General features: G+C 55.7%; 1 protein-coding gene across 1 annotated transcript; it reads right to left on the bottom strand.

The window, feature by feature from the left end:
- Window positions 1-37,515: 37,515 nt before the first annotated feature.
- LOC121274456 (leucine-rich repeat-containing protein 71-like) lies at window positions 37,516-129,134 on the bottom strand. Its single transcript, XM_041181798.1, has 11 exons — window positions 129,038-129,134; window positions 123,747-123,866; window positions 122,378-122,518; window positions 116,667-116,742; window positions 114,043-114,117; window positions 110,048-110,116; window positions 105,403-105,562; window positions 101,566-101,649; window positions 100,785-100,868; window positions 38,033-38,143; window positions 37,516-37,632 (listed from the first exon to the last, which is right to left on the bottom strand). Exons 1-11 carry the CDS (start codon window positions 129,132-129,134, stop codon window positions 37,516-37,518), a joined length of 1,134 nt encoding a protein of 377 aa, XP_041037732.1.
- Window positions 129,135-133,327: the final 4,193 nt, after the last annotated feature.

Raw genomic sequence — 133,327 nt, 5'->3', positions numbered from 1 at the left:
GGGGGGGTACAAGTGCAGGATCGCGGGGGTTTACAGTGCAGGAGTCAGGGGGGGGGGTTACCAGTGCAGGAATCGCGGGGGGGGTACAGTGCCAGGATCGCGGGGGGTTACAGTGCAGGATCGCGGGGGGGGTACAGTGCAGGATCCCGGGGGGGGGGGGTACAGTGCAGGGTCGCGGGGGGGCTACAGTGCAGGATCGCGGGGGCGGGGGGTACAGTGCAGGATCGCGGGGGGGGTACAGTGCCGGATCGCAGGGAGGTAATGTGCAGGATTGCGGGGGGGTTAAGTGCAGGATCGCGGGGGGTGTACAGTGCAGGATCACGGGGGGCGGGGTACAGTGCAGGATCGCGGGGGGGGTACAGTGCAGGATCGCTGCGGGGGGGTACAGTGCAGGATCGCGGGGGGGTACAGTGCAGGATCGCGGGGGGGTACAGTGCAGGATCGCGGGGGGGATACAGTGCGGGATCGTGGGGGGATACAGTGCAGGATCGTGGGGGGGTACAGTGCAGGATCGCTGGGGGGTACAGTGCAGGATCGGGGGGGGGTACAGTGCAGGATCGCGGGGGGGGTACAGTGCAGGATCGCGGGGGGGGTACAGTGCAGGATCGCGGGGGGGGTTACAGTGCAGGATCGTGGGGGCGTTACAGTGCAGGATCGGGGGGGGTTACAGTGCAGGATCGCGGGGGGGGTTACAGTGCAGGATCGCGGGGGGGTACAGTGCAGGATCGCGGGGGGGTACAGTGCAGGATCGCGGGGGGGGTACAGTGCAGGATCGCGGAGGGGTTACAGTGCAGGATCGCGGGGGGGTTACAGTGCAGGATCGCGGGGGGGTACAGTGCAGGATCGCGGGGGGGTGTACAGTGCAGGATCGCGGGGGGGTACAGTGCAGGATTGCGGGGGGGGTACAGTGCAGGATCACGGGAGGGTTACAGTGCAGGATCGAGGGGGGGTACAGTGCAGGATCGCGGGGGGGGTACAGTGCAGGATCGCGGGGGGGTACAGTGCAGGATCGCGGGGGGTTACAGTGCAGGATCGCGGGGGGGTACAGTGCAGGATCGCGGGGGGGTACAGTGCAGGATCGCGGGGGGGTACAGTGCAGGATCGCGGGGGGGTACAGTGCAGGATCGCGGTGGGGTACAGTGCAGGATCGCGGGGGGGTACAGTGCAGGATCGCGGGGGGGTACAGTGCAGGATCGCGGGGGGGTACAGTGCAGGATCGCGGGGGGGGTTACAGTGCAGGATCGCGGGGGGGTACAGTGCAGGATCGCGGGGGGGGGTACAGTGCAGGATCGCGGGGGGGTACAGTGCAGGATCGCGGGGGGGGGTACAGTGCAGGATCGTGGGGGGGTTACAGTGCAGGATCGCGGGGGGGTTACAGTGCAGGATCGCGGGGGGGGTACAGTGCAGGATCGTGGGGGGGGTACAGTGCAGGATCGAGGGGGGTGCAGGATCGTGGGGGGGGTACAGAGCAGGATGGGACGTGCAGGATCGAGGGGTACAGTGCAGGAATCGCGGGGGGAACAGTGCAGGATGCGGGGGGGGGGTACAGTGCAGGATCGCGGGGGGGGTACAGTGCAGGATCGTGGGGGGGGGTACAGTACAGGATCGCGGAGGGAGTCAGTGCAGGATCGCGGGCGGGGATACAGTGCAGGATCGCGGTGGGGTACAGTGCAGGATCGCAGGGGGGTACAGTGCAGGATTGCGCGGGGGGAACCGTGCAGGATCGCGGGGGTGGTACAGTGCAGGATCGCGGGGGTGGTACAGTGCAGGATCGCGGGGGCGGATACAGTGCAGGATCACGGGGGGGTACAGTGCAGGATCGCGGGGGGGTACAGTGCAGGATCGCGGGGGGGTACAGTGCAGGATCGCGGGGGGGGGTTACAGTGCAGGATCGGGGGGGGGGATACAGTGCAGGATCGTGGTGGGGTACAGTGCAGGATCGTGGGGGGGTACAGTGCAGGATCGCGGGGGGGTACAGTGCAGGATCGTGGGGGGGTACAGTGCAGGATCGCGGGGGGTACAGTGCAGGATCGCGGGGGGGTACAGTGCAGGATCGTGGGGGGGTTACAGTGCAGGATCACGGAGGGGTTACAGTGCAGGATTGCGGGGGGGTACAGTGCAGGATCGCGGGGGGGTACAGTGCAGGATCGCGGGGAGGGGTACAGTGCAGGATCGCGGGGGGGTTGCAGTGCAGGATCGCGGGGGGGGTTGCAGTGCAGGATCGCGGGAGGGTACAGTGCAGGATCGCTGGGGGGGTACAGTGCAGGATCGTGGGGGGGTTACAGTGCAGGATAGCGGGGGGGTACAGGATCGTGGGGGGGGGTACAGTGCAGGATCGTGGGGGGGTACAGGATCGTGGGTGGGGGGGTACAGTGCAGGATCGTGGGGGGGTACAGGATCGTGGGGGGGTACAGTGCAGGATCGTGGGAGGGTACAGTACAGGATCGTGGGGGGGTACAGTGCAGGATCGCAGGAGGAGTCAGTGCAGGATCGCGGGGGGGGGTACAGTGCAGGATCGCGGGGGGGGTACAGTACAGGATCGTGGGGGGGGTTACAGTACAGGATCGCAGGAGGAGTCAGTGCAGGATCGCGGGGGGGGTACAGTGCAGGATCGCGGGGGGGTACAGTGCAGGATCGCAGGAGGGGTCAGTGCAGGATCGCGGGGGAGGTACAGTGCAGGATCGTGGGGGGGTACAGTGCAGGATCGCGGGGGGGGGTACAGTGCAGGATCGCGGGGGGGGATACAGTGCAGGATCGTGGGGGGGTACAGTGCAGGATCGCGGGGGGGTACAGTGCAGGATTGCGGGGGGGTACAGTGCAGGATCGCGGGGGGGGGGGTTACAGTGCAGGATCGGGGGGGGGCGGATACAGTACAGGATCGTGGGGGGGTACAGTGCAGGATCGCAGGAGGAGTCAGTGCAGGATCGCGGGGGGGGTACAGTGCAGGATCGCGGGGGGGGTACAGTACAGGATCGTGGGGGGGGTTACAGTACAGGATCGCAGGAGGAGTCAGTGCAGGATCGCGGGGGGGGTACAGTGCAGGATCGCGGGGGGGTACAGTGCAGGATCGCAGGAGGGGTCAGTGCAGGATCGCGGGGGAGGTACAGTGCAGGATCGCGGGGGGGTACAGTGCAGGATCGCGGGGGGGGTACAGTGCAGGATCGCGGGGGGGGATACAGTGCAGGATCGTGGGGGGGTACAGTGCAGGATCGCGGGGGGGGTACAGTGCAGGATTGCGGGGGGGGTACAGTGCAGGATCGCGGGGGGGGGTTACAGTGCAGGATCGGGGTGGGGGATACAGTGCAGGATCGTGGGGGGGTACAGTGCAGGATCGTGGGGGGGTACAGTGCAGGATCGCGGGGGGGTACAGTGCAGGATCGTGGGGGGGTACAGTGCAGGATCGCGGGGGGGGTACAGTGCAGGATTGCGCGGGGGGAACAGTGCAGGATCGCGGGGGGGGGTACAGTGCAGGATCGCGGGGGGGGTTACAGTGCAGGATCGCGGGGGGGTTACAGTGCAGGATCACGGGGGGGTTATAGTGCAGGATCGCGGGGGGGGGGTACAGTGCAGGATTGCAGGGGGGGTACAGAGCAGGATTGCGGGGGGGGTACAGTGCAGGATCGCGGGGGGGTACAGTGCAGGATCGCGGGGGGGTACAGTGCAGGATCGCGGGGGGGGTACAGTGCAGGATCGCGGGGGGGCGTAAAGTGCAGGATCGCGGTGGGGGGTACAGTGCAGGATCGCGGGCGGGGTACAGTGCAGGATCGCGGGGGGGGTACAGTGCAGGATCGCGGGGGGGTTGCAGTGCAGGATCGCGGGGGGGGTTGCAGTGCAGGATCGCGGGGGGGTACAGTGCAGGATCGCTGGGGGGTACAGTGCAGGATCGTGGGGGGGTTACAGTGCAGGATAGCGGGGGGGTACAGGATCGTGGGGGGGGGTACAGTGCAGGATCGTGGGGGGGTACAGGATCGTGGGGGGGGGGGTACAGTGCAGGATCGTGGGGGGGTACAGGATCGTGGGGGGGTACAGTGCAGGATCGTGGGGGGGTACAGTACAGGATCGTGGGGGGGTACAGTGCAGGATCGCAGGAGGAGTCAGTGCAGGATCGCGGGGGGGGGATACAGTGCAGGATCGCGGGGGGGGTACAGTACAGGATCGTGGGGGGGTTACAGTACAGGATCGCAGGAGGAGTCAGTGCAGGATCGCGGGGGGGGTACAGTGCAGGATTGCGGGGGGGTACAGTGCAGGATCGCAGGAGGGGTCAGTGCAGGATCGCGGGGGAGGTACAGTGCAGGATCGTGGGGGGGTACAGTGCAGGATCGCGGGGGGGGGTACAGTGCAGGATCGCGGGGGGGATACAGTGCAGGATCGTGGGGGGGTACAGTGCAGGATCGCGGGGGGGTACAGTGCAGGATTGCGGGGGGGTACAGTGCAGGATCGCGGGGGGGGGTTACAGTGCAGGATCGGGGGGGGGGGGATACAGTGCAGGATCGTGGTGGGGTACAGTGCAGGATCGTGGGGGGGTACAGTGCAGGATCGCGGGGGGCTACAGTGCAGGATCGCGGGCGGGGTACAGTGCAGGATCGCGGGGGGGTACAGTGCAGGATCGCGGGGGGGTACAGTGCAGGATCGTGGGGGGGTTACAGTGCAGGATCGCGGGGGGGTTACAGTGCAGGATCGCGGGGGGGGTTACAGTGCAGGATCACGGGGGGGGTTATAGTGCAGGATCGCGGGGGGGGGTACAGTGCAGGATCGCGGGGGGGTACAGTGCAGGATCGCGGGGGGGGTACAGTGCAGGATCGCGGGGGGGTACAGTGCAGGATCGCGGGGGGGGTACAGTGCAGGATCGCGGGGGGGGGTACAGTGCAGGATCGCGGGGGGGGGTACAGTGCAGGATCGCGGGGGGGGTACAGTGCAGGATCGTGGGGGGGTACAGTGCAGGATCGCGGGGGGGTACAGTGCAGGATCGCGGGGGGGGTACAGTGCAGGATCGCGGGGGGGTACAGTGCAGGATCGGGGGGGGGGTACAGTGCAGGATCGCGGTGGGCGTAGGGTGCACGATCGCAGGGGGGGTACAGTGCAGGATCGCGGGGGTGTACAGTGCAGGATCGCGGGGGGGTACAGTGCAGGATCGCGGGGGGGGTTACAGTGCAGGATCGCGGGGGGGGTACAGTGCAGGATCGCGGGGGGGGTACAGTGCAGGATCGCGGGGGGGTACAGTGCAGGATCGCGGGGGGGTACAGTGCAGGATCGCGGGGGGGTTGCAGTGCAGGATCGCGGGGGGGGTTGCAGTGCAGGATCGCGGGAGGGTACAGTGCAGGATCGCTGGGGGGGTACAGTGCAGGATCGTGGGGGGGTTACAGTGCAGGATAGCGGGGGGGGTACAGGATCGTGGGGGGGGGGGTACAGTGCAGGATCGTGGGGGGGTACAGGATCGTGGGGGGGGGTACAGTGCAGGATCGGGGGGGGGGTACAGGATCGTGGGGGGGGTACAGTGCAGGATCGTGGGGGGGGTACAGTACAGGATCGTGGGGGGGTACAGTCCAGGATCGTGGGGGGGTACAGTGCAGGATCGCAGGAGGAGTCAGTGCAGGATCGCGGGGGGGGTACAGTGCAGGATCGCGGGGGGGGTACAGTACAGGATCGTGGGGGGGGTTACAGTACAGGATCGCAGGAGGAGTCAGTGCACGATCGCGGGGGGGGTACAGTGCAGGATCGCGGGGGGGGGTAGAGTGCAGAATCACGGGGCGGGATACAGTGCAGGATCGTGGGGGTTGTACAGTGCAGGATCGCAGGGGGGGGTACAGTGCAGGATCGCGGGCGGGTACAGTGCAGGATCGCAGGCGGGTACAGTGCAGGATCGCCGGGGGGGTACAGTGCAGGGATCGCGGGGGGGTACAGTGCAGGATCGGCGGGGGGGTACAGTGCAGGATCGCTGGGGGGGTACAGTGCAGGATCGCGGGGGGGTACAGTGCAGGATCGCGGGGGGGGGGTTACAGTGCAGGATCGCTGGGGGGGGTACAGTGCAGGATCGGGGGGGGTTACAGTGCAGGATCGCGGGGGGGGTACAGTGCAGGATCGTGGGGTTACAGTGCAGGATCGCGGGGGGGGGTTACAGTGCAGGATCGCGGGGGGGGGTACAGTGCAGGATCGCGGGGGGGTTACAGTGCAGGATCGCGGGGGGGGTACAGTGCAGGATCGGGGGGGGGGTTCAGTGCAGGATCGCGGGGGGGCTACAGTGCAGGATCGCGGGGGGGGGTACAGTGCAGGATCGCGGGGGGGGTACTGTACAGGATCGTGGGGGGGGTTACAGTGCAGGATCGCGGGGGGGTACAGTGCAGGATCGCGGGGGGGTACAGTGCAGGATCGCGGGGGGGGTTACAGTGCACGATCGCGGGGGGGTACAGTGCAGGATCGCGGGGGGGTACAGTGCAGGATCGCGGGGGGGGGTACTGTGCAGGATCGCGGGGGGGTACAGTGCAGGATCGCGGGGGGGGGTACAGTGCAGGATCGAGGGGGGGTTACAGTGCAGGATGCGGGGGGGTACAGTGCAGTCGTGGGGGGGGGGGGTACAGTGCAGGATCGTGGGGGGGTACAGTGCAGGTCGGGGGGGGGGTACAGTGCAGGATCGCTGGGGGGGTACAGTGCGGATCGAGGGGGGGTACAGTGCAGGATCGCGGGGGGGTACAGTGCAGGATCGCGGGGGGTACAGTGCAGGATCGCAGGGAGGGGTCAGTGCAGGATCGCGGGGGGGGGTACAGTGCAGGATCGCGGGGGGGGTACAGTACAGGATCGTGGGGGGGGTTACAGTACAGGATCGCAGGAGGAGTCAGTGCAGGATCGCGGGGGGGGTACAGTGCAGGATTGCGGGGGGGTACAGTGCAGGATCGCAGGAGGGGTCAGTGCAGGATCGCGGGGGAGGTACAGTGCAGGATCGTGGGGGGGTACAGTGCAGGATCGCGGGGGGGGTACAGTGCAGGATCGCGGGGGGGGATACAGTGCAGGATCGTGGGGGGGGTACAGTGCAGGATCGCGGGGGGGTACAGTGCAGGATTGCGGGGGGGTACAGTGCAGGATCGCGGGGGGGTTACAGTGCAGGATCGTGGGGGGGGATACAGTGCAGGATCGTGGGGGGGTACAGTGCAGGATCGTGGGGGGGTACAGTGCAGGATCGCGGGGGGGTACAGTGCAGGATCGCGGGGGGGTACAGTGCAGGATCGCGGGGGGGTACAGTGCAGGATCGCGGGGGGGTACAGTGCAGGATCGTGGGGGGGTTACAGTGCAGGATCGCGGGGGGGTTACAGTGCAGGATCGCGGGGGGGTTACAGTGCAGGATCACGGGGGGGTTATAGTGCAGGATCGCGGGGGGGGGGTACAGTGCAGGATCGCGGGGGGGGTACAGAGCAGGATTGCTGGGGGGGGTACAGTGCAGGATCGCGGGGGGGTACAGTGCAGGATCGCGGGGGGGTACAGTGCAGGATCGCGGGGGGGGGTAAAGTGCAGGATCGCGGGGGGGCGTAAAGTGCAGGATCGCGGGGGGGGGTAAAGTGCAGGATCGCGGGGGGGTAATGCGCAGGATTGCGGGGGGGGTTAAGTGCAGGATCGCGGGCGGGGTACAGTGCAGGATCGCGGGGGGGGGCTACAGTGCAGGATCGTGGGGGGGGTACAGTGCAGGATCGCGGGGGGTACAGTGCAGGATCGTGGGGGGGTACAGTGCAGGATCGCGGGGGGGGTACAGTGCAGGATCGCGGGGGGGGTACAGTGCAGGATCGCGGGGGGTGTTACAGTGCAGGATCACGGGGGGGGTTACAGTGCAGGATTGCGGGGGGGGTACAGTGCAGGATCGCGGGGGGGTACAGTGCAGGATCGCGGGGAGGGGTACAGTGCAGGATCGCGGGGGGGTTGCAGTGCAGGATCGCGGGGGGGGGTTGCAGTGCAGGATCGCGGGAGGGTACAGTGCAGGATCGCTGGGGGGGTACAGTGCAGGATCGTGGGGGGGTTACAGTGCAGGATAGCGGGGGGGTACAGGATCGTGGGGGGGGGGTACAGTGCTGGATCGTGGAGGGCTACAGGATCGTGGGGGGGGGTACAGTGCAGGATCGAGGGGGCTGCAGGATCGTGGGGGGGGTACAGAGCAGGAACGTGGGGGGGTACGGTGTAGGATCGGGGGGGGGTACGGTGCAGGATCGTGGGGGGGTACAGTGCAGGATCGCAGGAGGAGTCAGTGCAGGATCGCGGGGGGGGTACAGTGCAGGATCGCGGGGGGGGTACAGTACAGGATCGTGGGGGGGGTTACAGTACAGGATCGCGGAGGGGTCAGTGCAGGATCGCGGGAGGGGTACAGTGCAGGATCGCGGGGGGGGGTACAGTGCAGGATCCGGGGGGGATACAGTGCAGGATCGTGGGGGTTGTACAGTGCAGGATCGCAGGGGGGGGTACAGTGCAGGATCGCGGGGGGGTACAGTGCAGGATCGCGGGGGGTACAGTGCAGGATCGCGGGGGGGTACAGTGCAGGATCGCGGGGGGGTACAGTGCAGGATCGCGGGGGGGTACAGTGCAGGATCGCTGGGGGGGTTACAGTGCAGGATCGCGGGGGGGGGTACAGTGCAGGATCGCGGGGGGGGTACAGTGCAGGATCGCGGGGGGGTGGTACAGTACAGGATCGGGGGGGGGTTACAGTACAGGATCGCGGGGGGGGGGGTACAGTGCAGGATCGCGGGGGGTTACAGTGCAGGATCGGGGGGGGGTTACAGTACAGGATCGCGGGGGGGGGGTACAGTGCAGGATCGCGGGGGGTTACAGTGCAGGATCGCGGGGGGGGTACAGTGCAGGATCCCGGGGGGGGGGGTACAGTGCAGGGTCGCGGGGGGGCTACAGTGCAGGATCGCGGGGGCGGGGGGTACAGTGCAGGATCCCGGGTGGGGGGTACAGTACAGGATCGTGGTGGGGGGGTTACAGTACACGATCGCAGGAGGGGTCAGTGCAGGATCGCGGGGGGGTACAGTGCAGGATCGCGGGGGTGTACAGTGCACGATCGCGGGGGGGTACAGTGCAGGATCGCGGGGGGGTTACAGTGCAGGATTGCGGGGGGGGTACAGTGCAGGATCGCGGGGGGGTACAGTGCAGGATCGCGGGGAGGGGTACAGTGCAGGATCGCGGGGGGGGTTGCAGTGCAGGATCGCGGGGGGGGTTGCAGTGCAGGATCGCGGGGGGGTACAGTGCAGGATCGCTGGGGGGGTACAGTGCAGGATCGTGGGGGGGTTACAGTGCAGGATAGCGGGGGGGTACAGGATCGTGGGGGGGGGGGTACAGTGCAGGATCGTGGGGGGGTACAGGATCGTGGGGGGGAGGGTACAGTGCAGGATCGTGGGGGGGGTACAGGATCGTGGGGGGGTACAGTGCAGGATCGTGGGGGGGTACAGTACAGGATCGTGGGGGGGTACAGTGCAGGATCGCAGGAGGAGTCAGTGCAGGATTGCGGGGGGGGGTACAGTGCAGGATCGCGGGGGGGGTACAGTACAGGATCGTGGGGGGGGTTTACAGTACAGGATCGCAGGAGGAGTCAGTGCAGGATCGCGGGGGGGGTACAGTGCAGGATCGCGGGGGGGTACAGTGCAGGATCGCAGGAGGGGTCAGTGCAGGATCGCGGGGGGAGGTACAGTGCAGGATCGCGGGGGGGTACAGTGCAGGATCACGGGGGGGGGTACAGTGCAGGATCGCGGGGGGGATACAGTGCAGGATCGTGGGGGGGTACAGTGCAGGATCGCGGGGGGGTACAGTGCAGGATTGCGGGGGGGTACAGTGCAGGATCGCGGGGGGGGTTACAGTGCAGGATCGGGGGGGCGGATACAGTGCAGGATCGTGGTGGGGTACAGTGCAGGATCGTGGGGGGGGTACAGTGCAGGATCGCGGGGGGGTACAGTGCAGGATCGTGGGGGGGTACAGTGCAGGATCGCGGGGGGGTACAGTGCAGGATCGCGGGGGGGTACAGTGCAGGATCGTGGGGGGGTTACAGTGCAGGATCGCGGGGGGGTTACAGTGCAGGATTGCGGGGGGGGTTACAGTGCAGGATCGCGGGGGGGTACAGTGCAGGATCGCGGGGAGGGGTACAGTGCAGGATCGCGGGGGGGTTGCAGTGCAGGATCGCGGGGGGGGTTGCAGTGCAGGATCGCGGGAGGGTACAGTGCAGGATCGCTGGGGGGGTACAGTGCAGGATCGTGGGGGGGTTACAGTGCAGGATAGCGGGGGGGTACAGGATCGTGGGGGGGGGGTACAGTGCAGGATCGTGGGGGGGTACAGGATCGTGGGTGGGGGGGTACAGTGCAGGATCGTGGGGGGGTACAGGATCGTGGGGGGGTACAGTGCAGGATCGTGGGAGGGTACAGTACAGGATCGTGGGGGGGTACAGTGCAGGATCGCAGGAGGAGTCAGTGCAGGATCGCGGGGGGGGTACAGTGCAGGATCGCGGGGGGGGTACAGTACAGGATCGTGGGGGGGGTTACAGTACAGGATCGCAGGAGGAGTCAGTGCAGGATCGCGGGGGGGGGTACAGTGCAGGATCGCGGGGGGGTACAGTGCAGGATCGCAGGAGGGGTCAGTGCAGGATCGCGGGGGAGGTACAGTGCAGGATCGTGGGGGGGTACAGTGCAGGATCGGGGGGGGGTACAGTGCAGGATCGCGGGGGGGTACAGTGCAGGATCGCGGGGGGGTACAGTGCAGGATCGCGGGGGGGGTACAGTGCAGGATCGCGGGGGGGGGTACAGTGCAGGATCGTGGGGGGGTACAGTGCAGGATCGCGGGGGGGTACAGTGCAGGATCGTGGGGGGGTACAGTGCAGGATCGCGGGGGGGGTACAGTGCAGGATCGTGGGGGGGTACAGTGCAGGATCGCGGGAGGGGTCAGTGCAGGATCGCGGGGGGGGTACAGTGCAGGATCGCGGGGGGGGTACAGTGCAGGATCGCGGGGGGGGTTACAGTGCAGGATCGCGGTTTGGGGTACAGTGCAGGATCGCGGGGGGGGTACAGTGCAGGATCGCGGGGGGGTACAGTGCAGGATCGCAGGAGGGGGTACAGTGCAGGATCGCGGGGGGGTACAGTGCAGGATCGCGGGGGGGTACAGTGCAGGATCGCGGGGGGGGTACAGTGCAGGATCGCGGGGGGGGTACAGTGCAGGATCGCGGGGGGGGTACAGTGCAGGATCGCGGGGGGGTACAGTGCAGGATCGCGGGGGGGTACAGTGCAGGATCGCGGGGGGGGGTTACAGTGCAGGATCGGGGGGGGGGGATACAGTGCAGGATTGTGGGGGGGTACAGTGCAGGATCGTGGGAGGGGTTAGTGCAGGATCGCGGCGGGGGTACAGTGCAGGATCGTGGGGGGGTACAGTGCAGGATCGCGGGGGGGTACAGTACAGGATCGCGGGGGGGTACAGTGCAGGATCGCGGGGGGGTTACAGTGCAGGATCGCGGGGGGGTTACAGTGCAGGATCGCGGGGGGGTTACAGTGCAGGATCACGGGGGGGTTATAGTGCAGGATCGCGGGGGGGGGGGACAGTGCAGGATCGCGGGGGGGTACAGAGCAGGATTGCGGGGGGGGGGTACAGTGCAGGATCGCGGGGGGGTACAGTGCAGGATCGCGGGGGGGTACAGTGCAGGATCGCGGGGGGGGTAAAGTGCAGGATCGCGGGGGGGCGTACAGTGCAGGATCGCGGGGGGGGTAAAGTGCAGGATCGCGGGCGGGGTACAGTGCAGGATCGCGGGGGGGGGTACAGTGCAGGATCGCGGGGGGGTTGCAGTGCAGGATCGCGGGGGGGGTTGCAGTGCAGGATCGCGGGGGGGTACAGTGCAGGATCGGTGGGGGGTACAGTGCAGGATCGGGGGGGGGTTACAGTGCAGGATAGCGGGGGGGTACAGGATCGTGGGGGGGGGTACAGTGCAGGATCGTGGGGGGGTACAGGATCGTGGGGGGGGGGGTACAGTGCAGGATCGTGGGGGGGTACAGGATCGTGGGGGGGTACAGTGCAGGATCGTGGGGGGGTACAGTACAGGATCGTGGGGGGAGTACAGGTGGACAGTGCAGGATCACGCGAGGAGTCAGTGCAGGATCGCGGGGGGGGGGTACAGTGCAGGATCGCGGGGGGGGGTACAGTACAGGATCGTGGGGGGGGTTACAGTACAGGATCGCAGGAGGAGTCAGTGCAGGATCGCGGGGGGGGTACAGTGCAGGATTGCGGGGGGGTACAGTGCAGGATCGCAGGAGGGGTCAGTGCAGGATCGCGGGGGAGGTACAGTGCAGGATCGTGGGGGGGTACAGTGCAGGATCGCGGGGGGGGGTACAGTGCAGGATCGCGGGGGGGGATACAGTGCAGGATCGTGGGGGGGTACAGTGCAGGATCGCGGGGGGGTACAGTGCAGGATTGCGGGGGGGTACAGTGCAGGATCGCGGGGGGGGGTTACAGTGCAGGATCGGGGGGGGGGGATACAGTGCAGGATCGTGGGGGGGTACAGTGCAGGATCGCGGGGGGGTACAGTGCAGGATCGCGGGGGGGCTACAGTGCAGGATCGTGGGGGGGTACAGTGCAGGATCGCGGGGGGGTACAGTGCAGGATCGCGGGGGGTACAGTGCAGGATCGTGGGGGGGTTACAGTGCAGGATCGCGGGGGGGTTACAGTGCAGGATCGCGGGGGGGTTACAGTGCAGGATCACGGGGGGGTTATAGTGCAGGATCGCGGGGGGGGGTACAGTGCAGGATCGCGGGGGGGGTACAGAGCAGGATTGCTGGGGGGGGGTACAGTGCAGGATCGCGGGGGGGTACAGTGCAGGATCGCGGGGGGGTACAGTGCAGGATCGCGGGGGGGGTAAAGTGCAGGATCGCGGGGGGGCGTAAAGTGCAGGATCGCGGGGGGGGTAAAGTGCAGGATCGCGGGGGGGTAATGTGCAGGATTGCGGGGGGGGTTAAGTGCAGGATCGCGGGCGGGGTACAGTGCAGGATCGCGGGGGGGGGGGTACAGTGCAGGATCGTGGGGGGGTACAGTGCAGGATCGCGGGGGGGTACAGTGCAGGATCATGGGGGGGTACAGTGCAGGATCGCGGGGGGGTACAGTGCAGGATCGCGGGGGGGTACAGTGCAGGATCGTGGGGGGGTTACAGTGCAGGATCGCGGGGGGGTTACAGTGCAGGATTGCGGGGGGGGGTACAGTGCAGGATCGCGGGGGGGTACAGTGCAGGATCGCGGGGAGGGGTACAGTGCAGGATCGCGGGGGGGTTGCAGTGCAGGATCGCGGGGGGGGTTGCAGTGCAGGATCGCGGGAGGGTACAGTGCAGGATCGCTGGGGGGGTACAGTGCAGGATCGTGGGGGGGTTACAGTGCAGGATAGCGGGGGGGTACAGGATCGTGGGGGGGGGGTACAGTGCAGGATCGTGGGGGGGTACAGGATCGTGGGGGGGGGTACAGTGCAGGATCGTGGGGGGGTACAGGATCGTGGGGGGGGGTACAGTACAGGATCGTGGGGGGGTACAGTACAGGATCGTGGGGGGGTACAGTGCAGGATCGCAGGAGGAGTCAGTGCAGGATCGCGGGGAGGATACAGTGCAGGATCGCGGGGGGGTACAGTACAGGATCGTGGGGGGGGTTACAGTACAGGATCGCAGGAGGGGTCAGTGCAGGATCGCGGGGGGGGTTACAGTGCAGGATCGCGGGGGGGTTACAGTGCAGGATCGCAGAGGGGTCAGTGCAGGATCGCGGGGGGGTACAGTGCAGGATAGAGGGGGGTGTACAGTGCAGGATCGCGGGGGGGTTACAGTGCAGGATCGCGGGGGGGGATACAGTGCAGGATCGTGGGGGGGTACGTGCAGGATCGCGGGGAGGGTACAGTGCAGGATCGCGGGGGGGGTACAGTGCAGGATCGCAGGGGGGGGTTGCAGTGCAGGATCGGGGGGGGGGGTTGCAGTGCAGGATCGAGGGGGGGTACAGTGCAGGATCGCTGGGGGGTACAGTGCAGGATCGCGGGGGGGTACAGTGCAGGATCGTGGGGGGGTACAGTGCATGATCGCGGGGGGGGTACAGTGCAGGATCGTGGGGGGGTACAGTTGCAGGATCGCGGGGGGGTACAGTGCAGGATCGGGGGGGGTACAGTGCAGATTCGTGGGGGGGTTACAGTGCAGGATCGCGGGAGGGGTACAGTGCAGGATCGCGGGGGGGATACAGTGCAGGATCCGGGGGGGGTATCAGTGCAGGATCGCAGGGGGGGGGTACAGTGCAGGATCGCGGGGGGGGTACAGAGCAGGATCGCTGGGGGGGTACAGTGCAGGATCGCGGGGGGGTACAGTGCAGGATCGCTGGGGGGGTACAGTGCAGGATCGCGGGGGGGGTAAAGTGCAGGATCGCGGGGGGGGTACAGTGCAGGATCGCGGGGGGGGTACAGTGCAGGATCGCGGGGGGGTTACAGTGCAGGATCGCGGGGGGGTTACAGTGCAGGATCGCGGGGGGGTTACAGTGCAGGATCGCGGGGGGGGTTGCAGTGCAGGATCGCGGTGGGGGGTACAGTGCAGGATCGCGGGCGGGGTACAGTGCAGGATCGCGGGGGGGTTACAGTGCAGGATCGCGGGGGGGTACAGGATCGTGGGGGGGGGGGTACAGTGCAGGATCGTGGGGGGGTACAGGATCGTGGGGGGTACAGTGCAGGATCGTGGGGGGGTACAGTACAGGATCGTGGGGGGGTACAGTGCAGGATCGCAGGAGGAGTCAGTGCAGGATCGCGGGGGGGGTACAGTGCAGGATCGCGGGGGGAGTACAGTACAGGATCGCGGGGGGGGTTACAGTACAGGATCGCAGGAGGGGTCAGTGCAGGATCGCGGGGGGGTTACAGTGCAGGATTGCGGGGGGGTACAGTGCAGGATCGCAGGAGGGGTCAGTGCAGGATCGCGGGGGAGGTACAGTGCAGGATCGTGGGGGGGTACAGTGCAGGATCGCGGGGGGGGTACAGTGCAGGATCGCGGGGGGGGATACAGTGCAGGATCGTGGGGGGGTACAGTGCAGGATCGCGGGGGGTACAGTGCAGGATCGCGGGGGGTACAGTGCAGGATCGCGGGGGGGGGTTACAGTGCAGGATCGGGGGGGGGGATACAGTGCAGGATCGTGGGGGGGTACAGTGCAGGATCGTGGGGGGGTACAGTGCAGGATCGCGGGGGGGTACAGTGCAGGATCGTGGTGGGGGTACAGTGCAGGATCGCGGGGGGGTACAGTGCAGGATCGCGGGGGGGTACAGTGCAGGATCGTGGGGGGGTTACAGTGCAGGATCGCGGGGGGGTTACAGTGCAGGATCGCGGGGGGGTTACAGTGCAGGATCACGGGGGGGTACAGTGCAGGATCACGGGAGGAGTCAGTGCAGGATCACGGGGTGGTACAGTGCAGGATCGCGGGGGTGTACAGTGCAGGATCGCGGTGGGGTACAGTGCAGGATCGCGGGGGGGTACAGTGCAGGATCGCGGGGGGGGTACAGTGCAGGATCGCGGGGGGGTTAAAGTGCAGGATCGCGGGGGGGGTAATGTGCAGGATTGCGGGGGGGGTTAAGTGCAGGATCGCGGGCGGGGTACAGTGCAGGATCGCGGGGGGGGGTACAGTGCAGGATTGTGGGGGGGGTACAGTGCAGGATTGTGGGGGGTACAGTGCAGGATCGCGGGGGGGGGGGGTACAGTGACAGGATCGCTGGAGGCGGTCAGTGCCGGATCGCGCGGGGGCGGTACAGTGCAGGATCGCAGGGGGGATACAGTGCAGGATCGCTGGCGGGGTACAGTGCAGGATCGCGGGGGGTACAGTGCAGGATCGTCGGGGGGGTACAGTGCAGGATCGCGGGGGGGGGGGTACAGTGCAGGATCGCCGGGGGGGGATACAGTGCAGGATCGTGGGGGGGTACAGGCAGGATCGCGGGGGGGTACAGTGCAGGATCGTGGGGGGGTAACAGTGCAGGATCGCGGGGAGGTACAGTGCAGGATCGCGAGGGGGGTTACAGTGCAGGATCGGGTGGGGTACAGTGCAGGATCGCAGGGGGGGTACAGTGCAGGATCGCGAGGGGGGATACAGTGCAGCGATCGGGGGGGTACAGTGCAGGATCGTGGGGGGTACAGTGCAGGATCGCGGGGGGTACAGTGCAGGATCACGGGGGGGGTACAGTGCAGGATCACGGGGGGGTACAGTGCAGGATCGCGGGGGGGTACAGTGCAGGATCGGGGGGGGGTACAGTGCAGGATCGCGGGGGGGGTACAGTGCAGGATCGCGGGGGGGGTACAGTGCAGGATCGTGGGGGGGTACAGTGCAGGATCGCGGGGGGGGTTACAGTGCAGGGATCGCGGGGGGGGTACAGTGCAGGATCGCGGGGGGGGTTACAGTGCAGGTCGCGGGGGGGTACAGTGCAGGATCGCGGGGGGGGTACAGTGCAGGATCGCGGGGGGGGATACAGTGCAGGATCGTGGGGGGGTACAGTGCAGGATCGCGGCGGGGGTACAGTGCAGGATTGCGGGCGGGGTACAGTGCAGGATCGCGGGGGGGTACAGTGCAGGATGGCGGGGGGGGTACAGTGCAGGATCGGGGGGGGGTACAGTGCAGGATCGCGTGGAGGTACAGTGCAGGATCGCGGGGGGTACAGTGCAGGATCGCGGGGGTTACAGTGCAGGATTGCGCGGGGGGAACCGTGCAGGATCGCGGGGGGGTACAGTGCAGGATCGCGGGGGGGGTTACAGTGCAGGATCGTGGGGGCGTTACAGTGCAGGATCGCGGAGGGGTTACAGTGCAGGATCGCGTGGGGGGGTTACAGTGCAGGATCGCGGGGGGGTACAGTGACCGGGGGGTACAGTGCAGGATCGCGGGGGGGTACAGTGCAGTATCACGGGTGGGGTACAGTGCAGGATCGTGGTATGGTTACAGTGCAGGATTGCAGGGGGGGTACAGTGCAGGATTGCGCGGGGGGAACAGTGCAGGATCGCGGGGGGAGGTACAGTGCAGGATCGCGGAGGGGTACAGTGCAGGATCGCGGGGGGGGTACAGTGCAGGATCGCGGGGGGGTACAGTGCAGGATCGCGGGGGGGTACAGTGCAGGATCGCGGGGGGGTACAGTGCAGGATCGCGGGGGGGTACAGTGCAGGATCGCGGGGGGGTACAGTGCAGGATCGCGGGGGGGGTACAGTGCAGGATCGCGGGGGGGGGTACAGAGCAGGATTGCTGGGGGGGGGACAGTGCAGGATCGCGGGGGGGTACAGTGCAGGATCGCGGGGGGGGTACAGTGCAGGATCGCGGGGGGGGTAAAGTGCAGGATCGCGGGGGGGCGTAAAGTGCAGGATCGCGGGGGGGTAATGTGCAGGATTGCGGGGGGGGTTAAGTGCAGGATCGCGGGCGGGGTACAGTGCAGGATCGCGGGGGGGGGGTACAGTGCAGGATTGTGGGGGGGGTACAGTGCAGGATTGTGGGGGGGTTACAGTGCAGGATCGCGGGGGGGGGGTACAGTGCAGGATCGCGGGGGGGGGTACAGTGCAGGATCGCGGGGGGGGGGTACAGTGCAGGATCGCGGGGGGGTTGCAGTGCAGGATCGCTGGGGGGGTTGCAGTGCAGGAACGACGGGGGGGTACAGTGCAGGATCGTGGGGGGTTACAGGATCGTGGGGGGGGGTACAGTGCAGGATCGTGGGGGGGTACAGGATCGTGGGGGGGTACAGTGCAGGATCGTGGGGGGGTACAGTACAGGATCGTAGGGTGGTACAGTACAGGATCGTAGGGTGGGGTTACAGTACAGGATCGCAGGAGGGGTCAGTGCAGGATCGCGGGGGAGGTACAGTGCAGGATCGCGGGGGGCTACAGTGCAGGATCGTGGGGAAGGTACAGTGCAGGATAGCGGGGGGGTTACAGTGCTTGATCGCGGGTGGTACAGTACAGGATCGTGGGGGGGGGTACAGTGCAGGATCGCGGGGGGGTACAGTGCTTGATCGCGGGTGGTACAGTGCAGGATCGCAGCGGGGGTTACGGTGCAGGATCACGGGGGGGTTACAGTGCAGGATCACGGGGGGGGTACAGTGCAGGATCGCGGGGGGGGGTACAGTGCAGGATCGCGGGGGAGGTACAGTACAGGATCGTGGGGGGGGTTACAGTACAGGATCGCGGGGGGGTACAGTGCAGGATCGCGGGGGGCGTACAGTGCAGGATCGCGGGGGGGGTTACAGTGCAGGGATCGCGGGGGGGGGGTACAGTGCAGGGTCGCGGGGGGGGTACAGTGCAGGGTCACGGGGGGGTACAGTGCAGGATCGCGGGGGGGGTACAGTGCAGGATCGCGGGGGGGGATACAGTGCAGGATCGTGGGGGGGTTACAGTGCAGGATCGCGGCGGGGGTACAGTGCAGGATCGCGGGCGGGTACAGTGCAGGATCGCGGGGGTGGTACAGTGCAGGATCGGCGGGGGGGTACAGTGCAGGATCGGGGGGGGGTACAGTGCAGGATCGCGGGGGGGGTACAGTGCAGGATCGCGGGGGGGTACAGTGCAGGATCGCGGGGGGGTACAGTGCAGGATCAAGGGGGGGGCACAGTGCAGGATCGCGGGGGGGGTACAGTGCAGGATCGCGGGGGGGTACAGTGCAGGATCGTGGGGGGGTACAGTGCAGGATCGCGGGGGGGTTACAGTGCAGGATTGCGGGGGGGGGTACAGGGCAGGATCGCGGGGGGGTACAGTGCAGGATCGCGGGGAGGGGTACAGTGCAGGATCGCGGGGGGGTTGCAGTGCAGGATCGCGGGGGGGGTTGCAGTGCAGGATCGCGGGAGGGTACAGTGCAGGATCGCTGGGGGGGTACAGTGCAGGATCGTGGGGGGGTTACAGTGCAGGATAGCGGGGGGGTACAGGATCGTGGGGGGGGGGTACAGTGCAGGATCGTGGGGGGGTACAGGATCGTGGGGGGTGGGTTACAGTGCAGGATCGTGGGGGGGTACAGGATCGTGGGGGGGTACAGTGCAGGATCGTGGGGGGGTACAGTACAGGATCGTGGGGGGGTACAGTACAGGATCGTGGGGGGGTACAGTGCAGGATCGCAGGAGGAGTCAGTGCAGGATCGCGGGGGGGGTACAGTGCAGGATCGCGGGGGGGGTACAGTACAGGATCGTGGGGGGGGTTACAGTACAGGATCGCAGGAGGAGTCAGTGCAGGATCGCGGGGGGGGTACAGTGCAGGATCGCGGGGGGGTACAGTGCAGGATCGCAGGAGGGGTCAGTGCAGGATCGCGGGGGAGGTACAGTGCAGGATTGTGGGGGGGTACAGTGCAGGATCGCGGGGGGGGTACAGTGCAGGATCGCGGGGGGGGATACAGTGCAGGATCGTGGGGGGGTACAGTGCAGGATCGCGGGGGGGGTACAGTACAGGATCGTGGGGGGGTACAGTACAGGATCGCGGGGGGGTACAGTGCAGGATCGCTGGGGGGGGGTACAGTGCAGGATCGCGGGGGGGTTGCAGTGCAGGATCGCTGGGGGGGTTGCAGTGCAGGAACGACGGGGGGGTACAGTGCAGGATCGTGGGGGGTTACAGGATCGTGGGGGGGGTACAGTGCAGGATCGTGGGGGGTTACAGCATCGTGGGGGGGTACAGTGCGGGATCGTGGGTGGGTACAGTACAGGATCGCGGGGGGGTACAGTGCAGGATCGCGGGGGGGGTACAGTGCAGGATCGCGGGGGGGTACAGTGCAGGATCGCGGGGGGGGTACAGTGCAGGATCGCGGGGGGGTACAGTGCAGGATCGCGGGGGGGTTACAGTGCAGGATCGCGGGGGGGTACAGTGCAGGATCGCGGGGGGGTACAGTGCAGGATCGCGGGGGGGGTACAGTGCAGGATCGCGGGGGGGTACAGTGCAGGATCGCGGGGGGGTACAGTGCAGGATCGCGGGGGGGTACAGTGCAGGATCGCGGGGGGGGTACAGTGCAGGATCGCTGGGGGGGTACAGTGCAGGATCGCGGGGGGGGGTACAGTGCAGGATTGCGGGGGGGGTACAGTGCAGGATCGCGGGGGGGGTACAGTGCAGGATCGCGGGGGGGTACAGTGCAGATTCGCGGGGGGTGTACAGTGCAGGATCGCGGGAGGGGGTACAGTGCAGGATCGCGGGGGGGTACAGTGCAGGATCGCGGGGGGGGGTACAGTGCAGGATCGCGGGGGGCGTACAGTGCAGGATCGCGGGGAGCGTACAGTGCAGGATCGCGGGGGGGGGATACAGTGCAGGATCGTGGGGGGGGATACAGTGCAGGATCGCGGGGGGGTACAGTGCAGGATCGCCGGGGGGTACAGTGCAGGATCGCGGGGGGGTACAGTGCAGGATGGCGGGGGGGTACAGTACAGGATCGGGGGGGGGTTACAGTGCAGGATCGCGGGGGGGGTACAGTGCAGGATCGCGGGGGGGTACAGTGCAGGATCGCGGGGGGGTACAGTGCAGGATCGCGGGGGGGTACAGTGCAGGATCGCGGGGGGGTACAGTGCAGGATCGCGGGGGGAGTACAGTGCAGGATCGAGGGGGGGGTTACAGTGCAGGATCGCGGGGGGGTTACAGTGCAGGATGCGGGGGGGGGTACAGTGCAGGATCGCGGGGGGGTACAGTGCAGGATCGCGGGGGGGGTACAGTGCAGGATCGCGGGGGGGTTGCAGTGCAGGATCGCGGGGGGGGGTTGCAGTGCAGGATCGCGGGAGGGTACAGTGCAGGATCGCTGGGGGGGTACAGTGCAGGATCGTGGGGGGGTTACAGTGCAGGATAGCGGGGGGGTACAGGATCGTGGGGGGGGGTACAGTGCAGGATCGTGGGGGGGTACAGGATCGTGGGGGGTGGGTACAGTGCAGGATCGTGGGGGGGTACAGGATCGTGGGGGGGTACAGTGCAGGATCGTGGGGGGGTACAGTACAGGATCGTGGGGGGGTACAGTACAGGATCGTGGGGGGGTACAGTGCAGGATCGCAGGAGGAGTCAGTGCAGGATCGCGGGGGGGGGTACAGTGCAGGATCGCGGGGGGGGTACAGTACAGGATCGTGGGGGGGGTTACAGTACAGGATCGCAGGAGGAGTCAGTGCAGGATCGCGGGGGGGGTACAGTGCAGGATCGCGGGGGGGTACAGTGCAGGATCGCAGGAGGGGTCAGTGCAGGATCGCGGGGGAGGTACAGTGCAGGATCGTGGGGGGGTACAGTGCAGGATCGCGGGGGGGGTACAGTGCAGGATCGCGGGGGGGGGTACAGTGCAGGATCGCGGTGGGGGTACAGTGCAGGATCGCGGTGGGGGAACAGTGCAGGATTGCGGGGGGGTACAGTGCAGGATCGCAGGGGGGGGTTACAGTGCAGGATCGGGGGGGGGGGGATACAGTGCAGGATCGTGGGGGGGTACAGTGCAGGATCGTGGGGGGGTACAGTGCAGGATCGCGGGGGGGTACAGTGCAGGATCGTGGGGGGGTACAGTGCAGGATCGCGGGGGGGTACAGTGCAGGATCGCGGGGGGGTACAGTGCAGATCGTGGGGGGGTTACAGTGCAGGATCGCGGGGGGGTTACAGTGCAGGATCGCGGGGGGGTTACAGTGCAGGATCACGGGGGGGTTATAGTGCAGGATCGCGGGGGGGGGGTACAGTGCAGGATCGCGGGGGGGGTACAGAGCAGGATTGCTGGGGGGGGGTACAGTGCAGGATCGCGGGGGGGTACAGTGCAGGATCGCGGGGGGGTACAGTGCAGGATCGCGGGGGGGGTAAAGTGCAGGATCGCGGGGGGGCGTAAAGTGCAGGATCGCGGGGGGGGGAAGTGCAGGATCGCGGGCGGGGTACAGTGCAGGATCGCGGGGGGGGGGTACAGTGCAGGATCGCGGGGGGGTTGCAGTGCAGGATCGCGGGGGGGGTTGCAGTGCAGGATCGCGGGGGGGTACAGTGCAGGATCGCTGGGGGGGTACAGTGCAGGATCGTGGGGGGGTTACAGTGCAGGATAGCGGGGGGGTACAGGATCGTGGGGGGGGGGGTACAGTGCAGGATCGTGGGGGGGTACAGGATCGTGGGGGGGGGGTACAGTGCAGGATCGTGGGGGGGTACAGGATCGTGGGGGGTACAGTGCAGGATCGTGGGGGGGTACAGTACAGGATCGTGGGGGGGGTACAGTGCAGGATCGCAGGAGGAGTCAGTGCAGGATCGCGGGGGGGGGTACAGTGCAGGATCGCGGGGGGGGTACAGTACAGGATCGTGGGGAGGGTTACAGTACAGGATCGCAGGAGGAGTCAGTGCAGGATCGCGGGGGGGTTACAGTGCAGGATTACGGGGGGGGTACAGTGCAGGATCGCTGGAGGGGTCAGTGCAGGATCGCGGGGGAGGTACAGTGCAGGATCGTGGGGGGGTACAGTGCAGGATCGCGGGGGGGGTACAGTGCAGGATCGCGGGGGGGGATACAGTGCAGGATCGTGGGGGGGTACAGTGCAGGATCGCGGGGGGGTACAGTGCAGGATTGCGGGGGGGTACAGTGCAGGATCGCGGGGGGGGTTACAGTGCAGGATCGGGGGGGGGGATACAGTGCAGGATCGTGGGGGGGGTACAGTGCAGGATCGTGGGGGGGTACAGTGCAGGATCGCGGGGGGGTACAGTGCAGGATCGTGGTGGGGTTACAGTGCAGGATCGTGGGGGGGTACAGTGCAGGATCGCGGGGGGGTACAGTGCAGGATCGTGGGGGGGATACAGTGCAGGATCGCGGGGGGGTTACAGTGCAGGATCGCGGGGGGGTTACAGTGCAGGATCACGGGGGGGTTATAGTGCAGGATCGCGGGGGGGGGTACAGTGCAGGATCGCGGGGGGGGTACAGAGCAGGATTGCTTGGGGGTGTACAGTGCAGGATCGCGGGGGGGTACAGTGCAGGATCGCGGGGGGGTACAGTGCAGGATCGCGGGGGGGGTAAAGTGCAGGATCGCGGGGGGGGCGTAAAGTGCAGGATCGCGGGGGGGTAATGTGCAGGATTGCGGGGGGGTTAAGTGCAGGATCGCGGGCGGGGTACAGTGCAGGATCGCGGGGTGGGGTACAGTGCAGGATTGTGGGGGGGGTACAGTGCAGGATTGGGGGGGGTTACAGTGCAGGATCGCGGGGGGGGGGGTACAGTGCAGGATCGCGGGGGGGGGTACAGTGCAGGATCGCTGGGGGGGGGTACAGTGCAGGATCGCGGGGGGGGTTGCAGTGCAGGATCGCTGGGGGGGTTGCAGTGCAGGATCGCGGGGGGGTACAGTGCAGGAACGCCGGGGGGGTACAGTGCAGGATCGTGGGGGGTTACAGGATCGTGGGGGGGGGGTACAGTGCAGGATCGTGGGGGGGTACAGGATCGTGGGGGGGTACAGTGCAGGATCGTGGGGGGGTACAGTACAGGATCGTAGGGTGGGGTTACAGTACAGGATCGCAGGAGGGGTCAGTGCAGGATCGCGGGGGAGGTACAGTGCAGGATCGCGGGGGGCTACAGTGCAGGATCGTGGGGAAGGTACAGTGCAGGATAGCGGGGGGGTTACAGTGCTTGATCGCGGGTGGTACAGTACAGGATCGTGGGGGGGGTACAGTGCAGGATCGCGGGGGGGTACAGTGCTTGATCGCGGGTGGTACAGTGCAGGATCGCAGCGGGGGTTACGGTGCAGGATCACGGGGGGGTTACAGTGCAGGATCACGGGGGGGTACAGTGCAGGATCGCGGGGGGGGGTACAGTGCAGGATCGCGGGGGGGGGGTACAGTACAGGATCGTGGGGGGGGTTACAGTACAGGATCGCTGGGGGGGTACCGTGCAGGATCGTGGGGGGGGTTACAGTGCAGGATCGCGGGGGGGGTTACAGTGCAGGGTCGCGGGGGGGGGGTACAGTGCAGGGTCGCGGGGGGGGTTAAGTGCAGGGTCACGGGGGGGTACAGTGCAGGATCGCGGGGGGGGGTACAGTGCAGGATCGCGGGGGGGGGATACAGTGCAGGATCGTGGGGGGGGTACAATGCAGGATCGCGGCGGGGGTACAGTGCAGGATTGCGGGCGGGTACAGTGCAGGATCGCGGGGGGGTACAGTGCAGGATGGCGGGGGGGTACAGTACAGGATCGGGGGGGGGTTACAGTACAGGATCGCGGGGGGGGTACAGTGCAGGATCGCGGGGGGTTACAGTGCAGGATCGGGGGGGGTTACAGTACAGGATCGCACGGGGGGGTACAGTGCAGGATCGCGGGGGGGTTACAGTGCAGGATCGCGGGGGGGGTACAGTGCAGGATCCGGGGGGGGGCGGTACAGTGCAGGGTCGCGGGGGGGCTACAGTGCAGGATCGCGGGGCGGGGGGTACAGTGCAGGATCCCGGGGGGGGGGTACAGTGCAGGGATCGCGGGGGGGGGGTACAGTGCAGGATCCGGGGGGGGCGGTACAGTGCAGGATCGCGGGGGGGGCTACAGTGCAGGATCGCGGGGCGGGGGTACAGTGCAGGATCCGGGGGGGGGTACAGTGCAGGATCGCGGGGGGGCTACAGTGCAGGATCGTGGTGGGGGGTTACAGTGCAGGATCGCGGGGGTGTACAGTGCAGGATCGCGGTGGGGTACAGTGCAGGATTGCGGGGGTGGTACAGTGCAGGATCGCGGGGGGGTACAGTGCAGGATCGCGGGGGGGTTACAGTGCAGGATCGCGGGGGGGTACAGTGCAGGATCGCGGGGGGGTACAGTGCAGGATCGCGGGGGGGGTACAGTGCAGGATCGCGGGGGGGTACAGTGCAGGATCGCGGGGGGGTACAGTGCAGGATCGCGGGGGGGTACAGTGCAGGATCGCGGGGGGGTTACAGTGCAGGATCGCGGGGGGGGTTACAGTGCAGGATCGCGGGGGGGGTACAGTGCAGGATCGCGGGGGGGGTACAGTGCAGGATCGCGGGGGGGGTACAGTGCAGGATCGCGGGGGGGGTACAGTGCAGGATCGCGGGGGGGTACAGTGCAGGATCGCGGGGGGGTACAGTGCAGGATCGCTGGGGGGGGTACAGTGCAGGATCGCGGGGGGGGTACAGTGCAGGATCGCGGGGGGGGTACAGTGCAGGATCGCGGGGGGGGTACAGTGCAGGATCGCGGGGGGGTACAGTGCAGGATCGCGGGGGGGGTACAGTGCAGGATCGTGGGGGGGTACAGGATCGTGGGGGGGGGTACAGTGCAGGATCGTGGGGGGTTACAGCATCGTGGGGGGGTACAGTGCAGGATCGTGGGGGGTTACAGTACAGGATCGTAGGGTGGTACAGTACAGGATCGTAGGGTGGGGTTACAGTACAGGATCGCAGGAGGGGTCAGTGCAGGATCGCGGGGGAGGTACAGTGCAGGATCGCGGGGGGCTGCAGTGCAGGATCGTGGGGAAGGTACAGTGCAGGATAGCGGGGGGGTTACAGTGCTTGATCGCGGGTGGTACAGTACAGGATCGTGGGGGGGGGTACAGTGCAGGATCGCGGGGGGGGTACAGTGCTTGATCGCGGGTGGTACAGTGCAGGATCGCAGCGGGGGTTACGGTGCAGGATCACGGGGGGGTTACAGTGCAGGATCACGGGGGGGGTACAGTGCAGGATCGCGGGGGGGGGGTACAGTGCAGGATCGCGGGGGGGGGTACAGTACAGGATCGTGGGGGGGGTTACAGTACAGGATCGCGGGGGGGGGTACCGTGCAGGATCGCGGGGGCGTTACAGTGCAGGATCGCGAGGGGGGGTTACAGTGCAGGGTCGCGGGGGGGGGGTACAGTGCAGGGTCGCGGGGGGGGGTACAGTGCAGGGTCACGGGGGGGTACAGTGCAGGATCGCGGGGGGGGGTACAGTGCAGGATCGCGGGGGGGGATACAGTGCAGGATCGTGGGGGGGGTACAATGCAGGATGGCGGGGGGGTACAGTGCAGGATTGCGGGCGGGTACAGTGCAGGATCGCGGGGGGGTACAGTGCAGGATGGCGGGGGGGTACAGTACAGGATCGGGGGGGGGTTACAGTACAGGATCGCGGGGGGGGGGTACAGTGCAGGATCGCGGGGTGTTACAGTGCAGGATCGGGGGGGGTTACAGTACAGGATCGCGGGGGGGGGTACAGTGCAGGATCGCGGGGGGTTACAGTGCAGGATCGCGGGGGGGGTACAGTGCAGGATCCCGGGGGGGGGCGGTACAGTGCAGGGTCGCGGGGGGGCTACAGTGCAGGATCGTGGGGGCGAGGGGTACAGTGCAGGATCCCGGGGGGGGGGGGTACAGTGCAGGGTCGCGGGGGGGGGTACAGTGCAGGATCCCGGGGGGGGCAGTACAGTGCAGGGTCGCGGGGGGGCTACAGTGCAGGATCGCGGGGGCGGGGGGTACAGTGCAGGATCCCGGGGGGGGGGTACAGTGCAGGGTCGCGGGGGGGCTACAGTACAGGATCGTGGTGGGGGGGTTACAGTGCAGGATAGCGGGGGTGTACAGTGCAGGATCGCGGGGGGGTTACAGTGCAGGATTGCGGGGGGTGGTACAGTGCAGGATCGCGGGGGGGGTACAGTGCAGGATCGCGGGGGAGTTACAGTGCAGGATTGCGGTGGGGGTACAGTGCAGGATCGCGGGGGGGGTACAGTGCAGGATCGCGGGGAGGGGTACAGTGCAGGATCGCGGGGGGGTTGCAGTGCAGGATCGCGGGGGGGGTACAGTGCAGGATCGGCGGGGGGGGGGATACAGTGCAGGATCGCGGGGGGGGTTGCAGTGCAGGATCGCGGGGGGGTACAGTGCAGGATCGCCGGGGGGGTACAGTGCAGGATCGTGGGGGGATACAGGATCGTGGGGGGGGGGGGTACAGTGCAGGATCGTGGGGGGGTACAGGATCGTGGGGGGGTACAGTGCAGGATCGTGGGGGTGTACAGTACAGGATCGTGGGGGGGGTTACCGTACAGGATCGCAGGAGGGGTCAGTGCAGGATCGGGGGGGGGGGGATACAGTGCAGGATCGCGGGGGGGGGTACAGAGCAGGATCGCGGGGGGGTACAGTGCTTGATCGCGGTTGGGTACAGTGCAGGATCGCGGGGGGGTTACAGTGCAGGATCACGGGGGGGTTACAGTGCAGGATCGCGGGGGGCTACAGTGCAGGATCGTGGGGAAGGTACAGTGCAGGATAGCGGGGGGGGTTACAGTGCTTGATCGCGGGTGGTACAGTACAGGATCGTGGGGGGGGTACAGTGCAGAATCGCGGGGGGGTACAGTGCTTGATCGCGGGTGGTACAGTGCAGGATCGCAGCGGGGGTTACGGTGCAGGATCACGGGGGGGTTACAGTGCAGGATCACGGGGGGGGTACAGTGCAGGATCGCGGGGGGGGGTACAGTGCAGGATCGCGGGGGGGGGTACAGTACAGGATCGTGGGGGGGGTTACAGTACAGGATCGCGGGGGGGGGTACCGTGCAGGATCGCGGGGGCGTTACAGTGCAGGATCGCGGGGGGGGGGTTACAGTGCAGGGTCGCGGGGGGGGGGGTACAGTGCAGGGTCGCGGGGGGGGGTACAGTGCAGGGTCACGGGGGGGTACAGTGCAGGATCGCGGGGGGGGGTACAGTGCAGGATCGCGGGGGGGGGATACAGTGCAGGATCGTGGGGGGGGTACAATGCAGGATCGCGGCGGGGATACAGTGCAGGATTGCGGGCGGGTACAGTGCAGGATCGCGGGGGGGTACAGTGCAGGATGGCGGGGGGGTACAGTACAGGATCGGGGGGGGGGTTACAGTACAGGATCGCGGGGGGGGGTACAGTGCAGGATCGCGGGGGGTTACAGTGCAGGATCGGGGGGGGTTACAGTACAGGATCGCGGGGGGGGGGTACAGTGCAGGATCGCGGGGGGTTACAGTGCAGGATCGCGGGGGGGGTACAGTGCAGGATCCCGGGGGGGGGGGGTACAGTGCAGGGTCGCGGGGGGGCTACAGTGCAGGATCGCGGGGGCGGGGGGTACAGTGCAGGATCCCGGGGGGGTGGGGTACAGTGCAGGGTCGCGGGGGGGGGGTACAGTGCAGGATCCCGGGGGGGGGCGGTACAGTGCAGGGTCGCGGGGGGGCTACAGTGCAGGATCGCGGGGGCGGGGGGTACAGTGCAGGATCCCGGGGGGGGGTACAGTGCAGGGTCGCGGGGGGGCTACAGTACAGGATCGTGGTGGGGGGGTTACAGTGCAGGATAGCGGGGGTGTACAGTGCAGGATCGCGGGGGGGTTACAGTGCAGGATTGCGGGGGTGGTACAGTGCAGGATCGCGGGGGGGTACAGTGCAGGATCGCGGGGGAGTTACAGTGCAGGATTGCGGTGGGGGTACAGTGCAGGATCGCGGGGGGGTACAGTGCAGGATCGCGGGGAGGGGTACAGTGCAGGATCGCGGGGGGGTTGCAGTGCAGGATCGCGGGGGGGGTACAGTGCAGGATCGGCGGGGGGGGGGATACAGTGCAGGATCGCGGGGGGGGTTGCAGTGCAGGATCGCGGGGGGGGTTGCAGTGCAGGATCGCCGGGGGGGGTACAGTGCAGGATCGTGGGGGGATACAGGATCGTGGGGGGGGGGGTACAGTGCAGGATCGTGGGGGGGTACAGGATCGTGGGGGGGTACAGTGCAGGATCGTGGGGGGGTACAGTACAGGATCGCGGAGGGGGAACAGCGCAGGATTGCAGGAGGGGTCAGTGCAGGATCGGGGGGGGGGTACAGTGCAGGATCGCGGGGGGGTACAGTGCAGGATCGCGGGGGGGTACAGTGCTTGATCGCGGTGGGGTACAGTGCAGGATCGCGGGGGGGTTACAGTGCAGGATCACGGGGGGTTACAGTGCAGGATCGCGGGGGGGGGTACAGTGCAGGATCGCGGGGGGGTACAGTGCAGGATCGCGGGGGAGGTACAGTGCAGGATCGAGGGGGGGGGATACAGTGCAGGATCGCGGGGGGGTACAGTGCAGGATCGCGGGGGGGGTACAGTGCTTGATCGCGGGGGGGGTTACAGTGCAGGATCGCGGGGGGGGTACAGTGCAGGATCGCGGGGATTTACAGTGCAGGATCACGGGGGGGTTACAGTGCAGGATCGCGGGGGGGGGTACAGTGCAGGATCGCCGGGGGGGGGGTACAGTGCAGGATCGCGGGGGGGTTACAGTGCAGGATTGTGGGGGGGGGTACAGTGCAGGATCGCGGGGGGGTACAGTGCAGGATCGCGGGGGGGGTACAGTGCAGGATCGCGGGGGGGGGTAATGTGCAGGATCGCGGGAGGGGGTAATGTGCAGGATTGCGGGAGGGGGTACAGTGAAGGATCGCGGGGGGGGGGGTAAAGTGCAGGATCGCGGGGGGGTAATGTGCAGGATTGCGGGGGGGGTTAAGTGCAGGATCGCTGGGGGGGGTACAGTGCAGGATCGTGGGGGGGGTACAGTGAAGGATCGCGGGGGGGCTACAGTGAAGGATCGCGGGGGGGGGTAAAGTGCAGGATCGCGGGGGGGTAATGTGCAGGATAGCGGGGGGATTAAGTGTAGGATCGCGGGCGGGGTACAGTGCAGGATCGCGGGGGGGTACAGTGCAGGTTCGCGGGGGGGGGTACAGTGCAGGATCGCGGGGGGGGTACAGTGCCGGATCGCAGGGGGGTAATGTGCAGGATTGCGGGGGGGTTAAGCGCAGGATCGCGGGGGGGGTACAGTGCAGGATCACGGGGGGCGGGGTACAGTGCAGGATCGCGGGGGGGGTTAAGTGCAGGATCGTGGGGGTGTAATGTGCACGATTGCGGGAGGGGTACAGTGCAGGATCGCGGGGGGGGGTAGAGTGCAGAATCGCGGGGCGGGATACAGTGCAGGATCGTGGGGGTTGTACAGTGCAGGATCGCAGGGGGGGGTACAGTGCAGGATCGCGGGGGGTGTACAGTACAGGATCGCGGGGGGGGGGGTACAGTACAGGATTGCGGGGGGGGTACAGTACAGGATTGCGGGGGGGGGTACAGTACAGGATTGCGGGGGAGGTACAGTGGAGGATCGCAGGGGGGAACAGTGCATGATCGCGGGGGGGGGTACAGTGCAGGATCGCGGGGGGACCACAGTACAGGATCGCTGTGGGGGGGTTCAGGATCGAGGGGAGGGTACAGGATCGCAGGGGGGGTACAGGATCACAAGGGCAGTACAGGATTGCAGGGGGGGTACAGGATCACAAGGGGGGTACAGAATCGCGGGGGGGGATACAGAATCGCAGGGGGGTGTACAGGATCGCGGGGGCGGTGTACAGGATCGCGGGGGGGGTGTACAGGATCGCGGGGGGGGTGTACAGGATCGCGGGGGGGGTTGTACAGGATCACAGGGCGGTACAGCATCGTGGGGGGGATACAGAATCGCGGGCGGGATACAGAATCGCGGGGTGGTATACAGGATCGCGGGGGGGGTGTACAGGATCGCTGGGGGGGCTACAGGATTGCCGGGGGGAGGGTTGGGGGGGTTGGGGGTACAGGATCGCCGGGGGGAGGGTTGGGGGGGTTGGGGGTACAGGATCGCCGGGGGGAGAGTTGGGGGGGGTTGGGGGTACAGGATCGCCGAGGGGAGGGTTGGGGGTACAGGATCGCCGGGGGGGAGGGTTGGGGGGGTTTGGGGGTACAGGATCGCCGGGGGTAGGGTTGGGGGTACAGGATCGCAGGCGGGGTACAGGAAAGCAGAAGACTTATTTCTCTTTTCACTTGCCCTCCAAACTTGCCATCTTCAGCCTTGTTGTCACTTCTGTTCTCAAACTGGCATCTGTCATTTCCTCTTTTTCTCTGCTTCTTCTCACTCTCTATCACTGGTCAGCTGGGTAATCCTGACCCTGGTCTCCCTGCCTTTCACCCTTGACTGTACCTGAACTATCTTCTCCTCAGAGCCAGCTCTGCTTGACAGTTCCTTGACAGTTTGCTTGCCAATTTTTGACTCTAATCAACGTGGAACAAACGCATCCTGATCCCATCTCCGATGAAGCATTTTACACCAGACTGCACTGGTCACTTTCCATAGCTAGTCTAAACTTTACTTATATATATCATTCCCCAGAGACACATCCCTCAGTGTGCACGTGATGCGCAAAATCAGAAACTGTCTCGCCAAAGAGGCTGAATGGCTTGTCTGCAGAAAGAGCAGTCACTTCCAGGCTGTGTGTCGTAGCAAGGAGCCTGTCCACAATAAGCAAGAAGAGCGGCTTTTAGACTGTGGCAAGGTCCACAGAAAGAGAAAGGATCAGTGATATTGAGATGCCTCTCCTTGGGGAGATGCAGGGACAAAGGGGAAGCTGCTGGAGGGCTGATAGCCTCGTAGGGGGAACTAAGACAGGCTTTAAGTTAGACGCAGAGCAGTTTGGGGTCTTTCCGATGCTGAGAAAAGTTCCCTTCAGCCTTCCTGCGAAAAAGCTACATGGGCCAGCAGGTATCGAACTCAAGGGCGTGGGGCCACTGAGTACAAGCCTTCAACACACAGAAAGAGAGAGAAGAATCACTGAAACCTGGTATGCGATCCCGAGCCGGAGCTGTTCACTCTGAAACGGGAAACCCTGTACCGACTCACATCCGATCTGCCAAGTAGGGGAACCGGGAAGCCAACAAGGCCAGCGCAAAAACTCCGGAGCCGCATTTCCACAGGGGCTCACGGGACTAGTGGCCGGTGGGGGGGGACTGAAGACAAGCGCGCTGCATCGCTCTACATCCTGAGGCAAAGCCAGGCGCGTCAGTTTGCGCCCGGGAGAGAGGTTCCTTGTTCGCCCTTGCCAAAGATAAAGGAGGAGGAGGCGCGCTCTACGGGCAGGGTTTTCCCCCTTCACCGGGCGGGAGTGGCCATGAAACTGACTGCCGCCCGCGATCGGGCCCCGGTTTCACGCTGGCTGGCTGGGTGAGGGGCGGGGGGTGGGGGGGGTGGGGGAGGGAGGTGGGGAGGGAAAGCGTGGAAATTTGCTCCTGCGGGTGCAGTGGAAGGTCCCTGAGGCTTGGAGCTGCCTCGAGGGTGTTGAAGACTTTTTAAAAATCAGAAATAAAACAAATTTTTTTAAGCCATGTTAAAAAACGTGTCCCCGCTCACGTGGCTCTGTCACAGGAGCGGGGGACACGTTATTAGCGAAATGTTAAAACGTTTGATTTAAATTCTCAATCGCTGCAGAACACCTCATCCCGCCCGTGGACGAGGTTTCCTAAAGAGTATCCAAAGGCCGCTTGGCCTTTGCGCCTGCCCTGTCAGCGGTGAAAGATTCCATGCAGTGGTAATGTTAATGGCCTCAATAGGCCTGTTAATTGTCGGCGGGTGCGCTGCCCACTCCCCTCGCCTGCCCGCCGGCTGAAATATGGCGGGCGGGACGCGATGGTGTTGGGACGCTCGCCTGATGTCATCGCCCATCGCTTCACCCTCGCGTGGGTGGGGGCATGGGGCGCGCGCCCGCCCCAACCCGCTCAGGGGCAAATTTCTGCCCCATTGTTGAAGCAAGGGGGTTATGTCACCCCTGACCCGGAGCGACACGCTGGTGCCCGGGGTTGGTGCCGGTGCCAAAACCCAGCGGATCGATCGCAATCGGGGTAGATCTTACAGAGCCGAACAACGCAGCCGGACTTGAAGTTCATCCTCTGCCGTCTGCGGACGAGAGCTTTGCAAAATTAGGAAAGAGTTCAATCTTCACAAAGGTCGATGCAGCTGGTCATCAGTAACAACCCCTCGACAAAGAGTCTAAGTTGCTGATGACCCTAACTGCACTGACGGGAGGCTTTGTTTCAACTGGTTACCCTTCAGCATCAGGTGAGCACCAGAAACCTCCCAGAGGAACAACGTCAACGATCCTGGAAGGTCTGGATGGAGTTGCGTGTCACACGGATGATGTCCTGATCCTTGGATCCACTCAGACAGAACGTGACACTGGAGGGCGAGCTGTGCTACAATGGAATCGGTGCTTAGACTCAGCAGCAAATGTAAATTCTCACAGCCGGCTGTCAAGGTCCTTGGGCACGTTGAGTTGGTCCACAGAAGGCAAGGGAAATCAAGGAATTTCCAGCTCTCCGGAATTTGATTGGACTCCAGAGATTCATGGATACGGTAAACCAAGTGGGAAAGTTCCTGCCCGGCCTAGCTGTCGTTAGTGAGCCGCTACGTCAGCCATTACATGGTGCTGGGAGGAAGCAGATCAGAGAGCTTTTGAGAAAACCAAACCGATGCTGACATCACCTGCTGATATTTTGGCTCACTATGGCCCTGGAATACCCATTGTCATGGCTGGCAGATACACCTTCTACAGAATTGGGAGCTCCAGGTACAGGCGGGCAGAGTGTGCAGACCAGTTTACTACACATCCATGCACAGACAGGGGCTGAACAGAGATATTCTGTGACAGAGAAACTTTAGCTGCTACATGGGCTTATGAAAAGTTTGTATCTATGTCCGTGGTCTCTACTTCAAGATAGAGAGCAGTTGCAAACCCTTAGTGACACTCCTAAATTCTAAGGAGTTAGCAAAAATGCCTCCACGAGTACAACAATTCAGACTGAGGATGATGAGGTTTGATGCGAAGACAGGGTACGCTCTGGGAAACTCCAGACTACAGCTGGTGCTTTGTCTTGTATCCTCGTGGCAAGACTGGAACAAGGTGACACAGCCCTGGTTGAAGGGGTAGAAACCTTTGCATTGACAACAACCACATCTTTACCAGCAACTCAGCGACCGAATGAAATCAAAGATGCCCAGAAATCTGATGATGAACGTACTCAGGTCAGAGAGTACTGTGCCAAATGATGGCCAGCAAACATGCCGTACAATCCCATTCTCAGACAGCATGATGAACAGAGAGGTACCTCATTTATGACAAGGGATTGGTCATTGCAAGAGTTCTGAGACTCGATTTACTGCAATGCTTGCACCAAGGATCTTCGGGCATGACAAAATGTTGAGCCAGAGCAAGGTATTCCGTTTGGTGGCCAGGTCTCTCAAAATTGTTGGAAGAGATGATATCAACCTGTATTCCTTGTGCTATTCACTGTCGGGTGACGAGAACTGTTGATGTTACGCTCAATACATCCAATCCTGGCAGAGGTACAGCATTCCCAGCAAACTCATCCAATCCGAGGAGAGTTATGATACTCTTGCCCAATGCATCCAGTCGTGGTGGAGATGCAGAATTCCTAGCCAACTCATCCAATCCTAGGGAAATTATGATAGTCTTATCCAACTCATCCACTCCAAGGGAATGTACAGCTGTCCTAACATATGAACAAGGAGCAGGAGTAGGCCGCTCGGCCTCTCGAGCCTGCTCTGCCATTCAATAAGATCATGGCTGGTCTGACTGTAACTTCAACTCCACATTCCTGCCCACCCCTGATAACCTTTCACCCCCTGGCTTATCAAGAATCTATCTCGCTCTCCTTAAGAATATTCAAAGACTCTGCTTCCACCACCTCTTGAGGAGGAAGACAGTTCCAAAGATTCTCAACCCTCAGAAAAAAAATGTCTCCTCATCTCTGGTATAAATGAGCGACTCTTTATTTTTAAACAGTGACCTCCTGGTTCTAGACCTTGATTCTAAAGGTAGACGCAGTGGTCCATTAGCTGAGTTGGAGCTACTATAAAGCCAAAGAACTGAATGGCTGAAATATGAAGAAGAGTAAGAGTAAGGTTAGATGTTTTTTTCCTTGTGGGTTGAGGACAATGAAGGTGAGAACCTATGGGTGAGTATGCTTTGGAAGCGAAACTCAAAGCTACCTAATAAGTTCTTGGGCTAACATTCCCCCCCCACCCCCCTTCCCCGCCGTGTTCATCTCCCCCACAATGTCCTTGATCCAGTTCCCTTTCCCAGCCATTTCCTAGTTCAGACTGGTGTCAGAGGGAAGCTAGCTTTAGTGAGGATATGGTACTGAGTAATTCACAGAGCAAAAGGCAGAGCGAGTGGGTGAAGATGTACTTCCAGTGGAGACAGAGGAAAAGCTTGCCCATATGAGAAGAAGGGTTTTTGAGAAACGTAAGTCCTACGTGTAGAAAGAGGGAGAGGCCTGTAGATGGTCAGTAACTGAGAACTGCAGTCCTGGAGTTTCACAACTCTTAACTTGTTTCTATTTGCGGATATCTTAGGAATGGGAGGAGGCTATTCAGCCCCTCCAACCAGTTTCGCCATTTAATCAGAACATGGAGTTAAGATACTGATCAGCCATCTACATGCCTTGGTTCCATAACCCTTAGGGTTAAGGTAGAAGCATTTAGAGCCTGCTTGGTTGCCAGGGAATAAAGGAGCCCCAGAGCCTAGCGCAGAATCTCAGGACCCTGTGTCTCTCTGCATCTCTCTACCAGTGTCTCTCTCTCTCTCTCTCTCTCTCTCACTGACATCTTTGTTTCTCTTTGTCTCCTTTTTCCATCAGACTTTCCTTCGCTTTGCTCATTCCCAAGTTGCACTTCACTTCCTGCCGCTCTTGCCGTCAGTGCCTTATACAAAGGGAAAAAATGGGTGGGGGGTGGTGGGGGTGAAGAGAAGGCTGTGAGCAAGAAAGAGGGAACAGGACTGAGGGAATTTGGCGATTGGCAGATCTTTCACTGCACGCAGTTTCCACAATGATCTACAGGACTTCACTGGACAAACTGTCCCTGATGATTTACTGGGAGTCTCACACTGGACAAATTGTGCCAGTCCCTTTACCAGAGGACTGGAAAAGACTGAGCATGGAGCCTGCAAGAAACTTTCTTCTGCAAGTCAGAAGGTGGTAGGTTTGAGTCCCACTCCAGAGACATGCGCCCATAATCTAGGCCGATACTGCCAGTGCTGACACTGAGGGAGTGCTGCACTGTCGGAGGTGTCCAATCTCAGATCATGTGTTAAACCTGCTGTAGGGTGTCCGTTACAGCGTGGTAGGTCTGAAAGGTGCCTTTGTGGTCTAAAGCAGGTTAACTGTAAGTCTTTATTAACTACTGGAACTGTGTATAAACATAAATCAAGGGTCCAAGCAAGGAGCTGTCTCCATGCTTGCTGGGACACACAGCTTTGTCCAAAACTCAACTTGACCCCTAAGTGTGGATCATGTGCTCACTGTGTGGGCAGTACTGTACACAGTCCCACATTAACCATATATCTGCCAAACCCTTATACTACAAAACCAAGGACCTATCTGGCCTCTCAGGTAGATATTAAGGATCCTTATGCCATAGTTCGAAGGGAACAAGGAAGATCCGTCCATTGTTTGCCCCCTAAAACGAACATAGAGTAACATAGACTTTACAGCCTTCCGGACTGAATATTGAATTCAACAACTTTAGGTCGTGAGCTCCCTCTCCCATCCCCATCCCCTTTCTGCTTCCCCCTTCCTTTTTTTTCCAATAAATTATAAAGATTTTCCTTTTCCCACCTATTTCCATTATATAAAAAAAACCCCCACTAGAGCTATACCTTGAGCGCCCTACCATCCATTCTTAATTAGCACATTCGTTTAGATAATATCACCAACTTTAACTTTAACACCTATGTGTTCTATTGTACTATTGTCGTTGACATCTTTTGATGATCTGCTTCTATCACTGCTTGTTTGTCCCTACAACCACAACCGCCCCCCCACCTCTCTCTCTCTCTATCTCTCCGCCCCCCACACACACACCTTAAACCAGCTTATATTTCAACTCTTTCTTGGACTCGAACTCAAGTTCTGTCGAAGGGTCATGAGGACTCGAAACGTCAACTCTTTTCTTCTCCGCCGATGCTGCCAGACCTGCTGAGTTTTTCCAGGTAATTCTGTTTTTGTTATAGATTATCATAGAGTCATCGAGATTACAGCATGGAAAGATGCCCTTCAGCCCATTGTGTCTGTGCTGGTCATCGAGCCTCTATCTACTCTAATCCCATTTTCCAGCACTTGGCCTGTTGGCCTGCAGTCCTGTGTGCTATGGTGTTTCCATTGCTCATTTAAATACTTCTTAAATATCGTGAGGGTTCCCACCTCTACCACCCTTTCAGACAGAGAGTTCCAGATACCGCCTCAACTCTCTGGGTGAACAAATCTTTCCTCAAATCCTCTCTAAACCTCCGGCCCCTTACCTTAAATCTATGCCCCCTGGTTACTGACCCCTCCACTAAGGGGAAGAGTTTCTTCCTCTCTACTCCCCATATAATTTGTACACCTCTATCGGGTCTCCCCTCAGCCTTCTCTGCTCTAAGGAAAACAACCCAAGCCTATCCAGTCTCTCTTCATAGCTGAAACGCTCCAGCCCAGGCAACATCCTGGTGAGTCTCCTCTGCACCCTCTCCAGTGCAATCACATCCTTCCTATAGTGTGGCGACCAGAACTGCGCACAGTACTCCAGCTGTGGCCTAACTAGCGTTTTATACAGCTCCAACATAACCTCCCTGCTCTTGTATTCAATGCCTTGGCTAATGAAGGCAAGTATGCCATATGCCTTCCTAACCACCTTATCTGCCTGCCCTGCTGCCTTCAGGGATCTATGGACACGCACACCAAGGTCCCTCTGATCCTCTGTACTTCCTAGGGTCCCACCGTTCATCGTGTATGGCTGTGCCTCGATGGCCCTCCCAAAATGCATCGCCTCACGTTAAATTCCACTTGCCGCTGCTCTGCCCATCTGACCGCAACCTCGTCGTTTGTCACACGGCCGTGCCTGGGATCACACTGTGCGCCAATGGGGATGTCGGAGTTGCGAAATGAAAACACCGGCAGCGTTTCAAAGGTCTTTCTGCGGCTGCGAGGTGCTCTGGGACATTCTGAGGGAAGGAGAGGTATTATAGGAAAGCAGGGCCCTTGGATCGGGCTGGGTAATCAGAGCTGATCAAACAGTTCAGCACATGAGGCTGTAAGGGAGGAAGCGAAACGTTGAGATTGGCTTTATTTGGTAACAGGTAGGTAATACTGAAGACAAGGATATGATAAGACCTCACTTCTTTAGGCCTGGAACCCGACAGTGCAAAGGTGCAGGAGAATCATAAATGGATGGAAGGAATTACCAGAGATAGACACAACTGTGAAGGAACTACAGTATGGCTTTGAGGGAGGCGCTCCAAACCCCAGACCTTAACGCTGAACACTTCATTGGGAGCACTGCCGGCTGCACTGAGAGGTAGGAAACTGTTCAACCTGCTACGGGCTGTTTAGCCTTTCCCTTACCCTTTTCTTGGAGGTAGTCCGGCCAGTTTTCGACTTCTCAATGTTGGTGACACTGCCCATCTGGCTGGTGCTGCGATCACTCTTAGAGTCAGGGCGCCGGGCTGAGGGAGGCTGCGGTGGGGGTAAGAACAGCGACACATAACTTACACATAATGCACACGGAGGCCCTGTCCCATAAAACACACACAGGGGTCCCTGTCCGATAACACACACAGGGTTCCCTGTCCGAAGATACACACAGGGGTCCCTGTCCTATAACACACACAAGGGTCCCTGTCCTATAACACACACAGGGGTCGCTGTCCTATAACACACACAGGGGTCCCTGTCCTATAACACACAAAGGGGTCCCTGTCCTATAACACACACAGGGGTCCCTGTCCTATAACACACACAGGGGTCCCTGTCCGAAAATACACACAGGGGTCCCTGTCCGAAAATACACACAGGGGACCCTGTCCTATGACACACACAGGGGTTCCTGTCCTATGACACACACAGGGGTCCCTGTCCTATGACACACATAGGGGTCCCTGTCCGAAAATACACACAGGGGTCTCTGTCCTATAACACACACAGGGGTTCCTGTCCTATAAGACAAACACAGGGGTTCCTCTCCTATAATACACAGAGGGGTCCCTGTCCTATAACACACACAGGGGTTCCTGTCCTATAACACACACAGTGGTTACTGTCCTATAACACACACAGGGGTTCCTGTCCTATGACACACACCGGGGTTCCTCTCCTATGACACACATAGGGATTCCTGTCCAATGACACACACAGGGATTCCTGTCCAATGACACACACAGGGATTCCTGTCCTATGACACACACAGGGATTCCTGTCCAATGACACACACAGGGGTTCCTGTCCTATGACACACACAGGGGTTCCTGTCCTAAAATACACACAGGGATTCCTGTCCTATAATACACACAGGTGTTCCTGTCCAATAAGACAAACACAGGGGTCCCTGTCCTATAATACGCAAAGGGGTTCCTGTCTTGTAACACACACAGGGATTCCTGTCCTGTAACACACACAGGGGTTCCTGTCCTGCAACACACACAGGGGTTCCTGTCCTATAACACACACAGGGAAACCTGTCCTATAACACACACAGGGATTCCTGTCCTGCAACACACACAGGGGTTCCTGCCCTGCAACACACACATGGGTTCCTGTCCTGCAACACACACAGGGATTCCTGTCCTATAACACACACAGGGATTCCTGTCCTATAACACACACAGGGATTCCTGTCCTATAACACAGACAGGGATTCCTGTCCTATAACACACACAGGGATTCCTGTCCTATAACACACACAGGAGTTCCTGTCCTATAACACACACAGGGGTTCCTGTCCTGCAACACACACAGGAGTTCCTGTCCTATAATACACACAGGGGTTCCTGTGCTATAACACACACAGGGGTTCCTGTCCTGTAACACACACAGGGGTTCCTGTCCTGCAACACACACAGGGGTTCCTGTCCTGCAACACACACAGGTGTTCCTGTCCTGCAACACACACAGGGGTTCCTGTCCTGCAACACACACAGGGGTTCCTGCCCTGCAACACACACATGGGTTCCTGTCCTGCAACACACACAGGGATTCCTGTCCTATAACACACACAGGGATTCCTGTCCTATAACACAGACAGGGATTCCTGTCCTATAACACACACAGGGATTCCTGTCCTATAACACACACAGGAGTTCCTGTCCTATAACACACACAGGGGTTCCTGTCCTGCAACACACACAGGAGTTCCTGTCCTATAATACACACAGGGGTTCCTGTGCTATAACACACACAGGGGTTCCTGTCCTGCAACACACACAGGGGTTCCTGTCCTGCAACACACACAGGGGTTCCTGTCCTGCAACACACACAGGGGTTCCTGTCCTGCAACACACAAAGGGGTTCATGTCCTGCAACACACACAGGGGTCCCTGTCCTATAACACACACAGGGGACCATGTCCTATAACAAACACAGGGGTCCCTGTCCTATAACACACACAGGGGACCCTGTCCTATAACACACACAGGGGTCCGTGTCCTATAACACACACAGGGGTCCCTGTCCTATAACACACACAGGGGTCCCTGTCCGAAAATACACAAAGGGGTCCCTGTCCGAAAATACACACAGGGTACCCTGTCCTTTGACACACACAGGGGTCCCTGTCCTATGACACACACAGGGGTCCCTGGCCTATGACACACACAGGGGTTCCTGTCCTATAACACACACAGGGGATCCTGTCCTATAAGACAAACACAGGGGTTCCTGTCCTATAATACACACAGGGGTCCCTGTCCTATAACACACACAGGGGTTCCTGTCCTATAACACACACAGTGGTTACTGTCCTATAAAACACACAGGGGTTCCTGTCCTATAACACACACAGGGATTCCTGTCCTATAACACACACAGGGATTCCTGTCCTATAAAACACACAGGAGTTCCTGTCCTATAACACACACAGGGGTTCCTGTCCTGCAACACACACAGGGGTTCCTGTCCTGCAACACACACAGGGGTTCCTGTCCTGTAACACACACAGGAGTCCCTGTCTTATAACACACACAGGGGTTACTGTCCTGCAACACACACTGGGATTCCAGTCCTGTAACACACACAGGGGTTCCTGTCCTGCAACACACACAGGGGTTCCTGTCCTATAACACGCACAGGGATTCCTGTCCTCTAACACACACGGATTCCTGTCTTGTAACACACACAGGGGTTCCTGTCCTGCAACACACACAGGGGTTCCTGTCCTGCAACACACACAGAGGTTCCAGTCCTATAATACACACAGGGGTCCCTATTCTATAACACACACAGGGGTCCTCTCCTATAATACACACAGGGGTTCCTGTCCTATGACACACACAGGGGTTCCAGTCCTATAACACACACAGGGGTTCCTGTCGTATAACACACACAGGGGTTCCTGTCCTATAATACACACAGGGATCCCTATTCTATAACACACACAGGGGTTCCTGTCCTATAACACGCACAGGGGTTCCTGTCCTATAACACACACAGGGGTTCCTGTCCTATAACACACACAGGGGTCCTTGTCCTATAACACACACAGGGGTCCCTGTCCTATAACACACACAGGGTTCCCTGTCCTATAACACACACAGGGGTCCCTGTCCTATAACACACACAGGGGTCCCTGTCCTATAACACACACAGGGGTCCCTGTCCTATAACACACACAGGGGTCCCTGTCCTATAACACACACAGGGGTCCCTCTCCGAAAATACACACAGGGGTCCCTGTCCGAAAATACACACAGGGAACCCTGTCCTGTGACACACACAGGGGTCCCTCTCCAATGACACACACAGGGGTCCCTCTCCTATGACACACACAGGGGTTCCTGTCCTATAATACACACAGGGGTCCCTGTCCTATAACACACACAGGGGTTCCTGTCCTATAACACACACAGTGGTTACTGTCCTATAAGACACACAGGGGTTCCTGTCCTATGACACACTCAGGGGTTCCTGTCCTATGACATACACAGGGTTTCCTGTCCTATGACACACACAGGGATTCCTGTCCTATGACACACACAGGGGGTCCTGTCCTATAATACACACAGGGGTTCCTGTCCTATAACACACACAGGGGTTCCTGTCCTATAACACACACAGGGGTTCCTGTCCTGCAACACACACAGGGGTTCCTGTCCTGCAACACACATAGGGGTTCCTGTCCTGCAACACACACAGGGGTCCCTGTCCTATAACACACACAGGGGACCATGTCCTATAACAAACACAGGGGTCCCTGTCCTATAACACACACAGGGGACCCTGTCCTATAACACACACAGGGGTCCCTGTCCTATAACACACACAGGGGTCCCTGTCCTATAACACACACAGGGGTCCCTGTCCGAAAATACACAAAGGGGTCCCTGTCCGAAATTACACACAGGGTACCCTGTCCTATGACACACACAGGGGTCCCTGTCCTATGACACACACAGGGGTCCCTGCCCTATGACACACACAGGGGTCCCTGTCCTATGACACACACAGGGGTTCCTGTCCTATAACACACACAGGGGTTCCTGTCCTATAAGACAAACACAGGGGTTCCTGTCCTATAATACACACAGGGATCCCTGTCCTATAACACACACAGGGGTTCCTGTCCTATAACACACACAGTGGTTACTGTCCTATAACACACACAGGGGTTCCTGTCCTATGACACACACAGGGGTTACTGTCCTATGACACACACAGGGGTTACTGTCCTATGACATACACAGGGTTTCCTGTCATATGACACACACAGGGATTCCTGTCCTATGACACACACTGGGATTCCTGTCCTATGACACACAAAGGGATTCCTGTCCTATGACACACACAGGGGTTCCTGTCCTATGACACACACAGGGGTTCCTGTCCTATAATACACAAAAGGGATTCCTGTCCTATAATACACATAGCTGTTCCTGTCCAATAAGACAAACACAGGGGTTCCTGTCCTATAATACGCAAAGGGGTTCCTGTCTTGTAACACACACAGGGATTCCTGTCCTGTAACACACACAGGGGTTCCTGTCCTGCAACACACACAGGGGTTCCTGTCCTGCAACACACACAGGGATTCCTGTCCTATAACACACACAGGGATTCCTGTCCTATAACAAACACAGGAGTTCCTGTCCTGCAACACACACAGGGGTTCCTGTCCTGCAACACACACAGGGGTTCCTGTCCTGCAACACACACAGGGGTTCCTGTCCTGCAACACACACAGGGGTTCCTGTCCTGCAACACACACAGGGGTTCCTGGCCTGCAACACACACAGGGATTCCTGTCCTGCAACACACACAGGGATTCCTGTCTTGTAACACACACAGGGGTTCCTATTCTATAACACACACAGGGGTTCCTGTCCTATAATACACACAGGGGTTCCTGTCCTATGACACACACAGGGGTTCCTGTCCAATAACACACACAGGGGTTCCTGTCCTATAACACACACAGGGGTTCCTGTCCTATAACACACATAGGGTTTGCTGTCCTATAATACACACAGGGGTCCCTATTGTATAACACACACAGGGGTTCCTGTCCTATAACACGCACAGGGGTTCCTGTCCAATAACACACACAGGGGTTCCTGTCGTATAACACACACTGGGGTTCCTGTCCTATAATACACACAGGGGTCCCTATTCTATAACACACACAGGGGTTCCTGTCCTATAACACGCACAGGGGTTCCTGTCCTATAACACACACAGGGGTTCCTGTCCTATAACACACACAGGGGTCCTTGTCCTATAACACACACAGGGGTCCCTGTCCTATAACACACACAGGGTTCCCTGTCCTATAACACACACAGGGGTCCCTGTCCTATAACACACACAGGGGTCCCTGTCCTATAACACACACAGGGGTCCCTGTCCTATAACACACACAGGGGTCCCTGTCCTATAACACACACAGGGGTCCCTCTCCGAAAATACACACAGGGGTCCCTGTCCGAAAATACACACAGGGAACCCTGTCCTGTGACACACACAGGGGTCCCTCTCCAATGACACACACAGGGGTCCCTCTCCTATGACACACACAGGGGTTCTTGTCCTATAATACACACAGGGGTCCCTGTCCTATAACACACACAGGGGTTCCTGTCCTATAACACACACAGTGGTTACTGTCCTATAAGACACACAGGGGTTCCTGTCCTATGACACACTCAGGGGTTCCTGTCCTATGACATACACAGGGTTTCCTGTCCTATGACACACACAGGGATTCCTGTCCTATGACACACACAGGGGGTCCTGTCCTATAATACACACAGGGGTTCCTGTCCTATAACACACACAGGGGTTCCTGTCCTATAACACACACAGGGGTTCCTGTCCTGCAACACACACAGGGGTTCCTGTCCTGCAACACACATAGGGGTTCCTGTCCTGCAACACACACAGGGGTCCCTGTCCTATAACACACACAGGGGACCATGTCCTATAACAAACACAGGGGTCCCTGTCCTATAACACACACAGGGGACCCTGTCCTATAACACACACAGGGGTCCCTGTCCTACAACACACACAGGGGTCCCTGTCCTATAACACACACAGGGGTCCCTGTCCGAAAATACACAAAGGGGTCCCTGTCCGAAATTACACACAGGGTACCCTGTCCTATGACACACACAGGGGTCCCTGTCCTAAGACACACACAGGGGTCCCTGCCCTATGACACACACAGGGGTCCCTGTCCTATGACACACACAGGGGTTCCTGTCCTATAACACACACAGGGGTTCCTGTCCTATAAGACAAACACAGGGGTTCCTGTCCTATAATACACACAGGGATCCCTGTCCTATAACACACACAGGGGTTCCTGTCCTATAACACACACAGTGGTTACTGTCCTATAACACACACAGGGGTTCCTGTCCTATGACACACACAGGGGTTACTGTCCTATGACACACACAGGGGTTACTGTCCTATGACATACACAGGGTTTCCTGTCATATGACACACACAGGGATTCCTGTCCTATGACACACACTGGGATTCCTGTCCTATGACACACAAAGGGATTCCTGTCCTATGACACACACAGGGGTTCCTGTCCTATGACACACACAGGGGTTCCTGTCCTATAATACACAAAAGGGATTCCTGTCCTATAATACACATAGCTGTTCCTGTCCAATAAGACAAACACAGGGGTTCCTGTCCTATAATACGCAAAGGGGTTCCTGTCTTGTAACACACACAGGGATTCCTGTCCTGTAACACACACAGGGGTTCCTGTCCTGCAACACACACAGGGGTCTTCCTGATCCTGCAAACACACACAGGGATTCCTGTCCTATAACACACACAGAAATTCCTGTCCTATAACACACACAGGAGTTCCTGTCCTGCAACACACACTGGGGTTCCTATCCTGCAACACACACAGGGGTTCCGGTCCTGCAACACACACAGGGGTTCCTGTCCTGCAACACACACAGGGGTTCCTGTCCTGCAACACACACAGGGGTTCCTGTCCTGCAACACACACAGGGGTTCCTGTCCTGCAACACACACAGGGGTTCCTGTCCTGCAACACACACAGGGGTTCCTGTCCTGCAACACACACAGGGGTTCCTGTCCTGCAACACACACAGGGATTCCTGTCCTGCAACACACACAGGGATTCCTGTCTTGTAACACACACAGGGGTTCCTATTCTATAACACACACAGGGGTTCCTGTCCTATAATACACACAGGGGTTCCTGTCCTATGACACACACAGGGGTTCCTGTCCTGCAACACACACAGGGGTTCCTGTCCTATAACACACACAGGGATTCCTGCGCTATAACACACACGGGGATTCCTGCCCTATAACACACACAGGGATTCCTGCCCTATAACACACACAGGGATTCCTGCCCTATAACACACACAGGGATTCCTGCCCTATAATACACACAGGGGTTCCTATTCTATAACACACACAGGGGTTCCTGTCCTATAATACACACAGGGGTTCCTGTCCTATAACACACACAGGGGTTCCTGTCCTATAACACACACAGGGGTTCCTGTCCTATAACACACACAGGGGTTCCTGTCCTATAACACACACAGGGGTTCCTGTCCTATAATACACACAGGGGTCCCTATTCTATAACACACACAGGGGTTCCTGTCCTATAATACACACAGGTGTCCCTATTCTATGACACGCACAGGGGTTCCTGTCCTATAACACACACAGGGGTCGCGGTCCTTTAACACACACAGGGGTTCCGGTCCTATAACACACACAGGGGTTCCTGTCCTGCAACACACACAGGTGTTCCTGTCCTGCAACACACACAGGGGTTCCTGTCCTATAACTCACACAGGGGTTCCTGTCCTATAACACACACCGGGGTTCCTGTCCTGCAATACACACAGGGGTTCCTGTCCTGCAACACACACAGGGGTTCCTGTCTTGCAACACACACAGGGGTTCCTATCCTGCAACACATACAGGGGTTCCTGTCCTATAACACACACAGGGGTTCCTGTCCTGTAACACACACAGGGGTTCGTGTCCTATAATACACACAGGGGTTCCTGTCCTATAACACACACAGGGGTTCCTGTCCTATAACACACACAGGGGTTCCTGTCCTATAACACACACAGGGGTTCCTGTCCTGCAACACACACAGGGGTTCCTGTCCTGCAACACACACAGGGGTCCCTGTCCTATAACACACACAGGGGACCATGTCCTATAACAAACACAGGGGTCCCTGTCCTATAACACACACAGGGGACCCTGTCCTATAAACCACACAGGGGTTCCTGTCCTATAATACAAACTGTGGTTCCTGTCCTATAATACACACAGGGGTCCTTATCCTATAACACACACAGGGGTTCCTGTCCTATAACACACACAGGGGTTCCTGTACTATAACACACACCGGGGTTCCTGTCCTATAACACACACAGGGGTTCCTGTCCGATAACACACACAGGCGTTCCTGTCCTATAACACACACAGGGGTTCTGTCCTGTAACACACACAGGGGTTCCTGTCCTATAACACACACAGGTGTTCCAGTCCTATAACACACACAGGGATTCTTGTCCTGCAACACACACAGGGGTTCCTGTCCTGCAACACACAAAGGGGTTCCTGTCCTGCAACACACACAGGGGTTCCTGTCCTGCAACACACACAGGGGTTCCTGTCCTGCAACACACACAGGGGTTCCTGTCCTGCAACACACACTGGGGTTCCTGTCCTGCAACACACACAGGGGTTCCTGTCCTATAACACACACAGGGGTTCCGGTCCTATAATACACACAGGGGTCCCTATCCTATAACACACACAGTGGTTACTGTCCTATAACACACACAGGGGTTCCTGTCCTATAACACACACAGGGGTTCCTGTCCTATAACACACACAGGGATTCCGGTCCTATAACACACACAAGGGTTCCGGTCCTATAACACACACAGGGGTTCAGGTCCTGCAACACACACAGGTGTTCCTGTCCTGCAACACACACAGGGGTTCCTGTCTTGTAACACACACAGGGGTTCCTATTCTATAACACACACAGGGGTTCCTGTCCTATAATACACACAGGGGTTCCTGTCCTATAATACACACAGGGGTTCCTGTACTATAACACACACAGGGGTTCCTGTCCTATAACACACACAGGGGTTCCTGTCCGATAACACACACAGGCGTTCCTGTCCTATAACACACACAGGGGTTCTGTCCTGTAACACACACAGGGGTTCCTGTCCTATAACACACACAGGTGTTCCAGTCCTATAACACACGCAGGGATTCTTGTCCTGCAACACACACAGGGGTTCCTGTCCTGCAACACACACAGGGGTTCCTGTCCTGCAACACACACAGGGGTTCCTGTCCTGCAACACACACAGGGGTTCCTGTCCTGCAACACACACAGGGGTTCCTGTCCTGCAACACACACAGGGGTTCCTGTCCTGCAACACACACAGGGGTTCCTGTCCTATAACACACACAGGGGTTCCGGTCCTATAATACACACAGGGGTCCCTATCCTATAACACACACAGGGGTTCCTGTCCTATAACACACACAGGGGTTCCTGTCCTGTAACACACACAGGGGTTCCTGTCCTATAACACACACAGGGGTTCCTGTCCTGCAACACACACAGGGGTTCCTGTCCTGCAACACACACAGGGGTTCCTGTCCTGCAACACACACAGGGGTTCCTGTCCTGCAACACACACAGGGGTTCCTGTCCTGCAACACACACAGGGGTTCCTGTCCTGCAACACACACAGGGGTTCCTGTCCTGCAACACACACAGGGGTTCCTGTCCTGCAACACACACTGGGGTTCCTGTCCTGCAACACACACAGGGGTTCCTGTCCTGCAACACACACAGGGGTTCCTGTCCTGCAACACACACAGGGGTTCCTGTCCTGCAACACACACTGGGGTTCCTGTCCTGCAACACACACAGGGGTTCCTGTCCTATAACACACACAGGGGTTCCTGTCCTATAATACACACAGGGGTCCTGTCCTATAACACACACAGGGGTTCCTGTCCTATAATACACACAGGGGTCCCTATCCTATAACACACACAGGGGTTCCTGTCCTATAATACACACAGGGGTCCCTATCCTATAACACACACAGGGGTTCCTGTCCTATAACACACACAGGGGTTCCTGTCCTATAACACACACAGGGGTTCCTGTCCTATAACACACACAGGGGTTCCTGTCCTATAACACACACAGGGGTTCCTGTCCTATAACACACACAGGGGTTCCTGTCCTATAACACACACAGGGAGTTCCTGTCCTATAACACACACAGGGGTTCCTGTCCTGCTAACACACACAGGGGTTCCTGTCCTATAACACACACAGGGGTTCCTGTCCTGCAACACACACAGGGGTTCCTGTCCTGCAACACACACAGGGGTTCCTGTCCTGCAACACACACAGGGGTTCCTGTCCTGCAACACACACAGGGGTTCCTGTCCTGCAACACACACAGGGGTTCCTGTCCTATAACACACACAGGGGTTCCTGTCCTATAACACACACAGGGGTCCTGTCCTATAACACACACAGGGGTTCCTGTCCTATAATACACACAGGTGTCCCTATTCTATAACACACACAGGGGTTCCTGTCCTATAACACACACAGGGGTTCCCTATCCTATAACACACACAGTGGTTCCTGTCCTATAACACACACAGGGGTTCCTGTCCTATAACACACACAGGGGTTCCTGTCCTATAACACACACAGGGGTTCCGGTCCTATAACACACACAGGGGTTCCGGTCCTATAACACACACAGGGGTTCAGGTCCTGCAACACACACAGGTGTTCCTGTCCTGCAACACACACAGGGGTTCCTGTCTTGTAACACACACAGGGGTTCCTATTCTATAACACACACAGGGGTTCCTGTCCTATAATACACACAGGGGTTCCTGTCCTATAATACACACAGGGGTTCCTGTCCTATGACACACACAGGGGTTCCTGTCCTATAACACACACAGGGGTTCCTGTCCTATAACACACACAGGGGTTCCTGTCCAATAATAAACACAGGGGTCCATATTCTATAACACACACAGGGGTTCCTGTCCTATAATACACACAGGGGTCCCTATTCTATGACACACACAGGGGTTACGGTCCTATAACACACACAGGGGTTCCTGTCCTATAACACACACAGGGGGTCCTGTCCTATAACACACACAGGGGTCCCTATCCTATAACACACACAGTGGTTACTGTCCTATAACACACACAGGGGCTCCTGTCCTGCAACACACACAGGGGTTCCTGTCCTGCAACACACACAGGAGTTCCTGTCCTGCAACACACACAGGGGTTCCTGTCCTGCAACACACACAGGGGTTCCTGTCCTGCAACACACAATGGGGTTCCTGTCCTGCAACACACACAGGGGTTCCTGTCCTGCAACACACACAGGGGTTCCTGTCCTGCAACACACACAGGGGTTCCTGTCCTGCAACACACACTGGGGTTCCTGTCCTGCAACACACACAGGGGTTCCTGTCCTATAACACACACAGGGGTTCCTGTCCTATAATACACACAGGGGTCCCTGTCCTATAACACACACAGGGGTTCCTGTCCAATAATACACACAGGGGTCCCTATCCTATAACACACACTGGGGTTCCTGTCCTATAATACACACTGGGGTCCCTATCCTATAACACACACAGTGGTTACTGTCCTATAACACACACAGGGGTTCCTGTCCTATAACACACACAGGGGTTCCTGTCCTATAACACACACAGGGGTTCCTGTCCTGTAACACACACAGGGGTTCCTGTCCTATAACACACACAGGGGTTCCTGTCCTGCAACACACACAGGGGTTCCTGTCCTGCAACACACACAGGGGTTCCTGTCCTGCAACACACACAGGGGTTCCTGTCCTGCAACACACACAGGGGTTCCTGTCCTGCAACACACACAGGGGTTCCTGTCCTGCAACACACACAGGAGTTCCTGTCCTGCAACACACACAGGGGTTCCTGTCCTGCAACACACACAGGGGTTCCTGTCCTGCAACACATATTGGGGTTCCTGTCCTGCAACACAAACAGGGGTTCCTGTCCTGCAACACACACAGGGGTTCCTGTCCTGCAACACACACTGGGGTTCCTGTCCTGCAACACACACTGGGGTTCCTGTCCTGCAACACACACAGGGGTTCCTGTCCTATAACACACACAGGGGTTCCTGTCCTATAATACACACAGGGGTCCCTATCCTATAACACACACAGGGGTTCCTGTCCAATAATACACACAGGTGTCCCTATCCTATAACACACACTGGGGTTCCTGTCCTATAATACACACTGGGGTCCCTATCCAATAACACACACAGTGGTTACTGTCCTATAACACACACAGGGGTTCCTGTCCTATAACACACACAGGGGTTCCTGTCCTATAACACACACAGGGATTCCGGTCCTATAACACACACAGGGGTTCCGGTCCTATAACACACACAGGGGTTCAGGTCCTGCAACACACACAGGTGTTCCTGTCCTGCAACACACACAGGGGTTCCTGTCTTGTAACACACACAGGGGTTCCTATTCTATAACACACACAGGGGTTCCTGTCCTATAATACACACAGGGGTTCCTGTCCTATAATACACACAGGGGTTCCTGTCCTATGACACACACAGGGGTTCCTGTCCTATAACACACACAGGGGTTCCTGTCCTATAACACACACAGGGGTTCCTGTCCAATAATAAACACAGGGGTCCATATTCTATAACACACACAGGGGTTCCTGTCCTATAATACACACAGGGGTCCCTATTCTATGACACACACAGGGGTTACGGTCCTATAACACACACAGGGGTTCCTGTCCTATAACACACACAGGGGGTCCTGTCCTATAACACACACAGGGGTCCCTATCCTATAACACACACAGTGGTTCCTGTCCTATAACACACACAGGGGCTCCTGTCCTGCAACACACACAGGGGTTCCTGTCCTGCAACACACACAGGAGTTCCTGTCCTGCAACACACACAGGGGTTCCTGTCCTGCAACACACACAGGGGTTCCTGTCCTGCAACACATATTGGGGTTCCTGTCCTGCAACACACACAGGGGTTCCTGTCCTGCAACACACACAGGGGTTCCTGTCCTGCAACACACACTGGGGTTCCTGTCCTGCAACACACACTGGGGTTCCTGTCCTGCAACACACACAGGGGTTCCTGTCCTATAACACACACAGGGGTTCCTGTCCTATAATACACACAGGGGTCCCTATCCTATAACACACACAGGGATTCCTGTCCAATAATACACACAGGTGTCCCTATCCTATAACACACACTGGGGTTCCTGTCCTATAATACACACTGGGGTCCCTATCCTATAACACACACAGTGGTTACTGTCCTATAACACACACAGGGGTTCCTGTCCTATAACACACACAGGGGTTCCTGTCCTATAACACACACAGGGATTCCGGTCCTATAACACACACAGGGGTTCCGGTCCTATAACACACACAGGGGTTCAGGTCCTGCAACACACACAGGTGTTCCTGTCCTGCAACACACACAGGGGTTCCTGTCTTGTAACACACACAGGGGTTCCTATTCTATAACACACACAGGGGTTCCTGTCCTATAATACACACAGGGGTTCCTGTCCTATAATACACACAGGGGTTCCTGTCCTATGACACACACAGGGGTTCCTGTCCTATAACACACACAGGGGTTCCTGTCCTATAACACACACAGGGGTTCCTGTCCTATAATACACACAGGGGTCCATATTCTATAACACACACAGGGGTTCCTGTCCTATAATACACACAGGGGTCCCTATTCTATGACACACACAGGGGTTACGGTCCTATAACACACACAGGGGTTCCTGTCCTATAAAACACACAGGGGTTCCTGTCCTATAACACACACAGGGGTTCCTGTCCTATAACACACACAGGGGTTCTTGTCCTGCAACACACACAGGGGTTCCTGTCCTGCAACACACACAGGGGTTCCTGTCCTGCAACACACACAGGGGTTCCTGTCCTGCAACACACACAGGGGTTCCTGTCCTATAACACACACAGGGGTTCCTGTCCTGTAACACACACAGGGGTTCCTGTCCTGTAACACACACAGGGGTTCCTGTCCTATAATACACACAGGGGTTCCTGTCCTGCAACACACACAGGGGTTCCTGTCCTGCAACACACACAGGGGTTCCTGTCCTGCAACACACACAGGGGTTCCTGTCCTGCAACACACACAGGGGTTCCTGTCCTGCAACACACACAGGAGTTCCTGTCCTGCAACACACACAGGGGTTCCTGTCCTGCAACACACACAGGGGTTCCTGTCCTGCAACACACACTGGGGTTCCTGTCCTGCAACACACACAGGTGTTCCTGTCCTATAACACACACAGGGGTTCCTGTCCTATAATACACACAGGGGTCCCTATCCTATAACACACACAGGGGTTCCTGTCCAATAATACACACAGGGGTCCCTATCCTATAACACACACTGGGGTTCCTGTCCTATAATACACACTGGGGTCCCTATCCTATAACACACACAGTGGTTACTGTCCTATAACACACACAGGGTTTCCTGTCCGATAACACACACAGGGTTTCCTGTCCTATAACACACACAGGTGTTCCTGTGCTATAACACACACAGGGGTTCCAGTCCTATAACACACACAGGGGTTCCTGTCCTATAACACACACAGGAGTCCCTGTCCTATAACACACACAGGGGTTCCTGTCCTATAACACACACAGGGGTTCCTGTCCTATAACACACACAGGGGTTCCTGTCCTACAACACACACAGGGGGTCCTGTCCTACAACACACACAGGGGTTCCTGTCCTATAACACACACAGGGGTCCCTGTCCTATAACACACACAGGGGTTCCTGTCCTGTAACACACACAGGGGTTCCTGTCCAATAACACACACAGGGGTTCCTGTCCCATAACACACACAGGGGTTCCTGTCCTGCAACACACACAGGGGTTCCTGTCCTGCAACACACACAGGGGTTCCTGTCCTGCAGCACACACAGGGGTTCCTGTCCTGCAACACACACAGGGGTTCCAGTCCTGCAACACACACAGGGGGTCCTGTCCTGCAACACACACAGGGGGTCCTGTCCTGCAACACACACAGGGGTCCCTGTCCTGCAACACACACAGGGGTCCCTGTCCTATAACACACACAGGGGTTCCTGTCCTGTAACACACACAGGGGTTCCTGTCCTATAACACACACAGGGGTTCCTGTCCTATAACACACACAGGGGTTCCTGTCCTATAACACACACAGGGGTTCCTGTCCTATAATACACACAGGGGTTCCAGTCCTATAACACACACAGGGGTTCCTGTCCTATAACACACACTGGGGTTCCTGTCCTATAATACACACAGGGGTCCCGATCCTATAACACACACAGTGGTGACTGTCCTATAACACACACTGGGGTTCCTGTCCTGTAACACCCACTGGGGTTCCTGTCCTGTAACACACACAGGGATTCCTACCCTATAACACACACAGGGATTCCTGTCCTATAATACACACAGGGGTTCCTGTCCTGCAACACACACAGGGGTTCCTGTCCTGCAACACACACAGGGGTTCCTGTCCTGCAACACACAAAGGGGTTCCTGTCCTGCAACACACACAGGAGTTCCTGTCCTGCAACACACACAGGGGTTCCTGTCCTGCAACACACACAGGGGTTCCTGTCCTGCAACACACACTGGGGTTCCTGTCCTGCAACACACACAGGGGTTCCTGTCCTATAACACACACAGGGGTTCCTGTCCTATAATACACACAGGGGTCCCTATCCTATAACACACACAGGGGTTCCTGTCCTATAACAAACACAGGGGTCCATATCCTATAACACAAACTGGGGTTCCTGTCCTATAATACACACTGGGGTCCCTATCCTATAACACACACAGTGGTTACTGTCCTATAACACACACAGGGGTTCCTGTCCTATAACACACACAGGGGTTCCTGTCCTATAACACACACTGGGGTCCCTGTCCTATAACACACACAGGGGTTCCTGTCCTATAACACACACAGGGGTTCCTGTCCTATAACACACACAGGGGTTCCTGTCCTATAACACACACAGGGGTTCCTGTCCTATAACACACACAGGGGTTCCTGTCCTGCAACACACACAGGGGTTCCTGTCCTGCAACATACACAGGGGTTCCTGTCCTGCAACACACACAGGGGTTATTGTCTTGTAACACACACAGGGGTTCCTATTCTATAACACACACAGGGGTTCCTGTCCTATAATACACACAGGGTTTCCTGTCCTATGACACACACAGGGGTTCCTGTCCCATAACACACACAGGGGTTCCTGTCCAAAACACACACAGGGGATCCTGTCCTATAACACACACAGGGGTTCCTGTCCTATAATACACACAGGGGTTCCTGTCCTATGAAACACACAGGGGTTCCTGTCCTATAACACACACAGGGGTTCCTGTCCTATAACACACACAGGGGTTCCTGTCCTATAATACACACAGTGGTTCCTGTCCTATAATACATACAGGAGTCCCTATCCTATAACACACACAGGGGTTCATGTCCTATAATACACACAGGGGTCCTTATCCTATAACACACACAGGGGTTCCTGTCCTATAACTCACACAGGGGTTCCTGTCCTATAACACACACCGGGGTTCCTGTCCTGCAATACACACAGGGGTTCCTGTCCTGCAACACACACAGGGGTTCCTGTCTTGCAACACACACAGGGGTTCTTATCCTGCAACACATACAGGGGTTCCTGTCCTATAACACACACAGGGGTTCCTGTCCTGTAACACACACAGGGGTTCGTGTAATATAATACACACAGGGGTTCCTGTCCTATAACACACACAGGGGTTCCTGTCCTATAACACACACAGGGGTTCCTGTCCTGCAACACACACAGGGGTTCCTGTCCTGCAACACACACAGGGGTCCCTGTCCTATAACACACACAGGGGACCATGTCCTATAACAAACACAGGGGTCCCTGTCCTATAACACACACAGGGGACCCTGTCCTATAAACCACACAGGGGTCCCTGTCCTATAACACATACAGGGGTCCCTGTCCTATAACACACACAGGGGTTCGTGTAATATAATACACACAGGGGTTCCTGTCCTATAACACACACAGGGGTTCCTGTCCTATAACACACACAGGGGTTCCTGTCCTGCAACACACACAGGGGTTCCTGTCCTGCAACACACACAGGGGTCCCTGTCCTATAACACACACAGGGGACCATGTCCTATAACAAACACAGGGGTCCCTGTCCTATAACACACACAGGGGACCCTGTCCTATAAACCACACAGGGGTCCCTGTCCTATAACACATACAGGGGTCCCTGTCCTATAACACACACAGGGGTCCCTGTCCGAAAATACACAAAGCGGTCCCTGTCCGAAAATACACACAGGGTACCCTGTCCTATGACACACACAGGGGTTCCTGTCCTATGACACACACAGGGGTTCCTGTCCTATAACACACACAGGGGTCCCTGTCCTATAACACACACAGGGGTTCCTGTCCTATAACACACACAGGGGTTCCTGTCCTATAAGACAAACACAGGGGTTCCTGTCCTATAATACACACAGGGGTCCCTGTCCTATAACACACACAGGGGTACCTGTCCTATAACACACACAGTGGTTACTGTCCTATAACACACACAGGGGTTCCTGTCCTATGACATACACAGGGGTTACTGACCTATGACATAAACGGGGTTTCCTGTCCTATGACACACACAGGGATTCCTGTCCTATGACACACACAGGGATTCCTGTCCTATGACACACAAAGGGATTCCTGGCCTATGACACACACAGGGGTTCCTGTCCTATGAAACACACAGGGGTTCCTGTCCTATGACACACACAGGGGTTCCAGTCCTATAATACACAAAGGGATTCCTGTCCTATAATACACATAGGTGTTCTTGTCCAATAAGACAAACACAGGGATTCCTGTCCTGTAACACACACAGGGGTTCCTGTCCTGCAACACACACAGGGGTTCCTGTCCTGTAACACACACAGGGATTCCTGTCCTATAACACACACAGAAATTCCTGTCCTATAACACACACAGGAGTTCCTGTCCTGCAACACACACTGGGGTTCCTATCCTGCAACACACACAGGGGTTCCGGTCCTGCAACACACACAGGGGTTCCTGTCCTGCAACACACACAGGGGTTCCTGTCCTGCAACACACACAGGGGTTCCTGTCCTGCAACACACACAGGGGTTCCTGTCCTGCAACACACACAGGGGTTCCTGTCCTGCAACACACACAGGGGTTCCTGTCCTGCAACACACACAGGGGTTCCTGTCCTGCAACACACACAGGGATTCCTGTCCTGCAACACACACAGGGATTCCTGTCTTGTAACACACACAGGGGTTCCTATTCTATAACACACACAGGGGTTCCTGTCCTATAATACACACAGGGGTTCCTGTCCTATGACACACACAGGGGTTCCTGTCCTATAACACACACAGGGGTTCCTGTCCAAAACACACACAGGGGTTCCTGTCCTATAACACACACAGGGGTTCCTGTCCTATAATACACACAGGGGTCCCTATTCTATAACACACACAGAGGTTCCTGTCCTATAATACACACAGGGGACCTATTCTATAACACACATTGGGGTTCCTGACCTATAATACTCACTGGGGTCCCTATCCTATAACACACACAGAGATTACTGTCCTATAACACACACAGGGGTTCCTGTCCTATAACACACACAGGGGTTCATGTCCTATAACACACACAGGGGTTCCTGTCCTATAACACACACAGGGTATCCTGTCCTATAACACACACAGGCGTTCCTGTCCGAGAACACACACAGGGGTTCCTGTCCTATAACACACACAGGGGTTCCTGTCCTATAACACACACAGGGGTTCCTGTCCTATAACACACACAGGGGTTCCTGTCCTATAACACACACAGGGGTTCCTGTCCTATAACACACACAGGGGTTCCTATCCTGCAACACACACAGGGGTTCCTGTCCTATAACACACATAGGGGTTCCTGTCCTATAATACACACAGGGGTCCCTATTCTATAACACACATAGGGGTTCCTGTCCTGCAACACACACAGGGGTTCCGGTCCTGCAACACACACAGGGGTTCAAGTCCTGCAACACACACAGGGGTTCCTGTCCTGCAACACACACAGGGGTTCCTGTCCTGCAAAACACACCGGTTCCTGTCCTGCAACACACACAGGGGTCCCTGTCCTGCAACACACACAGGGGTCCCTGTCCTATAACACACACGGGGTTCCTGTCCTGTAACACACACAGGGGATCCTGTCCTATAACACACACAGGGGTTCCTGTCCTATAACACACACAGGGGTTCCTGTCCTATAATACACACAGGGGTCGCTGTCCTATAACACACACTGGGGTTCCTGTCCTATAACACACACAGGGATTCCTGCCCTATAACACACACAGGGATTCCTGCCCTATAACACACACAGGGATTCCTGTCCTATAACACACACAGGGGTTCCTATCCTGCAACACACACAGGGGTTCCTGTCCTATAACACACATAGGGGTTCCTGTCCTATAATACACACAGGGGTCCCTATTCTATAACACACATAGGGGTTCCTGTCCTGCAACACACACAGGGGTTCCTGTCCTGCAACACACACAGGGGTTCCTGTCCTGCAACACACACAGGGGTTCTGTCCTGCAACACACACAGGGGTTCCTGTCCTGCAACACACACAGGGTTCCTGTCCTGCAACACACACAGGGGTCCCTGTCCTGACAACACACACAGGGGTCCTGTCCTATAACACACACAGGGGTTCCTGTCCTGTAACACACACAGGGGTTCCTGTCCTATAACACACACAGGGGTTCCTGTCCTATAACACACACAGGGGTTCCTGTCCTATAACACACACAGGGGTTCGCTGTCCTATAACACACACAGGGGTTCCCTGTCCTATAACACACACAGGGGTTCCTGTCCTATAACACACACAGCGGTCCCTATCCTATAACACACACAGGGGTTCCTGTCCTATAACACACACTGGGGTTCGTGTCCTATAACACACACAGGGTTCCTGTCCTATAACACACACAGGGGTTCCTTCCTATAACACACACAGGGTCTTCCTGTCCTATAACACACACAGGGGTTCCTGTCCTATAACACACACAGGGGTTCCTGTCCTATAACACACACAGGGGTTACTGTCCTATAACACACACAGGGGTTCCTGTCCTATAACACACACAGGGGTTCCTGTCCTATAACACACACAGGGGTTCCTGTCCTATAACACACACAGGGGTTCCTGTCCTATAACACACACAGGGGTTCCTGTCCTATAACACACACAGGGGTTCCTGTCCTATAACACACACAGAGGTTCCTGTCCTGCAACACACACAGGGGTTCCTGTCCTGCAACACACACAGGGGTTCCTGTCCTGCAACACACACAGGGGTTCCTGTCCTGCAACACACACAGGGGTTCCTGTCCTGCAACACACACAGGGGTTCCTGTCCTGCAACACACACAGGGGTTCCTGTCCTGCAACACACACAGGGGTTCCTATTCTATAACACACACAGGGGTTCCTGTCCTATAATACACACAGGGGTTCCTGTCCTAGGACACACACAGGGGTTCCTGTCCTATAACACACACAGGGGTTCCTGTCCTATAACACACACAGGGGTTCCTGTTCTATAATACAAACAGGGGGCCCTATTCTATAACACACATAGGGGTTCCTGTCCTATAACACATACAGGGGTTCCTGTCCTATAATACACACAGGGGTTCCTGTCCTATGAAACACACAGGGCTTCCTGTCCTATAACACACACAGGGGTTCCTGTCCTATAATACACACAGTGGTTCCTGTCCTATAATACACACAGAGGTCCCTATCCTATAACACACACAGGGGTTCCTGTCCTATAATACACACAGGTGTCCTTATCCTATAACACACACAGGGGTTCCTGTCCTATAACACACACAGGGGTTCCTGTCCTATTACACACACCAAAGTTCCTGTCCTATAACACACACAGGGGTTCCTGTCCTATAACACACACAGGGGTTCCTGTCCTATAACACACACAGGGGTTCTGTCCTGTAACACACACAGGGGTCCTGTTCCTATAAACACACTCAGGGTGTTCCTGTCCTGTAACACACACAGGGGTTCCTGTCCCATAACACACACAGGGGTTCCTGTCCTATAACACACACAGGGGTTCCTGTCCTATAACACACACAGGGGTTCCTGTCGCTATAAACACACACAGGGGTTCTGCCCTATAACCACACAGGGGTTCCTGTCCTATAACACACACAGGGGATTCCGTGCCTATAACACACACAGGGGTTCCCTGTCCCTATAAATACACACAGGGGTCCCTATTCCTATAACACACACAGGGGTTCCTGTCCTATAATACAGACACAGGGTTCCCTAGGTCCTATAACACACACAGGGGTTCCTGTCCTACTAAACACACACAGGGGTTCCTGTCCTATAACACACACAGGGGTTCCTGTCCTATAAGACACACAGGGGTCCCTAGTCCTATAACACACACAGGGGTTCCTGTCCTATAACACACACAGGGGTTCCTGTCCTATAACACACACAGGGGTTCCTGTCCTGTAACACACACAGGGGTTCCTGTCCTATAACACACACAGGGGTTCCTGTCCTAAACACACACAGGGGTTCCTGTCCTATAACACACACAGGGTTCCTGTCCTATAACACACACAGGGGTTCCTGTCCTATAACACACACAGGGGTTCCTGTCCTATAACACACACAGGGGTTCCTGTCCTATAACACACACAGGGGTTCCTGTCCTATAACACACACAGGGGTTCCTGTCCTATAACACACACAGGGGTTCCTGTCCTATAACACACACAGGGGTTCCTGTCCTATAACACACACAGGGGTTCCTGTCCTATAACACACACAGGGGTTCCTGTCCTATAACACACACAGGGGTTCCTGTCCTATAACACACACAGGGGTTCCTGTCCTATAACACACACAGGGGTTCCTGTCCTGCAACACACACAGGGGTTCCTGTCCTATAACACACACAGGGATTCCTGCGCTATAACACACACAGGGATTCCTGCCCTATAACACACACAGGGATTCCTGCCCTATAACACACACAGGGATTCCTGCCCTATAACACACACAGGGGTCCCTATTCTATAACACACACAGGGGTTCCTGTCCTATAACACACACAGGGGTTCCTGTCCTATAACACACACAGGGGTTCCTGTCCTATAACACACACAGGGGTTCCTGTCCTATAACACACACAGGGGTTCCTGTCCTATAACACACACAGGGGTCCTGTCCTGTAAGACACACAGGGGTTCCTGTCCTATAACACACACAGGGGTTCCTGTCCTATAACACACACAGGGGTTCCTGTCCTATAACACACACAGGGGTTCCTGTCCTATAACACACACAGGGGTTCCTGTCCTATAACACACACAGGGGTTCCTGTCTATAACACACACAGGGGTTCCTGTCCTATAACACACACAGGGGTTCCTGTCCTATAACACACACAGGGTTCCTGTCCTATAACACACACAGGGGTTCCTGTCCTATAACACACACAGGGGTTCCCTGTCCTATAACACACACAGGGGTTCCTGTCCTATAACACACACAGGGGTTCCTGTCCTATAACACACACAGGGGTTCCTGTCCTATAACACACACAGGGTTTCCTGTCCTATAACACACACAGGGGTCCTGTCCTGATAACACACACAGGGGTTCCTGTCCTATAACACACACAGGGGTTCCTGTCCTTAACACACACAGGGGTTCCTGTCCTATAACACACACAGGGGTTCCTGTCCTGTAACACACACCGGGGTTCCTGTCCTATAACACACACAGGGGTTCCTGTCCTATAACACACACAGGGGTTCCTGTCCTATAACACACACAGGGGTTCCTGTCCTATAACACACACAGGGGTTCCTGTCTATAACACACACAGGGGTTCCTGTCCTATAACACACACAGGGGTTCCTGTCCTGCAACACACACAGGGGTTCCTGTCCTATAACACACACAGGGGTTCCTGTCCTGCAACACACACAGGGGTTCCTGTCCTGCAACACACACAGGGGTTCCTGTCCTGCAACACACACAGGGGTTCCTGTCCTATAACACACACAGGGGTTCCTGTCCTATAATACACACAGGGGTTCCCTATCCTATAACACACACAGGGGTTCCTGTCCTATAACACACACAGGGGTCCTATCCTATAACACAAACTGGGGTTCCTGTCCTATAATACACACTGGGGTCCCTATCCTATAACACACACAGTGGTTACTGTCCTATAACACACACAGGGGTTCCTGTCCTATAACACACACAGGGGTTCCTGTCCTGTAACACACACAGAGGTTCCTGTCCTATAATACACACAGGGGTTCCTGTCCAGCAACACACACAGGGGTTCCTGTCCTGCAACACACACAGGGGTTCCTGTCCTGCAACACACACAGGGGTTCCTGTCCTGCAACACACACAGGGGTTCCTGTCCTTCAACACACACAGGGGTTCCTGTCCTGCAACACACACAGGGGTTCCTGTCCTGCAACACACACAGGGGTTCCTGTCCTATAACACACACAGGGGTTCCTGTCCTATAACACACACAGGGGTTCCTGTCCTATAACACACACAGGGGTCCCTGTCCTATAACACACACAGGGGTTCCTGTCCTATAACACACACAGGGGTTCCTGTCCTATAACACACACAGGGGTTCCTGTCCTATAACACACACAGGGGTTCCTGTCCTATAACACACACAGGGGTTCCTGTTCTATAACACACACAGGGGTTCCTGTCCTATAACACACACAGGGGTTCCTGTCCTATAACACACACAGGGGTTCCTGTCCTGTAACACACACAGGGGTTCCTGTCCCATAACACACACAGGGGTTCCTGTCCTGCAACACACACAGGGGTTCCTGTCCTATAACACACACAGGGATTCCTGCGCTATAACACACACAGGGGTTTCCTGTCCTATAACACACACAGGGGTTCCTGTCCCTATAACACACACAGGGGTTCCTGTCCTCAACACACACAGGGGTTCCTGTCCTATAACACACACAGGGGTTCCTGTCCTGAAACACACACAGGGGTTCCTGTCCTATAACACACACAGGGGTTCCTGTCCTATAACACACACAGGGGTTCCTGTCCTATAACACACACAGGGGTTCCTGTCCTATAACACACACAGGGGTTCCTGTCCTATAACACACACAGGGGTTCCTGTCCTGCAACACACACAGGGGTTCCTGTCCTGCAACACACACAGGGGTTCCTGTCCTGCAACACACACAGGGGTTCCTGTCCTGATAACACACACAGGGGTTCCTGTCCTGCAACACACACAGGGGTTCCTGTCCTATAACACACACAGGGGTTCCTGTCCTATAACACACACAGGGGTTCCTGTCCTATAACACACACAGGGGTTCCTGTCCTCATACACACACAGGGGTTCCTGTCCTGCAACACACACAGGGGTTCCTGTCCTATAACACACACAGGGGTTCCTGTCCTATAACACACACAGGGGTTCCTGTCCTATAACACACACAGGGGTTTCCTGTCCTGTAACACCCACTGGGGTTCCTGCCCTATAACACACACAGGGATTCCTGCCCTATAATACACAAGGGGTCCCTATTCTATAACACACACAGGGGTTCCTGTCCTATAATACAGACAAGGGTTCCTGTCCTATAACACACACAGGGGTTCCTGTCCTATAACACACACAGGGGTTCCTGTCCTATAACACACACAGGGGTTCCTGTCCTATAACACACACAGGGGTTCCTGTCCTATAACACACACAGGGGTTCCTGTCCTATAACACACACAGGGGTTCCTGTCCTGAAACACACACAGGGGTTCCTGTCCTGCAAACACACACAGGGTTCCTGTCCTGCAACACACACAGGGGTTCCTGTCCTGCAACACACACAGGGGTTCCTGTCCTGCAACACACACAGGGGTTCCTGTCCTGCAACACACACAGGGGTTCCTGTCCTGCAACACACACAGGGGTTCCTGTCCTGCAACACACACAGGGGTTCCTGTCCTGCAACACACACAGGGGTTCCTGTCCTGCAACACACACAGGGGTTCCTGTCCTGCAACACACACAGGGGTTCCTGTCCTGCAACACACACAGGGGTTCCTGTCCTGCAACACACACAGGGGTTCCTGTCCTGCAACACACACAGGGGTTCCTGTCCTATAACACACACAGGGGTTCCTGTCCTATAACACACACAGGGGTTCCTGTCCTATAACACACACAGGGGTTCCTGTCCTATAACACACACAGGGGTTCCTGTCCTATAATACACACAGGGGTTCCTGTCCTATAACACACACAGGGGTTCCTGTCCTATAACACACACAGGGGTCCTGTCCTATAACACACACAGGGGTTCCTGTCCTATAACACACACAGGGGTTCCTGTCCTATAACACACACAGGGGTTCCTGTCCTATAACACACACAGGGGTTCCTGTCCTATAACACACACAGGGGTTCCTGTCCTATAACACACACAGGGGTTCCTGTCCTATAACACACACAGGGGTTCCTGTCCTGCAACACACACAGGGGTTCCTGTCCTGCAACACACACAGGGGTTCCTGTCCTGCAACACACACAGGGGTTCCTGTCCTGCAACACACACAGGGGTTCCTGTCCTGCAACACACACAGGGGTTCCTGTCCTGCAACACACACAGGGGTTCCTGTCCTGCAACACACACAGGGGTTCCTGTCCTGCAACACACACAGGGGTTCCTGTCCTATAACACACACAGGGGTTCCTGTCCTATAACACACACAGGGGTTCCTGTCCTATACACACACAGGGGTTCCTGTCCTGAAACACACACAGGGGTCCTGTCCTATAACACACACAGGGGTTCCTGTCCTATAACACACACAGGGGTTCCTGTCCTATAACACACACAGGGGTTCCTGTCCTATAACACACACAGGGGTTTCCTGTCCTATAACACACACAGGGGTTCCTGTCCTATAACACACACAGGGGTTTCCTGTCCTATAACACCACAGGGGTTCCTGTCCTATAACACACACAGGGGTTCCTGTCCTATAACACACACAGGGTGTCCCTGTCCTATAACACACACAGGGGTTTCCTGTCCTATAACACACACAGGGGTTCCTGTCCTATAACACACACAGGGGTTCCTGTCCTGCAACACACACAGGGGTTCCTGTCCTAGCAACACACACAGGGGTTCCTGTCCCCATAACACACACAGGGGTTCCTGTCCTGCAACACACACAGGGGTTCCTGTCCTATAACACACACAGGGATTCCTGTCCTGTAACACACACAGGGGTTCCTGTCCTATCAACACACACAGGGGTTCCTGTCCTGCAACACACACAGGGGTTCCTGTCCTGCAACACACACAGGGGTTCCTGTCCTGCAACACACACAGGGGTTCCTGTCCTGCAACACACACAGGGGTTCCTGTCCTGCAACACACACAGGGGTTCCTGTCCTGCAAACACACACAGGGGTTCCTGTCCTGCAACACACACAGGGGGTCCTGTCCTGCAACACACACAGGGGTTCCTGTCCTGCAAACACACACAGGGGTTCCTGTCCTGCAACACACACAGGGGTTCCCTGTCCTGTAACACACACAGGGGTTCCTGTCCTAAATACACACACGGGGTCCTGTCCTGTAACACACACAGGGGTTCCTGTCCTATATCACACACAGGGGTTCCTGTCCTATAACACACACAGGGGTTCCTGTCCTATAACACACACAGGGGGTTCCTGTCCTATAACACACACTGGGGTTCCTGTCCTATAACACACACAGGGGTTCCTGTCCTATAACACACACAGGGGTTCCTGTCCTATAACACACACAGGTTCCTGTCCTATAACACACACAGGGGTTCCTGTCCTATAACACACACAGGGTTCCTGTCCTATAACACACACAGGGGTTCCTGTCCTATAACAACACAGGGGTTCCTGTCCTATAACACAACACAGGGGTTTCCTGTCCTAAAACACACACAGGGGTTCCTGTCCTATAACCACACACAGGGGTTTCCTGTCCTGATGACACACACAGGAGTTCCTGTCGCTATACACACACAGGGATTCCTGTCCTTGAACACACACAGGGGTTTCCTGTCCTGCTGACACACACAGGGGTTTCCTGTCCTATAACACACACAGGGGTTCCTGTCCTGAAACACACACAGGGTTCCTGTCCTTAATACACACAGGGGTTTCCTGTCCTGCAACACACACAGGGGTTTCCTGTCCTGCAACACACACAGGGGTTCCTGTCCTGCAACACACACAAGGGGGTTCCTGTCCTGCAACACACACAGGGGTTTCCTGTCCTATAACACACACAGGGGTTCCTGTCCTTAACACACACAGGGGTTTCCTGTCCTGCAACACACACAGGGGTTCCTGTCCTGCAACACCACAGGGGTTCCTGTCCTGCAACACACACAGGGGTTCCTGTCCTGCAACACACACAGGGGTTCCTGTCCTGCAACACACACAGGGGTTCCTGTCCTGCAACACACACAGGGGTTCCTGTCCTGCAACACACACAGGGGTTCCTGTCCTGCAACACACACAGGGGTTCCTGTCCTGCAACACACACAGGGGTTCCTGTCCTGCAACACACACAGGGGTTCCTGTCCTGCAACACACACAGGGTTCCTGTCTATAACACACACAGGGGTTCCTGTCCTATAACACACACAGGGGTTCCTGTCCTCAAACACACACAGGGGTTCCTGTCCTATTACACACACAGGGGTTCCTGTCCTATAACACACACAGGGGTTCCTGTCCTATAACACACACAGGGGTTCCTGTCCTATAACACACATAGGGGTTCCTGTCCTATAACACACACAGGGGTTCTGTCATGTAAGACACACAGGGGTTCCAGTCCTATAACACACACAGGGGTTCCTGTCCTATAACACAAACAGGGGTTCTGGTCCTGCAACACACACAGGGGTTCTGGTCCTGCAACACACACAGGGGTTCCTGTCCTGCAACACACACAGGGGTTACTGTCCTGCAACACACACAGGGGTTCCTGTCCTGCAACACACACAGGGGTTCCTGTCCTGCAACACACACAGGGGTTCCTGTCCTGCAACACACACAGGGGTTCCTGTCCTGCAACACACACAGGGGTTCCTGTCCTGCAACACACACAGGGGTTCCTGTCCTGTAACACACACAGGGGTTCCTGTCCTATAACACACACAGGGGTTCCTGTCCTATAACACACACAGGGGTTCCTGTCCTATAACACACACAGGGGTTCCTGTCCTATAACACACACAGGGGTTCCTGTCCTATAACACACACAGGGGTTCCTGTCCTATAACACACACAGGGGTTCCTGTCCTATAACACACACAGGGGTTCCTGTCCTATAACACACACAGGGGTTCCTGTCCTATAACACACACAGGGGTTCCTGTCCTATAACACACACAGGGGTTCCTGTCCTATAACACACACAGGGGTTCCTGACCTATAACACACACAGGGGTTCCTGTCCTATAACACACACAGGGGTTCCTGTCCTATCAACACACACAGGGGTTCCTGTCCTGCAACACACACAGGGGTTCCTGTCCTTCAACACACACAGGGGTTCCTGTCCTGCAACACACACAGGGGTTCCTGTCCTAGAACACACACAGGGGTTCCTGTCCTATAACACACACAGGGGTTCCTGTCCTATAACACACACAGGGGTTCCTGTCCTGTAACACACACAGGGGTTCTGTCCTATAACACACACAGGGGTTCCTGTCTATAACACACACAGGGGTTCTGTCCTATAACACACACAGGGGTTCCTGTCCTATAACACACACAGGGTTCCTGTCCTATAACACACACAGGGGTTCCTGTCCTATAACACACACAGGGGTTCCTGTCCTATAACACACACAGGGGTTCCTGTCCTATAATCACCACAGGGGTTCCTGTCCTATAACACACACAGGGGTTCTGTCCTATAACACACACAGGGGTTCCTGTCCTATAACACACACAGGGGTTCCTGTCCTATAACACACACAGGGGGTCCTGTCCTACAACACACACAGGGGTTCCTGTCCTATAACACACACAGGGGTCCCTGTCCTATAACACACACAGGGGTTCCTGTCCTATAACACACACTGGGGTCCTGTCCTATAACACACACAGGGGTTCCTGTCCTATAACACACACAGGGTTCCTGTCCTATAACACACATCAGGGGTTCCTGTCCTATAACACACACAGGGGTTCCTGTCCAATAACACACACAGGGGTTCCTGTCCTATAACACACACAGGGGTTCCTGTCCTATAACACACACAGGGGTTCCTGTCCTATAACACACACAGGGGTTCCTGTCCTATAACACACACAGGGGTTCCTGTCCTATAACACACACAGGGGTTCCTGTCCTATAACACACACAGGGGTTCCTGTCCTATAACACACACAGGGGTTCCTGTCCTATAACACACACAGGGGTTCCTGTCCTATAACACACACAGGGGTTCCTGTCCTATAACACACACAGGGGTTCCTGTCCTATAACACACACAGGGGTTCCTGTCCTATAACACACACAGGGGTTCCTGTCCTATAACACACACAGGGGTTCCTGTCCTATAACACACACAGGGGTTCCTGTCCTATAACACACACAGGGGTTCCTGTCCTATAACACACACAGGGGTTCCTGTCCTATAACACACACAGGGGTTCCTGTCCTATAACACACACAGGGGTTCCTGTCCTATAACACACACAGGGGTTCCTGTCCTGCAACACACACAGGGGTTCCTGTCCTGCAACACACACAGGGGTTCCTGTCCTATAACACACACAGGGGTTCCTGTCCTATAACACACACAGGGGTTCCTGTCCTATAACACACACAGGGGTTCCTGTCCTGCAACACACACAGGGGTTCCTGTCCTATAACACACACAGGGGTTCCTGTCCTATAACACACACAGGGGTTCCTGTCCTATAACACACACAGGGGTTCCTGTCCTATAACACACACAGGGGTTCCTGTCCTATAACACACACAGGGGTTCCTGTCCTATAACACACACAGGGGTTCCTGTCCTATAACACACACAGGGGTTCCTGTCCTATAACACACACAGGGGTTCCTGTCCTATAACACACACAGGGGTTCCTGTCCTATAACACACACAGGGGTTCCTGTCCTATAACACACACAGGGGTTCCTGTCCTATAACACACACAGGGGTTCCTGTCCTATAACACACACAGGGGTTCCTGTCCTATAACACACACAGGGGTTCCTGTCCTATAACACACACAGGGGTTCCTGTCCTATAACACACACAGGGGTTCCTGTCCTATAACACACACAGGGGTTCCTGTCCTATAACACACACAGGGGTTCCTGTCCTGCTAACACACACAGGGGTTCCTGTCCTATAACACACACAGGGGTTCCTGTCCTATAACACACACAGGGGTTCCTGTCCTGCAACATACACAGGGGTTCCTGTCCTGCAACACACACAGGGGTTCCTGTCCTGCAACACACACAGGGGTTCCTGTCCTGCAACACACACAGGGGTTCCTGTCCTCTAACACACACAGGGTTCCTGTCCTGTAACACACACAGGGGTTCCTGTCCTATAACACACACAGGGGTTCCCTGTCCTGCAACACACACAGGGGTTCCTGTCCTATAACACACACAGGGGTTCCTGTCCTGTAACACACACAGGGGTTCCTGTCCTATAACACACACAGGGGTTCCTGTCCTATAACACACACAGGGGTTCCTGTCCTATAATACACACAGGGGTTCCTGTCCTATAACACACACAGGGGTTCCTGTCCTATAACACACACAGGGGTTCCTGTCCTATAATACACACAGAGGTTCCTGTCCTATAACACACACAGGGGTTCCTGTCCTATACACACACAGGGGTTCCTGTCCTATAACACACACAGGGGTTCCTGTCCTATAACACACACAGGGGTTCCTGTCCTATAACACACACAGGGGTTCCTGTCCTATAACACACACAGGGGTTCCTGTCTATAACACACACAGGGGTTCCTGTCCTATAACACACACAGGGTTCCTGTCCTATAACACACACAGGGGTTCCTGTCCTATAACACACACAGGGGTTCCTGTCCTATAACACACACAGGGGTTCCTGTCCTCTAACACACACAGGGGTCCTGTCCTATAACACACACAGGGGTTCCTGTCCTATAACACACACAGGGGTTCCTGTCCTAAAACACACACAGGGGTTCCTGTCCTGAAACACACACAGGGGTTCCTGTCCTATAACACACACAGGGGTTCCTGTCCTATAACACACACAGGGGTTCCTGTCCTATAACACACACAGGGGTTCCTGTCCTTAACACACACAGGGGTTCCTGTCCTATAACACACACAGGGGTTCCTGTCCTATAACACACACAGGGGTTCCTGTCCTATAACACACACAGGGGTTCCTGTCCTATAACACACACAGGGGTTCCTGTCCTATAACACACACAGGGGTCGCGGTCCTTTAACACACACAGGGGTTCCGGTCCTATAACACACACAGGGGTTCCTGTCCTGCAACACACACAGGTGTTCCTGTCCTGCAACACACACAGGTGTTCCTGTCTTGTAACACACACAGGGGTTCCTATCCTGCAACACACACAGGGGTTCCTGTCCTGATAACACACACAGGGGTTCCTGTCCTAGAACACACACAGGGGTTCCTGTCCTATAACACACACAGGGGTTCCTGTCCTATAACACACACAGGGGTTCCTGTCCTGTAACACACACAGGGGTTCCTGTCCTGTAACACACAGGGGTTCCTGTCCTATAAAACACACAGGGGTTCCTGTCCTATAAACACACAGGGGTTCCTGTCCTATAACACACACAGGGGTCCTGTCCTCTAACACACACAGGGGTTCCTGTCCTATAACACACACAGGGGTTCCTGTCCTATAACACACACAGGGGTTCCTGTCCTATAACACACACAGGGGTTCCTGTCCTATAACACACACAGGGGTTCCTGTCCTATAACACACACAGGGGTTCCTGTCCTATAACACACACAGGGGTTCCTGTCCTATAACACACACAGGGGTTCCTGTCCTGCAACACACACAGGGGTTCCTGTCCTGAAACACACACAGGGGTTCCTGTCCTACAACACACACAGGGGTTCCTGTCCTATAACACACACAGGGGTTCCTGTCCTATAACACACACAGGGGTTCCTGTCCTGTAACACACACAGGGGTTCCTGTCCTATAACACACACAGGGGTTCCTGTCCTGATAACACACACAGGGGTTCCTGTCCTGCTAACACACACAGGGGTTCCTGTCCTTCAACACACACAGGGGTCCTGTCCTGCAACACACACAGGGGTTCCTGTCCTGCAACACACACAGGGGTTCCTGTCCTGCAACACACACAGGGGTTCCTGTCCTGCAACACACACAGGGGTTCCTGTCCTGCAACACACACAGGGGTTCCTGTCCTAGCAACACACACAGGGGTTCCTGTCCTGCAACACACACAGGGGTTCCTGTCCTATAACACACACAGGGGTTCCTGTCCTATAACACACACAGGGGTTCCTCTCCTATAACACACACTGGGGTTCCTGTCCTATAACACACACAGGGGTTCCTGTCCTATAACACACACAGGGGTTCCTGTCCTATAACACACACAGGGGTTCCTGTCCTATAACACACACAGGGGTTCCTGTCCTATAACACACACAGGGGTTCCTGTCCTATAACACACACAGGGGTTCCTGTCCTATAACACACACAGGGGTTCCTGTCCTGATAACACACACAGGGGTTCCTGTCCTGCAACACACACAGGGGTTCCTGTCCTGCAACACACACAGGGGTTCCTGTCCTGCAACACACACAGGGGTTCCTGTCCTGCAACACACACAGGGGTTCCTGTCCTGCAACACACACAGGGGTTCCTGTCCTGCAACACACACAGGGGTTCCTGTCCTGCAACACACACAGGGGTTCCTGTCCTGCAACACACACAGGGGTTCCTGTCCTGCAACACACACAGGGGTTCCTGTCCTGCAACACACACAGGGGTTCCTGTCCTGCAACACACACAGGGGTTCCTGTCCTGCAACACACACAGGGGTTCCTGTCCTGCAACACACACAGGGGTTCCTGTCCTGCAACACACACAGGGGTTCCTGTCCTGCAACACACACAGGGGTTCCTGTCCTGCTAACACACACAGGGGTTCCTGTCCTATAACACACACAGGGGTTCCTGTCCTATAACACACACAGGGGTTCCTGTCCTATAACACACACAGGGGTTCCTGTCCTATAACACACACAGGGGTTCCTGTCCTATAACACACACAGGGGTTCCTGTCCTATAACACACACAGGGGTTCCTGTCCTATAACACACACAGGGGTTCCTGTCCTATAACACACACAGGGGTTCCTGTCCTATAACACACACAGGGGTTCCTGTCCTATAACACACACAGGGGTTCCTGTCCTATAACACACACAGGGGTTCCTGTCCTATAACACACACAGGGGTTCCTGTCCTATAACACACACAGGGGTTCCTGTCCTATAACACACACAGGGGTTCCTGTCCTATAACACACACAGGGGTTCCTGTCCTATAACACACACAGGGGTTCCTGTCCTATAACACACACAGGGGTTCCTGTCCTATAACACACACAGGGGTTCCTGTCCTATAACACACACAGGGGTTCCTGTCCTATAACACACACAGGGGTTCCTGTCCTATAACACACACAGGGGTTCCTGTCCTATAACACACACAGGGGTTCCTGTCCTATAACACACACAGGGGTTCCTGTCCTATAACACACACAGGGGTTCCTGTCCTATAACACACACAGGGGTTCCTGTCCTATAACACACACAGGGGTTCCTGTCCTATAACACACACAGGGGTTCCTGTCCTATAACACACACAGGGGTTCCTGTCCTATAACACACACAGGGGTTCCTGTCCTATAACACACACAGGGGTTCCTGTCCTATAACACACACAGGGGTTCCTGTCCTATAACACACACAGGGGTTCCTGTCCTATAACACACACAGGGGTTCCTGTCCTATAACACACACAGGGGTTCCTGTCCTATAACACACACAGGGGTTCCTGTCCTATAACACACACAGGGGTTCCTGTCCTATACACACAGAGGGGTTCCTGTACTGCAACACACACAGGGGTTCCTGTCCTATAACACACACAGGGGTTCCTGTCCTGTAACACACACAGGGGTTCCTGTCCTGCAACACACACAGGGGTTCCTGTCCTGCAACACACACAGGGGTTCCTGTCCTGCAACACACACAGGGGTTCCTGTTCCTATAATACACACAGGGGTCCCTGATCCTATAACACAACAGGGGTTCCTGTCCTATAATACACACAGGGGTCCCTATCCTATAACACACACTGGGGTTCCTGTCCTATAAACACACTGGGGTCCCTATCCTATAAACACACACAGTGGTTACTGTCCTATAACACACACAGGGGTTCCTGTCCGATAACACACACAGGGGTTCCTGTCCTATAACACACACAGGGGTTCCTGTCCTATAACACACACAGGGGTTCCTGTCCTATAACACACACAGGGGTTCCTGTCCTATAAACACACAGGGGTTCCTGTCCTGCAACACACACAGGGGTTCCTGTCCTAAAACACACACAGGGGTTCCTGTCCTATCAACACACACAGGGGTTCCTGTCCTATAACACACACAGGGTTCCTGTCCTAAACACACACAGGGGTTCCTGTCCTACAACACACACAGGGGTTCTGTCCTATCAACACACACAGGGGTTCCTGTCCTATAACACACACAGGGGTTCCTGTCCTATAACACACACAGGGGTTCCTGTCCTATAACACACACAGGGGTTCCTGTCCTGCAACACACACAGGGGTTCCTGTCCTGCAACACACACAGGGGTTCCTGTCCTGCAACACACACAGGGGTTCCTGTCCTGCAACACACACAGGGGTTCCTGTCCTGCAACACACACAGGGGTTCCTGTCCTGTAACACACACAGGGGTTCCTGTCCTATAACACACACAGGGGTTCCTGTCCTATAACACACACAGGGGTTCCTGTCCTATAACACACACAGGGGTTCCTGTCCTATAACACACACAGGGGTTCCTGTCCTATAACACACACAGGGGTTCCTGTCCTATAACACACACAGGGGTTCCTGTCCTATAACACACACAGGGGTTCCTGTCCTATAACACACACAGGGGTTCCTGTCCTATAACACACACAGGGGTTCCTGTCCTATAACACACACAGGGGTTCCTGTCCTATAACACACACAGGGGTTCCTGTCCTATAACACACACAGGGGTTCCTGTCCTATAACACACACAGGGGTTCCTGTCCTATAACACACACAGGGGTTCCTGTCCTATAACACACACAGGGGTTCCTGTCCTATAACACACACAGGGGTTCCTGTCCTATAACACACACAGGGGTTCCTGTCCTGCAACACACACAGGGGTTCCTGTCCTAGAACACACACAGGGGTTCCTGTCCTGCAACACACACAGGGGTTCCTGTCCTGCAACACACACAGGGGTTCCTGTCCTATAACACACACAGGGGTTCCTGTCCTGCAACACACACAGGGGTTCCTGTCCTATAACACACACAGGGGTTCCTGTCCTAAAACACACACAGGGGTTCCTGTCCTATAACACACACAGGGGTTCCTGTCCTATAACACACACAGGGGTTCCTGTCCTATAACACACACAGGGGTTCCTGTCCTATAACACACACAGGGGTTCCTGTCCTATAACACACACAGGGGTTCCTGTCCTATAACACACACAGGGGTTCCTGTCCTATAACACACACAGGGGTTCCTGTCCTATAACACACACAGGGGTTCCTGTCCTATAACACACACAGGGGTTCCTGTCCTGTAACACACACAGGGGTTCCTGTCCTGCAACACACACAGGGGTTCCTGTCCTGCAACACACACAGGGGTTCCTGTCCTGCAACACACACAGGGGTTCCTGTCCTGCAACACACACAGGGGTTCCTGTCCTGCAACACACACAGGGGTTCCTGTCCTGCAACACACACAGGGGTTCCTGTCCTGCAACACACACAGGGGTTCCTGTCCTGCAACACACACAGGGGTTCCTGTCCTGCAACACACACAGGGGTTCCTGTCCTGCAACACACACAGGGGTTCCTGTCCTGCAACACACACAGGGGTTCCTGTCCTGCAACACACACAGGGGTTCCTGTCCTGCAACACACACAGGGGTTCCTGTCCTGCAACACACACAGGGGTTCCTGTCCTGCTAACACACACAGGGGTTCCTGTCCTGTAACACACACAGGGGTTCCTGTCCTATAACACACACAGGGGTCCTGTCCTATAACACACACAGGGGTTCCTGTCCTATAACACACACAGGGGTCCTGTCCTATAACACACACAGGGGTTCCTGTCCTATAACACACACAGGGGTTCCTGTCCTATAACACACACAGGGGTTCCTGTCCTATAACACACACAGGGGTTCCTGTCCTATAACACACACAGGGGTTCCTGTCCTATAACACACACAGGGGTTCCTGTCCTATAACACACACAGGGGTTTCCCTGTCCTAGAACACACACAGGGGTTCCTGTCCTATAACACACACAGGGGTTCCTGTCCTATAACACACACAGGGGTTCCTGTCCTATAACACACACAGGGGTTCCTGTCCTATAACACACACAGGGGTTCCTGTCCTAGAACACACACAGGGGGTTCCTGTCCTAGAACACACACAGGGGTCCTGTCCTATAACACACACAGGGGTTCCTGTCCTATAACACACACAGGGGTTCCTGTCCTGTAACACACACAGGGGTTCCTGTCCTATAACACACACAGGGGTTCCTGTCCTATAACACACACAGGGGTTCCTGTCCTATAACACACACTGGGGTTCCGGTCCTATAACACACACAGTGGTTCCTGTCCTATAACACACACAGGGGTTCCTGTCCTATAGCACACACAGGGGTTCCTGTCCTATAAACACACACAGGGGTTCCTGTCCTATAACACACACAGGGGTTCCTGTCCTATAACACACACAGGGGTTCCTGTCCTATAACACACACAGGGGTTCCTGTCCTATAACACACACAGGGGTTCCTGTCCTATAACACACACAGGGGTTCCTGTCCTATAACACACACAGGGGTTCCTGTCCTATAACACACACAGGGGTTCCTGTCCTATAACACACACAGGGGTTCCTGTCCTATCACACACACAGGGGTTCCTGTCCTAAACACACACAGGGGTTCCTGTCCTATAACACACACAGGGGTTCCTGTCCTATAACACACACAGAGGGTTCCTGTCCTGCAACACACACAGGGGTTCCTGTCCTGCAACACACACAGGGGTTCCTGTCCTGCAACACACACAGGGGTTCCTGTCCTGCAACACACACAGGGGTTCCTGTCCTGCAACACACACAGGGGTTCCTGTCCTGCAACACACACAGGGGTTCCTGTCCTGCAACACACACAGGGGTTCCTGTCCTGCAACACACACAGGGGTTCCTGTCCTGCAACACACACAGGGTTCCCTGTCCTGCAACACACACAGGGGTTCCCTGTCCTGCAACACACACAGGGGTTCCTGTCCTGCAACACACACAGGGGTTCCTGTCCTGCAAACACACACAGGGGTTCCTGTCCTGCAACACACACAGGGGTTCCTGTCCTGCAACACACACAGGGGTTCCCTGTCCTATAACACACACAGGGGTTCCTGTCCTATAATACACACAGGGTTCCATGTCCTATAACACACACAGGGGTTCCTGTCCTATAATACACACAGGGGTCCCTATTCGATACCCACACAGGGGTTCCTGTCCTATAACACACACAGGGGTCCTGTCCTATACACACAACAGGGGTTCCTGTCCTATAAAACTCACATAGGGGTCCTGTCCTATAACACACACAGGGGTTCCTGTCCTGCAACCACACAGGGGTTCCTGTCCTGCAACACACACAGGGTTCCTTCCTGCAACACACACAGGTTCCTGTCCTTCAACACACACAGGGGTTCCTGTCCTATAACACACACAGGGGTTCCTGTCCTGAAACACACACAGGGGTTCCTGTCCGTTAACACACACAGGGGTTCCTGTCCTATAACACACACAGGGGTTCCTGTCCTATAACACACACAGGGGTTCTGTCCTTAACACACACAGGGGTTCCTGTCCTGCAACACACACAGGGTTCCTGTCCTAGCAACACACACAGGGTTCCTGTCCTGTAACACACACAGGGGTTCCTGTCCTATAACACACACAGGGGTCCTGTCCTATAACACACACAGGGGTTCCTGTCCTATAATACACACAGGGGTCCCTATCCTATACACACACTGTGGTTCCTGTCCTATAACACACACAGGGGTTCCTGTCCTATAACACACACAGGGTTCTGTCCTATAACACACACAAGGGTTCCTGTCCTATAACACACACCGGGGTTCCTGTCCTAAAACACACACAGGGGTTCCTGTCCTATAACACACACAGGGGTTCCTGTCCTATAACACACACAGGGGTTCCTGTCCTATAACACACACAGGGGTTCCTGTCCTATAACACACACAGGGGTTCCTGTCCTATAACACACACAGGGGTTCCTGTCCTGATAACACACACAGGGGTTCCTGTCCTGTAACACACACAGGGGTTCCTGTCCTTAACACACACAGGGGTTCCTGTCCTGATAACACACACAGGGGTTCCTGTCCTGCAACACACACAGGGAGTTCCTGTCCTGCAACACACACAGGGGTTCCTGTCCTGCAACACACACAGGAGTTCCTGTCCTGCAACACACACAGGGGTTCCTGTCCTGCAACACACACAGGGGTTCCTGTCCTGCAACACACACAGGGGTTCCTGTCCTGCAACACACACAGGGGTTCCTGTCCTGCAACACACACAGGGGTTCCTGTCCTATAACACACATAGGGGTTCCTGTCCTATAATACACACAGGGGTCCCTATCCTATAACACACACTGGGGTTCCTGTCCTATAATACACACTGGGGTCCCTATCCTATATCACACACAGTGGTTACTGTCCTACAACACACACAGGGGTTCCTGTCCTATAACACACACAGGGGTTATTGTCCTAAAACACACACAGGGGTTCCTGTCCTATAACACACACAGGGGTTCCTGTCCTATAACACACACAGAGGTTCCTGTCCTGCAACACACACAGGGGTTCCTGTCCTGTAACACACACAGGGGTTCCTGTCCTGCAACACACACAGGGGTTCCTGTCCTGCAACACACACAGGGGTTCCTGTCCTGCAACACACACAGGGGTTCCTGTCCTGCAACACACACAGGGGTTCCTGTCCTGCAACACACACAGGGGTTCCTGTCCTGCAACACACACAGGGGTTCCTGTCCTGCAACACACACAGGGGTTCCTGTCCTGCAACACACACAGGGGTTCCTGTCCTGCAACACACACAGGGGTTCCTGTCCTGAAACACACACAGGGGTTCCTGTCCTGCAACACACACATGGGATCCTGTCCTGCAACACACACAGGGGTTCCTGTCCTGTAACACACACAGGGGTTCGTGTCCTATAATACACACAGGGGTCCCTTTCCTATAACACACACTGGGGTTCCTGTCCTATAATACACACTGGGGTCCCTATCCTATAACACACACAGTGGTTACTGTCCTATAACACACACAGGGGTTCCTGTCCTATAACACACACAGGGGTTCCTGTCCTATAACACACACAGGGGTTCCTGTCCTATAACACACACAGGGGTCCCTGTCCTGTTACACACACAGGGGTTCCTGTCCTATAACACACACAGGGGTTCCTGTCCTACAACACACACAGGGGTTCCTGTCCTATAACACACACAGGGGTTCCTGTCCTATAACACACACAGGAGTTCCTGTCCTACAACACACACAGGGGTTCCTCTCCTATAACACACACAGGGGTTCCTGTCCTATAACACACACAGGGGTTCCTGTCCTATAACACACACAGGGGTTCCTGTCCCATAACAAACACAGGGGTTCCTGTCCCATAACACACACAGGGGTTCCTGTCCTGCAACACACACAGGAGTTCCTGTCCTGCAACACACACAGGGGTTCCTGTCCTGCAACACACACAGGGGTTCCTGTCCTGCAACACACACAGGGGTTCCTGTCCTGCAACACACACAGGGGTTCCTGTCCTGCAACACACACAGGGGTTCCTGTCCTATAATACACACAGGGGTCCCTATCCTATAACACACACAGTGGTGACTGTCCTATAACACACACAGGGGTTCCTGTCCTATAACACACACAGGGGTTCCTGTCCTGCAACACACACAGGGGTTCCTGTCCTGCAACACACACAGGGGTTCCTGTCCTGCAACACACACAGGGTTTCCTGTCCTGCAACACACACAGGGGTTCCTGTCCTGCAACACACACAGGGGTTCCTGTCCTGCAACACACACAGGGGTTCCTGTCCTGCAACACACACAGGGGTTCCTGTCCTGCAACACACACAGGGTTTCCTGTCCTGCAACACACACAGGGGTTCCTGTCCTGTAACACACACAGGGGTTCGTGTCCTATAATACACACAGGGGTCCCTTTCCTATAACACACACTGGGGTTCCTGTACTATAATACACACTGGGGTCCCTATCCTATAACACACACAGTGGTTACTGTCCTATAACACACACAGGGGTTCCTGTCCTATAACACACACAGGGGTTCCTGTCCTATAACACACACAGGGGTTCCTGTCCTATAACACACACAGGGGTTCCTGTCCTATAACACACACAGGGGTCCCTGTCCTGTTACACACACAGGGGTTCCTGTCCTATAACACACACAGGGGTTCCTGTCCTATAACACACACAGGGGTTCCTGTCCTATAACACACACAGGGGTTCCTGTCCTATAACACACACAGGGGTTCCTGTCCTACAACACACACAGGGGTTCCTCTCCTATAACACACACAGGGGTTCCTGTCCTATAACACACACAGGGGTTCCTGTCCTATAATACACACTGGGGTCCCTATCCTATAACACACACAGTGGTTACTGTCCTATAACACACACAGGGGTTCCTGTCCCATAACACACACAGGGGTTCCTGTCATATAACACACACAGGGGTTCCTGTCCTATAACACACACAGGGGTTCCTGTCCTATAACACACACAGGGGTTCCGGTCCTATAACACACACAGGGGTTCCTGTCCTCTAACACACACAGGGGTTACTGTCCTATAACACACACAGGGGTCCCTGTCCTAAAACACACACAGGGGTTCCTGTCCTATAACACGCACAGGGGTTCCTGTCCTATAACACACACAGGGGTTCCTGTCCTATAACACACACAGGGGTTCCTGTCCTACAACACACACAGGGGTTCCTGTCCTATAACACACACAGGGGTTCCTGTCCTATAACACACACAGTGGTTCCTGTCCCATAACACACACAGGGGTTCCTGTCCCATAACACACACAGGGGTTCCTGTCCTTCAACACACACAGGGGTTCCTGACCTGCAACACACACAGGGTTTCCTGTCCTGCAACACACACAGGGGTTCCTGTCCTGCAACACACACAGGGGTTCCTGTCCTGCAACACACACAGGGGTTCCTGTCCTGCAACACACACAGGGGTTCCTGTCCTGCAACACACACAGGGGTTCCTGGCCTGCAACACACACAGGGGTTCCTGTCCTGCAACACACACAGGGGTCCCTGTCCTGCAACACACACAGGGGTTCCTGTCCTATAACACACACAGGGGTTCCTGTCCTGCAACACACACAGGGGTTCCTGTCCTGCAACACACACAGGGGTTCCTGTCCTGCAACACACACAGGGGTTCCTGTCCTGCAACACACACAGGGGTCCCTGTCCTGCAACACACACAGGGGTTCCTGTCCTATAACACACACAGGGGTTCCTGTCCTGTAACACACACAGGGGTTCCTGTCCTATAACACACACAGGGGTTCCTGTCCTGTAACACACACAGGGGTTCCTGTCCTATAATACACACAGGGGTTCCAGTCCTATAACACACACAGGGGTTCCTGTCCTATAACACACACAGGGGTTCCTGTCCTATAACACACACAGGGGTTCCTGTCCTATAACACACACAGGGGTTCCTGTCCTATAACACACACAGGGGTTCCTGTCCTGTATAACACACACTGGGGTTCCTTCCTATAAACACACAGCGGTTCCTGCCTATAACACACACAGGGGTCCTGTCCTGTTACACACACAGGGGTCCTGTCCTATAACACACACGAGTGGTTACTGTCCTATAACACACACAGGGGTTCCTGTCCAAGTAACACACACAGGGGTTCCTGTCATATAACACACACAGGGGTTCCTGTCCTACAACACACACAGGGGTCCTCTCCAATAACACACTCAGCGGTTTCCGGTCCTTTAACACACACGAGGGGTTCCTGTCCGTTAATACACACTGGGTTCCTGTCCTATAACACACACAGGGGGTTCCTGTCCTATAACACACACAGGGGGTTCCTTGTCTATAACACACACAGGGGTTCCTTCCTATAACACACACAGGGTTCCTGTCCTATAACACACCAGGGGTTCCTGTCCTGCAACACACACAGGGGTTCCTGTCCTATAACACACACAAGGGTTCCTGTCCTGTAACACACACAGGGGTTCCTGTCCTATAATACACACAGGGGTCCCTATCCTATAACACACATAGGGGTTCCTGTCCTATAATACACACAGGGGTCCTTATCCTATAACACACACAGGGGTTCCTGTCCTATAACACACACAGGGGTTCCTGTCCTATAACACACACAGGGGTTCCTGTCCTAAAACACACACAGGGGTTCCTGTCCGATAACACACACAGGGGTTCCTGTCCTATAACACACACAGGGGTTCCTGTCCTATAACACACACAGGGGTTCCTGTCCTATAACACACACAGGGGTTCCTGTCCTGCAACACACACAGGAGTTCCTGTCCTGCAACACACACAGGGGTTCCTGTCCTGCAACACACACAGGGGTTCCTGTCCTGCAACACACACAGGGGTTCCTGTCCTGCAACACACACAGTGTTTCCTGTCCTGCAACACACACAGGGGTTCCTGTCCTGCAACACACACAGGGGTTCCTGTCCTGCAACACACACAGGAGTTCCTGTCCTGCAACACACACAGGGGTTCCTGTCCTGCAACACACACAGGGGTTCCTGTCCTGCAACACACACAGGGGTTCCTGTCCTGCAACACACACAGGGGTTCCTGTCCTGCAACACACACAGGGGTTCCTGTCCTATAACACACATAGGGGTTCCTGTCCTATAATACACACAGGGGTCCCTATCCTATAACACACACTGGGGTTCCTGTCCTATAATACACACTGGGGTCCCTATCCTATATCACACACAGTGGTTACTGTCCTACAACACACACAGGGGTTCCTGTCCTATAACACACACAGGGGTTATTGTCCTAAAACACACACAGGGGTTCCTGTCCTATAACACACACAGGGGTTCCTGTCCTATAACACACACAGAGGTTCCTGTCCTGCAACACACACAGGGGTTCCTGTCCTGTAACACACACAGGGGTTCCTGTCCTGCAACACACACAGGGGTTCCTGTCCTGCAACACACACAGGGGTTCCTGTCCTGCAACACACACAGGGGTTCCTGTCCTGCAACACACACAGGGGTTCCTGTCCTGCAACACACACAGGGGTTCCTGTCCTGCAACACACACAGGGGTTCCTGTCCTGCAACACACACAGGGGTTCCTGTCCTGCAACACACACAGGGGTTCCTGTCCTGCAACACACACAGGGGTTCCTGTCCTGCAACACACACAGGGGTTCCTGTCCTGAAACACACACAGGGGTTCCTATCCTGCAACACACACATGGGATCCTGTCCTGCAACACACACAGGGGTTCCTGTCCTGTAACACACACAGGGGTTCGTGTCCTATAATACACACAGGGGTCCCTTTCCTATAACACACACTGGGGTTCCTGTCCTATAATACACACTGGGGTCCCTATCCTATAACACACACAGTGGTTACTGTCCTATAACACACACAGGGGTTCCTGTCCTATAACACACACAGGGGTTCCTGTCCTATAACACACACAGGGGTTCCTGACCTATAACACACACAGGGGTCCCTGTCCTGTTACACACACAGGGGTTCCTGTCCTATAACACACACAGGGGTTCCTGTCCTACAACACACACAGGGGTTCCTGTCCTATAACACACACAGGGGTTCCTGTCCTATAACACACACAGGAGTTCCTGTCCTACAACACACACAGGGGTTCCTCTCCTATAACACACACAGGGGTTCCTGTCCTATAACACACACAGGGGTTCCTGTCCTATAACACACACAGGGGTTCCTGTCCCATAACAAACACAGGGGTTCCTGTCCCATAACACACACAGGGGTTCCTGTCCTGCAACACACACAGGAGTTCCTGTCCTGCAACACACACAGGGGTTCCTGTCCTGCAACACACACAGGGGTTCCTGTCCTGCAACACACACAGGGGTTCCTGTCCTGCAACACACACAGGGGTTCCTGTCCTGCAACACACACAGGGGTTCCTGTCCTATAATACACACAGGGGTCCCTATCCTATAACACACACAGTGGTGACTGTCCTATAACACACACTGGGGTTCCTGTCCTGTAACACCCACTGGGGTTCCTGTCCTGTAACACACACAGGGATTCCTGCCCAATAACACACACAGGGATTCCTGCCCTATAACACACACAGGGATTCCTGCCCTATGACACACACAGGGATTCCTGCCCTATGACACACACAGGGATTCCTGCCTTATGACACACACAGGGATTCCTGCCCTATAATATAAACAGGTGTCCCTATTCTATAACACACACAGGGATTCCTGTCCTATAATACACACAGGGGTTCCTGTCCTATGACACACACAGGGGTTCCTGTCCTATAACACACACAGGGGTCCCTATTCTATAACACACACAGGGGTTCCTATCCTATAACACAAACAAGCGTCCCTATTCTATGACACACACAGGGGTTCCTGTCCTATAACACACACAGGGGTTCCTGTCCTATAACACACACAGGGGTTCTTGTCCTATAACACACACAAGGGTTCCTGTTCTATAATACACACAGGGGTCCCTATTCTATAACACACATAGGGGTTCCTGTCCTATAATACACACAGGGGTCCTTATCCTATAACACACACAGGGGTTCCTGTCCTATAACACACACAAGGGTTCCTGTCCTATAACACACACCGGGGTTCCTGTCCTAAAACACACACAGGGGTTCCTGTCCGATAACACACACAGGGGTTCTGTCGTGTAACACACACAGGGGTTCCTGTCCTATAACACACACAGGGGTTGCTGTCCTATAACACACACAGGGGTTCCTGTCCTGCAACACACACAGGAGTTCCTGTCCTGCAACACACACAGGGGTTCCTGTCCTGCAACACACACAGGGGTTCCTGTCCTGCAACACACACAGGGGTTCCTGTCCTATAACACACACAGGGGTTCCTGTCCTGTAACACACACAGGGGTTCCTGTCCTATAATACACACAGGGGTTCCTGTCCTGCAACACACACAGGGGTTCCTGTCCTGCAACACACACAGGGGTTCCTGTCCTGCAACACACACAGGGGTTCCTGTCCTGCAACACACAGGGGTTCCTGTCCTGCAACACACACAGGGGTTCCTGTCCTGCAACACACACAGGGGTTCCTGTCCTGCAACACACACAGGAGTTCCTGTCCTGCAACACACACAGGGGTTCCTGTCCTGCAACACACACAGGGGTTGCTGTCCTGTAACACACACAGGGGTTCCTGTCCTGCAACACACACAGGGGTTCCTGTCCTGCAACACACACAGGGGTTCCTGTCCTGCAACACACACAGGGGTTCCTGTCCTGCAACACACACAGGGGTTCCTGTCCTGCAACACACACAGGGGTTCCTGTAGTATAACACACATAGGGGTTCCTGTCCTATAATACACACAGGGGTCCCTATCCTATAACACACACTGGGGTTCCTGTCCTATAATACACACTGGGGTCCCAATCCTATAACACACACAGTGGTTACTGTCCTATAACACACACAGGGGTTCCTGTCCTATAACACACACAGGGGTTCCTGTCCTAAAACACACACAGGGGTTCCTGTCCTATAACACACACAGGGGTTCCTGTCCTATAACACACACAGGGGTTCCTGTCCTGCAACACACACAGGGGTTCCTGTCCTGCAACACACACAGGGGTTCCTGTCCTGCAACACACACAGGGGTTCCTGTCCTGCAACACACACAGGGGTTCCTGTCCTGCAACACACACAGGGGTTCCTGTCCTGCAACACACACAGGGGTTCCTGTCCTGCAACACACACAGGGGTTCCTGTCCTGCAACACACACATGGGATCCTGTCCTGCAACACACACAGGGGTTCCTGTCCTGTAACACACACAGGGGTTCGTGTCCTATAATACACACAGGGGTCCCTTTCCTATAACATACACTGGGGTTCCTGTCCTATAATACACACTGGGGTCCCTATCCTATAACACACACAGTGGTTACTGTCCTATAACACACACAGGGGTTCCTGTCCTATAACACACACAGGGGTTCCTGTCCTATAACACACACAGGGGTTCCTGTCCCATAACAAACACAGGGGTTCCTGTCCCATAACACACACATGGGTTCCTGTCCTGCAACACACACAGGAGTTCCTGTCCTGCAACACACACAGGGGTTCCTGTCCTGCAACACACACAGGGGTTCCTGTCCTGCAACACACACAGGGGTTCCTGTCCTGCAACACACACAGGGGTTCCTGTCCTGCAACACACACAGGGGTTCCTGTCCTATAATACACACAGGGGTCCCTATCCTATAACACACACAGTGGTGACTGTCCTATAACACACACTGGGGTTCCTGTCCTGTAACACCCACTGGGGTTCCTGTCCTGTAACACACACAGGGATTCCTGCCCAATAACACACACAGGGATTCCTGCCCTATAACACACACAGGGATTCCTGCCCTATGACACACACAGGGATTCCTGCCCTATGACACACACAGGGATTCCTGCCTTATGACACACACAGGGATTCCTGCCCTATAATATAAACAGGTGTCCCTATTCTATAACACACACAGGGATTCCTGTCCTATAATACACACAGGGGTTCCTGTCCTATGACACACACAGGGGTTCCTGTCCTATAACACACACAGGGGTCCCTATTCTATAACACACACAGGGGTTCCTATCCTATAACACAAACAAGCGTCCCTATTCTATGACACACACAGGGGTTCCTGTCCTATAACACACACAGGGGTTCCTGTCCTATAACACACACAGGGGTTCCTGTCCTATAACACACACAGGGGTTCCTGTTCTATAATACACACAGGGGTCCCTATTCTATAACACACATAGGGGTTCCTGTCCTATAATACACACAGGGGTCCTTATCCTATAACACACACAGGGGTTCCTGTCCTATAACACACACAAGGGTTCCTGTCCTATAACACACACCGGGGTTCCTGTCCTAAAACACACACAGGGGTTCCTGTCCGATAACACACACAGGGGTTCTGTCGTGTAACACACACAGGGGTTCCTGTCCTATAACACACACAGGGGTTGCTGTCCTATAACACACACAGGGGTTCCTGTCCTGCAACACACACAGGAGTTCCTGTCCTGCAACACACACAGGGGTTCCTGTCCTGCAACACACACAGGGGTTCCTGTCCTGCAACACACACAGGGGTTCCTGTCCTATAACACACACAGGGGTTCCTGTCCTGTAACACACACAGGGGTTCCTGTCCTATAATACACACAGGGGTTCCTGTCCTGCAACACACACAGGGGTTCCTGTCCTGCAACACACACAGGGGTTCCTGTCCTGCAACACACACAGGGGTTCCTGTCCTGCAACACACACAGGGGTTCCTGTCCTGCAACACACACAGGGGTTCCTGTCCTGCAACACACACAGGAGTTCCTGTCCTGCAACACACACAGGGGTTCCTGTCCTGCAACACACACAGGGGTTCCTGTCCTGCAACACACACAGGGGTTCCTGTCCTGCAACACACACAGGGGTTCCTGTCCTGCAACACACACAGGGGTTCCTGTAGTATAACACACATAGGGGTTCCTGTCCTATAATACACACAGGGGTCCCTATCCTATAACACACACTGGGGTTCCTGTCCTATAATACACACTGGGGTCCCAATCCTATATCACACACAGTGGTTACTGTCCTATAACACACACAGGGGTTCCTGTCCTATAACACACACAGGGGTTATTGTCCTAAAACACACACAGGGGTTCCTGTCCTATAACACACACAGGGGTTCCTGTCCTATAACACACACAGAGGTTCCTGTCCTGCAACACACACAGGGGTTCCTGTCCTGCAACACACACAGGGGTTCCTGTCCTGTAACACACACAGGGGTTCCTGTCCTGCAACACACACAGGGGTTCCTGTCCTGCAACACACACAGGGGTTCCTGTCCTGCAACACACACAGGGGTTCCTGTCCTGCAACACACACAGGGGTTCCTGTCCTGCAACACACACAGGGGTTCCTGTCCTGCAACACACACAGGGGTTCCTGTCCTGCAACACACACAGGGGTTCCTGTCCTGCAACACACACAGGGGTTCCTGTCCTGCAACACACACAGGGGTTCCTGTCCTGCAACACACACAGGGGTTCCTGTCCTGCAACACACACAGGGGTTCCTGTCCTGCAACACACACATGGGATCCTGTCCTGCAACACACACAGGGGTTCCTGTCCTGTAACACACACAGGGGTTCGTGTCCTATAATACACACAGGGGTCCCTTTCCTATAACATACACTGGGGTTCCTGTCCTATAATACACACTGGGGTCCCTATCCTATAACACACACAGTGGTTACTGTCCTATAACACACACAGGGGTTCCTGTCCTATAACACACACAGGGGTTCCTGTCCTATAACACACACAGGGGTTCCTGTCCTATAACACACACAGGGGTCCCTGTCCTGTTACACACACAGGGGTCCCTGTCCTGTTACACACACAGGGGTTCCTGTCCTATAACACACACAGGGGTTCCTGTCCTATAACACACACAGGGGTTCCTGTCCTATAACACACACAGGGGATCCTGTCCTATAACACACACAGGAGTTCCTGTCCTACAACACACACAGGGGTTCCTCTCCTATAACACACACAGGGGTTCCTGTCCTATAACACACACAGGGGTTCCTGTCCTATAACACACACAGGGGTTCCTGTCCCATAACAAACACAGGGGTTCCTGTCCCATAACACACACAGGGGTTCCTGTCCTGCAACACACACAGGAGTTCCTGTCCTGCAACACACACAGGGGTTCCTGTCCTGCAACACACACAGGGGTTCCTGTCCTGCAACACACACAGGGGTTCCTGTCCTGCAACACACACAGGGGTTCCTGTCCTGCAACACACACAGGGGTTCCTGTCCTGCAACACACACAGGGGTTCCTGTCCTGCAACACACACAGTGGTTCCTGTCCTGCAACACACACAGGGGTTCCTGTCATGCAACACACACAGGGGTTCCTGTCCTGCAACACACACAGGGGTCCCTGTCCTGCAACACACACAGGGGTCCCTGTCCTATAACACACACAGGGGTTCCTGTCCTGCAACACACACAGGGGTTCCTTTCCTGCAACACACACAGGGGTTCCTGTCCTGCAAGACACACAGGGGTCCCTGTGCTGCAACACACACAGGGGTTCCTGTCCTATAACACACACAGGGGTTCCTGTCCTGTAACACACACAGGGGTTCCTGTCCTATAACACACACAGGGGTTCCTGTCCTATAATACACACAGGGGTTCCAGTCCTATAACACACACAGGGGTTCCTGTCCTATAACACACACTGGGGTTCCTGTCCTATAATACACACAGGGGTCCCTATCCTATAACACACACAGTGGTGACTGTCCTATAACACACACTGGGGTTCCTGTCCTGTAACACCCACTGGGGTTCCTGTCCTGTAACACACACAGGGATTCCTGCCCTATAACACACACAGGGATTCCTGCCCTATAACACACACAGGGATTCCTGCCCTATGACACACACAGGGATTCCTGCAGTATAACACACACAGGGATTCCTGCCCTATAATACACACAGGTGTCCCTATTCTATAACACACACAGGGATTCCTGTCCTATAATACACACAGGGGTTCCTGTCCTATGACACACACAGGGGTTCCTATCCTATAACACACACAGAGGTTCCTGTCCTGCAACACACACAGGGGTTCCTGTCCTGCAACACACACAGGGGTTCCTGTCCTATAATACACACAGGGGTTCCTGTCCTGCAACACACACAGGGTTTCCTGTCCTGCAACACACACAGGGGTTCCTGTCCTGCAACACACACAGGGGTTCCTGTCCTGCAACACACACAGGGGTTCCTGTCCTGCAACACACACAGGGGTTCCTGTCCTGCAACACACACAGGGGTTCCTGTCCTGCAACACACACAGGGGTTCCTGTCCTGCAACACACACAGGGGTTCCTGTCCTGCAACACACACATGGGTTCCTGTCCTGCAACACACACAGGGGTTCCTGTCCTGCAACACACACAGGGGTTCCTGTCCTGCAACACACACAGGGGTTCCTGTCCAGTAACACACACAGGGGTTCGTGTCCTATAATACACACAGGGGTCCCTTTCTTATAACACACACAGTGGTTCCAGTCCTATAACACACACAGGGGTTCCTGTCCTATAACACATACTGGGGCTCCTGTCCTATAATACACACAGGGGTCCCTATCCTATAACACACACAGTGGTGACTGTCCTATAACACACACTGGGGTTCCTGTCCTGTAACACCCACTGGGGTTCCTGTCCTGTAACACACACAGGGATTCCTGCCCTATAACACACACAGGGATTCCTGCCCTATAACACACACAGGGATTCCTGCCCTATGACACACACAGGGATTCCTGCAGTATAACACACACAGGGATTCCTGCCCTATAATACACACAGGTGTCCCTATTCTATAACACACACAGGGATTCCTGTCCTATAATACACACAGGGGTTCCTGTCCTATGACACACACAGGGGTTCCTGTCCTATAACACACACAGGGGTTCCTGTCCTATAACACACACAGGGGTTCCTGTCCTATAATACACACAGGGGTCCCTATTCTATAACACACACAGGGGTTCCTATCCTATAATACAAACAAGCGTCCCTATTCTACGACACACACAGGGGTTCCTGTCCTATAACACACACAGGGGTTCCTGTCCTATAACACACACAGGTGTTGCTGTCCTGCAACACACACAGGGGTTCCTGTCCTATAATACACACAGGGGTTCCTGTCCTATGACACACACAGGGGTTCCTGTCCTATAACACACACAGGGGTCCCTATTCTATGACACACACAGGGGTTCCTGTCCTATAACACACACAGGGGTTCCTGTCCTATAACACACACAGGGGTTCCTGTCCTATAACACACACAGGGGTTCCTGTTCTATAATACACACAGGGGTCCCTATTCCATAACACACATAGGGGTCCCTATTCCATAACACACATAGGGGTTCCTGTCCTATAACACACACAGGGGTTCCTGTCCTATAATACACACAGGGGTTCCTGTCCTATGAAACACACAGGGGTTCCTGTCCTATAACACACACAGGGGTTCCTGTCCTATAATACACACAGTGGTTTCTGTCCTATAATACACACAGGGGTCCCTATCCTATAACACACACAGGGGTTCCTGTGCTATAATACACACAGGGGTCCTTATCCTATAACACACACAGGGGTTCCTGTCCTATAACACACGCAGGGGTTCCTATCCTATAACACACGCAGGGGTTCCTGTCCTATAACACACGCAGGGGTTCCTGTCCTATAACACACACAGGGGTTCCTGTCCCATAACACACACAGGGGTTCCTGTCCTGCAACACACGCAGGGGTTCCTGTCCTGCAACACACACAGGGGTTCCTGTCGTGCAACACACACAGGGGTTCCTGTCCTGCAACACACACAGGGGTTCCTGTCCTGCAACACACACAGGGGTTCCTGTCCTGCAACACACACAGGGGTTCCTGTCCTGCAACACACACAGGGGTTCCTGTCCTGCAACACACACAGGGGTTCCTGTCCTGCAACACACACAGGGGTTCCTGTCGTGCAACACACACAGGGGTTCCTGTCCTGCAACACACACAGGGGTTCCTGTCCTGCAACACACACAGGGGTTCCTGTCCTGCAACACACACAGGGGTTCCTGTCCTGCAACACACACAGGGGTTCCTGTCCTGCAACACACACAGGGGTTCCTGTCCTGCAACACACACAGGGGTCCCTGTCCTGCAACACACACAGGGGTCCCTGTCCTATAACAGACACAGGGGTTCCTGTCCTGCAACACACACAGGGGTTCCTTTCCTGCAACACACACAGGGGTTCCTGTCCTGCAACACACACAGGGGTCCCTGTCCTGCAACACACACAGGGGTCCCTGTCCTGCAACACACACGGGGGTCCCTGTCCTATAACACACACAGGGGTTCCTGTCCTGTAACTCATACAGGGGTTCCTGTCCTATAACACACACAGGGGTTCCTGTCCTATAACACACACAGGGGTTCCTGTCCTATAACACACACAGGGGTTCCTGTCCTATAATACACACAGGGGTTCCAGTCCTATAACACACACAGGGGTTCCAGTCCTATAACACACACAGGGGTTCCTGTCCTATAACACACACTGGGGTTCCTGTCCTATAATACACACAGGGGTCCCTATCCTATAACACACACAGTGGTGACTGTCCTATAACACACACTGGGGTTCCTGTCCTGTAACACCCACTGGGGTTCCTGTCCTGTAACACACACAGGGATTCCTGCCCTATAACACACACAGGGATTCCTGCCCTATAACACACACAGGGATTCCTGCCCTATAACACACACAGGGATTCCTGTCCTATAATACACACAGGGGTTCCTGTCCTATGACACACACAGGGGTTCCTGTCCTATAACACACACAGGGGTTCCTGTCCTATAACACACACAGGGGTTCCTGTCCTATAACACACTCAGGGGTTCCTGTCCTATAATACACACAGGGGTCCCTATTCTATAACACACACAGGGGTTCCTATCGTATAATACAAACAAGCGTCCCTATTCTATGACACACACAGGGGTTCCTGTCCTATAACACACACAGGGGTTCCTGTCCTATAACACACACAGGTGTTCCAATCCTGCAACACACACAGTGGTTCCTGTTCTATAATACACACAGGGGTCCATATTCTATAACACACATAGGGGTTCCTGTCCTATAACACACACAGGGGTTCCTGTCCTATAATACACACAGGGGTTCCTGTCCTATGAAACACACAGGGGTTCCTGTCCTATAACACACACAGGGGTTCCTGTCCTATAATACACACAGTGGTTTCTGTCCTATAATACACACAGGGGTCCCTATCCTATAACACACACAGGGGTTCCTGTCCTATAATACACACAGGGGTCCTTATCCTATAACACACACAGGGGTTCCTGTCCTATAATACACACAAGGGTTCCTGTCCTATAACACACACAGGGGTTCCTGTCCTATAACACACACAGGGGTTCCTGTCCTATAACACAAACAGGGGTTCTGTCCTGTAACACACACAGGGGTTCCTGTCCTATAACACACACAGGGGTTCCTGTCCTATGACACACACAGCGGTTCCTGTCCTGCAACACACACAGGGGAACCTGTCCTGCAACACACACAGGGGTTCCTGTCCTGCAACACACACAGGGGTTCCTGTCCTGCAACACACACAGGGGTTCCTGTCCTATAACACACACAGGGGTTCCTGTCCTGTAACACACACAGGGGTTCCTGTCCTATAATACACACAGGGGTTCCTGTCCTGCAACACACACAGGGGTTCCTGTCCTGCAACACACACAGGGGTTCCTGTCCTGCAACACACACAGGGGTTCCTGTCCTGCAACACACACAGGAGTTCCTGTCCTGCAACACACACAGGGGTTCCTGTCCTGCAACACACACAGGGGTTCCTGTCCTGCAACACACACAGGGGTCCCTGTCCTGCAAAACACACAGGGGTTCCTGTCCTGCAACACACACAGGGGTTCCTGTCCTATAACACACACAGGGGTTCCTGTCCTATAATACACACAGGGCTCCCTATCCTATAACACACACTGGGGTTCCTGTCCTATAATACACACTGGGGTCCCTATCCTATAACACACACAGTGGTTACTGTCCTATAACACACACAGGGGTTCCTGTCCTATAACACACACAGGGGTTCCTGTCCTATAACACACACAGGGGTTCCTGTCCTATAACACACACAGGGGTTCCTGTCCTATAACACACACAGGGGTTCTTGTCCTGCAACACACACAGGGGTTCCTGTCCTATAACACACACAGGGGTTCCTGTCCTGTAACACACACAGGGGTTCCTGTCCTATAATACACAAAGGGGTTCCTGTCCTATAATACACACAGGGGTTCCTGTCCTGCAACACACACAGGGGTTCCTGTCCTGCAACACACACAGGGGTTCCTGTCCTGCAACACACACAGGGGTTCCTGTCCTGCAACACACACAGAAGTTCCTGTCCTGCAACACACACTGGGGTTCCTGTCCTGTAACACCCACTGGGGTTCCTGTCCTGTAACACACACAGGGATTCCTGCCCTATAACACACACAGGGATTCCTGCCCTATAACACACACAGGGATTCCTGCCCTATGACACACACAGGGATTCCTGCAGTATAACACACACAGGGATTCCTGCCCTATAATACACACAGGTGTCCCTATTCTATAACACACACAGGGATTCCTGTCCTATAATACACACAGGGTTTCCTGTCCTATGACACACACAGGGGTTCCTGTCCTATAACACACACAGGGGTTCCTGTCCTATAACACACACAGGGGTTCCTGTCCTATAATACACACAGGGGTCCCTATTCTATAACACACACAGGGGTTCCTATCCTATAATACAAACAAGCGTCCCTATTCTACGACACACACAGGGGTTCCTGTCCTATAACACACACAGGGGTTCCTGTCCTATAACACACACAGGTGTTGCTGTCCTGCAACACACACAGGGGTTCCTGTCCTATAATACACACAGGGGTTCCTGTCCTATCACACACACAGGGGTTCCTGTCCTATAACACACACAGGGGTCCCTATTCTATGACACACACAGGGGTTCCTGTCCTATAACACACACAGGGGTTCCTGTCCTATAACACACACAGGGGTTCCTGTCCTATAACACACACAGGGGTTCCTGTTCTATAATACACACAGGGGTCCCTATTCCATAACACACATAGGGGTCCCTATTCCATAACACACATAGGGGTTCCTGTCCTATAACACACACAGGGGTTCCTGTCCTATAATACACACAGGGGTTCCTGTCCTATGAAACACACAGGGGTTCCTGTCCTATAACACACACAGGGGTTCCTGTCCTATAATACACACAGTTGTTTCTGTCCTATAATACACACAGGGGTCCCTATCCTATAACACACACAGGGGTTCCTGTCCTATAATACACACAGGGGTCCTTATCCTATAACACACACAGGGGTTCCTGTCCTATAACACACGCAGGGGTTCCTGTCCTATAACACACGCAGGGGTTCCTGTCCTATAACACACACAGGGGTTCCTGTCCCATAACACACACAGGGGTTCCTGTCCTGCAACACACGCAGGGGTTCCTGTCCTGCAACACACACAGGGGTTCCTGTCGTGCAACACACACAGGGGTTCCTGTCCTGCAACACACACAGGGGTTCCTGTCCTGCAACACACACAGGGGTTCCTGTCCTGCAACACACACAGGGGTTCCTGTCCTGCAACACACACAGGGGTTCCTGTCCTGCAACACACACAGGGGTCCCTGTCCTATAACACACACAGGGGTTCCTGTCCTGCAACACACACAGGGGTTCCTTTCCTGCAACACACACAGGGGTTCCTGTCCTGCAACACACACAGGGGTCCCTGTCCTGCAACACACACAGGGGTCCCTGTCCTGCAACACACACAGGGGTCCCTGTCCTATAACACACACAGGGGTTCCTGTCCTGTAACTCATACAGGGGTTCCTGTCCTATAACACACACAGGGGTTCCTGTCCTATAACACACACAGGGGTTCCTGTCCTATAACACACACAGGGGTTCCTGTCCTATAACACACACAGGGGTTCCTGTCCTATAATACACACAGGGGTTCCAGTCCTATAACACACACAGGGGTTCCAGTCCTATAACACACACAGGGGTTCCTGTCCTATAACACACACTGGGGTTCCTGTCCTATAATACACACAGGGGTCCCTGTCCTGCAACACACACAGGGGTCCCTGTCCTATAACACACACAGGGGTTCCTGTCCTGTAACACACACAGGGGTTCCTGTCCTATAACACACACAGGGGTTCCTGTCCTATAACACACACAGGGGTTCCTGTCCTATAACACACACAGGGGTTCCTGTCCTATAATACACACAGGGGTCCCTGTCCTATAACACACACAGGGGTTCCTGTCCTATAACACACACTGGGGTTCCTGTCCTATAATACACACAGGGGTCCCTATCCTATAACACACACAGTGGTGACTGTCCTATAACACACACTGGGGTTCCTGTCCTGTAACACCCACAGTGGTTCCTGTCCTATAACACACACAGGGATTCCTGCCCTATAACACACACAGTGATTCCTGCCCTATAACACACACAGGGATTCCTGCCCTATAACACACACAGGGATTCCTGCCCTATAACACACACAGGGATTCCTGCCCTATAACACACACAGGGATTCCTGCCCTATAACACACACAGGGATTCCTGCCCTATAAGACACACAGGGATTCCTGCCCTATAACACACACAGGGATTCCTGCCCTATAACACAGACAGGGATTCCTGCCCTATAACACACACAGGGATTCCTGCCCTATAACACACACAGGGGTTCCTGTCCTATAACACACTCAGGGGTTCCTGTCCTATAATACACACAGGGGTCCCTATTCTATAACACACACAGGGGTTCCTATCCTATAATACAAACAAGTGTCCCTATTCTATGACACACACAGGGGTTCCTGTCCTATAACACACACAGGGGTTCCTGTCCTATAACACACACAGGTGTTCCAGTCCTGCAACACACACAGTGGTTCCTGTTCTATAATACACACAGGGGTCCATATTCTATAACACACATAGGGGTTCCTGTCCTATAACACACACAGGGGTTCCTGTCCTATAATACACACAGGGGTTCCTGTCCTATGAAACACACAGGGGTTCCTGTCCTATAACACACACAGGGGTTCCTGTCCTATAATACACACAGTGGTTTCTGTCCTATAATACACACAGGGGTCCCTATCCTATAACACACACAGGGGTTCCTGTCCTATAATACACACAGGGGTCCTTATCCTATAACACACACAGGGGTTCCTGTCCTGCAACACACACAAGGGTTCCTGTCCTATAACACACACAGGGGTTCCTGTCCTATAACACACACAGGGGTTCCTGTCCTATAACACACACAGGGGTTCTGTCCTGTAACACACACAGGGGTTCCTGTCCTATAACACACACAGGGGTTCCTGTCCTATGACACACACAGGGGTTCCTGTCCTGCAACACACACAGGGGTTCCTGTCCTGCAACACACACAGGGGTTCCTGTCCTGCAACACACACAGGGGTTCCTGTCCTGCAACACACACAGGGGTTCCTGTCCTATAACACACACAGGGGTTCCTGTCCTGTAACACACACAGGGGTTCCTGTCCTATAATACACACAGGGGTTCCTGTCCTGCAACACACACAGGGGTTCCTGTCCTGCAACACACACAGGGGTTCCTGTCCTGCAACACACACAGGGGTTCCTGTCCTGCAACACACACAGGAGTTCCTGTCCTGCAACACACACAGGGGTTCCTGTCCTGCAACACACACAGGGGTTCCTGTCCTGCAACACACACAGGGGTTCCTGTCCTGCAACACACACAGAGGTTCCTGTCCTGCAACACACACAGGGGTTCCTGTCCTATAACACACACAGGGGTTCCTGTCCTATAATACACACAGGGGTCCCTATCCTATAACACACACTGGGGTTCCTGTCCTATAATACACACTGGGGTCCCTATCCTATAACACACACAGTGGTTACTGTCCTATAACACACACAGGGGTTCCTGTCCTATAACACACACAGGGGTTCCTGTCCTATAACACACACAGGGGTTCCTGTCCTATAACACACACAGGGGTTCCTGTCCTATAACACACACAGGGGTTCCTGTCCTGCAACACACACAGGGGTTCCTGTCCTATAACACACACAGGGGTTCCTGTCCTGTAACACACACAGGGGTTCCTGTCCTATAATACACAAAGGGGTTCCTGTCCTATAATACACACAGGAGTTCCTGTCCTGCAACACACACAGGGGTTCCTGTCCTGCAACACACACAGGGGTTCCTGTCCTGCAACACACACAGGGGTTCCTGTCCTGCAACACACACAGGAGTTCCTGTCCTGCAACACACACAGGGGTTCCTGTCCTGCAACACACACAGGGGTTCCTGTCCTGCAACACACACAGGGGTTCCTGTCCTGCAACACACTCAGGGGTTCCTGTCCTATAACACACACAGGGGTTCCTGTCCTATAATACACACAGGGGTCCCTATCCTATGACACACTCTGGGGTTCCTGTCCTATAATACACACTGGGGTCCCTATCCTATAACACACACAGTGGTTACTGTCCTATAACACACACAGGGGTTCCTGTCCTATAACACACACAGGGGTTCCTGTCCTATAACACACACAGGGGTTCCTGTCCTATAACACACACAGGGGTTCCTGTCCTATAACACACACAGGGGTTCCTGTCCTATAACACACACAGGGGTTCCTGTCCTATAACACGCACAGGGGTTCCTCTCCTATAACACACACAGGGGTTCCTGTCCTATAACACACACAGGGGTTCCTGTCCTATAACACACACAGGGGTTCCTGTCCTACAACACACACAGGGGTTCCTGTCCTACAACACACACAGGGGTTCCTGTCCTATAACACACACAGGGGTTCCTGTCCTATAACACACACAGGGGTTCCTGTCCTATAACACACACAGGGATTCCTGTCCTATAACACACACAGGGGTTCCTGTCCCATAACACACACAGGGGTTCCTGTCCTGCAACACACACAGGGGTTCCTGTCCTGCAACACACACAGGGGTTCCTGTCCTGCAACACACACAGGGGTTCCTGTCCTGCAACACACACAGGGGTTCCTGTCCTGCAACACACACAGGGGTTCCTGTCCTGCAACACACACAGGGGTTCCTGTCCTGCAACACACACAGGGGTTCCTGTCCTGCAACACACACAGGGGTTCCTGTCCTGCAACACACACAGGGGTCCCTGTCCTGCAACACACACAGGGGTCCCTGTCCTGCAACACACACAGGGGTCCCTGTCCTATAACACACACAGGGGTTCCTGTCCTGTAACACACACAGGGGTTCCTGTCCTATAACACACACAGGGTTTCCTGTCCTATAACACACACAGGGGTTCCTGTCCTATAACACACACAGGGGTTCCTGTCCTATAATACACACAGGGGTCCCTGTCCTATAACACACACAGGGGTTCCTGTCCTATAACACACACTGGGGTTCCTGTCCTATAATACACACAGGGGTCCCTATCCTATAACACACACAGTGGTGACTGTCCTATAACACACACTGGGGTTCCTGTCCTGTAACACCCACAGTGGTTCCTGTCCTATAACACACACAGGGATTCCTGCCCTATAACACACACAGTGATTCCTGCCCTATAACACACACAGGGATTCCTGCCCTATAACACACACAGGGATTCCTGCCCTATAACACACACAGGGATTCCTGCCCTATAACACACACAGGGATTCCTGCCCTATAAGACACACAGGGATTCCTGCCCTATAACACACACAGGGATTCCTGCCCTATAACACAGACAGGGATTCCTGCCCTATAACACACACAGGGATTCCTGCCCTATAACACACACAGGGATTCCTGCCCTATAACACACACAGGGGTTCCTGTCCTATAATACACACAGGGGTTCCTGTCCTGCAACACACACAGGGATTCCTGTCCTGCAACACACACAGGGGTTCCTGTCCTGCAACACACACAGGGGTTCCTGTCCTGCAACACACACAGGGGTTCCTGTCCTGCAACACACACAGGGGTTCCTGTCCTGCAACACACACAGGGGTTCCTGTCCTGCAACACACACAGGGGTTCCTGTCCTGCAACACACACAGGGGTTCCTGTCCTGCAACACACACAGGGGTTCCTGTCCTGCAACACACACAGGGGTTCCTGTCCTGCAACACACACAGGGGTTCCTGTCCTGCAACACACACAGGGGTTCCTGTCCTGCAACACACACAGGGGTTCCTGTCCTGCAACACACACAGGGGTTCCTGTCCTGCAACACACACAGGGGTTCCTGTCCTGCAACACACACAGGGGTCCCTGTCCTATAACACACACAGGGGTTCCTGTCCTGTAACACACACAGGGGTTCCTCTCCTATAACACACACAGGGTTTCCTGTCCTATAACACACACAGGGGTTCCTGTCCTATAATACACACAGGGGTTCCTGTCCTATAACACACACAGGGGTTCCTGTCCTATAACACACACTGGGGTTCCTGTCCTATAATACACACACGGGTCCCTATCCTATAACACACACAGTGGTTACTGTCCTATAACACACACAGGGATTCCTGCCCTATAACACACACAGGGGTTCCTGTCCTGCAACACACACAGGTATTCCTGTCCTATAACACACACAGGGGTTCCTGTCCTATAACACACAGGTGTCCCTGTCCTATAACACACACAGGGGTCCGCGTCCTATAACACACACAGGGGTCCGTGTCCTATAACACACATAGGGGTCCCTGTCCTATAACACACACAGGGGTTCCTGTCCTATAACACACACAGGGGTCCGTGTCCTATAACACACACAGGGGTCCCTGTCCTATAACACACACAGGGGTCCGTGTCCTATAACACACACAGGGGTCCCTTCCTATAACACACACAGGTGTCCGTGTCCTATAACACACACAGGGGTCCCTGTCCTATAACACACACAGGGGTCCCTGTCCTATGATACACGCAAGGGTTTCTATCTCTGAAAGAGTCTTCCCTGTACTCAATGTCGGCGATATCCCTGCTCTTTCTGGTCTAGCGGAAGGCGAGGAACCCTCTGCATCAACCGGATGTCCAGTCACTCGGTCCCAGCCTGAAATACCTCGAAGGGCAACATTCCTTTTGTACGATCCCAACGGCAGTTGCATGACTGGGCATCAGTATCGGTTCGCAGAGCTGCTGTAGCCATCAGCTGTGAAGCTGAGGCATCAAGCAGTAACAAGCCTTAGAAAGTGCAAGTGCCCGTCCTTGTTACGGAAGGCACACCAGTACAAGCTCAGGGAAAGTGGAAGGAGCCATCTGGTCAGCAAAGCCCATATCGTAAGAATAAACATTGACGAGATGAAGGATATGTCGCATTAAACGGTGAAGCAGACTACTTGGGAGTGTGAGCTAAAATGAGAGTCAGTATTTACCGATTTCCGTCGCCCCTGAGCCTCGAGTAGAAGGACCCTCCTCTCCACCACCTCCTTGTGGTTTAGTGCAAACGGAGCGAGAACCTGCACCGAACAGAAGAGTGCCGAGGTTGACAGTGACAGAAACTACATTACAGAAGCTGTGGGTACACTGCCGGCAATGCCACCACCACCCACACCACCCCCCCACCCCGCCCCCACACCCACACCACACATCAACACACTCCAACGCACCTCGCCAGGCCCCAAACACCTGAACAAAACCCTGGGCGTCATGAGTAAGCTGGGCCGTATACCGACAGCATGGATTTCGTAGCACCTGGCGGTCACTTGGAACACGCAGTTATTCCACAAATCCCCAACAAACGGGGCTGGGTGGCCGGGGTGGGGGGGGGAGGAGAGAGAGGTGTGGTGGGGGGAGAGGGGGTGTGGGCAGAATGTCCTGCGAGAGATTCTCCTGTCCTGCCCTGTGTCCCGAGAGGAATCCTACTCCCTGCCCCAGTGTGAATTATATCCGTCGAGGTTAAGTACATCCTGGCGGAGGGCGCTAACTGAACGGTTACTTGAGCACATATAAAGAGATACTTTACTGACACAGGAGTAGAGTGTCCTCAGGGGAGATAGGCCTGTTTAAAGGCTCGCTTTGGTTTTTTTTTCCTCATCACCAGCTGGCTGTCAGGAATATAAAACCCTGGGGCAACCGCACAACCTGTCCCGTTGTGCCGAGGCCCCGGTGTCATTCACCGTTCACCGACCCCAGTCACATCGCCAGTGTACTCACCTCCGCTAGTTTGGTTGCTCCGCCATCTCCGATTTGATTGTAGGCCAGGGAGAGCCACAGGAGAGTCCGGTTCAAACGGAGTGCCTGCAGAGAAGGGAAACAAACTCATCCCGTTTCAGTTTTTCTAAATGATCTGGACTCAGGTGTAACGGGGGCAGCACTATAGAGTTTACAGGCAACATGAAATGTGTTAAGCGGCAGATGGTGATGAGGCTAGTTCTAGTCTTCAAGACGACTTTGACAGGATAGGAAATGGGCAGACAGAGTTCAACGCAGAGAGCAGTGAAGAGATGGACTTTGGTCGGGCGGTGGGGTTGTGGTGGTGGGGATCGAACGTACAAGGACAGTGTACGAGAAATAGCAGTTTTAAAAACTGTGGCTGGTCAGGGAGATCTTAGTGTTGGTATCCATGAGGCCTTAAAAGTGACAGGGCAAATTAATAAGATGACCTGAAAACCCTCCGGGTTTACTCGAGTTTACATATAGAGGAATAGAGGATAACGACAAAGAGATCCTTCTTCAGCTGCTCCATCAATGACCTTCCTTCCATCATAAGGTCAGAAGTGGGGATGTTCGCTGATGGTTGCACAATGCTCAGCACCATTCGCGACTCCTCAGATACTGAAGCAGTCCATGTCCAAATGCAGCAAGACCTAGACAATATCCAGGCTTGGGCTGACAAGTGGCAAGTAACATTCACACCACACAAGTGCCAGGCAATGACCATCTCCAGCCAGAGAGAATCCAACCATCGCCCCTTGACATTCAGTGGCATCACCATCGCTGAATCCCCCACTATCAACATCCTGGGGGTTACCATTGCCCAGAAACTGAACTGGACCAGCCACATAAATACTGTGGCTACAAGAGCAGGTCAGAGGCTGGGAATCCTGCAGTGAGTAAATCACCTCCTGACTCCCCAAAGCCTGTCCACCATCTACAAGGCACATGTCAGGAGTGTGATGGAATACTCCCCACTTGCCTGGATGAGTGCAGCTCCCACAACACTCAAGAAGCTCGACACCATCCAGGACAAAGCAGCCCCGCTTGATCGGCACCCCATCCACAAACATTCACTCCCTCCACCACCGACGCACAGTAGCAGCAGTGTGTGTACCATCTACAAGATGCACTGCAGCAACTCACCAAGGCTCCTTAGACAGCACCTTCCAAACCCACGACCACTACCATCTAGAAGGACAAGGGCAGCAGACACATGGGGAACACCACCACCTGGAAGTTCCCCTCCATGTCACTCACCATCCTGACTTGGGAAATAAATCGGCCGTTCCTTCACTGTCACTGGGTCCAAATCCTGGAACTCCCTCTCTAACAGCACGGTGGGTGTACCTACACAACAGGGACAGCAGCGGCTCAAGAAGGCAGCTCACCACCACCTTCTCAAGGGGCAATTAGGGATGGGCAATAAATGCTGGGCCCGGCCAGTGAAGCCCACATCCCGGGAATGAATTAAAAAAAAGATTGTGTCGGGACTTTTATCAATGGCTGGTTAGGCCTCGGCTGGAGTATTGCGGAACATTCCGGGCCCCACACCTCAGGTGAGCCGTTGAGGCCTTAGAAAGGGTTTGGAGGAGGATTCCCAGGATGGGACCAGGGATGAGGGACTTCAGCTATGAGGAGAGGTTATGAGGAGTCCTCCTTCAAGCAGAGAAGGTCAAGAGGCGACCACCTCAAGGGTTTCAAAGATGATGAGCAGTTTGATAGAATAGACAGAGAGAGAAAAAATATTCCTTCAAGTGAGTGGGTTAATATGCAAAGGTCAGGGGTTGAAAGTCACCGGTAAAAGGTCGAGAGCAGGAGGGGAAATCTCGACCTGAAAAGGTGTCGGTAGCTGATTTGTTAAATAATTTTTAAAAGGGAGTTAGACAGATAGTTGAGGGTGAGGGAATTACAGGCAAAAAGGAAGGTGCTGTGGGGCTAAACAGGACTGCTCTCAGAGCCAGCACAGGCACGGTGGGATGAATGGCCTCCTTCTGGGCTTTACATGATCACCAAAGATTTCAGCTAAACCCAATTCAGACATCAATACTTTGGAAATAAAGGACGCTGTGCACGCAGCTCATTTTAAATCAGAAGACTGCAAAAATGTGTGTGGGTGTGTGTGTGTGAGAGAGAGAGGGGGAGGAAGAGAATGTGTGCGTGTGTGTACATATCAGAGAGAGAGGGGGGAGGGGGAGGGGGAGAGAGGTAGAGGTAGAGGGAGGAAATGTCTGTGTGTGAGAGAGAGAGAGAGAGAGAGGGGCAGTATGTGTGTGAGAGAGGGAGGGAGAGGTAGTGTGCATGTGAGAGAGAAAGAGGGAGGGTGTGTGTATGTGAGGGGGAGAGAGAGGTAGTGTGTATGTGAGAAAGGGAGAGGGTGTGAGGGAATGTGTGTGTGAGTGAGAGGGGATGCGCACATGAGAGAGGGGGTAAGAGAGAGACAGAGAGAGGGAATGTGTGTGTGAGGGACAGAGGTAGTTTGTGAAAGAGAGGGAGGGAGGGGGTGTGTCTGTGTGTGCACATGTGCGTGAGAGAGAGAAGGGGGAGTGTGCACATGAGAGAGGGGGTGTGTGAGAGAGACTGAGAGGGTGTGTGTGTGTGTGTGAGTGAGGAGTGTGCATGTGAGTGTGAGAGTGAGTGTGAGTTTGAGAGTGAGTGTGAGTGTGAGAGTGAGTGTGAGTGTGAGAGTGAGTGTGAGTGTGAGAGTGAGTGTGAGAGTTAATGTGTGAGTGTGAGAGTTAGTGTGTGAGTGTGAGAGTTAGTGTGTGAGTGTGAGAGTTAGTGTGTGAGTGACAGTGAGAAAGAAAGAGAATGCTTGTGTGTGTGTGAGAGAGAGAGAGAGAGAGAGAGAGAGAGACTGTGTGTGTGAGAGAGAGAGGGAGAGGGACTGTGCATGTGAGAGAGAGAGAGGGACTGTGTGTGTGTGAGAGAGAGAGAGGGACTGTGCGAGTGAGAGAGAGAGGGAGAGGGACTGTGCGTGTTAGAGAGAGAGGGACTGTGTGTGTGTGTGTGTGTGTGTGTGTGTGTGTGTGAGAGAGAGAGAGAGGGACTGTGCGTGTGAGAGAGAGAGAGGGACTGTGTGTGTGTGTGAGAGAGAGGGACTGTGCGTGTGAGAGAGAGGGAGAGGGACTGTGCATGTGATAGAGAGAGGGACTGTGTGTGTGTGAGAGAGAGGGACTGTGTGTGTGTGTGTGAGAGAGAGGGACTGTGCGTGTGTGAGAGAGAGAGAGAGAGGGACTGTGCGTGTGAGAGAGAGGGGGAGGGACTGTGCGTGTGAGAGAGAGAGGGACTGTGTGTGTGTGTGAGAGAGAGAGGGACTGTGTGTGTGAGAGAGAGAGGGAGAGGGACTGCGTGTGAGAGAGAGAGAGGAACTGTGTGTGTGTGAGAGAGAGAGAGAGAGAGAGAGAGGGACTGTGTGTGTGTGAGAGAGAGAGAGAGAGACTGTGCGTGTGAGAGAGAGAGAGGGAGAGGGACTGCGTGTGAGAGAGAGAGAGGAACTGTGTGTGTGTGAGAGAGAGAGAGAGAGAGAGAGAGAGAGAGAGGGACTGTGTGTGTGTGAGAGAGATAGAGAGAGGGCCTGTGTGTGAGAGAGATAGGGAGAGGGGAGGAGGGAGGGTGGGGGGGACTGTGTGTGTGAGAGAGAGACAGAGAGATAGAGAGAGAGAGGAGGGGGAAGGGAGGGGGGACTGTGCATGTGAGAGAGAGGGACCTGTTAGGGAAGGAAACAGTTAAGAGTCAAGGATGTGCAAGTGGTATATAAAGGGAAAACAGATGAGAGAGAGTGAGAGTGATGCTGGGCAGGCTCACGGCACAGGTCTAAGAATCCTGCTGACTTACATTTGCAATGTACCCTGCTCCGATATCGGTGATGTGATTGAAGCTGAGATTCAACGATATGACAGTTTTGTTTGATTTTTTAATGGTAGAGAGTGCCTCTGCAATCAGCTTTGTCCCTGCATCATCTATCTTGTTGTTCCTCAAAGTTATATGTTGGAATCTGTGAATGAACGATGTGGGAACATCAGAGACAGCTGCATCAGGAAGACAGGACAGTTCACTTAGTTTCAACATTGAGAAAACTGGAGGAGGCCATTCAGCCCCTTGAGCCTGTGCTGCCAACAATTCGATCATGGCTGACCTGTGTCTTCAATTGTTGGCTCTGTAACCCTGAAAACCCTTAAATCCACAAAAAGCCACCAATCTCAGCTTTCAGGTTTCCATCAGACCATCCCTGCCAGCCCACAACTCAACAGCTTTTCAGGAGTGAGAGTTCCAGATTCCCACTCCCCTTTGAGTGAAGTAGTGTCTGGACTGAGGGAGCGCTGGACTGCCAAAGAAGCAATACCGAGGGTGCTCTACAATGTCCTTCACAGACTTGGACAAAGCAGCCCGCTTGATCGGCACCCCATCCACCACCTTAAACACTCACTCACTCCACCACCTTAAACACTCACTCCCTCCACCACCTCAAACACTCACTCCCTCCACCACCTCAAACACTCACTCCCTCCACCATCTCAAACACTCACTCCCTCCACCACCTCAAACACTCACTCCCTCCACCACCTCAAACACTCACTCCCTCCACCACCTCAAACACTCACTCCCTCCACCACCTCAAACACTCACTCCCTCCACCACCTCAAACACTCACTCCCTGCACCACCTAAAACACTCACTCCCTCCACCACCTAAAACACTCACTCCCTCCACCACCTAAAACACTCACTCCCTTCACCACCTAAAACACTCACTCCCTCCACCACTTTAAACACTCACTCCCTCCACCACCTTAAACACTCACTCCCTCCACCACCTCAAACACTCACTCCCTCCACCATCTCAAACACTCACTCCCTCCACCACCTCAAACACTCACTCCCTCCACCACCTCAAACACTCACTCCCTCCACCACCTCAAACACTCACTCCCTCCACCACCTCAAACACTCACTCCCTCCACCACCTCAAACACTCACTCCCTGCACCACCTAAAACACTCACTCCCTCCACCACCTAAAACACTCACTCCCTCCACCACCTAAAACACTCACTCCCTTCACCACCTAAAACACTCACTCCCTCCACCACTTTAAACACTCACTCCCTCCACCACCTTAAACACTTACTCCCTCCACCACCTCAAACACTCACTCCCTCCACCACCTCAAACACTCACTCCCTCCACCACCTCAAACACTCACTCCCTCCACCACCTCAAAAACTCACTCCCTCCACCACCTTAAACACTCACTCCCTCCACCACCTCAAACACTCACTCCCTCCACCACCTCAAACACTCACTCCCTCCACCACCTCAAACACTCACTCCCTCCACCACCTCAAACACTCACTCCCTCCACCACCTCAAACACTCACTCCCTCCACCACCTCAAACACTCACTCCCTCCACCACCTAAAACACTCACTCCCTCCACCACCTCAAACACTCACTCCCTCCACCACCTTAAACACTCACTCCCTCCACCACCTCAAACACTCACTCCCTCCACCACCTCAAACACTCACTCCCTCCACCACCTTAAACACTCACTCCCTCCACCACCTTAAACACTCACTCCCTCCACATCCTTAAACATTCACTCCCTCCACATCCTTAAACACTCACTCCCTCCACCACCTTAAACATTCACTCCCTCCACCACCTCAAACACTCACTCCCTCCACCACCTCAAACACTCCCTCCCTCCACCACCTCAAACACTCCCTCCCTCCACCACCTCAAACACTCACTCCCTCCACCACCTCAAACACTCCCTCCCTCCACCACCTCAAACACTCCCTCCCTCCACCACCTCAAACACTCACTCCCTCCACCACCTCAAACACTCACTCCCTCCACCACCTCAAACACTCACTCCCTCCACCACCTCAAACACTCCCTCCCTCCACCACCTCAAACACTCACTCCCTCCACCACCTTAAACACTCACTCCCTCCACCACCTTAAACACTCACTCCCTCCACCACCTCAAACACTCACTCCCTCCACTACCTCAAACACTCACTCCCTCCACCACCTTAAACATTCACTCCCTCCACCACCTCAAACACTCACTCCCTCCACCACCTCAAACACTCACTCCCTCCACCACCTTAAACACTCACTCTCTCCACCACATTAAACATTCACTCCCTCCACCACCTCAAACACTCACTCCCTCCACCACCTTAAACACTCACTCCCTCCACCACCTTAAACACTCACTCCCTCCACCACCTTAAACACTCACTCCCTCCACCACCTTAAACACTCACTCCCTCCACCACCTTAAACACTCACTCCCTCCACCACCTCAAACACTTACTCCCTCCACCACCTCAAACACTCACTCCCTCCACCACCTCAAACACTTACTCCCTCCACCACCTCAAACACTCACTCCCTCCACCACCTCAAACACTTACTCCCTCCACCACCTGGGGATCAAAGGTTACGGGGAGAAGGCAGGAGAATGGGGTTGTGAAAATTATCAGCCATGATTGAATAGTGGAGCAGACTCGATGGGCCGAATGGCCTAATTTCTGCTCCTATGTCTTATGGTCACACCCTCCACCACCTCAAACACTCCCTCCCATCCACCACCGATGCACAGTAGCAGCAGTGCGTGTACCATCTACAAGATGCGCCGCAGGAACTCACCAAGGCTCCTTAGACAACACCTTCCAAACCCACGACCTCTACCATCTAGAAGGACAAGGGCAGCAGACACATGGGAACATCTGGCCTCCTCTCCTCTGGAGGATGTCTCCTTAGCCCTCGCCGTCTTGAGGCCACTTACACAGATTTTCTAATTAATCTGATCATTATTTTTAGGCAGCATCCTGGGCTCTGGAATTCTCCCCCCCAGTCCCAGTATAAAACTGATTGACCGCACCTTGTTTCAATCTCACGTACGAACATTAGAGAAACTGCTGCACCAGAAAACAAACTCAGAAGGGCAGCAATGAGTTATAACCGTACAAAGGGTTATATGCCTGTTCTTGAGTTGAGGATTTCAGAGGTGCCAGTAAATAGAGTTCTTTTAGTTCTGTTCTTTTGGGCTGGACTGCCTGAAAAAGTGCTACCGAGCAGTAACTGGCCCCTCCAATCGCCAATGCCATTGTCATCCTCTATAGCAGTTGGTCAGGGACACCTCGCTTTAGCTGCACAGGCAAACCATCTGGCTTCTGAAAAATTTACTGGAAATCAGGCACCTTATTCCATCCTAAGACCACCACCTGGAAGTTCCCCTCCAAGCCACTCACCATCCTGACTTAGAAATATATCGGCCGTTCCTTCACTGTCGCTGGGTCCAAATCCTGGAACTCCCTCCCTAACAACACGGTGGGTGTACCTACACCACAGGGATTGTCGAAGAGTCGGTACTGGAGGAGGGCCGCACTGTCGAGGGTCAGTACTGAGGGAGTGCCACACTGTCGGAGGGTCAGTACTGAGGGAGCGCCGCACTGTCGAAGGGTCAGTACTGAGGGAGCGCCGCACTGTTGGAGGGTCAGTGCTGAGGGAGCGCTGCACTGTCGGAGGGTCAGTACTGAGGGAGCGCCGCACTGTCGGAGGGTGAGAACTGAAAGAGTGCCACACTGTCGGAGGGTCAGTGCTGAGGGAGTGCCACACTGTCAGAGGGTGAGAACTGAGAGAGTGCCACACTGTCAGAGGGTGAGAACTGAGGGAGCGCCACACTGTCGGAGTGTCAGTACTGAGGGAGTGCCGCACTGTTGGAGGGTGAGAAGTGAGGGAGTACCGCACTGTCGGAGGGTCAGTACTGAGGGAGTGCCGCACTGTCGGAGGGTCAGTACTGAGGGAGTGCCGCACTGTCGGAGGGTCAGTACTGAGGGAGCACCGCACTGTCAGAGGGTCAGTACTGAAGGAGCGCCGCACTGTCAGAGGGTCAGTACTGAGGGAGTGCCGCACTGTCGGAGGGTCAGTACTGAGGGAGTGCCGCACTGTTGGAGGGTCAGTACTGAGGGAGCGCCGCACTGTCAGAGGGTCAGTACTGAGGGAGCGCCGCACTGTCAGAGGGTCAGTGCTGAGGGAGCGCCGCACTGTCAAAGGGTCAGTACTGAAGGAGCGCCGCACTGTCAGAGGGTCAGTTTTGAGCGAATCCCGCACTGTCGGATGTTCTGTAGTGAGACACTAAAGCAAGACTTTGTTTGCCTGTTCAGATGAGCGCTAAAGATTCCTGGACCTCTAAGTGAGTTCTCTCCAGTGTCCAGTGAATTATGCCTCGACCAACATCGATGACAGAAGAGCTTGTGGGGGAGATGGTTGTGTGCAAATTGGCCACAGAATTTCCTGCATTATGACAGTGACCACACTTTTAAAATAACTCTCCTGGAAATACTGAGGTTGCTCTTTCAATCATTAAACCCCATGGAAAGACCCGGAGAATTTATTGACACTCCCAATGTATCTGTGGTCAGAATGTTCTGTAAAAGTCCCCCGTCAACGTGTTTTACTCACGAGCTGTCTTCACTCAGCAGCAGATGATAGGGGTGTCCTGCAATCGGATTCCCATCCAGTACTACAGTCCTGGAAAAGCAACAGAGGTTAGAGGATTCAACCCGTTACCCCCCACCGACCCCCCCCCACTCCTGCCCACCTACACCCACCGCCCCTCACCCACCACCCCAACCAGTGAGAACACCCCGGGGAAGACCTCATTCGATAAAGAGCCACATCAAAAGTTAGTGTGGAAAATAAAAGCTCATGGTGATAACATTGTGGCACAAATAGAAGATTGGCTGGCGAACAGGAAGCAGAGAGCAGGCATAAATGGGTCTGTTTCTGGTTGGCAGGATGTGATGTGTGGTGTGCCACAGGGATCAGTGCTGGGGCCTCAACTGCTTAGAATTTATATCAATGACTTGGATGAAGGGACCGAAGGAATGTTTGCTAAATTTGCTGATGACACAAAAGTAGGTAGGAAAGTGAACTGTGAGGAGGGCGTAAGGAGGATACAGATAGATATCGATAGGTTAAGAGAGTGAGCAAAGGTCTGGCAAATGGAGTATAATGTGGGAAAATGTGAAATTGTCCATTTTTGGCAGGAAGAATCAAAAAGAAGCATATTATCTAAACGGTGAGAGATTGCAGAGCTCTGAGATGCAGAGGGATCTGGGTGTCCTGGTGCATGAATCACAAAAGGTTAGCATGCAGGTACAGTGAGTCATTAGGAAAGCTAATAGAATGTTGTTGCTTACTGTGAGGGGGAATTAAATACAGAGGCAGGGAGGTTATGCTTCAGTTGTACAGGACACCGGTGAGACCACATCTGGAGTATGTGATAAAAGCAAAATAGTGCGGATGCCGGAAATCTGAAATAAACAGAGAGTGGATGTGGAGAGGGTGTTTCATCGTGTGGGAAAATTTAGAACTAGGGGTCACTGTTTAAAAATAAGGGGGTGCCCATTTAAGACAGAGAGGAGGAGAAATGTTTCCTCGCAGAGGGCTGTGAGTCTTTGGAACTCTCTACCTGAGAAGTAGAGTCTGAATATTTTAAGGCTGAGCGAGATAGATTCTTGGTAAGTAAGGGGATGATAGGTTAATGGGGGTAGGTGGGAATGTGGGGTTGAAGTTACAATCAGATCAGCCATGATCTTTCTGAATGGCGGAGCAGGCTCGAGGGGCCGAGTGGCCTACTCCTGTTCCTAATTTGTATGTTCCTATGTATGGGAATCCTTTGAGGAGGTAACGAGCAGGTTAGACAAAAGAGAGCCAATGGATGTTATCTACTTGGACTTCCAGAAGGCCTTTGACAAGGTGCCGCACAGGAGGCTGCTCAGTAAGATAAGAGCCCATGGTGTTAGAGGCAAGGTACTAGCATGGATAGAAGATTGGCTGTCTGGCAGGAGGCAGAGAGTGGGGATAAGGGGGTCTTTCTCAGGATGGCGGCCGGTGACTAGTGGAGTTCCACAGGGGTCAGTGTTGGGACCACAACTTTTCACTTTATACATTAATGATCTAGATGAAGGAACTGAGGGCATCCTGGCCAAGTTTGCAGATGATACAAAGATAGGTGGAGGGACAGGTAGTATTGAGGAGGTGGGGAGGCTGCAGAAGGATTTAGACAGGTTAGGAGAATGGGCAAAGAAGTGGCAGATGGAATACAACATGGGGAAGTGTGAGGTCATGCACTTTGGTAGGAAGAATAGAGGCATAGACTATTTTCTAAATGGGGAGAGAATTCAGAAATCTGGAGTGCAAAGGGACTTGGGAGTCCTAGTCCAGGATTCTCTTAAGGTTAACTTGCAGGTTGAGTCGGTAGTTAGGAAGGCAAATGGAATGTTGGCATTTATTTCTAGAGGACTAGAATATAAAAGCAGGGATGTGCTGCTGAAGCTTTATAAGGCTCTGGTCAGACCACATTTAGAATATTGTGAGCAATTTTGGGCCCCGTATCTCAGGAAGGATGTGCTGGCCCTGGAGAGGGTCCAGAGGAGGTTCACGAGAATGATCCCAGGAATGAAAGGCTTAACATATGAGGAACGTTTGAGGACTCTGGGTCTATACTCGATGGAGTTTAGAAGGATGAGGGGGGATCTGATTGAAACTTACAGAATACTGAAAGGCCTGAGTGGACGTGGGGAAGATGTTTCCATTAGTAGGAGAGACTAGGACCCGAGGGCACAGCCTCAGAGTAAAGGGAAGACCTTTTAGAACAGAGATGAGGAGAAACTTCTTTAGCCAGAGAGTGGTGAATCTATGGAATTCATTGCCACAGAAGGCTGTGGAGGCCAGGTCATTGAGTGTATTTAAGACCGAGATAGATAGGTTCTTGATTGGTAAGAGGATCAAAGGTTATGGGGAGAAGGCAGGAGAATGGGGTTGAGAAACTTATTAGCCATGATTGAATGGCGGAGCAGACTCGATGGGCCGAATGGCCTAATTTCTGCTCCTATGTCTTATGGTTGTATAAACCTCCCTACACAGTGCGAAACCTCCCCTCCCCCAACACACAGTGCGAACCCTCCCTGCCCCTCCCCCCACCACACACACAGTGCGAACCCTCCCCTCCCCCCCACACACACACACAGTGCGAACCCTCCCCTCCCCCCCCAACACACACACAGTGCGAACGCTCCTCTCCCCCCCCAACACACACACAAACACAGTGCGAACCCTCCCCTCCCCCCCCACACACACACACAGTGCGAACCCTCCCCTCCCAACACACACACACACACACACACACAGTGCGAACCCTCCCCTCCCCCCCCACACACACACACAGTGTGAACCCTCCCCTCCCCTCCCAACACACACACACACACAGTGCGAACCCTCCCCTCCCCCCCCACACACACAGTGCGAACTCTCCCCTCCCCCACACACACACACACACACACACACAGTGCGAACCCTCCCCTCCCCCCCACACACACACAGTGCGAACTCTCCCCTCCCCCCCACACACACACACACACACACACACAGTGCGAACCCTCCCCTCCCCCCCCCAACACACACACAACACAGTGTGAACCCTCCCCTCCCCCCCCCCCACACACACACACACAGGGTGAACCCTCCCCTCCCCTCCCAACACACACAGTGAGAACTCTCCCCTCCCCCACACACACACACACACACACACACACACACACACACACAGTGCGAACTCTCCCCTCCCCCACACACACACACACACACACACACACACACACACACACACACACACACACACAGTGCGAACCCTCCCCTCCCCCCCCACACACACAGTGCGAACTCTCCCCTCCCCCACACACACACACACACACACACACACACACACACAGTGCGAACCCTCCCCTCCCCCCAACACACACACACAGTGAGAACCCTCCCCTCCCCCCCTCCACACACATGGTGCGACCCCTCCCCTCCCCAACACACACGGTGTTAACCCTCCTACTATCCTGACCTAGCAATGCCTGTGGTATGGACCCTCCTGGAAGGTCCAAATCAGGAAGCTCTGGTCCTTCCTGATGCTCCACCGGTGTCTCCGGCCTCCACTCCAGCTCGGAAACCCTGAGCTCGAGCAGCTGGAAAGGCCTCCCACACACACCGTTCTCCCTGAGACATGTGAACACAAGGACACCAGGAGTCGGAGCAGGAGTAGGCCACGCAGACCACCACGCCGGCTCCACCAGTCAACACCACCATGGCTGACCTTGGGCTCCGACTCCAACTCCATTGTCCCCACCCCCTCCCCATGTCCCTGACTTTCCGGTGAGGCCAAAAATCCCTCTATCCCAGCCTTAAATGTGTTCAACGATGGAGCCTCCATCCTCTGGGGCAAGCGAATTCCAAAGATTCACAGCCCCTCGAGTGAAGAAATTTCTCCTCATCTCAATGCTAAACAATCTGCCTCTGATCCTGAGACTGGACCAGCAATGATGCAATGGTACGAGACCAGCAGTGAGTCTTTCTGCCCTCTCTGTATCTAACATTGTGTACTGGAGTAACTAGTCTCTTACTTGAGGGTATAGCACTGATGCAGAACAGCAAGGAATGCAGTGAAGGTGGCTTCTGTGAGACCCACGTTCCAGAGGCTGCAAGAGAGAAGATAGGGGCATAAGAAACCAAGTCAGGAGCAGGTCACACAGCCCCTCGAGCCGTTTCCGCCATTCAGTGCCATCAGGGCCCATCTCTGCCCCAACCCCACATTCCTCCCTGCTCCCCAGGTCACTTCATTCCCCAAGAGACCAAACGTCTGTCTGCCTTAGCTTTCAAAATACGCAAAGATGGAGCAAAAAGCTGGGCACAAGTCTTTCCGAATTGCACTACCGATCTTTTTTTAAATTCATTCACGGGATCTAGGCTTCGCTGGCTAATCTGACATTTATTGCCCATCTCTAATTGCCCCCTTGAGAAGGTGGGGGTGAGCTGCCTTCTTGAGCTGCTGCAGTCCCTGTGGTGTAGGTACACCCACTGTGCTGTTAGGGAGGGAGTTCCAGGATTTGGACCCAGCGAAGATGAAGGAACGGCCGATATATTTCCAAGTCAGGATGGTGAGTGGCTTGGAGGGGAACTTCCAGGTTGGTGGTGTTCCCCATGTGTCTGCTACCCTTGTCCTTCTAGATGGTAGTGGTCGTGGGTTTGGAAGGTGCTGTCGAAGGAGCCTTGGTGAGTCGCTGCAGTGCATCTTGTAGATGGTACACACGCTGCTGCTACTGTGCGTCGGTGGTGGAGGGAGTGAATGTTTGTGGATGGGGTGCCAATCAAGTGGGGCTGCTTTGTCCTGGATGGTGTCGAGCTTCTTGAGTGTTGTGGGAACTGCACTCATCCAGGCAAGTGGGGAGTATTCCATTACACTCCTGACTTGTGCCTTGTAGACGGTGGACAGGCTTTGGGGAGTCAGGAGGTGAGTTACTCACCGCAGGATTCCCAGCCTCTGACATGCTTTTGTAGCCACAGTATTTATATGGCTGGTCCAGTTCAGTTCCTGGTCAATGGTAACCACCAGGATGTTGATAGTGGGGGATTCAGTGATGGTGATGCCATTGAATGTCAAGGGGAGATGATCAGGTGTCCTCTTGCTGGAGATCTCTGGCATTTGCCTGGCACTTGTGTGGTGTGAATGTTACTTGCCACTTGTCAGCCCTGAGCCTGGATATTGTCCAGGTCTTGCTACATTTGGACATGGACTGCTTCAGTATCTGAGGAGTTGCGAATGGTGCTGAACATTGTGCAATCATCAGCGAACATCCCCACTTCTGACCTTATGATGGAAGGAAGGTCATTGATGAAGCAGCTGAAGGTGGTTGGGCCGAGGACACTACCCTAAGGAACTCCTGCAGTGATGTCCTGGAGCTGAGATGACTGACCTCCAACAACCACAACCATCTTCCTTTGTGCTGGGTATGACTCCAACCAGAGGAGAGTTTTCCCCCTGATTCCCATTAACTCCAAAACAAGAACAAAAATACCTGGAAAAACTCAGCAGGTCTGGCAGCATCTGCGGAGAGGCGCACAGTTAACGTTTCGAATCTGAATGACCCGACTCGAAATTCGGACTCAAAACGTTAACTGTGCTCCTCTCCGCTGATGTTGCCAGACCTGCTGAGTTTTTCCAGGTATTTTTGTTTTTGTTTTGGATTTCCAGCCTTCGCAGTTTTTTGCTTTTATCCCATTGCCTCCAGTTTTGTTGGGGCTCCTTGATGCCACACTCGGTCAAATGCTGCCTCGGTGTCAAGGGCAGTCACACTCACCTCACCTCGGGAGTTCAGCTCTTTTGTCCATGTTTGAACCAAGGCTGTAATGAGGTCAGGAGCTGAGTGGCCCTGGTGGAACCCAAACTGGACATCAGTGAGCAGGTTATTGCTAAGCAAGTGCCGCTTGATAGCACTGTTGATGACCCCTTCCATTACTTTACTGATGATCAAGAGTCGACTGATGGGGTGGTAATTGGCTGGGTTGGATTTGTCCTGCTTTTTGTGTACAGGACATACCTGGGCAATTCTCCACATAGCCAGGTAGATGCCAGTGTTGTAGCTGTACTGGAACAGCTTGGCTAGGGGCACGGCAAGTTCTGGAGCACAAGTCTTCAGTACTATTGTTGGAATGTGGTAATGGCCCAAAGACTTTGCAGTATCCGGTGCCTTCAGCAATTTCTTGATATCACGTGGAGTGATTCGAATTCACTGAAGACTTGCCATGCCCCTAGCCAAGCTGTTCCAGTACAGCTACAACACTGGCATCTACCTGGCCATGTGGAGAATTGCCCAGGTATGTCCTGCACACGAAAAGCAGGACAAATCCAACCCGGCCAATTACCCCCCATCAGCCTACTCTCCATCATCAGTAAAGTGATGGAAGGGGTCATCAACAGTGCTATCCAGTGGCACTTGCTTAGCAATAACCTGCATCTGTGATGCTGGGGACCTCTGGAGGAGGCCGATATACATCACCTCGGAAAGATTGTTTCAAATGTTGAGATGTTCTCAGAGTGCTGGACTCCACAGACGGTGGAAATAGTTTCTGTCTATCGACACATTCACTCCCCTTAACATCTGCAAGACTTCGATCAAATTGCTGCGAGCATTGGCAGTCACATTGTATACCCAGCCATGGGTACATCGGCACAAATTCTGACACCTACTTGATTGTATGCAGATTGCTGAGGGCAGGCAAGCACTTATGGAAGATGAAAATGTATCTCTGGTCAATCATCCAGCCTGAAAGACAGGAGCAGAACTGTTAACTTGGCCATCTACTGGGGGTGTGATATCAGCATGTAAATGTTATACTGTTAATCCAGAATCTATACTGGGGGTGTGGTATCAGTATGTAAATAATAAACTGTTAATCCAGACTCTATACTGGGGGTGTGATATTAACATGTAAATGTTATACTGTTAATCCAGACTCTATACTGGGGGTGTGATATCAACGTGTAAATGTTAAACTGTTAATCCAGACTCTATACTGGGGGTGTGATATTAACATGTAAATGTTAAACTGTTAATCCAGACTCTATACTGGGGGTGTGATATTAACATGTAAATGTTATACTGTTAATCCAGACTCTATACTGGGGGTGTGATATTAACATGTAAATGTTAAACTGTTAATCCAGACTCTATACTGGGGGTGTAATATCAGCATGTAAACGTTATACTGTTAATCCAGACTCTATACTGGGGGTGTGATATCAGCATGTAAACGTTATACTGTTAATCCAGACTCTATACTGGGGGTGTGATATTAACATGTAAATGTTAAACTGTTAATCCAGACTCTATACTGGGGGGTGTGATATCAGCATGTAAATGTTAAACTGTTAATCCAGACTCTATACTGGGGGTGTGATATCAGCATGTAAATGTTAAACTGTTAATCCAGACTCTATACTGGGGGTGTGATATCAGCATGTAAATGTTAAACTGTTAATCCAGACTCTATACTGGGGGTGTGATATCAACGTGTAAATGTTAAACTGTTAATCCAGACTCTATACTGGGGGTGTGATATTAACATGTAAATGTTAAACTGTTAATCCAGACTCTATACTGGGGGTGTGATATTAACATGTAAATGTTATACTGTTAATCCAGACTCTATACTGGGGGTGTGATATTAACATGTAAATGTTAAACTGTTAATCCAGACTCTATACTGGGGGTGTAATATCAGCATGTAAACGTTATACTGTTAATCCAGACTCTATACTGGGGGTGTGATATCAGCATGTAAACGTTATACTGTTAATCCAGACTCTATACTGGGGGTGTGATATTAACATGTAAATGTTAAACTGTTAATCCAGACTCTATACTGGGGGGTGTGATATCAGCATGTAAATGTTAAACTGTTAATCCAGACTCTATACTGGGGGTGTGATATCAGCATGTAAATGTTAAACAGTTAATCCAGACTCTATACTGGGGGTGTGATATCAGCATGTAAATGTTAAACTGTTAATCCAGACTCTATACTGGGGGTGTGATATCAACATGTAAATGTTAAACTGTTAATCCAGACTCTATACTGGGGGTGTGATACTAATATGTAAATGTTATACTATTAATCCAAACTCTACACTGAGGGGTGTGATATCAGCATGTAAATGTTAAACTGTTAATCCAGACTCTATACGGGGGGTGTGATATCAGTATGTAAATAATAAACTGTTAATCCAGACTCTATACTGGGGGTGTGGTATCTGCATGTAAATGTTAAACTGTTAATCCAGACTCTATACTGGGGGTGTGGTATCTGCATGTAAATGTTAAACTGTTAATCGAGACTCTATACTGGGGGGTGTGGTATCTGCATGTAAATGTTAAACTGCCCCGCTCTCTCCCCATAGCCCTCTATCAATCCCAAACTAATCCCACTGCTCAGCTCTCTCCCCATAGCCCTGTATCAATCCCAAACTAATCCCACTGCTCACCTCTCTCCCCATAGCCCTATATCAATCCCCAAACTAATCCCACTGCCCCACTCTTTCCCCATAGCCCTGTATCAATCCCACACTAATCCCACTGCCCCACTCTCTCCCCATAGCCCTGTATCAATCCCCAAACTAATCCCACTTCCCCGCTCTCTCCCCATAGCCCTGTATCAATCCCACACTAATCCTACTGCCCCGCTCTCTCCCCATAACCCTGTATCAATCCCACACTAATCTCACTGCCCTGCTCTCTCGCCATAACCCTGTATCAATCCCACATTAATCCCACTGCTCCACTCTCTCCCCAAAACCCTGTATCAATCCCACACTAATCCCACTGCCCCGCTCTCTCCCCATAGCCCTGTATCAATCCCACACTAATCCCACTGCCCCGCTCTCTCCCCATAGCCCTGTATCAATCCCACACTAACCCCACTGCCCCGCTCTCTCCCCATAGCCCTGTATCAATCCCACACTAATCCCACTGCCCCGCTGTCTCGCCGTAGTCTCTGGTTTCTGAAGGCCTCAGTATCAGAGGTATGAGCCGGTAAATTCCATTTCTCCTGGAGACTGGAGGAGTGTCAGTGGTACAGCCTTGTTTCAAAATGGGGAGAAGGATTTACCTGGTGATTATAGGTGAATGGGGGTAGCGGGTTGGGGAGGTGGAGAAGGGTTTACCTGGTGATTCCAGGTGAATGGGGGTAGTGGGCTGGGGTTGGGAGAAGGGTTTACCTGGTAATTACAGGTGAATGGGGGTAGCGGGCTGGGGTGAGAAGGGTTTACCTGGTGATTCCAGGTGAATGGGGGTAGCGGGTTGGGGGGGGGAGAAGGGTTTACCTGGTGATTCCAGGTGAATGGGGTAGTGGGCTGGGGGGGGGGGGAGAAGTGTTTACCTGGTAATTACAGGTGAATGGGGGTAGCGGGCTGGGGTGAGAAGGGTTTACCTGGTGATTCCAGGTGAATGTGGGTAGTGGGCTCGGGGGGAGAAGGGATTACCTGGTAATTACAGATGAATGGGGGTAGTGGGCTGCAGGGGTGGAGAAGGGTTTACCTGGTGATTACAGGTGAATGGGGGTAGCGGGCTGGAGGGAGAGAAGGATTTACCTGGTGATTCCAGGTGAATGGGGGTAGCGGGCTGGGGGGAGAGAAGGATTTACCTGGTGATTCCAGGTGAATGGGGGTAGCGGGTTGGGGGGGGGAAGAAGGGTTTACCTGGTGATTCCAGGTGAATGGGGGTAGTGGGCTGGGGGGGGGAGAAGGATTTACCTGGTGATTACCGGTGAATGGGGGTAGCGGGTTGGGGGTGAGAGAAGGGCTGACCTGGTGATTCCTGGTGAATGGGGGTAGTGGGTTGGGGGGGGAGAAGGGTTTACCTGGTGATTACAGGTGAATGGGGTAGTGGGCTGGGGGTGGAGAAGGGTTTACCTGGTGATTACAGGTGAATGGGGGTAGTGGGTTTGGGGGAGAAGGGTTTACCTGGTGATTCCAGGTGAATGGGGGTAGTGGGTTGGGGGGGAGAAGGGTTTACCTGGTGATTACAGGTGAATGGGGTAGTGGGCTGGGGGTGGAGAAGGGTTTACCTGGTGATTACAGGTGAATGGGGGCAGTGGGTTTGGGGGAGAAGGGTTTACCTGGTGATTCCAGGTGAATGGGGGTAGTGGGTTTGGGGGAGAAGGGTTTACCTGGTGATTCCAGGTGAATGGGGGTAGCGGGTTGGGGGGAGAAGAGTTTAGCTGGTGATTACAGGTGAATCGGGGTAGTGGACTGGGGGGAAGGTTTCAGAAACAGTAACTGGGGAGAACATTAACACCTACTTGGACAATCAGGAGCCACTGAAGGAGTGGCAGCAGTGATCTGTTAAAGGCACATCGTGTTTGACTAACCCCATTGACCTTCTGGGATGAGGTAACAGAGAAGGTGCAAGAGGCTGTGCGGTTCAAGGTAGCGACTCACCCCCACCTTCTCAAGGGGTAATTAGGGGTGGGCAACAAACGCTGGCCTCCGCTGCTTCACTTTAATCCCATCGAACAATTTTTTAAAATGTTGACCCTGTGTATGTGGACAGGCTGAGACAGACAGATCTTTAATGAGGAAGGGAATTGAGGGCTGTGGGGAAAAGGCAGGAAAGTGGAGTCGATGATTGTCAGATCAGCCATGATCTCATTGAATAGCGGAGCAGACACGATGGGCTACGTCTTATGGTCTTATGCATAAGGCTTTTGGTAAAGCGCTCCATACCGTGTTTGTGTGCAAAGTTGAAGTCCATGGGTTAACAGGATCAGTAGCAGCACGGACAAAGTTGGTGAAGGGGGGTGGGGAGGACTAGGAAGCAGGGTTGTCGTGAATTGCTGATTTTTGGACTGGAGGGTCGTATGCTGAGCAGTCCCCCAACATTCAGCACAAAGGCCATGTCCTGTTTTTGTATGGATGAATGACTTGGGGGTACAGGGCAATGGGTCTCTTTGGGTAGCTCGTTCTAAGAGCCGGCTTGGCCTCGGTGGGCTGAATGGCCTCCTCCTGTGCTGTAGGATTCCACAACCCCACCCTCCCCCCTCACCCTCCCCTGCCCCCGAAACTATTCAAGGGTTATTATTCTCAACCGGCCTCAGGCTTTGAGTGGGGACACATCTGCTGCTGGTCATTACCCAAGAACTGGAACGAGGGCAGGGTTGAACATCATCACCCAAGCTCACCAGCACAGGGTGACTCAGGGCCACCATCCTGCAGGGGTGGGGGAAACCACCAGCCTGTACCCCACTGACAGCTCACACCTCCAGGAGAGGAGAGGAAATACTGCCTGGGGGTTCAGGAGGTAGACCTTATCCCTGGTACTAAGCTGAGCCATCTCAGTGTTAGGGAAGCAAGCAGTGGGTGTCGCTCTAGCTCCCGTTAGCGCCCCTTCCCTCTGTCACTCGGCTCAAAAGTATCTCACTCACTTTAGCGTCAAGTCCCTGTCTCTCCAACGCTCCCGTCCTTATCCACACACAATTCTTCCATGAAACCCATTTGTTGCTGCTTTGCCCTCTTCCCCAGCTCCAAGCTGACATTGTCAAAGGCTCTCTCTCTTCAGGCCCTCGTTCTGTACCCAAACCCGATCACCCCCCTGCCCCGCTCCTCAAAAACACAATCTGGCCGACTGCGAGCTGAGCTTCAGCTGCTCCACGTCCCTCCTTCACCGTAGACGCTAAGTTCCACCCCCCGCACAGGCTGCCACTGAAGCCCTTCCGAGGAGCTTTTGTTGCCCCAGGATTCCATTTCTCCTGCACCCCCCCCCCGAACCCCCTACTCTCCCTATCCTGGGCCCTCCACTACCCCCACCATATGAAAAACATCGCCAAATAACTGCCGATCACTCACATCCTGACGATGAATCCACACTCTGCTCTCTCCCTGCCCTCTCGCGGTGTGTTAAATAGAAAATCCTCGTCTTCAAATGCCTGCACACCCTTGTCCAACCTTTAGGGTGGTGTTGGTTACACCATGTGCCTGTTAAAGAAGTCTTTGTGGTCTTCCGTATGTTAACAACAAGCCTTTATTAACTACTTGAAGTTGTCTGCATATATCCAGTCAAGGGTACAGGCATGGAGCTCTCTCCATCTTAGGTCTTTGCCCATCTCTGGCCAACACCACACTGACCCTAGATATAGCTCATGTGCCTTCTTACATCACAGTGTGGGCAGTACTGTACTCAGTCCCACACTAACTCTGTACATACCAGACCCTTCTACGACACACCCTATCACTGTAAACCTCTCGAGCTCAGCTCAGTCTTTTCCTTCTGGCACCAACAATGTCCTGTATCTTCCTTCAATGGGAGGGTGTATTCAGCCATGCCAACCCTCATCTGAGGAAGCCCCTCATCACTCAGTGGTCAGTTCTGTACAGCCCCAGGCTGAGTAGTCCCCTGAGAAACCTACCTCTGATATAAACAGCCTTCACCAGCTTGGGGTCATCATTCTCCAGCTCGATCTGCACACTGGGTCTGAAGAAGGAGATCTGATCCTTGGTCGGGGGAGCTGAGGAAACATCTGAAGCTGTGAGAGATTCCATCTCATCGACTGTAGGGGGGGGTGGGGGGAAGCACACAATGAGCGGAGCAGCAGGGGTGAGCCAGCACTCAAAATCACAGCTAACAGCCCAAGCAGAGACCATCCCACAATGAGACCCCCCCCGCCACCCCTCCAACCTGGGCACACAGCCCAACGCGACGCAGAAGCTCACTCTCGCACACAGACCACCACCGACACCACCGGCCCCCCAACCACGTAGCCAGCCCCATACATACAACCCCACGTGCATCACCAACCGTGCGTAACAGCTCCCAGCACGCAACGCTTGACACAAACAACACACCCCAGAGACACCTTGACATCAGGCAGTGCAACTAGCCTAAGGTGAAATGTGTAAAAGTTACAGCAATTGCAGTTCACTGCTGTACACCCTGGGGGTTACCATTGACCAGAAACTGAACCGAACCAGTCATATAAATACTGTGGCTACAAGAGCAGGTCAGAGGCTGGGAATCCTGCAGTGAGTAAATCACTTCCTGACTCCCCAAAGCCTGTCCACCATCTACAAGGCACAAGTCAGGAGTGGGATGGAATACTCCCCACTTGCCTGGATGAGTGCAGCTCCCACACACTCAAGAAGCTCGACACCATCCAGGACAAAGCAGCCCCGCTTGATCGGCATCCCATCCACAAATATTCACTCCCTCCACCACCGACACACAGTAGCAGCAGTGTGTGTACCATCTACAAGATGCACTGCAGCAACTCACCAAGGCTCCTTAGACAGCACCTTCCAAACCCACGACCGCTACCATCTAGAAGGACAAGGGCAGCAGACACATGGGGAACACCACCACCTGGAAGTTCCCCTCCGAGCCACTCACCACCCTGACTTGGAAAATATATCGGCCGTTCCTTCACTGTCACTGGGTCCAAATCCTGGAACTCCCTCCCTAACAGCACGGTGGGTGTACCTACATCACAGGGACTGCAGCAGCTTAAGAAGGCAGCTCACCACCACCTTCTCAAGGGGCAATTAGGGATGGGCAATAAATGCTGGGCCCAGCCAGTGATGCCCACATCCCATGAATGAATAAAAAAAGTACTTTCCCAGTACGATGGGAGTACAGTTTGTGGCTGTACCTGTCCAGTGCTCTGGAATTTCTGCACATTCACACATTGTGCCTCGTCCTAACCCTCAAATTCAGGAGAAATTGATAGCTAATTCTTAGTTAGCACTAAGGAGTATGCCCAGTGAAGGTAGAAGATTGCTCACACTGTCCACTGGCTGAGATTCCTTGATGTCTCAGTGTTACAATCGGCATCTCCATGAGCTCCAGACGGGTGCAAATTTCAATGAAGTCAGCCTCCAGGTTCCCGGTGCACACATAGTCCTCTATAAAACACAAAGCACGGACACAAGACTGACCTAAAGCACCTGAAAAAACCAGCATCTTACTTTGCCAACCAGTGTGGCACGATACAGCACAGCTGCCAACTCAGTCCCTGACACACACTAACCGGGTACAAGGCAGCCAGAGCAACCACATCTTCACCCCCAACCTCAACCCCCACCCCCAACCTCATCCCCAACTCCACCCCCAACTCCACCCTCAACCTCACCTCCAACTCCACCCGCATCCTCACCCCAACCTCACCCCACCACCACTCATCCCCAACTCCACCCAACTCCACCCCCACCACCAACTTCATCCCCCAACTCCACCCCCAACTCCACCCCCAACTCCACCCCCAACTCCACCCCCAACTCCACCCCTAACCTCACCCCTAACCTCACCCCCAACTCCACCCCCAACCTCATCCCCAACTCCACCCCCAACTCCACCCTCAACCTCACCTCCAACTCCACCCGCATCCTCACCCCCAACATCAACCCCCACCACCAACTTCATCCCCAACTCCATCCCCAACTCCATCCCCAACCTCACCCCCAACTCCATCCCCAACTTCATCCCCAACTCCATCCCCAACTCCATCCCCAACTCCATCCCCAACTCCATCCCCAACTCCACCCCTAACCTCACCCCCAACTCCACCCGCATCTCACTCCCAACTCCACCCCCAACTCCACCCGCATCCTCACCTCCAACTCCACCCTCAACCTCACGCCCAACTCCACCCGCAACCTCACCCCCAACTCCACCCGCATCCTCACCCCCAACCCCACCCCCAACTCCACCCACAACCTCAATCCCCAACCTCAATCCCCAACCTCAATCCCCAACCTCAACCCACAACCTCAACCCACAACCTCAACCCACAACGTTACCCCCAACTCCACCCGCAACCTCACCCCCAACTCCACCCGCAACCTCACCCCCAACTCCACCCGCAACCTCACCCCCAACTCCACCCGCAACCTCACCCCCAACTCCACCCGCAACCTCACCCCCAACTCCACCCGCAACCTCACCCCCAACTCCAGCCGCAACCTCACCCCCAACTTCACCCCCAACTCCACCCGCAACCTCACCACCAACTCCAACCGCATCCTCACCCCCAACTCCACCGCCAACCTCACCCCAACTCCAACCCCAACCTCACCCCCAAATCCAACCCCAACTCCACCCGCATCCTCACCCCCAACTCCACCCCCAACCTCACCCCATCCTCAACCCCCAACCTCACCCCCAACTCCACCCCCAACCTCAATCCCCAACCTCAACCCCTAAACATCAATCCCCAACCTCAATCCCCAACCTCACCCCCAACTCCACCCCCAACCACCCCCCAACACCACCCCCAACCTCACCCCGAACTCCACCCCGAACTCCACCCCGAACTCCACCCCGAACTCCACCCCGAACTCCACCCCGAACTCCACCCCGAACTCCACCCCGAACTCCACCCCGAACTCCACCCCGAACTCCACCCCGAACTCCATCCCCAACCCCACACCAAAACCCACACCCAACCCCACCCACATCCTTACCCCCAACTCCACCTCCAACTCCACCCGCATCCTCACCCCCAACTCCACCCGCATCCTCACCCTCAACTCCACCCGCATCCTCACCCCCAACTCCACCCGCATCCGCACGCCCAACTCCACCCCCAACCTCATCCCGAATTCCACCCCCAACCTCACCCCGAACTCCACCCCCAACCTCACCCCCAACACCACACCCAACCTCACCCCCAACTCCACCCCCAACTCCACCCCCAACCTCACCCCCAACTCCACCCCCAACCTCACCAACTCCAACCGCAACCTCACCCCCAACTCCACCCGCAACCTCACCTCCAAACCCACACCCAACCCCACCCGCATCCTCACCCCCAAACCCACCCACAACCCCACCCCCAACTCCACCCCCAACCTCACCCACAACTCCGCCCACAACTCCGCCCACAACTCCGCCCACAACTCCGCCCACAACTCCGCCCACAACTCCGCCCACAACCTCGCCCCCACCCCCAACATTGCCCCAACCTCAGCCCCAACCTTAGCCCCACCCCCATCCCCAACTCCATCCCCAACTCCATCCCCAACTCCATCCCCAACTCCATCCCCAACTCCATCCCCAACTCCATCCCCAACTCCATCCCCAACTCCATCCCCAACTCCATCCCCAACTCCACCCCTATCCTCACCCGTATCCTCACCCCCAAACCCACCCCCAACTCCATCCCCAAATCCACCCGCATCCTCACCCCAACCCCACCCCCAACCTCATCCGCATACTCAAACACCACCTCCAACCTCACCCCCAACTCCACCCCCAACCTCACCCCAACCCCACCCCTGACCTCACCCCCAACCCCACCACCACCCCCAACCCCAACCCAACTCCAACCCCAACTCCAACCCCATCCTCACCCCCAACTCCACCCCCATCCTCACCCACATCCTCACCCCCATCCTCACCCCCAACTCCACCCACATCCTCACCCCCAACTCCACCCACATCCTCACACCCAACCCCACCCACAACCCTACACCCTACTCCAACCCCAACTCCAACCCCAAATCCATCCCCAAATCCACCCCCATCCTCACCCCCAACTCAACCCCAATCCTCACCCCCAACTCCAGCCACAACCTCACCACCAACCTCACCGCCAACCCCACCCCCAACCTCACCCCCATCCTCACCCCCAACTCCACCCCCAACCTCACCCCCAACCTCACCCCAACTCCAACCCCAACCTCACCCCCAACTCCACCCGCATCCTCAATCACCAACCTCAACCCCCAACCTCACCCCCAACTCCACCCCCAACCTCAATCCCCAACCTCAACCCCCAAACATCAATCCCCAACCTCAATCCCCAACCTCACCTCCAACTCCACCCCCAACCTCACCCCAACACCACCCCCAACCTAACCCCCAACTCCAGCCCCAACCTCACCCCGAACTCCAGCCCCAACCTCACCCCGAACTCCAGCCCCAACCTCACCCCGAACTCCAGCCCCAACCTCACCCCGAACTCCAGCCCCAACCTCACCCCGAACTCCAGCCCCAACCTCACCCCGAACTCCACCCCTAACTCCACCCCTAACTCCACCCCTAACTCCACCCCTAACTCCACCCCTAACTCCACCCCTAACTCCACCCCTAACTCCACCCCTAACTCCACCCCTAACTCCACCCCTAACTCCACCCCTAACTCCACCCCTAACTCCACCCCTAACTCCACCCCTAACTCCATCCCCAACCCCACACCCAAACCTACACCCAACCCCACCCGCATCCTTACCCCCAACTCCACCTCCAACTCCACCCGCATCCTCACCCCCAACTCCACCCGCATCCTCACCCTCAACTCCACCCGCATCCCCACCCCCAACTCCACCCGCATCCGCACGCCCAACTCCACCCCCAACCTCATCCCGAATTCCACCCCCAACCTCACCCCGAACTCCACCCCCAACCTCACCCCCAACACCACACCCAACCTCACCCCCAACCTCACCCCCAACCTCACCCCCAACCTCACCCCCAACCTCACCCCCAACTCCACCCCCAACTCCACCCCCAACTCCACCCCCAACTCCACTCCCAACCCCACCCCCAACTCCACCCCCAACCTCACCAACTCCAACCGCAACCTCACCCCCAACTCCACCCGCAACCTCACCTCCAAACCCACACCCAACACCACCCGCATCCGCACCCCCAAACCCACCCACAACCCCACCCCCAACTCCATCCCCAACCTCACCCCCAACTCCGCCCACAACTCCGCCCACAACTCCGCCCACAACGCCGCCCACAACTCCGACCACAACCTCGCCCACAACCTCGCCCCCACCCCCAACATTGCCCCAACCTCAGCCCCAACCTCAGCCCCACCCCCATCCCCAACTCCATCCCCAACTCCACCCCTATCCTCACCCGTATCCTCACCCCCAAACCCACCCCCAACTCCATCCCCAAATCCACCCGCATCCTCACCCCAACCCCACCCCCAACCTCATCCGCATACTCAAACACCACCTCCAACCTCACCCCCAACTCCACCCCCAACCTCACCCCAACCCCACCCCCGACCTCACCCCCAACCCCAATCCAACTCCAACCCCAACTCCAACCCCATCCTCACCCCCAACTCCACCCCCATCCTCACCCACATCCTCACCCCCATCCTCACCCCCAACTCCACCCACATCCTCACCCCCAACTCCACCCCCATCCTCACCCCCAACTCCACCCACATCCTCACCCCCAGCTCCACCCACATCCTCACACCCAACCCCACCCACAACCCTACACCCTACTCCAACCCCAACTCCAACCCCAAATCCATCTCCAAATCCACCCCCATCCTCACCCCCAACTCAACCCCAATCCTCACCCCCAACTCCAGCCACAACCTCACCACCAACCTCACCGCCAACCCCACCCCCAACCTCACCCCCATCCTCACCCCCAACTCCACCCCCATCCTCATCCTCAACTCCACCCCCATCCTCACCCCCAACCCCACCCGCATCCTCACCCTCCACCCGCATCCTCACAGGGTGTTACAGTGAGGGGAGTGGGGTATAGCAGAGTGTTACAGTGAGGGGTATGGGGTATATCAGAGTGTTGCATTGAGGGGTATGGGGTATATCAGAGTGTTACAGTGAGGGGTATGGGGTATAGCAGAGTGTTACAGTGAGGGGTATGGGGTATATCAGAGTGTTACAGTGAGGGGTGTTGGATATATCAGAGTGTTGCAGTGAGGGGTGTGGGGTATAGCAGAGTGTTACAGTGAGGGATGTGGGATATATCAGAGTGTTACAGTGAGGGTTGTGGGGTAGATCAGAGTGTTACAGTGAGGGGTGGGGGGTATATCAGCGTGTTACAGTGAGGGGCGTGGGGTATAGCAGAGTGTTACAGTGAGGGGTGTGGGGTATAGCAGAGTGTTACAGTGAGGGGTGAGGGATATATCAAAGTGTTACAGTGAGGGGTGTGGGATATATCAGAGTGTTACAGTGAGGGGTGTGGGATATATCAGAGTGTTACAGTGAGGGGTGTGGGGTATAATCGTGCCTCACCCTCCCAGAGACTGAGTGCCCTGCCATTGCACAGTATCCGGAAGCAGAATGGACACTGTTACCTGATCTGTCCCTGTGCTCTCGTCCCTTTTCTAACTGAGGAGCCGCCAGGAGCTGACACCTGCCCTTCCTGGAATATCGGGCAGGCAATTCGACCATGAGGGCTGTACGGTGTTGGAAGGACCAGCTGGTCTCAATCCCACCAAGTTCAGCCCACTGCAAGATGATGCAGATGCAGATGCAGCATCCAGCAGGCTTCAGCTGGCAGCTGACAGCAGCTGGAGCACTGGCAAAGTTCCAGCTGCGCTCTGGCCCTAAGCCCGAGGCCAGGGGTTCACCGCTTCTCTGGGACCTGGGCACCAAGCAGGGATCAAAGGTGGCATCCGGGCGAGCAAAAAAACACAAAACGCTGTAAAAAAAACTTGGTGGGTCTAACAGCGCCCGTGGAGAGAAAGACAGCGTTAAACGTTTCCAGTCCGTATGACTCTCCTTGAGAGCTGGGCTTCTGGGCTGCCCAGTTCTCCACCGCTTCTCCAAAGGACAGCTGCACAATCCTTAAAACTGTGGTACCCCCGGGGATCGATGTCAGTGTCCTCGTCGTCTGGGGTGACTGCCGGGCCTTCGAGGCATCGTGACACATCAAGAGATCTTTGAGCGAGATTAAATATGTGCCCACTCAGGAAGGAGCAGGGCCGTTGTCTCCCATGCCCGTGCCAGCTTGGCTGTCTGGTGTGGGCACCTTTCCTTCTCTCTGCTGTTCAACTCCCCTTGCTTTTTCTCCCGAACACTCCTTATCAAACCCAGCTCCGGCTGAACTGCTCCATTCCTGTTGCACCACTCTTGGCCGATAAAACACGTTGGCGGCTCTCCCGGACAGACATCCTCACCCAATCTCCACCCCCAACTCCACCCACATCCTCACCCCCAACTCCACCCACATCCTCACGCCCAACTCCACCCACATCCTCACCCCCAACTCCACCCACATCCTCAGCCCCAACTCCACCCACATCCTCAGCCCCAACTCCACCCACATCCTCACCCCAACTCCACCCACATCCTCACCCCCAACTCCACCCACATCCTCACCCCAAACTCCACCCCCAACTCCACCCCCAACTCCACCCCCAACTCCACCCCCAACTCCACCCCCAACTCCACCCCCAACTCCACCCCCAACTCCACCCCAACTCCACCACCAACTCCACCACCAACTCCACCCACAACTCCACCCCCAACTCCACCCCCAACTCCAGCCCAACTCCACCCCCAACTCCACCCACATCCTCACCCCCAAACCCAGCCCCAACCCCAGCCCCAAACCCACCCCCACCCCCAACTCCACCCCCAACCCCAAAACCACCCACATCCTCACCCCCAACTCCACCCCCAACTCCACCCCCAACTCCACCACCAACTCCACCCACATCCGCACCGCCATCTCCACCCCCAACTCCACCCACAACCTCACCCACAACCTCACCCCCAACTCCACCCCCAAAACCACCACCAACTCCACCCCCAACTCCACCCCCAACTCCACCCACATCCTCACCCCCAACTCCACCCACATCCTCACCCCCAACTCCACCCACATCCTCACCCCCAACTCCACCCACATCCTCACCCCCAACTCCACCCACATCCTCACCCCCAAATCCACCCACAACCTCACCCCCAACTCCATCCCCAACTCCACCCCCATCCTCACCCCCACCCTCACCCCCACCCTCACCACCACCCTCACCACCACCCTCACCCCCAACTCCACCCCCAACTCCACCCCCAACTCCACCCCCAACTCCAACCCCAACTCCAACCCCAACTCCACCCCCAACTCCACCCCCAACTCCACCGCCAAGTCCACCCACATCCTCACACCCAACCGCACCCCCAACCCCAACCCCATCCCCAAAACCACACCTATCCTCACCCCCAACTCCACCCCCAACTCCAACCCCAACTCCAACCCCAACTCCACCCCCAACTCCACCCCAAACTCCACCCCAAACTCCACCCCAAACTCCACCCCAAACTGCACCCACATCCTCACCTCCAACTCCACCCACATCCTCACCACCAACTCCACCCACATCCTCACCACCAACTCCACCCCCAACCTCACCCCCAACTCTACACACATCCTCACCCACATCCTCACCCCCAACTCCACCCACATCCTCACCCCCACACCACCCACATACTCACCCCCAATTCCACCCACATCCTCACCCCCAACTCCACCCACAACCTCACCCCAACTCCATTCCCAACTCCACCCCCATCCTCACCCCCACCCTCACCCCCACCCTCACCACCACCCTCACCCCCAACTCCACCCCCAACTCCAACACCAACTCCACCACCAACTCCACCAAATCCTCAGACCCACCCTCACCCCCACCCGCACCCCCACCCTCACCCCCAACTCCACCCACAAACCCACCCCCAACTCCACCCCCAACACCACCCCCAACTCCACCCACAACCCAACCACCAACCGCACACCCACAACTCACCCCCAACTCCACCCACAACCTCACCCCCAACTCCAACCACTACCTCAGCCCCAACTCCAACCACAACCTCACCCCCAACTCCAACCACAACCTCACCCCCAACTCCACCCACAACCTCACCCACAACCCCACCCCCAACTCCACCCACAACCTCACCCCCAAATCCACCCCCAACTCCACCCCCAACTCCACCCCCAACTCCACCCCCAACTCCAACCCCAACTCCAACCCCAACTCCAACCCCAACTCCACCCCCAACTCCACCCACATCCTCACCCCCAACTCCACCCACATCCTCACACCCAACCGCACCCCCAACCCCAACCCCATCCCCAAAACCACATCCATCCTCACCCCCAACTCCACCCCCAACTCCACCCCCAACTCCACCCCCAACTCCACCCCCAACTCCACCCCCAACTCCACCCCAAACTCCACCCACATCCTCACCTCCAACTCCACCCACATCCTCACCACCAACTCCACCCCCAACCTCACCCCCAACTCTACACACATCCTCACCCACATCCTCACCCCCAACTCCACCCACATCCTCACCCCCAACACCACCCACATACTCACCCCCAATTCCACCCACATCCTCACCCCCAACTCCACCCACAACCTCACCCCAACTCCATTCCCAACTCCACCCCCATCCTCACCCCCACCCTCACCCCCACCCTCACCACCACCCTCACCCCCAACTCCAACACCAACTCCAACACCAACTCCACCACCAACTCCACCCCCATCCTCAGACCCACCCTCACCCCCACCCTCACCCCCACCCTCACCCCCAACTCCACCCACAAACCCACCCCCAACTCCACCCCCAACTCCACCCCCAACACCACCCCCAACACCACCCCCAACTCCACCCCCAACCCAACCCCCAACCGCACACCCACAACTCACCACCAACTCCACCCACAACCTCACCCCCAACTCCAACCACAACCTCACCCCCAACTCCAACCACAACCTCACCCCGAACTCCACCCACAACCTCACCCCCAAATCCACCCACAACCCCACCCCCAACTCCACCCACAACCTCACCCCCAAATCCACCCACAACCTCACCCCCAACTCCACCCACAACGTCACCCCCAACTCCACCCGCATCCTCACCCCAAACTCCACCCACAACCTCACCCCCAACTCCACCCACAACCTCACCCCCAACTCCACCCACAACCTCACCCCCAACTCCACCAAAACCTCACCCCCAACTCCACCAAAACCTCACCCCCAACTCCACCCACAACCTCACCCCCAACTCCACCGACAACCTCAACCCCAACTCCACCCACAACCTCAGCCCCAACTCCACCCACAACCTCACCCCCAAATCCAACCACAACCTCACCCCCAACTCCACCCACAACCTCACCCCCAACTCCACCCACAACCTCACCCCAAACTCCACCCACATCCTCACCCCCAACTCCACCCACATCCTCACCCCCAACTCCACCCACATCCTCACCCCAACTCCACCCGTAACCTCACCCCCAACTCCACCCACAACCTCACCCCAACTCCACCCACAACCTCACCCCCAACTCCACCCACAACCTCACCCCCAACTCCACCCACATCCTCACACCCAACACCACCCACAACCTAACCCCCAACTCCACCCACAACCTTACCCCCAACTCCACCCACATCCTCACCCCCAACTCCACCCACATCCTCACCCCCAACACCACCCACAACCTAACCCCCAACTCCACCCACAACCTTACCCCCAACTCCACCCACATCCTCACACCCAACACCACCCACAACCTAACCCCCAACTCCACCCACCACCTCACCCCCAAA

Source organism: Carcharodon carcharias (genome assembly GCF_017639515.1).
Source record: "Carcharodon carcharias isolate sCarCar2 chromosome 36 unlocalized genomic scaffold, sCarCar2.pri SUPER_36_unloc_4, whole genome shotgun sequence".
NCBI classification, from domain to species: Eukaryota; Metazoa; Chordata; class Chondrichthyes; order Lamniformes; family Lamnidae; genus Carcharodon; species Carcharodon carcharias.
This window is presented reverse-complemented; position numbering and strand designations above follow the sequence as displayed.

What these genes read in the sequence shown, in the direction of transcription:
- LOC121274456 (XM_041181798.1), bottom strand. Translation starts at nt 129,134, where the DNA reads ATGGTCGAATTGCCTGCCCGATATTCCAGGAAGGGCAGGTGTCAGCTC. An exon ending in GAGCAACCAAACTAGCGGAG is followed by an intron (nt 100,869 to 101,565) that starts GTGAGTACACTG and finishes TGTTCGGTGCAG; the next exon opens with GTTCTCGCTCCGTTTGCACT. An exon ending in CTCAGGGGCGACGGAAATCG is followed by an intron (nt 38,144 to 100,784) that starts GTAAATACTGAC and finishes CCCCCACCGCAG; the next exon opens with CCTCCCTCAGCCCGGCGCCC.